Raw genomic sequence first — 131,509 nt, forward strand, 5'->3', positions numbered from 1 at the left:
CCTAGCCGAAGGTGTCAGTGACAGTTTGCTACTACTTATGATAGGAATTAATTTGACGTTTTTGTTTATCCAGTTCTTGTGTATTCTGTTATATTTTATATGTACCGGTGAAGTATTAATAAAAGCAATGTTTTGCTTGTTTACCAAACCAGATTCTCTGATAATATAAATATGTTTAAACCATATGTTCAAAACTGAAATACAATATGAACATGCACACAATAGCAAAATTGAAAAGCACATCTTGCCAAACAAGGTTTTCAAGAGCATATACGCATAAATGTGCACGTCTTGAGAAAGGTCAAAGTTCCTATTCCTGTCTCAGTAAACAGGGTTGTTCAATCACACATATATACACACCAATTTTGCATGACAAATAAGTTGATGCACAAAAGAGAATTTAACACCATTTCGACACCTTATAATACAATCAATTGATATTTCCTTAGAATGTACGATATTTGGCTGCGCGATAAGCGCAGTCAGTCTTTTTAAAAACGCCCTCACGAGCACCTGTACATCTCACACCTAGCCCAGAGTGATCAATGGATTGTATATATTTGGAAAGCAAAATACACTTGAAAGTCGTGGCTGTATAACTCCAATACACAAGACCAACGGATGGGACACAACGACTTTTTCGACGCAAATTGCCGCAGGCGCTTTGCGGAAATTACGTAACTGAACGCGGAGATACACTAAACGTCATCGTTCCGCTCCGTGACCTCGTCTTTGCGAGCCACACTGAAATACTCAACTGAGGTGAAACTCAGAATGATGAAATTGGAAATGAGGAAGAAACCAGCTAAATCAACATGTGGATGACAACACAATAACTTGAAAATCTCTCTTGAATTCTTATGACAATGCAATATCTGTTGAGACCATGATAATTTGAACAACGGAGAAAGTTATATGGATATACAACTTCTTTATTATATGGTAAGCGGCGTTTCGGCGCTGTACCCCTAACAGGCAGCAGGGTTACCCGGGATACGAGGACACACATGAATGAGCGTGCAGGGCAGGTTGTTCCGTTTGTAATATGGTCCAGGATATTTTGGCTGCCCATAAAATTGACGCTGTGACTTCATTCATTCATTTATTTCAATATACATATTATCATCATCATCAATCTCATCAACAGTATTATGAAATACAACCATTAGGCAATATTAGCACTACTACCATGATACAAACATACATTATTATAAAATATCACATTATACACAATATCACAAGCATACATCATTATTCATAGTCCCACAAGGTGAGACACACCGTAAGCAAGTGGAGTCTCGACATCATCTTGCAGCAGTCTACCCTAGCCGTTCTTCAAGCTGGCGATATTTGTTTTCTTAGGTCTCACACAACCACGACCCTGCAACTACATCAATGTTATTTCTGTGTAGTTCTGTTATGACCTTTATCAGATTGATATGTCACCGAGATAAGTGATGTGTTCAGTTTAAACATAACACCAATCATTAATTTAATGACTCACTCGTGTTAGTGTCAGTTCAGGTGAACTCTGTTCACGGGCTCAGCGCAGTGGTAAGGTGAACCGTAATCCCATAAAACCAGTGAGGCATGAAGTCCCACATAGCCTAATGAGCGGTATCTGCCTAACTGGATAATTTTAGGCCTAAAAAGTGTATCACCTGTTGTTTCAAGAGATTAGCATGGTTCAGTGACCTGAAACCTTTAAAAATATCTGCTCGGCGTAGCTGCTAAAACCGTTATCAAGCAACTGATGTCTACTGGGTAGACCTGTAAGTTAGACCAGAGACCATATAATAGATCTATTGTATGGTCTCTGGTTAGACCTTTGGGTCGAGGTAAAAATCCTTGGATGTTTGATGTTGTGACGACGGTGTTGTTTTAAGGGAATAGGACACTAGCTTTCTACCAAATGTAAAATGTGTTAACTCAGCTCACCCTACATTTCGTGGTGAAAGATACCTTTGTGTAAATGGTTATAAGTTCATAGTGAAAAGAGGAAAAGGGGAGAATGGATCTCGTGAAAATGCATGCAGAAAGACTGCATACAGATCAACACTCTCAACCGTCTTAACGACATAGTTTCTAAAATACCGAGAGACCACATCCACGGACCTGTGCATAACGAGGTCAAGGTAAATCTTTCGGCTGTTGCAAAATATTGACAATTTTAAAAAGGTAAAATCAAACTCAGTCTTGAATATATTGTGTATTCCTCATTGCCTAATGTAAAGACTACATATTAATACTATGGATAGTTCAATGTATAGTTTAAACATGTTTTCTTCAAGTAATCATGACGGGATTGGCAAACAAACATAAACATGCATGTCAATGCCGCTCCATAACAATAAGGGGGCGGTGGGGTAGCCTAGTGGTTACAGCGTTCGCTCGTCACGCCGAAGACCCGGGTTCGATTCCCACATGGGTACAATGTGTTAAGCCCATTTCTGGTGTCCCCCGCCGTGATATTGCTGGAATATTGCTAAAAGCGGCGTAAAACCAAACTCACTCACTCACAATAACAATAATACAATTACATAGATAGTGATGTACACTGTCTGCAAAACATAATGTGTGCAAATCATAATGGCAATCCACAAGGGCAATATTAAAAATATTGCATGCAACTTACTCTCTGGTGTCCTCCGATCAGTTAGGACGTCCCAGACACGTCAAATCAACATAGGTTATGGTTGGTTGCACGCAGGTACACTGCACTGTTACCTTTAACAAAGTTATGTGCTTAAGAATATATTAAGCCATATAATTAATAGGGCTGTAACGATGATCAAACTATCGATGAATTGCAATTATTCCGAAAGCAATTAATCGATGGTAGAAATGAAAATTATCGATCCATCAATAGAATGTGTGACTATCGATAGCTTAGTGATGGTTATTTATTCTTATTAAATATTTGTGTTGTTTTGATTTTTTTATTGTTAATGTGCAAACCTGCAGCTTCATTGAGTTTATGTTTTAACTGTTTACTCCATCTTGGTTTCAAGTTTCTTGTCAGTTATTCATAGGGGAGCAGAGGAAGCCCAACAGCCATTTCGTATCCACCATTGTACCGCTGGGAGTAACTCAATTAGTTACATGGGAAATCTATAATCCTGTTTTGATCAAAGTGAACATTATGAACACAAACTGTGAGAAGCCGAAGTCAATTAATATTAGTATTCTGATCAAAGTATTTCTGCACAAAAGTAACAAACTCATAATTAGTGTTAAAATATACCACTAACCACTAATATGAAAACATCTCGTTAGTCTATGGGACGGGTCTATTACGCCACTGGGTAAAACTAGGTTTGTAATCACAGTCACGCCTGATTGATCCAAAGTTGTCTGATAATTGGCGTGTCTGACAAATGGGATGTCTAACTTATGAGAGCAAAAGCATACATGGAATTTGAGACCCCTTCTTCATCTCGGTTAAATGTGTGTTTAGCAATAATTAATCCTAAATAAAAACCCCAACTTGCTTATATATACAGGATGTACAGGAGGACTGCAACAGTCACAATGGATTGACATGAGAGTGACGATGAGAGCTATCGGGATAGGGTTTGTATGTTGAGATACACTATCTTCTTATAAGTTTTCATTACTATCAATGCATCCCACTAATATATGATAACATTCATGATAACAGCACTCCGTGTCCAGCTCGTTAAACGACACAATAAAAATACAATTAATATAATAGACTCACTCCCTTAAACCTCGGGCGAAGAATAGCCGTGACGGGCAGACGGGAATTACAAAATAATTGATCACAAAATATTAAAACGAAACGTGCGAACCTGGGTAGGTACACCTCGCAAGTGTGGGGTTGCCCACGATAGAAGTTATTCAACAATGAATACTATGACGACATACCGAGTGTCACGTAGAATAAAACACAGTTTTGATGCTTTTTGTTTCCTTTGTGAGGAGGTTTGACAAGGCCCTTGCTCCCGAGTGGTGACGTGTGACGTCCTGGGCAGGAAGTGACAGTGTATTGACTTCTCTCCTTAATTACCCAGTTGGGGCTCCCTAATTGACCTTTATTTGTTCTGAAGCAGCATGGACTATTTATTTTATTTAGAAGTGGTTATTGGCAAATGTCAATAGGATTGACAAGACATATTTCAATGCAGTTACATTTTTAAGCTCTCACAATACTGTTTATGTTCCAAGAATTACAAATTAACAGTAATATTTCATATTCAACAATTTCTTAATTTTGACTGTTCTGACGTGTATGTTTTGATATTATCTGTTCGTACACGCATACCATTGACGAGCCACATTTCATGGCATTACTTCTAATGTTTTAAGTGCCTAGTGACTACATATGATGAGGTAGGTGAGAGCTAAAGTAACAATTAATATGTTTATAATAAGGGATAAACCACCATACCCCCAAAACATGGAAAACATATATTTTGAGTAAAGTAAATATTCTCGCCCATGGGCCAACCTATTTTTCGCCCATGGGCGAGATTTTTTAATATCGTTCTAAGTTAGTCGAATTAAGTCAATATGAGTTGAATTTTGTTTCATGATACTTATAAACATACACTCATTCATTTACAACCTCCAAAACATGGAAAAACACATATTTTGAGTAAAAGTCATTATTCTCGCCCATGGGCCAAACTGTTTTTCGCCCATGGGCGAGATTTTTTAATATCGTTCTAAGTTAGTCGAATTAAGTCAATATGAGTTGAATTTTGTTTCATGATACTTATAAACATACACTCATTCATTTACAACCTCCAAAACATGGAAAAACACATATTTTGAATAAAAGTAAATATTCTCGCCCATGGGCCAACCTATTTTTCGCCCATGGGCGAGATTTTTTAATATCGCTCTAAGTTAGTCGAATTAAGCCAATGTGAGTTGAATTTTGTTTCATGATACTTATAAACATACACTCATTCATTTACAACTTCCAAAACATGGAAAATCATGTATTTTGAGTAAAAGTCAATATTCTCGCCCATGGGCCAAAATGTTTTCGCCCATGGGCGAGATTTTTAATATCGATTTAAATTAGTCGAATTAAGTCAAAATGAGTTGAAATTTGTTTCATGATGCTTACAAACATACACTCATTCATTTACAACCTCCAAAACATGGAAAACACATATTTTTTAGTAAAAGTAAATATTCTCGCCCATGGGCCAACCTATTTTTCGCCCATGGGCGAGATTTTTTAATATCGTTCTAAGTTAGTCGAATTAAGTCAATATGAGTTGAATTTTTGTTTCATGATACTTATAAACATACACTCATTCATTTACAACCTCCAAAACATGGAAAACACATATTTTGAATAAAATTAAATATTCTCGCCCATGGGCCAACCTATTTTTCGCCCATGGGCGAGATTTTTAATATCGTTCTAAGTTAGTCGAATTAAGCCAATGTGAGTTGAATTTTGTTTCATGATACTTATAAACATACATTCATTCATTCATTTACAACTTCCAAAACATGGAAAATCATGTATTTTGAATAAAAGTCATTATTCTCGCCCATGGGCCAAAATGTTTTTCGCCCATGGGCGAGATTTTTAATATCGCTCTAAGTTAGTCGAATTAAGTCAATATGAGTTGAATTTTTGTTTCATGATACTTATAAACATATATTCATTCATTTGCAACTTCCAAAACATGGAAAAACATATATTTTGAGTAAAGTCAATATTCTCGCCCATGGGCCAAAATGTTTTTCGCCCATGGGCGATTTTTTAATATCGCTCTAAATTAGTCGAATTAAGTCAAAATGAGTTGAAATTTGTTTCATGATGCTTACAAACATACACTCATTCATTTACAACCTCCAAAACATGGAAAAACACATATTTTGAGTAAAAGTAAATATTCTCGCCCATGGGCCAAAATGTTTTTCGCCCATGGGCGAGATTTTTTAATATCGCTCTAAATTAGTCGAATTAAGTCAAAATGAGTTGAATTTTGTTTGATGATACTTATAAACATACATTCATTCATTTGCAACCTCCAAAACATGAATTCTGATCGAAATTAAACATTCTCGCCCATGGGCCACTGTTCGCCCATGGGCCTGCCCATGGGCGAGCGAGTTTAAATTTAAAGTTTTTGAAAGAATTTTTTTTCATTTTTTATCCTTGGCATATATTCATAACAACTGCATGTTTAATTAAGTCAAATCCCTTTGTCAGAAAGTGCCCACAGTGTGGAGAGTTTCTGGACTTTTGTGAGTCCAGAATTAAATGTGACGTGTAAAAAAAGAAAAGCACGATTTATGAGTGTCAACACGACACGTCGTGTTATTCACAATAAAAAAGTTGACATTCATAAATCTTGCTTTTCTTTTGCATTCCTCTTCTAAACGCCCTTCAAAGATTTGATTGTGGGGGATATTGATGACTTTGTCCTCTTGTTATATTTTAGCATAGTGGTGGAACGTTTCTGGAAAGTACTGATATGTTCTCCTTTCAATTCTGTCTTGCTCAGTATAATGTATCGTTGTTTCTCTTTCAGGTTGATGCAGACACTGTCCTAAGTATTGATGATGAAAGGTTGGCAGGGTTTATTCCCAGACTTGGCGATCGAGTCGCTTTAAGAAACTTCTGTTCGCGAAACCAGCAGCCAAAACACAAGACAACAAAGAGGTCAAAACTGTTTGATTTGCTGAAAAGTAAAATAAGCAGAAAGGATAATGATGGGAAGAACTCGAGCACGGATGATTCAGCTGGCTCTCCAGATTGCTCAACAGGAAAATACGAGAGAAAGAAAACCAGGCGAATAGAATTTGGTTGGATCCACAACAAAAAGCAAATACGTAAACGACTTGGTGGAGGAACTAGGAAGTTAGATGTCAGCCGGAACGCAATAAAGGCAGATCTTCTGAAAATTGAAAAGATCTCTTTTTCCAAATGGACATTCCACAAAAGGCTCAACAGAAGACTTCCTGTTTGACCTTCTTGATTTTAAGGAAACACCCGTCCCAGAGGATATCACAGTTGCAGATTGTTATGAACTATTTAAGACGGGGATTATCACTTTCTACCTCCACACAGTGGATCAACAAACTGAGAGAACACATACGGTATCACCTTCTACCAGCCCAAGTCAGACCAGGGTCACCACGAGGTCCATGAAAACGAAGCAGGCAACTTTGACACAGTCTGATAGATCCAGAACATCTCTTGAATTGAACAACATTATGGCTAACAAGAGATCTTTGGAGCCATCGCCTTCAACATCTCACAGTGATGTCAAAAGTGTCAGTGAGAACTCAACACCGACCTCAGACCACAGTGATTGTGACATACCAGGTGAAGCTTGTGCGGCAATTGGTGGATTCGAAAATGATGATACTCTCCTGACATCACAGAGGAAGAAATTATTTTCAATTTTGGGCTTGAGACAGACCTGGAAACGATTCAGAACAGCCCGGAGCCTGACGTTGTGGTAATGAAGATTCATCGTGGATCTATGGCGTTCCTTGAGATATGTACATATTTTAAAGATCCCACAGTTCTGGGAAAGATAATCAACATTGTGCGTGTTCTTTCAAATGGTAAAGTTGAGCAAGCGCAGGATACAGGTGGTGTATTGAAAGACACACTTGCAGAGTTTTGGGAAACCTTCTACAGCCAGTGCACGGTTGGGAGAAACGTGAAGGTGCCATGTCTTCGCCATGACTTTGGTCCAGAAGAGTGGAAAGCAGTCGGAAGAGTCCTCGTCTATGGATGGAAGACACTTGGATATTGGCCTGTCCTCTTATCACGGATCTTCATTCGTCATTGCCTTTTTCCTGATCTATTCGTATCCAATGTTGATCTGATGAGCAGCTTCAACGACTTCATCTCATCTGTCGACAAGGATGTCTTCCAGAGGTCAGTTGAAAATTTCGAAAGTGTGGACTCTGAGGAACTTATCGAAGCACTCGACACACATGAATGCCGAACACGTGTTAATAAAGAAAACATCGTTGCTGTCCTGTTAGAAATCGCACACAAGGAGTTACTGCAAACACCAATGTTTGTCTGTGACTGCTGGAGGGAAATTCTTCAGGGCATTGACATTTCAACTGACAAGCTTGACAAGTTGTACAATACCCTGGTTCCCACCAACAGAGAAGTTGCCCGGATCCTGGTCTTTCCGGAAACCAAAGGTCCTCTGGAGACTGATGTTGCCAAGTATCTGAAGAGATATGTAAAGGAACTCGACCAAGAAAAACTTCGTTTGTTCCTGCGGTATTGTACCGGCTCAGACCTACTTATCTGTGATAGAATCACTGTCGAGATGATATCCATGAAGCCGTTTGAACGACGGCCGATTGGACACACATGTGGATCTGTGCTTCAAGTTGGTAACCATTATGACAACTTCATGGAGTTCAGAGGCGAATTCGACAGAGTCCTGGAGAGCAACATTTGGATTATGGATCTTGTTTGAGTCTAGAATGATATTTTCTTTTCCATTTGTGATAACGTGAAATTATTATCAGAGTATATTGGACAATCAAACAACATGCCTTTATTATTAATTCCTGATTTGTTCTTGCATCAGATGTGATTTAATGTTCATTTAACGCGTTCTGACTGTGGTTACAAAGAATAGTTTCCTTTTTTCAAGATATTGTCAGTGCAGTGTAAGCTAGATGGCACATATTAAACATTGTTATATCAGCGTACTATTCATATTATATTATTCCAATTTGACCAGAAGAGATCAAAGTTGATATTTAAGATTTGATTATATTACTTATGTATATTTTTCATTTCATAAAGACTCCAAAGCACGTAAATATTACGTGAGTAGAACTTGGATGAATGTTCTTAATGAGCTGTGAGTTTATGCCGCCAAGTAATATAGTGGTATTTCTACAATGATTGTGTTTTAACAAGAATAATTCCTGGTCTTAGTAAAGGAAGTACTATTATTTGTGTTTATTGAAAAGAAATTGTTTTCAAGTTTAGTAATTTTAAGAGTCAAAGTTGAAACAGTAAATGATTGTGTTAGTATTTACTGTTTAGCTCCTGCACTTGCAATCTGTCAGTCTGCACACATGGCAAAGGCGTTGTTTTGAAATATATGTCTCATAAACTGATCGTACCATTCAGTGAAAAGACATTTAAAAAATTGTTTCAAAGTTAAAATAACATTGTTCAGTTATTTTTCACTGTTTTACTGCTGCTCACGTTCATTTATACGTGCAATTTACAGCAAGGTATTCGTTGTTTCTTCACTGGAAAAATATTAAAGGTAACTTTAAAAAAGGTCATAACTTCTGTTTTGATTTGTTTACTAGAATTTAGAATAGATTAACATATGTGAGGTTACTAACATGTTGATGCGGCTTTCTCATCCTCACGAGGTACCCATTCACAGCTGGGTGGACAGGGACATATAGGCACAGTACTTTGTCCAAGTTTACTGCACGTTAGCTTCACCCGCAACTAGGTGTTTGCACGTATTCATGTGGCCACCATCTGGTCATATACCAACGGATTCGTGGGTTCTTTTAAGTGCACAGGGTTGTGTACTGTACACTAGGGGTTGTGACAACACTGAAAGCGTCTGCGCACAAACTGGACTCCAAGGTTTTTTACACCCGGTGACAGGTGGGCTCAATCCCGACACCTCAAGCTGTCTGGATCACTAGCCTGGCGCCTTAGCCAGCCGCCCACCATGCCCCCATAGTTGATAAGTTGATAGAAGTATGGTGCTGTCGAGAGGCATGCAGAATATCGCCTATGAGCATCTGCTCAGCTGAAACGTCAGCAGTATACATGTCGATGATATCACACCACACCAAACTTCATACTTCCAACTAGGTTGAAATTAAGTAAATTAATATATCATTTAGACTTTATATTTAAGATATATGTAAGTCTTATAATGTAACAATGGTTACAGGAGAACTCGATAAGTACTGCTCGCAGTCCTAGTTCTAATTTGAATTACTAGAGGGCCTGAGTCTGAGACAAAAAAAGCAAATCTTTGATTTTTACAAATGTACTTTATATCTTGTTTTCAGTAACCGAAAGTTGCTTAAAAAAGAATTCCATGGAATTCAGTATTGGTGGCAATATAGCATCCAGGTCGTGTCGTTTCATTTAGTCAATTTCGTTTCGTATTTCCCGCCTAAGAAACTGATACAACAGGATTCCGTTTTCCATACAAGTTGGGTTTTGTCGTCCATGTTCTTCCATTAATAGCTGGCAGATTTCAAACACGGTCTCGTCGCAGCAGAACGGTCCTTTCGGGCGACTCTGTTCCACACACAAGTCAACTTCTTGGTCTGAAACTTCACGCAGATAGTCATGTGCGTCATACAGATCAGCACATGAATACATGACAACCGGTTTCCCACCTGGAGCCTGGAGGTGTTTCGATGGTCTTATTCTATGTGTGTTCCAGAGTTTCACAACCTCATCTAATTCAGACTGAAAAGAGAAATACATGCTATAAGGGGTAGATAATTAAGGACCAGCTGGATGATTATCTTATTTATTATTTTCATTTGTATTGGTGTAAACTCATTTTTGAGATGATCACACCGTTGGAGAGGATATTCTCACTATTACATGGGGCTCAGTGACGTAAGTTATGGCCAGAGGATTTTGTTCAACATTGCGACCAACATAGAGTTCTCGCTACCTCATATATGCACTACACGCTCATGTACATAAAAACTAACCCACATAGCGACTCAGATGGACACGCAAACACATTTATTTCCGACAAAACATACTTTAAAGATATCACTCTACCCAGCTGTAAATGGGTAACCCATAATTATGTGATTGATACGGGCATGCTATCTCTGAGCGCCTCCAGAGGCGGGAATTGAGATGGAAATTGGGTAAACATTAATGCGACAGTCATCATCTGTTAAGATGAATTCAGCGCTATAGAAATGCATTGCATCATATCAAACCGTAAAAACAGTTTACCTTTAGAATGAATAAGAAAACAGTTTACAACTTGGTTTTCATACTTCACAACGTGTTGTCATTAATATTACGCTTTTACATTTTGGTAAAATGCTCATGGCTCGTATTTGACAGTTACTATCCCCCCTTCAAACAGTATAATGTCAGGATTACTCAAAGTGTTTAATCGCTAAATCAATATCGTGGACATAATTGACAATTGTTTCAAAAGAACATACACATAGTTTGACATTATAGATAAAACTACCTGTATCAAGTCCATGAAACAAAACTGAATCAAGGATTTGTCGAGAAAGCCTCCAACAAAGAGGTCAATTCCTTTCAACATCTCGAAGGTATCAATCCAATGCTGACAATTCATCTTCCGTAAAGTGCCCCACCATTGTTCAATTCTTTGATTGTGATTGCTCGATCCAACCAAGAAACAATTATTTGCATATTGATCTTGATCGTTACGTCGTAAGAATGACAGCATGTCCCTCACATGACCATTTTCGGTACCTTTATCCGCTCTAATACGAGTTGGACAACCTTTCCGCCTTCTCACTTCTTGCAAAAAGTATCCGGCAATAAGCCTGGGATCACTGCTTGTTTTGTGAGCTTCTAACCAAACAATATATCGAGAGAAACCGTCGATTGCGCCGTTGATGCATATCCCATATGGCTTGAGTTTGTCATAACTGTCCATATGCCAAAGAAAGTTTGGTCCATAGTTGAAGTATTCTCGTCTCAGGAGACGATGACGACGTCGCAGTTTCACACCTTGGGGATCGATGATCTGCATGAGCTGCCTCACAACCTCCTGTGTAACAACTAGTCCATTCTGTATACATTTCAAATGCATCATTTTGTACCCAAAACATTTCCCAGAAACCTGCTGTTGCTCCGTTAAAAAAAGGGCAATGTCAACAATGTCACTATGTTTTCCACGGCGATATAGACTCTTTCTTTTCAGGACCCTCTTAAGTGTACGTCTGCTAACAATGATTCCGTTGATATGCGCTAGACACGCCAGTATTTCAGTGTATCCTAATCCCAGTGAAAAATATAGAGAAATCGCTTTCTCCATTACCGCACCAAATGAATACAGCATGAATAGAACAATATATATAGGTAGTAAGTCCTACGTAGGAGATAGTAAGTCCTACGTAGGAGATAGTAAGTCCTACGTAGGAGATACTAAGTCCTACGTAGGAGATACTAAGTCCTACGTAGGAGATACTAAGTCCTACGTAGGAGATACTAAGTCCTACGTAGGAGATACTAAGTCCTACGTAGGAGATACTAAGTCCTACGTAGGAGATACTAAGTCCTACGTAGGAGATACTAAGTCCTACGTAGGAGATACTAAGTCCTACGTAGGAGATACTAAGTCCTACGTAGGAGATAGTAAGTCCTACGTAGGAGATACTAAGTCCTACGTAGGAGATACTAAGTCCTACGTAGGAGATACTAAGTCCTACGTAGGAGATAGTAAGTCCTACGTAGGAGATACTAAGTCCTACGTAGGAGATACTAAGTCCTACGTAGGAGATACTAAGTCCTACGTAGGAGATACTAAGTCCTACGTAGGAGATACTAAGTCCTACGTAGGAGATACTAAGTCCTACGTAGGAGATAGTAAGTCCCTACGTAGGAGATACTAAGTCCTACGTACGTAGGAGATACTAAGTCCTACGTAGGAGATACTAAGTCCCTACGTAGGAGATACTAAGTCCTACGTAGGAGATACTAAGTCCTACGTAGGAGATACTAAGTCCTACGTAGGAGATACTAAGTCCTACGTAGGATATACTAAGTCCTACGTAGGAGATACTAAGTCCTACGTAGGAGATACTAAGTCCTACGTAGGAGATACTAAGTCCTACGTAGGAGATACTAAGTCCTACGTAGGAGATACTAAGTCCTACGTAGGAGATACTAAGTCCTACGTAGGAGATAGTAAGTCCTACGTAGGAGATACTAAGTCCTACGTAGGAGATACTAAGTCCTACGTAGGAGATACTAAGTCCTACGTAGGAGATACTAAGTCCTACGTAGGAGATATTAAGTCCTACGTAGGAGATAGTAAGACCAAAAAAAATTTTCACCGTGGCCCTACTACGCTTCCGTAGGTTTGGTATTGTGTAGCTGTGTATTTTTTTGTGGACCTGGGCACAGTTATAGTGTATACATCCTACGGTATTGATGATTGCCACATACTTGGAACATGCTATATTTTTGTATTTGCTCAAGCAACTACTGCACAAGAGTCATATGCCGTGTTGGTTTAAAAATATTTTTATTTTGTCAAAGCAGAAACCTGGACAGGCGAACAAGCCGAGAGCCTTATATAAACGCCGCTCCAGTACATTGTTCCAATAGCTGGATACATTTTGGAAATAATCTGACAACTAAAGAATAATATTGAGACAAAATAACAGATAAATGATTGAATAATAAATATGTTAGTAATGGTGTTGGTTATGCCTAGCAACGAAATGAGCTGCCGCAGAAAATCAAGTTATATAAAATGTGTCTTACATTGAATATATACTATTCCCAAAAAAAACCGCACAACCCAGAAATCTGTTGCGGAAATGTTGTGTTTTCAATCATGTATAACTCGTCCACAAATAGAGTTTAGTACATGAAATTTTACATCAGCTTAGAAGAAGGAAATGTCTATACAACCAAGTGGATAATTTTAGTTAACGCCTCCAAGACAAATGCCGATTTCCGAAAGTAATCTGGATGTTTATAGCCAGACAGTGCATGCTCTTTTCTGCACAGTTTCAACTGGTAGGTGATTTCTGTTGCGTTATGGCGATGCATTTTTAATCCTTTTAAGAAATCTCATCAAAATCAACATTTTCAGGTCAAGTCGATTTTTTACTTGTACAGTTGTGTACATGTTATCAACACTTTTGTTACATATTTTGATGGTTTTTTTTAACACAATAGGCAATTAATAGATTAAAAAAAATAGAAAATGCCTATGCGTTTCTTTTTGTGGATAATATATATGTAGAGGGGATAATCACTGAAAGCGGTTACTTTTAGAAATTAACTGGTGTAATGAGTTGAGAATGTCACTATTTGTTGAGTCATATGCCGTGTTCCTCCACGGGCTGTGAAATGTGAACACCTAAATCTCGAGCCGTTCAATATTATTCCACATACAGGAAACGTTTACTTAAAAATCATCCCTCTTCTCATACAGCCATATTGAAAGTTGTTTTGTCACCCTGAACATTTATGCAAACATCTAAATATGAAACACATGAAACGTTCTAATTCACCTCCTTTTAGTTTAGTTCAGGTGTGTAAATCATTAAAAGGGAATTGTTTGTTCGATTGTCATTTAACCATAACAGATCTCCGATATACGTAAGTTGATTATTTTTACTTCTTCCGATTTTGCCTACCCAAGAAAAAATATACATATGCATAAACAGTTCCACAAGTAGGAGAGCATAGCGTGTGCCTATGGGGATACCCATTCGTGTATGTTTTCACTAAGGAAGATGACAAGTACTACAGTACATCTCAGATGGCATTTGCTTTCATTGTTGAAAAATTGTCCTGAAGAACAATGTGTAACTTTATCTACGCTAACAATTGTGCCATGGATCAAGAAATGCAGTTTTCCCTCACGTTTGTCATTTGGGGTAGTGGTGTAAAAAGTTGAAAAATCAAATGTTGTCACGGAAATGAAGCCAGTTCCCCACTGAAATTGCGAGTAAATCCTTTCAGGTTTGGATAATCGATATGTATTAAATCCCCTTTGTCTCAAATGCCTTCTGTGAATATATAGTCCTTTCTTGATAGTGTTGAGGATCATGGGTAATCTTTGAGGTAGTGATTTGCCGTACCTAGCAATATGTCTCCCTTTGGAGTCCAAAAAGAGTAATGGACACGTCATCAGGGTTTAGAGTCAAGCTAAAAGTTGATGGTACTGATGAAAGTTCTTTGATCAAGCAGTTAATACTGATGCTTAAATTGAATAGTCATGTTATTTCCACTAACTACGAACGTTCCATGTAGAGAAACCAGACTTTGGATAACAGGTGACTGAGAAGGGGCGGGTTTCTTGGTTTTCAGTCTTTGCATTCTCCCAGTGACACTGACACGTAGGCTAGTCACTGCATTTTGGTCCATGTTGGACAAAAAAACATTATATGACAGAGTCCCCTGTGATTAGATGACGTACAGCAATAAGCATTAGTCCACGTTTTCCGAGGGTTCCTAAAACTGAACAACCAAGATGAGGAAAAGGAAGTGGTTGGTAATTCCTGAAATTTGAAAGGTTGTATGATCCTTTGGGAACTGATTTATGTCCCATAACGTTACTTAAACTATTTAATCTTACGGCATCAATTCAGGAACAGTCGTTCTATATCTGATTTAGCAGAATCTGTTTCTGATTTGGTCAAACGTTTCGACGCACTATCAAGAACCGGAGAAAATATGCTATATTGCTGGCAGCTGTTATCACAGCCAGGTCATCACGCCCCTATCTCCAAACTGACCCACAGCACATGACCTGATTTGACGTGCACCTGTGATCATGTAGACAAGGAACGCCACTCATCAGAGAAAAGACCTCGTCTCCAATACCGTGTTCCCCTGCAGGTGCTCCAATATAATGTTCATCTAACCTTTCAAAGTGAACATTGCTGGTCACTGTTCACGAATATGTCATGCTTGTTGCCAATTTCGTGCAATTCGAACAACTGACTAGTTGCGTTTCTTCGCCCATTTTAACGCTTTCTTTGGCTCGAATAAATAAATCATTCTCAACTTTTACCTCTGAGTGTAGTTTTATCTGCTCTCATTGTCTAACCAACATATACGAATATTGGTCCATACTTTGGGTGACGCCCCAATACATCGTTGAAATATTTTGTGAAGTCGTTGCAAAGACGGGCTGACCTAGCTCACATTTTCAAACAAGGTATTGGATAAATTATAAAAAGAAGTAATACCTATAGTTGCAATTCGACAATACTGGTGACGTTAAGAATATACATAGATATTCATTGCAACGAGTCATTTATGCTCTATAGGATCTACATGCATTCTACAGATGTGTCACCGGGAGTTGATGGGCAGAGAAATGCAATTATATTTCGTAGCAACATGTCAGAAATTTTTAAAAATGTCGTTCCTCCGATGACGACATCGAAAGATAATGTGGGCACGTGATTCATTATGTGTGTGTTGTGTATCGCGATGACAGGATTTTCTGAATGATTTAACAAATTGGGACGGTTTAATTTCGATTAAACCAGTGACTCTGATGTGTGAAATACATTTTGCCACGTATTTACAGAATAGACACCCTAAGGCCAACACGTTTAATGTACATAATAAATAAAAACATATTTTTCCCAAAATAAAGCAAAAAAATAACATTTCTTGAACTGACATAAATACTAAAATTGTCTTGTTGACCTTTCCTTTCACGTTCTTCTGTCGACAGAAGATACAACGTAAACAATAAATGCTTGGAAAAATAAATGACATTCTAGAAGTAGTTACATTATATGTAATACATGTTGCCAGGGGAAGCATGCAGATGCCAGGATCGTGCTTGACGCGTGCAGCCTGTTCCACATCTTCCATGACTTTGGGTGGACATGTATCTTCCTTTCCTTGTATAATAAGCATTGGCAGCAGAATAGGGCGACTTCCATCAATACTGACAACATTCAGGTGAGTTGTAGTTTTTGTCACATTTGTATAATGTGTGTAGGAATTGATTTATTCACACACAAGTAAACTAATAAAATTTTGATCTCACCCATAGGTAATAGCGTAAAGTCTCATTAGACACACGACTACTATTTTCATTCCGTTACATTTTGTTCATGGATTTTGTTTTGCTTTGTAGATCATCATGGTTTTCCGCAGCTTGTTGGGGGTGATTGCTGGGATTATCGCCAGTTCCTGCCTCGTCCATTGTGAGAGTAAGTGAGTGAGGCAATAACGTAAATACGAATTATGATTTATACCGTCCTTTCTGCGGCCAAGGAGTTCTCCAGATGCAAAGTAATGAATTGGCCTTGTTGCTTTTCGTAATTGTAATTTTTGTGTGCAGATATTTTATTCTTAATTCTATGATTTAAAAAATCCCGTATAACACACTTCAATCGCGGTGATCAGAATTTCAACATTTGTTCAGTCATTTGGCATATCGCGCAAAGAGGAATAACGATTGTCCATAATGAAAATGAGTTCATATTGTTTTACTTACACATATATTTTCTATCATTGAGAATGAGATATTAAAAGCAAAAACATGGTTTGTTACAAGTACTATGTCTCTTGGGCAACATATGGTAAGGAAGCACTGTTTCATGCATGGACATTTATAAGTTATGTCTTGTCATCACGTTTCACGAGGTATGACATAATGCCTCCGACATAAAGATGTCGCATCTGCCATGTACCTACGATAAAGCTGGTTGAAACCGTGGCGGAAAGACATCCGAATAGCTTTAAATCACTGTCAGTTTCAAGCATGTTTTTCACATAAAAGTGTCGTTTCTATTTCGGATGTTATTACCACAATTTAACTTTTAAATGGACGTTGTTCTTGTTGTATGTATAGGCAGCTGACACGAGGTCTTTGTGGGTCACCGGAAGCATGGTTATACGTGGTTAGACTATGCTACAAGGAATGATCTATTAATGTGTGAGTGAAACCTCGGAAGACATTGGACTCCAATGTAGCTGTTACAAAATTTGGATGTCTGATTCTGAGTGCATGGTACATTGAATATATATTTAGTTCGACAACGTTCCAAGGTATCCACCTCACCATTAGTATACCCCAATATTGGTTTTGCTGAGGGAGGAATTGAGAGTCATGAGAAGGTTTAGCGTGAGAAAAAGAGAATACCTCACAGTAATTCTCGCATGGTGAATTTTCTTAGATATTAACGTTACACTCAGTTGGTTGAATTCTTCTTATTAATTATTATATTCGTATATTTTATCACAAGGGGGATGAGTTGTGGGTTACTAACCAAGCGTTCAAATCGTCCCATCTTGGTTTTCCTGCAACTCTAGTTAAAGTTTATACATGTAATGCGTTCCCACTGTATGCCAAAATACCCTATACTTTCTGTATATACAACTGGAATTTCCAAGAATGAATACCGTTTACATGATACCTGGTTAAATGTTAGTAACAGCGCTGTAACGACTGTACCTATACATTGTACAATGCGTTAAGTGAAAAAACTAGTTTTAAGTCCGATGTGGCCTATTTTCGACACGCTGGGGATGACATTACAAAGGGGAATTCCATGACGTCATATTGCAGGTCTCTTCAAGTAAGCCCATCCACAACATCAAGTATGTATGATTCAGCCAATCAGAGCGATGTATTTCTTGTTCGACTTTGACTTTGGGACACACGTTCATTCCTCTGACATGCAGTGACGAGTGAGGTCAGCGAGGACTGATGACAGGAGCTCTGAAAAATGTTATGTTTTTTTTACAGTTATCAGTATTTATAACGCAAGGGAAACATTTTTGCTGTAACATACCGTGTTATTGCTGTACGTTATGATATTTCGTCGATTACAGTTTTCCTTGTTTGATAGGCCAAATGAACATATACTATTCACACTTTGGGATGTGGGATCAAATTTGGTTTAAATATCTAAGCTTATTGTAAGCATGGATCCTAGGTTTCAGTATGTTATTTCATCTTGTGGATCCCATACCTGCTATTGACAGGTACGGGTGTTGTGTACCTGTCAACGACTCGTTCCATGATTTGCAAAATGGTTGATTGGTGCCATGAAAAACTTTTTTATGGTTACTCATGTATCAAGTGGATAAGGTTAGATAAAAGTGACTGTCTGCCTAAAGAGGGGTTACCATATTATTATTTATCCAGTTTTAAATGGATATAATTTCAAATTATAAATATACGTGTAAGTAAAGTTGTGATTTTTTGTGATCCTTAGCAAAGTGTGAGTAGTATATAAGGAGATTTAAACCTTGTTGTTTTTTAAATCAATATCTAAATCTAATTGTTTGCAAACCAAACTGAATAGAAGTAATATCGTAATCAGTTTCCTTACTTCCCAGGTGTTGTATACCAGTTGTTGACCTCATATAAACAATGACAACATACTAGTGTTGAACCATTGACTCATTAAGCAATAATAAGAATCTCTTACTCTTTTCAAAGTTTTTGTTGTTGTTAATTTACTGCCTGGCGTCTTTGATGTTTTCATGCATGTCACGCTTGTACTTCCTGAAATTTCTTAATTGTTATGTAATTGATTTTCAAAGCTATATTTCAGCTGTTGTACTTACTGTTAGAAGATGAAATGAACATACCATTACGGCCATTAACTACGTATTTTCTCCTTCCATTACGGCCATCAACAACGTATTTCCCCTTCCATTACGGCCATTAACAACGTATTTTCCCCTTCCATTACGGCCATTAACAACGTATTTTCCCCTTCCATTACGGCCATTAAAAACGTATTTTCCCCTTCCATTACGGCCATTAACAACGTATTTTCCCCTTCCATTACGGCCATTAACAACGAATTTTCTCCTTCCATTACGGCCATTAGCCACGTTTTTTATCCTTCCATTACGGCCATTAACAACGAATTTTCTCCTTCCATTACGGCCATTAATAACGTTTTTCCTTCCTTCCATTACGGCTTTCATTGCGGCCATTAACAACGTATTTTCTCGTTCCTTTACGGCTACTAACAGCGTATTTTTCCTTCCATTACGGCCATTAGCCACGTTTTTTCTCCTTTCATTACGGCCATCAACAACGTATTTTCTCCTTCCATTACGGCCATTGACAACGTATTTTCCCCTTCCATTACGGCCATTAATAACGTATTTTCCCCTTCCATTACTGCCATTAAAAACGTATTTTCCCCTTCCATTACGGCCATTGACAACGTATTTTCCCCTTCCATTACGGCCATTAAAACGTATTTTCCCTTCCATTACGGCCATTAAAACGTATTTTCCCTTCCATTACGGCCATTGACAACGTATTTTCCCCTTCCATTACGGCCATTAATAACGTATTTTCCCCTTCCATTACGGCCATCAACAACGTATTTTCTCCTTCCATTACGGCCATTGACAACGTATTTTCCCCTTCCATTACGGCCATTAATAACGTATTTTCCCCTTCCATTACGGCCATCAACAACGTATTTTCTCCTTCCATTACGGCCATTGACAACGTATTTTCCCCTTCCATTACGGCCATTAATAACGTATTTTCCCCTTCCATTACGGCCATCAACAACGTATTTTCTCCTTCCATTACGGCCATTGACAACGTATTTTCCCCTTCCATTACGGCCATTAAAAACGTATTTTCCCCTTCCATTACGGCCATTAGCCACGTTTTTTCTCCTTTCATTACGGCCATTAACAACGAATTTTCTCCTTCTATTACGGCCATCAACAACGTATTTTCTCCTTCCATTACGGCCATTGACAACGTATTTTCCCCTTCCATTACGGCCATTAATAACGTATTTTCCCCTTCCATTACGGCCATCAACAACGTATTTTCTCCTTCCATTACGGCCATTGACAACGTATTTTCCCCTTCCATTACGGCCATTAAAAACGTATTTTCCCCTTCCATTACGGCCATTAGCCACGTTTTTTCTCCTTTCATTACGGCCATTAACAACGAATTTTCTCCTTCCATTACAGCCATTAGCCACGTTTTTTCTCCTTCCATTACGGCCATTAACAACGAATTTTCTCCTTCCATTACGGCCATTAATAACGTTTTTCCCCCTTCCATTACGGCCATTAGCCACATTTTTTCTTCTTTCATTGCGGCCATTAACAATGTATTTTCTCGTTCCTTTACGGCTACTAACAGCGTATTTTCCCTTTCCGTTACTGCTATTAGCCACGTTTTTTCTCCTTTCATTACGACTGTGAACAATGTATTTTATCCTCGTCGAATCATACCTTTCCTGTAACTATAAATAGTTCGATAGATATTTCTTCTTGTCGGAGGACATAATGTGTAGACAATAATTGCTAAACTATGGCTGTAAAACGACGTGTTGGTGGATATCTGTATATCGTTTTCAAGCCAGGTCCAACGCCAAAACCGTCACCATAATAATTCATCAAAGACGTTGTCATCCCAAAGTTTGGACTACTCTGACATTCATGGTGTATTTGGGATCATGCTTTCTCAGTAAAGTATTGAGTATATACTGTTTAGTTACGCGAACAAAACCGCGCCAAATACATGCTTTGATGAGGTAGGTTGAAATATGTTGTACGTCTAATATCATTCAATAAGAAAGAATCCACTATACTCGTTTGGATTCAGTTGTACTGTATCTTATTTTGTAATTTTTCAGAATGTTATATTGTTGGAAGCCCACTGAATGCACGGGAGTTTGTGTTGCATTATGGTGGGGTGGAACGAGTTCTCATGTGCGATGGCTTGGAAGTGTTCAAAGCAGACAGATGTAACTGTCAAGAAATCCATGATGGTAGGTATTGTTTAGCCAGTGGGTCAGACTAGCGCCATCTTTAGTTTTATGGTTTTCATTTTTGTTTTGTTATGTCCTTTCGAATCTTACAAAACATTATCTTCTTCGATGTCTTTCAGTGGCATTTAGAAGTTGTACATTGATGTCCAAGATATTTTTATGGATTAACTTTTTTTTTTTTTTTTTTTTTTTTTTTTTTAAAAAGAAGTTTAATCCATAAAAATATCTTGGACATTATCTTCTTCTTTCTTCTTCTTCTTAGATGTTGAACTAATTTTACAAATGATGGAAGACATTTATGATATTAATCACCTAAATATGGGAATTCCATATATCAATCCAATCGGTGCTTGTCACAAGAGGCGACTAACTTGATCAATGGTGAACCTTGCATACAGTCGCTAACACCTGAAGGGATGGTTTAAATCCAGCTCGAGACCGTGCTGGTAGCAAACACAGTGTAAGTCCGATGGTCTCTGGTATGGTGATCTACTTTCAGTTGTTTGCGATCAATAGCCCGTTTTTATATAGTATTGTTGTTCAGAGTGCTATATTTGTATGGTTACGTACTAGTTTTAAACAGAAATTCCGTGATATATAGTGAATTTACTGTCTTTCATTATCTTTTTAATCTAAATTGGCCTTTATTAATAGGTATCCTTTCTAGTCATGATATGGCAGAAATATTGCCGATATGACTTTAAATGTTAACTCACACACTCACTCACTTATCGGGTCGTCCGCCTCGATGACTTGGTTTCATGCATGCGATCTAATCTTTGTTGAATAATCTTCATGACATCAATCAATGGCCTGTCTGGCACCATTATTTCTAGACGACTGGCATCTAGCTGGAATATTTCTGTGTGGCGTTAAGCAACAAACAAACAAACAAACAAACAAACAAACAGATGTGTTACTGCAGCACTGGAATTGTGACTTCGTGTCCCAGTCCACAACCCAAAGCACATCACAATTTATCTTCGGCTATTCCTTTGAATGTTACTTTCACTTGACAGAATGCGACAAGCGTCCTCTGAGCCGCGATGGCACAGTCTTCGAGCAGAGGACAATGGCAGGGAACTGGGAGACCCTCACCTGCCCTCTCGGTCTGATATTCATCAGGGAAATATGCATTTGTGGCTTCAGTACCAGCATTCCCAGAGACCAAAGAAACGTTGGTAATATATATTTGATCAATTGGGAAACATGGGTATCCTGAGTGAGTGAGTAATTGAGCGTTACGCCGCTTTTAGCAATATTCCAGCAATATCACGGCGGGGGACACCAGAACTGGGCTTCACACATTGTACCCATCTGAAGGCTCGAACCCGAGTCTTCGGCGTGACGAGCGAACGCTTTCAAAACTAGGCTACCCCACCACCCCTCCTACGTTAGAACTATTGCTGTAAAATTGTACCGATGTAATGGCGAATTAACAATGCAAGCGAAAGCAACAAATCGTCTAAAAGTTAGTCATTTGTCCATAGCAAATCGTCACCATAATTTCAGAAATTGTCACGAAGAAGGGGAAGTTGTTTAGCAAACAATCATGTTGGTGTTTTAATGACCGTTGTAACAACGGGGTATGCACAATAAACAGACCAGTGTAAAGGTTATTCCCGGAACACAGGGCTAGTCTCCGAACGTCTAGTCTGGAATATTTTCATTGTCAATGTCAACTGAAATAACAAGCTGACTGACGTTTGCATGATTTAATGTCTTTTTCCCAATATATATAAAGCTTCGATTTCGGTCTCACTTTCGTCAATGCATTTGGCCCAAGTGCCTTTACCAGTCTTGTCGAAACTATTTCTAACCTGTTGTCTACATCGGATACTTTGTATGTACCAACCCACTATAGGATTGAGTTTCCGACTATACTGTAGGGCTTCAACGAGTCCATTTTTTGGGACTCGGGTACTCGAGGGGTAAGACTCGACTAGGACCCGAGTACTCGAAATTCATACCTTTCAAGCGAACCATAGCGTAAACCATGTTGTGTTCCGATCACACAAGTGAACACTTACTTCTTTCCGACTTCATATCGTCATGTGACTAACATTTCCTATTGGTCAGAATCAGTATTTGGATGTTTACTTGACAAATATGTTTTTCTTCGTACTTCTTGTACTGCCTGCAAAAAGCAGTGATATACCGCACAGCCGGCATTTGGTTATTTTGCTCTTTTCACAATCCAGATCAAGATACGCCATACATTTGATTTTTTTATCTTTCTTGTCTATCAATTGTCAAGATAGTTACCTAATCATTTTAAAAAGTGAAATCTAAAACGATGTATAATATTTACTCTCATCTGCAGACTTGTAACAACTAATACCATACAGGCACACCGTGTGAGGAGTAAACTATTTAATCTAGGTGTTAATGAAAACATTATCTGATGGGTTAAAGAATTCAGGGTACATAGAACTCAGTATGTCAGTGTCAATGGCTATCAATCTTCTTTTCTCTTAACCTCTACTGGAGCTCCACATGGCTGTGTTCCTTCATCCGTACTCTTCGTTTTGTATACCAATGACTGTTACTTGTCAATATATGACTTGTTTACTGTGAAATTCGCAGATGACGCCACTGTTACTAACCTAATTTCTGATTCTGAACATTATTATCGTCAAGGCATTGACAAAACCGTAATGACCGTGTGTTGACCTACAATTTTCTATGTTGGTATGGGGATCTGTCTCATTGCAACAAAAACAAACTTTTCAAAATTGTTAATACTGCTTGCAAAGTTTCTGGAGTGTCTTTCGAGTATATTCCCTTTATCTATGAGCGCCAGATTGTCAAAAAGGCAGCTAAAATGAGATTTGATAGTTGATATATTTACCTATGTGGTTAATTGAATTATATCATGTCAGGTTTTTTTGTAAATAGCAATTAAATTATTGTGTATATTTTGTGAACTGTGTATATATTCATTTTGAGACAGTTTGGATGTATAAGAAATTCCTCCGGGATAATAAAGTTACATCTTATCTTAATATTAGACGTTAACGGCCGCTCGTGCTTAGCACATGGCAGACAGTCTGTCAACGTCAAATAATTTGAGTTATCTCCCCTTTTCGAGTCCTCGAGTCCTTGAAAATGGACTCGAGTCCAGCTGAACCCGACTCGTCCTCGAGTACTCGACTACCCGTGGAAGCCCTACTATACTGACTGACTGAGTATGGTTTTACGCTGCTTTTAGCAATATTCCAGCAACATCACGGCAGGGGACACTAGAAATGGGCGTCACACATTGTACCCATGTGGGGAATCGAACACGGGTTTTCGGCGTGAGGAGCCAACGCTTTAACCACTAGGCTAACCCACCGCCCCTATCCGACTATACAATCCCATAAAGTTCATTCTGATGTGACCTGCATTTTGATGTTCTCGGATCTCTGTAAAATCGAAGCAAGCACTAAGAATTCATATTAGAGCTTACACAATCTCGGTGCTTTGAATACGTATTAAGGTAAATTACTTATAAAACGAACTGCAGGATATAACGAACTATTTTTTTCGGTCCCGATCAGTTGCTGTACATTTAAGTCGAACTACTATTATAACGAGTGAACGAGTTTAGTTTTACGCCGCACTCAGCAATATTCCAGCTATATGGCGGCGGTCTGTAAATAATCGAGTCTGGACCAGACAATCCAGTGGTCAACAGCATGAGCATTGATCTACGCTATGGGGAACCGATGACATGTGTCACTCAAGTCAGCGAGACTGACCACCCGATCCCGTTAGTCGCCTCTTACAACAAGCATAGTCGCCTTTTGTAGCAAGCATGGGTTGCTGAAGACTTATTCTACCCCGGATCTTCACAGGTCTGTTATAACGAACTAAAATAAGTGTTTCTTAAAAGTTCCCGTAGTTTGTTGTATTTCAATGTAATTTGGTTACACATCACATAGAAAAAGATGGCAAAATGAATTGCGTGAATTGTTTGAATAGGTGTAAATCTTTATATCCCATAAAATGTGTTTTCTAATTGTATGCCATTTACATCGTCTGTCCAATTAGTTGATTGCTTCCACAACGTTTAGTGGAGTCGTGTTTTGGGGGCATTGAGAAAGATTCGAGAACGATACTGTCTTGTCGATATTGTGGTTCCGGCTCTTTCTGGACGCATCCATTCGCAAAAGCTGTCAGAGTCTTTTAATTTCTTTCAACAACATGGACGCTTGGTTTTACTTCGTGCCTCTGAAAGAAAGGCCATAAGGATAACACATACTAGTAGATCGTATCATAGTCAGCCATTCGTCCTTTCTTGACCCGTGAAGATCCGGGTTAGAATTTGTCTTCAGCAACCATGCTTGTCGTAAAAGGCGACTACGGGATCGGGTGGTCAGGCTTGGTGGACAAATGTCATCGTATCCCAATTGCATAAATTGATGATCATGATGTCGATCAATGGATTGTCTAATCCAAACTCGATTATTTACAGCCATTTTGCTGGAAAACAAATAATTGGTTTAGAAGGTTGTATGCATTTAACAACTGATGTTACTGCCCACAGAATGTTACATAGAAGAGACGTCGAACCTGACTGACTTCCGGCTGGTTATTAACAAGCAGGAGAACGTGCTGACATGTCCAGACAGTCTCATCTACAACCCTCAGGACTGCGCTTGTGTTTCGCGACCAAATCGTGAGTAATATGGCTTATATGAAAATATGGTCTTTTTAATAGGCACTTAAAACATGAATACATCACATGTGTGAGTGAGCTTTTACTCCGATTTTATCACGGCGGGGGACACGGAATGTTATGCAGTTCCAGATCCTACATGTAATTGTATCTGATTTCATATCCAGCATTTTTAGCATTAGTGCATTAACTGAAGTAAGTCAAAGATTTAAATGACACTTGGCATTGAAATTGAGGCTCAGCGACCTTCTTCCATCATTCATGAGTCCTATGGTGATCTGGGTAAGAACAAGTCCTCGGTACCACAATGAAATCGGTGGTATGGTCAGGTTCTGTGAGTTAAATTATTACGCAGGTTCGTCATGTGAAAGGTTTAATCTAAGTCTTCATATTCCTTCCTCTATTCAGCTGGAATCTCTGGCGCCAACAGCGTTGACTTACTCACACTCGTAGCCTACACGAATCCGTAAAGATCCGGGTTAGAATTCGGCTTCAACAATTCATGCTTGTCGTAAGAGGCGACTAACGGGGTCGGGTGCTTAGGCTCGTTGACTTGGTTGACACATGCCATTGCATCCAAACTGTGTAGATGGATGCTCATAATGCCAATCACTGACTGACTGGTCCAGACTCGATTATTTACAGACCGCCGTCATATAAGGTTCTTGAGATGCACATAGAAGTTGGTATGCAAGTATAAGACAAAATATTATGGATGTCAACTTCTTCTTTATTGTATACACAACGTTTGTCAACTTCTTCTTTATTGTATACACAACGTTTCTGGGCTAATAGCTATTAACCCAGAAACGTTGTGTATACAATAAAGAAGAAGTTGATAATAGCTATTAGCCCAGAAACGTTGTGTATACAATAAAGAAGAAGTTGACATCCATAATAATTGTCTTATACGCCGTCATATAGCTGGAATGTTCCTGAGTGCAGCATTAAAGATCCAACAAACAAACAAAAACTAACTCGACACAGGGATCCGTCCCTTAGCTATGCCAGCCCGATAAGACTCCGAACAATAAGACTTTTAAACACGAATGTCCTCTTCGCCGTTGTTTCATTGAACCGCTCTTTCTTGCAGATTGTGACAAAAGAAGACTTGATCGGCTTGGGCATTACTTTGAACAAAATACAGTTGGCTCTACATGGGTGAGAATGAGGTGTGCCCAAGGGTCATTGTTTAATTCCGCTACTTGTAAATGTGATATCCCGATTCACAGGCGCTGAAAGGCGTGGATGAAGAACTGGTTTCAGTAATGTGTTCACAAAATCAACAGGTCGCAGTTAAATTTGTTGTCGTTTTTGTACATAATAAAATGAATAAATGATATAAAAACACATTACTAGTGTTATGTACATATTTCTCGTCTCTCGGGAAATTGAAATGAAGCGATTTTTCTATGTAAATATCACTTCCATTACAGTAATTTGGAGACCACTGCTACTTAATAGAATACTATCACGACAACCATAACGTCCCCTTCAAATTATATTTTTTTCAACAACAATGTCATGAAGTTTTGGTTTTACTTCGTGCCTCTTGAAGAGAGGCCATAATTATAACACATAGATGTATCATACAGCCATTCTTCCTTCCTCGACCCGTGAAGATCCGGGTTAGAATTAGTCTTCAGCAACCATGCTTGTCGTAAAAGGCAACTAACGGGATCAGGTAGTCAGACTTGCTGACTTGGTTGACAGATGTCATCGTATCCCAATTGCGTAGATCGATGCTCATGCTGATCACAGGATTGTCTGGTCCAGACTCGATTATTTACAGACCGCCGCCATATAGCTGGAATATTGCTGAGTGCGGCGTTAAACAACATCCAATCCAATCCAGTCATGTCCGATCTGTACTGGCTGACTTGTGTCAATAATTGATTCAGTGTCTGTCGAACACAATTCTATTCACAGAGGGGACACTAAATGTGGTAGTGTTGTGTGCACTAAGTATTGCCTGCTTGCGCAATAATATAGCCAAACGTTGCTTGATGATTAAATTATGTTTTCAACGTTATGAGTGTTGATGTCCGCGAACATGACTGCACAACATTTGATACTAAACGGACATACAAAAGTAAGTACACATATATTGCGCTGGCAACATCGTATTTGGGTGCGATGTGTGAGATGTTTTGACATCTTTGTGGCTTGCAGGTAGGGCAGCGTAAAATAAACTGTTTACCGGTATTTACCGGTTCAGACATGAAAACGATACCTATTGCGATACGCTGATCGAAAAACGGTATTTTTAAAATGCATTCGGAAAACTTCGTAGCACAGGGAAATCTTCGGATATTTCCGTTGTAAAATGGCGACCGTCAACAACGAACTATCTATATTGTTGCCAAATACTAGGGCAAAGGCTTCAGTATGGCAGCATTTTGAACCACTGTGTTAATGTTAAATTGTTCTTTTCATTGTTTCATTTGTGCCAAATATCATTTACATTTTTATATTGTCATGATTAAAAGTTTTTATTAAAGCTTAATCAAGCACAGTAATTTTCTTGTATTTCTGCTTTATAAATTAAGCATTAACTCGATTATAAGTATTTTTTGTTAAAAAAACTTCTTGCAGTATATTGCAATTCATATCGCAATGTATGCTTTCACATCGCAATATATCGCAATATGAAAATTCTCTGCAATACCCACCCTACTTGCAGGTCACTGTCACTGGGACACAGTCAAAATAATTTTCATGATCTTCATGATTTCATGAGCTTTTCATGATAGCTCAGAATTTGCACTGAAGTTACTATATTAAATACTTATGACATTGTATGATGCACAGATATTACCACTCTTGTTTGTTTTGTGTCTTTGTTGTCAAACACGAAACAAAATAAGTAAAAAAAGACTCCCGATGTTTAATCAGTCATTCTAATTGGCAGTTTGTTATCTTGTATATCACAATTTGTATTACTAATATGATATTTACGATTCAAAATCACACGTTTCTGATAGTTCTTCAGTGAGACATTTCTGGTGACCTCCAGTGTGATATTGCTGGAATATTGCTAAATACGGCGTAAAATCCCTCCCTCTTCAAGGAGAATTATTTGATACAGTTTGACATTTCTTATTTATTTGCTCAAGTTACACTTTAATTACCTGTACTCTATTGGATTCTGGGTTAGAAAAGGTTCCCAGCATCTTACAAGTATGAATGTTGACGAAAGGGAAGGTGTGCTCTGGCACGGTTGATAGAGTCGTATGTTGTATTTGGCAACAATTCCTTACTCTGAATATCCATCTGCAGTTTGTCTGGTCCAATCAACCTAATCACAATTACTTACACTGATACAATACATCTCCGACTGACGATCTGACCACTAACTTTGACCACACAATCTTAGTGTTCTTGAGCCTAACTGATGAGGACTTTCTAAAATACTGTTCATTTATTTCTGTTTCCTTACGGTTGCAACGTCCATGTCCGCAGTAAAGTTTTAACAAACCTTTATTGTAGACATGTGGAAATAGAAATGTAATTGGTAAATGAAAGGGTAAATTTGAAATCTGTGACAAATGATGTCCGATAAAAACACCTTATTTCAACTAATTCCGCGAGTTCTCTACTTTGATTTGTACCGGACGTTCCCGTGTTTTTCATATGAACAATTTACATGCCTGTGCATGTGTTTGCGGCGATGTCTCCAGCCAGTGATGCAGGATACGCTCAACCTTCCGCGAACATATTGTATCGTTACCATTTGGCAATGATTCATACTGCGTTATATATTATCGGTATCGTACAATGGTTTCTGGTAAAGTCCAAGGTGAGTCTGACCTCACCTTACCGGAGTCTCGGAATCGGTTTTGGCTAAATCGAAAGTCCACCGTTCGCGATGTCAAAAGGAGGTTTCGTCCGCTCCAGAATGAGAGGCATCGTGTTACTTTTAAATATCACATGTTGCAACGTATGTCATAGTGTGGGTTCTAATCCAAGATGGCACTCAACCAAAAGATAGTACTAGAATCTGTACTTATTCAGAAAGTGTAATCATAAACATAGTACCAGTTGCATCTGAACACTTTATAAAAGGCATTGTATTTAGATCTGCTTTTAAGGAGTTTACATACTAGTATCTATCTCTTTCTTAGGCTCTGTTTGAAGCCACACAAAAACGAAGCAGATGCCGACCGTTTAACACTTTACCTTCGGTTATATGGCACCGAGAAAACAAGAATCAACCGTCACGTGGTCCCGACAAGGGTGACCATGCGCAGCTATTGGCAGCACCTTCAAAGAATGAGATGCCTTTTCCCGAGTGTCCTGATGGAATAACTAGAGATAAAACGACAAACATTTTATCTTTATCACCCTTTAATCCAAACTAATTGCCCATTATGAGAGCTAATGTATTCATCCTATTTGACTGAGCAATTTGGTTCCAAAGAAGCATATTCAGTATCGCTCTATTATTGTTTTGGGGTGCAGCTCTTGGCCGGTCACTATTTTGTCCTTGGCCTCGTCCTTCTTGTGACCTGAAGCCGAACTGTTGCTGTTGTTGCTGCTGCTGTAGTCTTTGTTGCTGTTGTTGTTGTTGCTGCTGGAGTCCTTGCTGTTGCTGTTGTTGTTGTTGCTGCTGCTGTAGTCCTTGCTGTTGTTGTTGTTGTTGTAGTAGCCCTTGCTGTTGCTGTTGTAGTCCTTGCTGTTGCTGTTGTAGTCCTTGCTGTTGTTGTTGTAGTAATTGCTGTTGTTGTTGCTGTTGCTGTTGTTGTTGTTGCTGTTGTAGTCCTTGCTGTTGCTGTTGTTGCTGCTGCTGTAGTCCTTGCTGTTGCTGTTGTTGTTGCTGTTGTAGTCCTGGCTGTTGCTGTTGTTGAAATTGTCGAGATGGTTGCCGATTTATTGCCCCAACCAAAGCTGCAAGAACCAGGTCCAGACCTATCCAATAGAAACATTGTATATGCAAGTTTACCAAAATATCAGACACGGCCCCAATGAGAATGTGCTTTGTATTAATGCCATGTGCTGAAAGCGTCCATTTCTTTGTGTCCATGGTTTTCTCAGATCTGTAAATAAACCATATGTATAAAGCTGTCTGATCATTTCCCTCATACAAAACCAGTGAATAAAAGAAAGCATGGACCTCTATCCCACGTGGGGATTCCACCAATGACAATTTGATAGTTTATTGTGAGCATAGAATACCTTGAAACATGAAATCTGTCGTCAGATACAATTTTTTATACAACCCTTTAAAAGTTGCAAAAACATACCTTGACGTTCACAAGTACATAATCCCTAAAAAAAACTCTGACTTAATGAAATGGTGTTCTCTGTGTAACATCGCCACTGCTTCGAACCAAACTGACTTGGATTGGCAAATATTATCACCATTATTCCACCTAGTAGATATAAACTTGACATCGAAAAGTCAACAACTAACATATATATTGTCATGACCTTCCGCAAACATTAGACACCACATGCATGCATATATACCCAAACACATGTTTCTTTTATGTAAACAGTCATTCTTAGATACCAATGTCAGGTATTGTTGAGTTGTGTCTGGTTTTTGGCACTGTACTCTACGAAATTCGACCCCGTGATCACAGGTGGTTCGTTTTATTCTGCCAATCACGTCGTTCACAGTATTGCAGTGGAAGTCATTGAAACAAACACTCTTTGAACACGAAGCTACCGTGACATTTATTCGTTCGGTGTTAACAGTGTCTACACGGGATACAGTGTATTCTGTCGATGACCCTGCAAACAATACATAATAAAGAATTGCGTTCGATCGTATAGCGTTAAAGAGTGGCCTAATTGTTGGCATACCAAAAAGCAAGTTCACTTAAAGTCTTGAAACAAGAGTTGGAATTTATTTTAATTCGTTCACATAATATACACCTGAAATTAAAAGATGTCTCTCATCATTCTATTCTGTAACCTCATATTGGACAGAATCATAGCAGGAGCAAGTTGTTGAAGTGTGAGTGGTTGCTGCGGTTGTGTGTTTGTCTGCCGCCCTCCAAAAAGGCCACTGAGCCCCGTACCACTTGATCGTCCCAGCAATGATTGCAAGTTCAAAAGATCTACAACAGAAGGCAAAAACCGTATGTTAAATTTGAATTTCCAATTATTCACCCGTTACTTTATTACTTTTAAATTACCAAACACAAGAAAAACAACTGTTGAGACATTCGGTTTTCGCTCTTTTGTTACGAATGCTTGATGTTAATCATGTTTTACTGTCTTATCTTTATTAACTTTTGTTTCTTATCTTCATATCATGCAAAGTGTGTAGTCATGCCTTGATTTCTGCGAAAGTGTCTCCGGGACGGTGCTTGAAACAACCCACCACCGCTGCTGAACCCCAAAAGGCTTGCCAAATCCACTACAATAGAAACGTATGTTGTCAGAGACCAATGTCCATTAACATCCTCTGTCTGACGACACTTGGTTATAAAAGAGAACCGGGTTTGATACTAGAAATGTAACCAGCGTCATTATTGGAGGTCACTATGTATGTTGGTGTAAACCATGAACACATTTACCATTCGTCAACAAAGGGTATGTTGCCAGCGTGACTACCAGCTGAAGAACGTGTTGTTTGTATGTCACAAGGGATAGAAGTTTTTTCGAAACTTGAAAGATAGATGACAATGGGAATCGAACACTGAAGGTGACACACAACACACGTCTTAACGCAACCATTGGTTTAGGACCATATAAAATTATGGATAAAACGGTTCATTTTACGTTTCTTCCCATATGCAACTGCAATGCTCTTTTGAAAATTCAAAAAATGCAATTTTTGATGAATACGCTAGTCCTATATTTTCTGTGTGACCTCTGTAATGACCTCAATGATGTCGTTGGGTACATCGTGTCTTGAAATAAAACAAAACAGAAAACGTTTTCATCGTTTATTTCTCAGAATACGTTTCTGAATCAGGACATGGCGGCCATCATGAAAGCATTTTGAGTGTTTGACATCTGAGTTTGAAGCATAAATTGTAGAAACTGATTCATATTGAAACCTCCGCCTTGCTGTTGTTGTTGTTGTTGAGCAATTCCTGCGTAACGAAAACATAAAAATATATACTGCTGAACATTATAAGTTGTTCTCTGGTCCCTCGGGGGGACATGGGTAGATGCACCCTCTACGTTTGTCTATGTTCTCTTCCCCCCTCGGGCTCAGGAAACAAAACCAAACATAGAGGGTACATCAACCCATGAGCCCCTAGGGACCAGTGAACAACGTATTTATCTTACCGAACACCTACATGTTGATTTTGAACTGTTTGAAGCATGGGTATTGGATTATAATAAGGAGTACCGGAGTTAGGCAACAGCCCAAACACTACTAACACGAAGTACCAAATGAATTCCCACAGTCCGGCATTTCCAGCGGGTAACATGGAAAATATTACTCGCTTGTAAGCAGGGTACATTGATTGACTCAGCCAATTTATGTGTGAGGTAAGATAAATAGTAATATCCGTATTCGCTACTTTACTTCACCCCGCAAGAAGGAGTAAAATATAGTTTACATTCCAGTGAACAAAACAGTAACAAATACATCCTGAAATAAATCATGCTTTTGTACTAAAAAATGTTTATTATGTCAAGTCAAAGAATTTGCTTTGATACAAAATGTTGTAGTTTTACATAAGGACAATTCTTGCACATATACCTGCTTTCATTTTGATTTTGAGATTCAATGTCTGTGTCAGGAATTAGCCAATAATCATTTGCACTGTAATGCCAACTGTTTTATTCTTACTCTGAAGTGTTAGAATCATTGAGAGAATGTGGAAATATCTTGTTGCTGGCTTTACCTTCACAATGTCAGTATTGCATGTATATACTGAAACAACCATAGACAAAGAAATATATTCCGTCATCTTATTGTGTAGTTGTCTGTTTCTTTTCATACTGTAGGGCTACCAATACATGTGCATTCTAAACATTTCCAAAGATTTCCATGCATTTTTGACATCCTTCTTCAACTGTCTAGGTTTCAGCGGATACACCTAATTTGAAAATTCACCAGGAACTAACATGAATGATTGTATTCAATTTCAAAAGAAGATAATAATAAAACAATTATTCAACTTTCTAGATGCAGAGCATCATTTCATCATCATCATCATCATCATCATCATCTTTTTAGCAAGCCTGGCTACTTGTTGATATAGTATATATCTAAATATGCCTAAAGATCCAGCGGTCCTGACTGGAGAGTCGTCCGATTGCAGAAGCCGCGAAGATTAATCATTCATTATGACGTAATAATAGTTTATATGACGCAACATCATTCAAAATCACAAATATAAGATATGAAATAATGTTACTGAAACCGTTTCATAGGAAATAATTTTTTTCAAACTTGTTGGTAATATGTTGCATGTTACATTTTAGTGAGGTGTGGGTCTGTAAATGACCGTATTCAGTTAGGTAAATCTCGCACACCGCTGATCAACCATATCCCTGTATCATCGCATATTTCTATGACAAATGATTTAAAACTCACACAAATATATTGCAAGTTGATTGATTTAACTGCTGGGCGATATTTTTATTTATAGGGTACGCCCATCATACTTCTGTTTCCTGACTGGGCGGGGCTTGTTAATGCTGGTTGATGTCACAAATGTTATACAGTTGTATATATGTTAATACTGTAATTAACTAAACAGTGTATAATTAAGATTTGACTTCATTAGTTGTGGCTTTTATGGATGTATGCTTTACGCTGAGTTACACAATATCTAATGCTTAAAAGATTTTATCATATATATCCATACATGTAAAAAGTATTGTAGCCAACACTTAAATATGCGATATCTTGTTCTGAAACAAGGTTAAAAAGATGCAATTTGCTGCATTAGGAACTTGTCACAATATAGAAGTATTTTGAACAAATATCGGTAATAATTGAGACAATAATTTTGAGGGAATCCAACCACTTTGAGGACGTAACTGTGTCTGGTTTGGAAGACACACAAGGTGTTTTTCTGGCTTTAACCTTGCATACTAAGAGTTCAATCAATGATTAGCTTACTCTGTGCCTGGCAATAAGCGGCCATAAGGGTGACGATGATGAAAACGACAAGGAGCTTCATGGCGGTGCTGGAAGATAAAACATCACAGATCATGAGCTGTAATGTCTATTTGTATATTAATGCTCACCAATAATTTCATTTTATGACGTGTATGAGGCGACTGCCATGGCACTGGTCACATGTATTTGTTACCTGAAAATTGAGATTCGCTAACTGCTGTAGGTATAATTGAAATACACATCGAATGCTACATGATTGTGAAAAAAGCAAAAGTCTAATATTACTTTCCCGCATTCCTTGCACACAGGTGATAATGTCTCCAAAATGGCACCAAAACTGGTGTTACCCCGGATTTGTTCGGATAGTTGTCATTTAATAAGATATAATAACTAGATAATAATTATACTACAATTTATCCTCACATAAACCTACGTTGTTCAGGTCTTCCTGAATTGACATGATGAGCAAAAATATTTTAAACGGTATTGTACATTTACATTATTTAATCAAACCTGTTGGAAAATGTCTCATATCTTTCAAATATCTACTATCAAATATCAAGCCTTCTCAAGAGATTCATATAAATATAATCAAGTTTGAATGGAAGTGCTTATATGTCAGCGGCGATATCCAATTTCCCCATTGCAGACTGAGTTTACAGTCGATACACCATTTTCCAAACTCAACCAACAAAGTGAGTGAGTGATGAGAACGATTTTACGCCGCTTTTAGCAATATTCCAGCAGAAATGAGACGCCAGAAATGGGTTTCACACAATGTGCCCATGTGGGGAATCGAACCCGGGTCTTTAACCATCGGGCTTACCCAACCGCCCCTAATCAACACAGAGGAATGTTTCCGATGTTTATCCAGTTTAAAAATAGTTAAAATATTCCATTTCATTCAATTGTAACGTTTGCTTACAATCTTTAAATCAAATGCGAAGTCAATCAGATATAAAAGGCCTCAAAGACATTGTAAATAGCAAGGACCTTTGAAAGATTACTCAAAGATTATTGCAGTTATTTGTCCATATTTGTACATCACTGTGGTATATAGTTTTGCTTAATCGAAGAACTTACCAATGACAATGCACTCAGTAATATAAGAATAAATCCCTGATTTTGTATGACAATATCTTTGATGTCGCTCAGAACAGGAAATATTATTGTAATAAACAAATTGTAGAATACACAGATTGAATACGATATTGTATTGTATAACGGTAGAGTTGGAGAGGAAGAAGTGAGAGCTGTACTTACACTGGTGAGTGATGACGACGACTGATTTTACCTCAGAGGATACAAAGCCGTTTTGAAAGGGGGAAAGGTTACCATATATTTCAGTGTTAAGCATTGAAGATGTCAGAACGACTTAGTATAATGGCGACATGGCACTTATGACTCACGCATGTTTGACACCATGTCTCTGTTGCTGACCGCCCAGCGGAACACAGAATGGCAGTAGTTCTATTGCACACTGACTTAACGAAGGACGTTAATATGTTTGGTGTTATATTCATGAACATTATTTATTTATTTCGAGACAAACATACATGTTGGATGTTTATCACACATTTTAGTCAGAGTAATAACTACATATTTATAACCAAAGATAATTACATGTAACATCTTTGGCAAATTTCTGGTGCCTGTTCTTGATACAACATGTATTTGAACTCAATCCGTTAAAGACCCTGAAGATCCGGGTTAGCACTGGTTGTCAGCAACCCACGCCTGCAGCAGCGAGTTAAGGGACAGGGTTGTCAAGCGCGCTGATTTGGTTGATGTCATCGTATCCCAATTGCGTGGCTCGCTGCCAGTGATGTCAAACACTGGTTTCTCTTGCCCAGATTTGATTATTTACAGACTGCCGTATTGCTAGGATATTCATGATAAACAACAGGCAAAACAAAATACAATACTTTAAACGAAATACTGCTCTACTCTTGCCCCTTATCTCACATTAAATCTCAGGATAAAGTTACTAGAAGACCAGCAATGGAATACTCAGCCTTGGTTTATTTTTTGTAACTTTTCACCATTGTTGCAGTGAGGGGAATAATGCCATTGTTGCTATAATCACTACTTTTGTATTATACTTCCCTTGAATTTGTACTGCCACGCTATTTTGTACTGTTACACCTTTAGTAGTAATTTGTATCAATTTGTATGCTTTGTTCATATTAGGTGTTGTTTGATTTCAGTTCTTTTACTGTCTTATGCTCGTTTAAGGTTTAGTTACAACTTGGGAATCACCACGTAACGATTTCGGTGTCCACAAGCTTTGTTGAGTGAAACTTTTGTCAGTCAAAGCATGTTTTCAAGTTTTACGTGATGTACAACTCTGATGACAGACAAATGAAACCCCATAGTTTTCATGGCCCAACAATTAATGTTGCACGTTCATTCCATGTTGGCGTGTTTGGCCGCCACACTCCAACACTTTGAGTTTCCACTACAATCCGTATTTTTGAGAGTAGTTTATTCTGCCTGCACACAATATGCAAACGGCCATGTGAACTCATTGTGTACGAATATCATCAAAACTCCGTCAGATATTTTCAGTGTGAAATGATTCTTCATGTGCTATGCCAATAGTCTGAAATTGTTTCTAATCAACAATAAAGTACAAAAAATGACGGGCACTGCATAAGTATCTGTGGTGCCATCACTAGATGAAAATCTGAAATCTGTCGTCAGATACAATTTTTTATACAACCCTTTAAAAGTTACAAAATACATACCTTGACGTTCACAAGTACATAATCCCTAAAAATACTCTGACTTAATGAAATGGTGTTCTCTGTGTAACATCGCCACTGCTTCGAACCAAACTGACTTGGATTGGCAAATATTATCACCATTATTCCACCTAGTAGATATAAACTTGACATCGAAAAGTCAACAACTAACATATATATTGTCATGATCTTCCGCAAACATTAGACACCACATGCCTGCATATATACCCAAACACATGTTTATGTAAACTGTCATTCTTAGATACCAATGTCGGGTATTGTTGAATTGTGTCTGGTTTTTGGCACTGTACTCTACGAAATTCGACCCCGTGATCATAGGTGGTTCGTTTTATTCTGCCAATCACGTCGTTCACAGTAATGCAGTGGAAGGTCATTGAAACAAACACTCTTTGAACTCGAAGCTACCGTGACATTTATTCGTTCGGTGTTAACAGTGTCTACACGGCATACAGTGTATTCTGTCGATGACCCTGCAAACAATACATAATAACGAATTGCGTTCGATCGTATAGTGTTAAAGAGTGGCCTAATGTTTGGCATACCAAAAAGCAAGTTCATTGTTCGTTTGCACAACACCTTAAAGTCTTGAAACAAGAGTTGGAATTTATTTCAATTCATTCACATAATATACACCGAAATTAAAAGATGTCTCTCATCATTCTATTCTGAAACTTCATATTGGACAGAAGCAAAGCAGGAGCAAGTTGTTGAAGTGTGAGTGGTTGCTGCGGTTGTGTGTTTGTCTGCCGCCCTCCAAAAAGGCCACTGAGCCCCGTACCACTTGATCGTCCCAGCAATGATTGCAAGTTCAAAAGATCTACAACAGAAGGCAAAAACCGTATGTTAAATTTGAATTTTCAATTATTCACCCGTTTCTTAATTACTTTTAAATTACCAAACACAAGAAAACAACAGTTGAGACATTCGGTTTTCGCTCTTTTGTTACGAATGCTTGGTGTTAATCATGTTTTACTGTCTTATCTTTATTAACTTTTGTTTCTTATCTTCATATCATGCAAAGTGTGTAGTCATGCCTTGATTTCTGCGAATGAGTCTCCGGGACGGTGCTTGAAACAACCCACCACCGCCGTTGAACCCCAAAAGGCTTGCCAAATCCACTACAATAGAAACGTATGTTGTCAGAGACCAATGTCCATTAACATCCTCTGTCTGACGACACTTGGTTATAAAAGAGAACCGGGTTTGATACTAGAAATGTAACCAGCGTCATTATTGGAGGTCACTATGTATGTTGGTGTAAACCATGAACACATTTACCATTCGTCAACAAAGGGTTTGTTGACAGCGTGACTACCAGCTGAAGAACGTGTTGTTTGTATGTCACAAGGCATAGACGTTTTTACGAAACTTGAAAGATATATGACAATGGGAATCGAACACTGAAGGTGACACACAACACACAGACTGCCGTATTGCTAGGATATTCATGATAAAGAACAGGCAAAACAAAATACAATATTTTAAACGAAATACTGCTCTACTCTTGCCCCTCATCTCACATTAAATCTCAGGATAAAGTTACAAGAAAACCAGCAATGGAATACTCAGCCTTGGTTTATTTTTCGTAGCTTTTCACCATTGTTGCAGTGAGGGGAATATTGCCATTGTTGCTATAATCACTACTTTTGTATTATACTTCCCTTGAATTTGTACTGCCACGCTATTTTGTACTGTTACACCTTTAGTAGTAATTTGTATCAATTTGTATGCTTTGTTCATATTAGGTGTTGTTTGATTTCAGTTCTTTTACTGTCTAATGCTCGTTTAAGGTTTAGTTACAACTTGGGAGTCACCACGTAACGATTTCGGTGTCCACAAGCTTTGTTGAGTGAAACTTTTGTCAGTCATAGCATGTTTTCATGTTTCACGTGATGTACATCTCTGATGACAGACAAATGAAACCCCATAGTTTTCATGGCCCAACAATTAATGTTGCACGTTCATTCCATGTTGGCGTGTTTGGCCGCCACACTCCCACACTTTGAGTTTCCACTACAATCCGTATTTTTGAGAGTAGTTTATTCTGCCTGCACACAATATGCAAACGGCCATGTGAACTCAATGTGTACGAATATCATCAAAACTCCGTCAGATATTTCCAATGTGTCTACCTTTGTGGGGTTTTGTGGAGTATATGCTCAACATTTAATACATTTTGATTTAAAATTGACGGTTTCGTTTTGGAAGTGACTGATCGTGAGCAGCCAACTGAAAGCCTTTTGTTTTACTTGGTTTCATCCATGGACTCTACAGTGATGTTATTCGTTCACAAAACAGTGCACATGAACTCGGCCGTTCTTGAACCACTTGGGTTGTATAGATTTGGTAGGGCACCGTAGGGCGCGGTTGGCACTCATGCCTGTACCGTCCAGCAGTACAGAACCATTAACAAAATCATTGATATTTTGTCCAATATCCGCGGCTCCTTTAAGACCATTGTGTAATGCTTTGTTTTCACCATGTCACTTTGACATGTTTCACAATAAGATTACCAGGCAAGTGGACATGTTTGCAAAAGTGCATGATAAAATTCAGCCATGAAAAGTCTCCAGCACCATCCCGTAATAGCTGATTAACATAAGCGATTGAGGGAAGAGCGAGAGGAAGAATCCATTGTCTGAAATGATTCTTCATGTGCTATGCCAATAGTCTGAATTTGTTTCTAATCAACAATAAAGTACAAAAAATGACGGGCACTGCATACGTATCTGTGGTGCCATCACTAGATGATCAGCGCCAACCCCTTCCCACGTCCACAAGAAATATTTGTCAAGAGCAGAGGTGATCCATTAGGATATTGAGACCAGGAAGCAATGGTGTTTGGGTACAAGAGAACAGTTTCCAATACCTGCTTCGGATATCATTAGGCCCTGGACGTTTAAGCGTAATGAAATAACCAATGACAACTCTATAAAGAATGTTATTATTGTAGTCCTCTATTGTAGTCCTTAATTGCCTGGTATAGACCACAACAGTTTTAAACCTTTCACTGGAATCCATGGTGGGTTTTCACTCATGAGTGTCTTGTGATTTTTTAAAAGAAAAAAAAAACCTTCTTTTTTTCTGTTTTATGGAATTATTTTTCTTTCGAACTTAGAATGCTTCACTTTATTCTTACAATAATATATTCTTTCCATTTTTGTTGTTGCCTTGTATTTCCGTTTGTACAGCCTGCTATACCCCCATTAAGTACAGTTTAGAACGATTTACTATAATAACGTTACATCTCGTCTGTTTGAGATCTGACGATTTGTAAGGGGTGCTTCAAAAGTGAACACTGGTTTAAGTGAACAACGCTATATTATGACGAGATCTACAATTATCTGGCACAGTTTTGGACATTGTATGCTACTTCCCAGTAGTAGCTACTTTTCTGAAGAGTTTTATGTGGCCATGTCCAACAAATGAACGGCAAATTCCTGTCCTTAATATAGTAAATAAAATTCTTTATATTTGAGGTAAGTATTCTGAACGATACAAATGAGGGTCTTAAAAAACCTGAAGAATGTGCTTGAAACTTAAGTGATATAAAAACCTTAAGGTTTGTCCAAAGTTTGATTTTGCACCTGAATTCTATACATGGAACATGTTTGATTAAATGTGGCGACCCTAGAATATAGTTACAATTTCAATACAACTTGTCACAAATGAAACAGAATGGCATCTGCTGTTCATCGACAACGTAAAATACTCGAATTCCTCGTGGACTTAGGGATAAATTAGGCGTCCGCAAGGGCACCAATTCTTCTTCCCTTCCTGTTGATCTTCTTAATTAGGAATTATTTACTTCTTGCGGACAAAATCTTATGGGTGTTTGGCCAAGAGATTTTACTTAAGCTTCTAATGTATGAATGCTTTTATATCGTTCAATGGTGGTCAGTTGAACTTAAAATATCAAAGATTCAGGGAAAACGACTCATCCGATTAATGTTTAGACCTGTGCGAGAGATTCACAGTGACAACACTCTGGCCAGAAGACGTTATGATACTCTCCAATAATCTGTGTCAAGCAATATTCTACCAGCTCCATCACACAACGCTTCCTCAATGTGTTTTATCAAGGTTACATCATTCAAGGTCACAGCAAATCTTTTAAGAGATTTAATAGCGGACGTAACGCATCGGTGACGAAAATGCAATTCAAGTTTTTGCGATGTGCCATATATTTCCATGCTTTTATAGGGAACAATTCACATGCCTTTGCAAGTTTTTGAGTCTTGTGATAACGATAGGACAGGATACGGAAATGTTTTGCGTGCACCTGCTTCTGACAGAGCTCTGCCTTTATTAGAGTAATGGATTATGCACATATATGTTATGTTATGCTATTATGTGTTCCTTTATCTGCACAGTGTACTGACATTTTTACACACATTGTGGTTGTTGATTTCGACCCTCCAAGCGGTGTTTTGTCACGTGTCTTATCTGCTGCACGTTCTTGATTACGCCTTGTACAATTTCAACAGGTAGATGAGCATTTACATACCAGAGAATTAGTTTTCATTGCTTGCTGAATTCGACGGTCCATGATTCACCATATGCTATTTAGAGGTTTGTGTGTTTCTGTACAGTGCATTATGTTTGAAATGAAAGAGCTTTGCTGTAATTGGATTGGAAAATCCACTGAAGCTATGGATCTTGTTGACTTGGGTCAATCTTGAATGAACAGGATTCTATACTGGACAAACATAGTTAGGGATATATGTAAATTTTGAAATTATGAATAATGATCTATTAATGTATTGACACACTGATAAAATATCAATCATTAAAATACCAATATCCCTAACTTATTTTGTCCAGTATATGTTGTAGATTGATGAATCATGTACGCATTAGGATAATATACGTTCCATATTGGCATGGATGAAACGAGTGCTTTACAAAAAGGGCACTTTAGGAACGCCTGAATATTCAACTAGCCTGCTGTCTTAGAACATCCCGAAAAGAGACCACAACTACTACTGAAGTTCAAGATAAATTACACATATACTTCGATGTCACAACATGATGATTTATTTAAAAAAGAACAGATAAGACAACCCTAAACTTCAACAGAGGTTAAAGAAAACAGGATTTTGTCATAATCCTGTAGCTCATCCGTCATGATTTGTTGGAATTGCACACAACAGCATCCAAACTGTTGTGTTCTACTTCCGTTATGCTGCATCATCAAATTGCACGAACATAGAGCAAAACCTGGTCTTTAATTTTGTTCACAGCTGACATTCACCGTATAACTTTTGGTATCAATGAAAACTTCATTATCTCACAGGGGCGGTGGGGGTAGCCTAGTGATTAAAGCATTCGCTCGTCACGCTGAAGAACCGGGTTCGATTCCGCACATGGGTACAATGTGTGAAGCCCATTCCTGGTGTCCCCCGCCGTGATATTGATGGAATATTGCTACAAGCGTCTCTCACTCATTATCTCACACCCCAGTGATTAGATTAGTCAGACATTGCTGCTCCGTTAAATCATCCATCTTTTGATATTGGATGCATATTTCCTTTTAATAGGATCTTATTTCAAGCACTAATGACAACATCCCCACCAACCCGACACCTATCCTATTCACGCACGCATACTGCATATAAAATAGTCGGACCTTAAGCAACATATGTGAGTATTACGTTCTTTAACGATAACTCGACAAGACATCGAGGACAAGAAAAAGAGTATTGCATTTTTATTGATCAGAAAGAGAAAAATCAATTTCCATCGACAACTTTATTAATAAAAGTACAAAGTTCTCAGTTACTTAGTCACATCAGGCATGCTTGATACTGTTTTAGTAACGTCATCAACGCCGGCGCCATGAAAACAGTTCTCCTCCATTCATATAGTCCATCATCATCCAGTTTTCAAAGAAGTTGTTGGGAGACGACTGGTAAAATGGCCGCGGGGGAGGAGGAGCCAGAGGTCGTGGCGTGTTTCGTTGACCTTGAGTACCTGTAACGATAATGAATGTCCTAAAGTATTGCATCGTCTAAAGAATCACGGATGCAAACAGTTTTCATCTGTCGGGTTCTATGTCGCTGTTACAATACAGTTGATACGGTATGCAAACAGATTGAAGATGGTATCAGCAGTGTTCCAATTCGTGATATTATACTATCATTTTGGTTGCTCTTACGATAGAGTTGCTAGAACTCGAAACTTGATATGCCATCGTATAATTGCTTTTAATAATCTGCTGGCGTTGTAATGTTTGTCCACTGTTTTACTGTGCTGGTCGCTCTAGTCATAGAGTGTATACTGACTCCGAGCAAACCAGTTCATGTTGAGACCAGTTAATGTCGAGTGCCAGTCAGAGTAACAACAAATACAACCATGGCAGATCGAACTATCGCTGCTTCGCTCTCCGAGTAGCCACTCTACCCATTAGACTATGGAGGCGCTACGACAGAAGTTATGAGCCTAAGTCTCATCATCTAGCCCTAACAGTCCTAAAAGCATTTTCTTGAACGTTGGATTTGACGCTACAAATTTAAGGTCCAAAACTTAAATGCGGTGTCAATGAATTACTATTTCTTATGTGTTTCATTTTTTAACCACAATCAATTTTGGGAGCAAACTCTCATTTGTCTTTGTTTTATGACATTTACAATATTGAACAGGTAAAATAGTAATAGCCCAATCTTGCAATGTAATTTTAAAGCAAATTCGATGTTTATGACATCATATTTTTCAATAAATGACTTCAGCAACCGTGTATGAGTACAATGGGTGAATGGCCACGTTTCATCCAGTGCCAAACAAATGGCAGCATCAAGCAATTGATAGTTGAGCTATCGTGTGCACTTCCGGCAATTAGTCATTTGCTGAAACGTTTTGTGAAATGACAGGAGGTGACATTGTGCATCAGAAGCTTTAGGACCAAAACAATTATTCTTATAGTAATTATCATATTGTAAATGCATTTACGTTTTTGGCTGTGTAATGTAAGTATGTGACCTTTTGCCTAAGTACATACTAACAATGGAAACGAACCTGTTGCCATGACGACGATGCACAGGCAGGTCACCAAAACCAGTGAAACACTACCCATTGCGACACCCAAGGTACTGCAAACAGAAGAACGAAAACCCATACATGACAATATACCGAGGTTTATTAGAACTCGATTTCGGACGAAAATAGAAAATGCTTTCCTCGTGGAATATCAAGTTATAACATGGGCATTAATTTGACATAAAATTACCAGTCGAAAAGAAGGGTAAAAGGCCAAATACCTGTGGTAATGTTATAAATGAAATTCCTGTGAATATGTCGCTGACAGGGTTGACACATGTTATAAATGAAATACTGAATGAAGGTGTTTCAAAACGGGAAAAATACAAAACGAAATCAAGATATTTTCCTTTCATTTATGCAAACAGGTTTATTCATTTATGTGAACGGTCTCTCCAGCTGTCTTGATATATATAGATGTATGTTATATCATTTCATGAGTGAGTTAGTGAGTTTTTAGCAACATTCCAGCAATACCACTGCCTCATGAGGATTAAGTTGTTTGTTGATATACAGAACGTATCAACACTGGTACAGATATCTGTGCTGATATATCAATACGGATGACAGTGAAAATGACAAGTCCATAGAAACCTAGCAACCGTAATCAATGCAAACTTTGGCATTGTTGATACAAGTTTCGCTAAAACAAGACCAAGTTCTAAATCAGTATTCAGTTTACTTTAGACTTATCTTACGACAGACCTGAAAAGTGAAACGTTTATTTTCGAAAACCTGTTCACGTTCTTTGCACCGAAGGGCGGTGGGGTAGCCTAATGGTTAAAGCGTTGGCTCGTCACGCCGAAGACCCGGGTTCGAATCCCCACATGGGCACAATGTGTGAAGCCCATTTCTGGTGTCCCCCGCCGTGATGTTACTGGAATATTGCTGAAAGCGGCGTAAAACCAAACTCAGTCAGTCAGTCTTTGCACCGAATGCATGAACTCGTAATCCTTCGATTTATCCATAAGGAAATATATTGAAACTATAAGTTATTGAATATGTTTTGTGCTTCAATCAGCATCCCGCTATTTGACGATGGCCTTGAAGGCAACCGACCAGGCATATCGGATGTTGACGACATATGTGTAAGACGCCACGCTGGCGGGACACGTCATGCATTGGTATCGACTCGACTCCTCCGACCATCATCTCACAGTAGGGACCTACCTTCCTCGTACATCCTCCGGGAGATGTTCTACAGAGAGAAATTGATGCACGCAGTTTGTGTCTAAAAATTTGAACAGGCTTATCTAAAACTCACCTTGATCCTAATTTGGACTTCAAAAGAAGCCTGGATACCCAAAGGAACAGACCTCACTTTGGGCGACAATGGTGAAGAAACTGAATTTTACATTTGACCTCGCGGAATCCTCGGCAGTCTACATAAAAGTGCCAACATAATGTGTGTGCTTCATCATGGCAAGGAATCAAGCTGTCACATCGTTGGAGTCCACCTTGTGTCTTGTACAAAGGTTAAGGAGGCACGAGGTGCCCGGTCTCTGAGGCAGTTATGTACCTCATGCGTGCCAAAAACCTACACTCATAGTTGCAAGGCCTAATTAGCGATGATTATCTTCTTGATTTGAAACACCATAGCCCTGTTGTGGGTTTCACCAAAGTGGCGATTAGGTTTTTGTTACTTAAGGACCCGTGAAGGTCCGGGTTAGAATTGGTCTTCAGTAACCCATGCTTGTCGTAAGAGGCCACTGACAGGATCGGGTAATCAGGCTCGCTGACTGGGTTGACACATGTCAACGGTTCCCAATTGCGTAGATCGATGTTCATGCTGTTGATCACTGGATTGTCTGGTCCAGACTCGATTATTTTCAGACCGCCACCATATAGCTGGAATATTGCTGAGTGCGGCGTAAAACTAAACTCACTCACTCACTATTACTTAAGGCTAGACTGAGACACCGTGACATAACTTAAATATCGTTAAAGAGGTGTTGAACACCACGCATGCCCTGTTTCACTCATTAAGTCACATGTTGTTTTCTTTTTTCGACTTAACGTGCTTTCATGATACCCTATGCGAAACATTAAAGTTCAAATATAGCACATATTTTACATAAATGATATAAATATTCGATATCATTATTCATATGTGTACACTATAGGAACTATTAAACGTTTGCATTTCACGATGGGGCGTGGTGGGTGAGCTGTCTGAGGCGCCAGGCCGGTGATCTAGCGAGCTTGAGGTGCCGGGATCGAGCCCACCTCCGTTGGTATATGACCAGATGTAGCCACATGTGGCCACATGAATACGTGCAAACACCTAGTTGCGGGTACAGCAACGTGCAGTCAAAGCCACATTAACTGCGCCTAGTGGCTGCAAGATTTGTACGAACCCCTGGGAGTTGAGATTGATAATACGGTGTGCCGTTTGAAATTGACATCCAGTGATCGAAGGAAAACACAAAGCGCCTTTGATCAGCTGAGCTGGATATTGGCGCTATACAAATATTAGCATAATAAAGTAGTAAGTACACCCCTTCAACTCAAAGTACTAAGTGCATCCCATATTACTGACAGACAGACAGTTTTATTCTCAAGAGAACCCACCAACGGTAGTGCATGAGAAAAGTACAATATAAATTCGCATATGATTATATAATCAATCAAGATGACAGCAATATAAGGTAAATACATATATATAGTGAAATTTTCAATGAAATATGACAAAGTAAGTTAGCAATATTCTCATGCAGCTGCAACTAGTCTGAAGATGATGTTGATGAATTTAGACAGGTTTTTCACATTTTTTACTCTGGTTCTAGATAAACATTTTTTTAGCTTGAACATATTAGGCCATTCAAACCTCAGTCGCCCGCTAATGAAAGCAGTGAAGGATTGCATCGCCGATACAATTTCATATGTTTAGTTACGTTTTTCCTTGGGTTATTTGCTTACTTTGCGTTAAATCGATCTTAAAACGAACAGTTAGGGTTTAATCGTGTGGGTGTTCGGCCATGAAGCCTTCATCAGTACTACGTTGTACAGCCTCTAATACCCTTGATGCCCTCATAACATTATACACCGCCTGTCTTCAACACAATACGTCCAGTGCCACCAGCATCACTGGTAAATATGCATCATACTTGAACCAATGAAGATCCGGGTCAGAACTGATCCTCAGCAACCCATGCTTGTTGTTATAGGCGACTAAAGGGATCGAGTTTAGGCTGGCAGACTTGATTGACACACTACTTGATCGATGCTCATGATACCAATTACTTGGTCGTCATGTAGCTGGAATATTACTGACAATAACAATTAAGAATTAAACAATTAACAAACATGTACGAGGTTATAAAATTAAACCGTTACCAAAAGTATTGTGAAGGACATGATTCGTGAAGGACATGTGTCTCTGCTTGATTGGCAGATTCCTTGAACCGTTAATGCGAGGGAAGCTACCTCGTTGTTCTAAACTGTTCCGATGGCATCGGAACTGTTGATTCTGGAGCTACCAAATGGAACATTCAGCTACTCATCCGGCGTGATGGTTTCCGTGGATTGTAAGCATGGCCAATGCTCCCGGTAGAGAAGGACATTCTTCCCCTTTTTTCACGAATACATTGTGGCATCACTGATTGTCAGTGATCCATTCATATACTTTAAACATTCATCCTTTAGTGGCCAATTTAATCTTTACATAATTGAAACTGGTTATTCTCTCGCTTAAACATTTTGTATATATTTTGAAAATGAATAAAGAGGCAAACGTACATCGTTAGTGTGAAACTCACTACCCGAGGTATGGTGCTTCATTCAATGCATTTGAATAATACCAAATAGTATAGAAAAACTGATAAATTGCCAATATCTCCACACAAACGATGCAACAGCAGAAACAATGTAAAAATGTAAAGAATATTTATTATTCCTTGGTTTCAACTATTCCGATTAATAACATACGAAACACGTTTCTTTCTACTTTTATCGTTGCAGATTTGTTTTTATCTTGCACAACCCATTTAAATAAAGATTAAAATTCTATTAATATGTGGTAGAACATTATCTGTATACGTAAGAATTCTAGTCTGTCATAATCTGGCAGTTCCTCTGACGGATTTAACATTTTCCTGCAAATGTTTTTAAGAGAATGAAAATACTATTACTGACACAGTTACAGGTATATAATCGTTCGGTGTTGTCAGTAGGTGTCAGTGCTCACTGTGTTCTATGTACATGGCAGCTCCCTGACCGTGACGAGCAACGAGACTGATGTAACCCGGAAGTCATGCAGATAATGCTGCCGCCATGAGCTCACCACTGACATAATTATCACTAGTTGTATAGCAACAAATGAGGCCTGACATGGGGGTGTAGCTGTACCTATAGGCATATTAGCAGATTATATCCTTTCTGTAATCATTTTGCTCACATCTTAAAAACGTTTTGAGATCATACTCATGCAACATACTATTATCATTTTAATAAAAAGGATTTATCCTTTAAATGACTGTATATATATCTTTCATTTAGTGAAGGTGTTTTCGTCAGAGAAAACAAAACAATATTTATGATCACAATATACACGTTACTCATATTAAGATATGCATTATCATGCTAAGAAGGTTTATAGTTAAGAATTTCTAAGAACAAAACAAAGAAGGAATGGCTTTTCGATGTTGACATATGTGTTAGGGGGTATATGGGCTACGTGTATACTGTTTTGGTGACTGTTTTCAACCTACTACTTTTTTATAATTTGATCAAATCAAATTTCAAGTGTATAATTTCTTTTGCTGGTCAGGCGGGTGAGCCATTCATGCTTTTGTTACACAGATCACAATAGGTCACGTTCGCTCGTCACGCCCGGTTCAATTCCGCACGTGGGGATAATGTGTGATACCCATTTCAGGTGCCCCCGCAGTGATATTGCTGGCATATTGTTAGAAGTGCCGTAAAACTAAACTCATTCACTCATAATATGTCAGAACATTGACATAGACAGAAGTCTTATTTCAAAATGAGAAAAATGAGAGTTTTTAATTATGGGAAATGTTCAGAATACCAAAATTTAAACAATTATCAGAGTGTATTTTAGAATGAAAATATACATCTTAACACTGGTCCATCATTAGATGCATTCGCAGTCTATAGCTATGAACGCCTGCCTGCATTAAAAAAGCGTATAGCCCTCCCATCTTGAACCTGCATTCATAAACGACTGACAGCTAATGAATGACGTCATACGACTTGACACTATCGCGACCAGCCCTAAGAGAGATAGTCCCGAATTTTGCTGCCCCGGACAATATCAACGGATATTCGCTGGGGTAAACGAATAAAGTAAGTACTTTCATTAATCAATTGTGATATAGAAGGTTTATTGATATGTAAACAGAGTGGAACCGAAAGTAAGACCAGCTGTTATAAAGTGTTGTGTGTTAGTATTGAAGTAATGAATCTATATCAAGAAAGTAAGTGTGGCTTAAGGTATCTTCAGCTGATTTTCAGATACTGTGGTTTGGTTGTGTTTGGCCACATTCAAGCAGTAACGTAGTGACACACATTGTATCAACCAAGACAGATGCTTAAACAACTGGACAACTTATTTCATTTTGCAGTTGGCTTAGACTAATAGGCACGTCAAGCCGATACTCCGGTTCGATTCAACATGGGTATACCGTGTGATGCCCATTTCTGGTGTCCCCGTCCTGATGTGTCTGCAATATTGCTAAATGCGGCATAAAACCAAACTCACTCTGCAGTTCCACTATAGTGAGTAATCTGAACTTAGGCGTTTATACCTTCGGTGTATACTGTTGAGGACGGATGGACTTTTACCGGAGAAAACATGGAATACGAACCACTACGCAAGAAAAACACTCGACCTCCTATTCAAACATTTACCACGAAATCTCTTTCTTTGAAGTTTACTTTGACAATTTGCTACAATGGAAATATTCTATTTGGAGAGCCCAATTGACAAATAGAATCGAACTGAAATATTTGTGTCACACATTTTCTGTGCTAACGTATACAAATCCATATTCCAAGCCAGAGACCAATCTGGCATTCAATAGGAAACGTATTCTGTTTATTACTTGGCTTGAATTTTACAAGCGTAAATCGATCACTAGTAATTGAAAATATAAGCGAAAGCATCTTAATGTGATGAAGTTGCATTGTGAAGAAATTATTATGCTCAGATGTGCTATCCTTTAGTTACACATTGTAGTAAGAAAAACAATATATACGTCACCGTGATACCATTATTGTAATTATTATTAATTACAATGAGACTGTTGTGTCATGGTTCCATTTCATTTCGTAGTTAATGTCATTAAATAAATGTTTCTGGGACCCACGGTCAATATTGAGGCTATACTACGACATCCTGTAAATATTCAAACCTGGTTACAGCAAACATGTGACTTGAAGCATGAGCCAAGCTCTATACCAACCAATGAATTACCCACAGGAAGTCGAATTAGCCAATCAGAAAGTAGTCTATCGAACCTTAGGTACTTGTTTCTAAATGGTGAATTCCTTTCAAGATAACGCTTAAAACTTATATTGACATAAACTATTTCAACTTTAAAATATTTTGACAACGTTAGTGTTAAAAAAAAAGGAAAAAAGGAAATTCTTGGATGTATAATAGAAGCCTGAAATTGTTTTGCATTACGGCTCATTGGCAATGGAAAGTCTCTTCAGTTTCAGATATTTATCCCGTACAGTCCGTAACTATAGCTAGTAATGCCCTGGTTGTCTACCAATAGAACGCACCTTCGGACCCTCTCTCTTTTGCGTTCTCGTAAGCGACTCCCTGATTGGTCGGTAAAGACCTTCCTAAGATGACTTGTGATTAGATGTCGCTAGCTATACATGATCATGTGCGTGTACCTGTAGCGAGCACTAAGATTTGATGTTAATTAGATTCACGGAGTCTGGCCACGTGATCGCCCTGTCATGTTACACAAGAAACACGAATCACCTTTTCTGACCACGAATCTTAAGTTAAGGATAACTGAAATGAACCCACATTGAAAATCCAGGAAAAACAATTATTTAAAAATTTAAAACTGTTAATCCAAATGTTCACCCATATTTGAAAATTTGTTTGAGTCACTTACAGCTTCCAGGTCCTTTCTCGTTATCGTGAAAAGAATTCAGGCTGACTTTGGCAGAAATGCATACTGTTACATCTTGTAAATGATTATGTAAAGTGTTATCAAGTGTTACAACGATATACAAATGATGTAACTATGTACAATTTCATTTTCATTTCTACAATTCTCCCCTTTTCACTCATATCACCATTTCAATATATATGACCATGTCCAAAGTCAACAAGTTGCAATTTCAAGAAATAAAAATGAGGTTTGTCAACCATCACTACTTTCAGCCAATAATTAAAAACATATCCGCAAATATGAATCAGAAGGTCCTTTATCCTACCTTGGTAGGATAACTAGCAACCCTTCAGTAACCCATGCTTGTCGCAAGATGCAACTTACGGGATCAGGTGCTCAGGCAGGCTGACTTGGTTTACACATGCCACCGTATCCCTATGTCGTAAACCGATGCTCATCGTCACTGGATTGCCTGGTCCAGACTTTAGTATTTATAGACCGCCGTCATATAGCTTGAATATTGCTGAATGCGGCGTTAAACAAAAAAGGAAGCCTCAGTCTTTATATGCGAATGAATAATCTTTTATACATTTAAGTATTTGTTTCTATATTCACATAAACACGGACCATTTTAGAACGTTTTCTTCCAGTGTGCTATGTTTGTTCACAGATGGTTCCTGTAATGCGGGCGTGGTTATTCACCCTGGCATGTCTCCTTGTCTCCGTCTGGGCTCAAACCTATCCAGGTACTAACAGATAGAGTGTGTGAACTGTAGTTTACTTAAATTCCGGCGTTTGACAATATTTCGCAAATGAATAATGTCTTTATTTAAGCAACACCCCCCAAAAAGAAGAAGATAAATATCATTCGAGTTTAACATTGTTCATGTAAACAGTTATATGCATGTACAGACATAGTTTATTCTTGCAGCCAACCGATCTATATATATTACCATTTTGTGTATACATGCATTTAACATATATAAGTTGTCTATAATAACGATGTAAATATGCACGACCCATGAAGATCCGGGTGAGAATTGATCTTCAGTAACCCATGCTTCCTGTCGTAAGAGGCGACTAACGGAATCGGGTGGTCAGGCTCGCTGACTTGGTTGACACATGTAATCGTATCCCAGTTGCGTATATCGATGCTCATGCTGTTGATCACTGGATTGTCTGGTCCAGACTCGATTATTAACAGATCGCCGCGATATAGAGTGCTGCGTAAAACTAAACTCATTCACGGTAAACATGTACCTTTTACCTCAGAACGCGTCTGGAGTGTAAATAAAACTTCAGTTCAGTAAAGCGTGTTGGTATCAAGTGGATAGAGATGGACACTGTTTATCTAGTATCAGAGGCAGCTTGCTTTGTATACTCCGTGAGGAGCTGAGAATGAAAATGAACTTCACTCCGTTATGACGCGTTTAGCATACTTTAGCCTGTAGATGGTGCATAAAAAATATACACATTGGCATAAGGATTCTACAGTATGGCATTGTACAATTCTTCACCTGTCCACAATTTCTTCCAACAGGTCCGCCGCCAGGTGCTGTATTACGAGGTGAGACGGCACACAATATATTTACCATCAAACATTTCATATTCCTTACAATCTATCAAATACGAATTATACCCCCCAAAAAATCGCTTTATCCGTACTATTTATATGTGTTTCTCGTCTCCAAACTCAACCGGCATGAGATTGGACGGAAGAAAAATTATTTACATATCGCCGCCATATAGCTGGAATATTGCTGAGTGCGGCGTAAAACTAAACTCACTCACGGTAAACATGTACCTTTTACCTCAGAACGCGTCTGGAGTGTAAATAAACTTCAGTTCAGTAAAGCGTGTTGGTATCAAGTGGATAGAGATGGACACTGTTTATCTAGTATCAGAGGCAGCTTGCTTTGTATACTCCGTGAGGAGCTGAGAATGAAAATGAACCTCACTCCATTATGACGCGTTTAGCATACTTTAACCTGTAGATGGTGCATAAAAAATATACATATTAGCATAAGGATTCTACAGTATGGCATTGTACAATTCTTCACCTGTCCGCAATTTCTTCCAACAGGTCCGCCGCCAGGTGCTGCATTACGAGGTGAGACGGCACACAATATATTTACCATCAAACATTTCATATTCCTTACAATCTATCAAATACGAATTATACCCCCCAAAAAATCGCTTTATCCGTATTATTTATATGTGTTTATCGTCTCCAAACTCAACCGGCATGAGATTGGACGGAAGAAAAATTATTTACATATCGCCGCCATATAGCTGGAATATTGCTGAGTGCGACGTAAAACTAAACTCACTCACGGTAAACATGTACCTTTTACCTCAGAACGCGTCTGGAGTGTAAATAAAACTTCAGTTCAGTAAAGCGTGTTGGTATCAAGTGGATAGAGATGGACACTGTTTATCTAGTATCAGAGGCAGCTTGCTTTGTATACTCCGTGAGGAGCTGAGAATGAAAATGAACCTCACTCCATTATGACGCGTTTAGCATACTTTAGCCTGTAGATGGTGCATTAAAATATACACATTAGCATGAGGATTCTACAGTATGGCATTGTACAATTCTTCACCTGTCCGCAATTTCTTCCAACAGGTCCGTCGTCAGGTGCTGCATTACGAGGTGAGACGGCACACAATATATTTACCATCAAACATTTAATATTCCTTACAATCTATCAAAAACGAATTATACAATTTTCTTAGCTTTATCCGTATTATTTGTATGTGTTTCTCGTCTCCAAACTCAACCGGCATGAGATTGGACGGAAGAAAGAACTAAACACAAATACGGAAAGTAAAAAACCAAAATGCTTGTCACTAAATGTGGAACTTTTGAAAATTGAAATTGAAATTTATGAAACTTAACAGTTCGTCTATTGGTTCATTTGTGATGAAGATCGAGTCTCTTAGCTTCGGAAATGCTTTGTTTATAAATGTTCATCTAGCAAGATTAGGCTGCTGTGGGTATATGTTATGAGTGCAAAGGAAACATCAAGGCATACAAATATTTACTACCTACGAGGGCGAAAATATCGGGGTTCATATTTTTCAAACGATGCCCTAGGGCAAAATATCACTTTGTCATGGTGACGTGACGTCAAGAACAATGCTATGACGTCACGTTTCTTCTGTGACGTTACATTCTACATGCGGCGACGGCGGGTAGACAGCCTATGTTTGAAAGTAGATTTGGATTATTTTCCTCAATTTGACGACTTCGGTAATAAACAGAATATTATATTCGTGCCCTATTCATACTATGTTTACGACACTCGTGCCTAAATATCGGTATATCCCTCGCTCTCGCTCGGGAAATACCAACATTTAGGCACTCGTGTCGTAAACATAGTATGACATGGGCACTCATATAATATCCTCTATATGTGGCGACGAAACTTGAGATAAAGAAATCCTGTTATTGTTAATAATATGAACCATGTGTACGTGAGGTGCTAAATGGGTCATTTATGTTCAAGGTCCCTTCCAGCCCACCCGGGCTTCTTTGAACAACCGGCGTCCTCCCCGAATCCGGCCGGGATGCAGTTTATGCGGAGGATGGCTGTGTCCCAGGCGGTACTATCAAGTGACTACACCAAACGGATGACAGCCCTCGACGCAATTCAGAACATTCCTTGTGTAGTTGGAAACCCAGTATTAAAGTACCTCCTTATGGACTACATGGACATGAAACCACTGCGTAAGACACTCGTCATTCCTAACTTCACTTGGGGAGCTCATCCTCATCTTCATACATTCATGAAACCTCTTAATCAAGGTGGGGCGGTTGGGTAGCCTAGTGGTTAAAGCGTTCTCTCGTCACGCCGAAGACCCAGGTTCGAATCCCCACATGGGTACAATGTGTGAAGCCCATTTCTGGTGTTCCTCGCCGTGATATTGCTGGAATATTGCTAAAAGAGGCGTAAAACTAAACTCATTCACTCACTTTAATCCAGTTAAGTCGTCTTAATTAACGAATTTCCGGAATAGGGTGTTTCCAGATTAACGGTGTCGGGGATATGAAGGTTACACTGTTTATAGACATCGTTTAAAGATGACATTTTAAACAGAACATAGGTCCGGGATAATATGGCTTGGTTTGTTTGGGTTTGGGTTGGTGTCTTGGTAAACAGTATTCAAACATCACCTCAGTCCAGCTCACCTGTATGTGATGAGGTAGAAGTAAAGAAGTAGCCTGTTTACAAGATTCGATTTCCCCCCAAAAATACACAACTTTTAGAACCCAAAATTGGACATTGATACCTGCCTGAAGAAGGTGCCACCGAAACATGACATCAAAAAGCGCTAAAGACACTTGTTGTCATTCTCTGAGTTCTCAAACACATTATTTACTTATTTAAATACAGTATATCCTTCTACCAGTGCTCGCAAAACATCCTTTTGAATGTACCTTGTCATTTTGTTAGCTGGAACACCACACAGAAGGAAACAATATACGCCGTCCTGTACTCACATAAGATCCTTCTTCGTGAATATTTTCATATTACTTACACAGAATCAATATCCTTCTTCCAGGATCCGAACCGTGAAGGTCCGGGTTAGAATATTGATCTTCAGTAACCCATGCTTGTCGTAAGAGGCGACTAACGGGATCGGGTGGTCAGGCTCGCTGACTTTGTTGACACATGTCATCGTATCCCAATTGCGTAGATCGATGATGCTGTTGATCACTGGATTGTCTGGTCCAGACTCGCTTATTTACAGACTGCCGCCATATAGCTGGAATATTGCTGAGTGCTGCGTAAAACTAAACTCACTCACTCACTCAAATGTTTTCATAGTTTGAGCGGTACCTAAATCACGCCTTACGATGCTTTGTGTAATCACAGAGAATCAATAGCCTTCTTCCAGTACTCGCATAGTATCCTTCTTCATAAAAGTTTCCATATTTTGGGCGGAATCTGAATCACGCTGTACGATCCTTTCTTTAATTACAATGAAACAATATCCTTCTTCCAGTACTCGCATAATACCCTTCTTCATAAATGTTTTCATATTTTTAGCGGTACCCGAATCACGCATTACGATCCTGTGTGTAATCATTGAGAATCAATATCCTTCTTCCAACACATTTTCAAATATATGTATCTTTTTGTCAGCGCTTCCTGGATCACCGCAATCTCAGATGAACCCGTCGACACAGTTAATGATCCTTTCAGACAAGGGAAGGAGGTTCGAGGCCGGAAGACTCCTCCAAACTCGCTGTGTGCAATCAAATGACCGCCTGGGTGCCCTGATGTATGACATAGCGGAGGTCCCTCTGGCTGCCGCTGCTCTTGCCGGCAGATAGGACACACGTGCACTGTTCAGGTATAATGAGAACAGTCTACATCTTCCTGAAACATTCACTGTACGGATGGCATGTGTCGAAAGGTTTATATTTCTCGGGCTTTACGAAATGGAAGACGAATTATTTAAAGTTATGATAATTGAAAATGTTCAGTTTTAAGATGATAGCGGGTCTGTATTCCACGTTGTTCTCGTGTAATGGCTGATGCTCACCAAATAAAGGCTTAGTTTCTAGAGCATGTGTGTCTTGTACTATTCGAAACCTTTATCAAAACTGTCGTCACAGTTGAATGGATGAATGGACCTCTCACAGATCCCATCAGAGATGTCTCACTAGTCATTATCCATCAGTTTTCCATCTGCTTCGTTGGCATCTTCTGTGACTTTCATTACCTCGTAAACCACTGAATCTGCCATAGTAATGAAACAAAACATGCTTTTAATGTTTAGCATGTTAGTGAGAGCGGGTTGGTTTCATCCCGTCTTTAGCAATATTCAAGCAATATCTCGGCAGTAGACATCCGAAATGGGTTTCACACATTGTACCCATCTGGGGAATCGAACCCAGTGACGAGCGAACGCTTTGATCAGCAGGTAAATGTTTATGCATGAGATGACTCCTCTAGAACTGTGTCTGCCTAATTGCCCCGAGTCAAGATGTAAATCATTAAACACGATGAAGGTTTTGCCTTGGCCGACTGCTGGACAAGTAGGAACTCACCGACAAAAAGATCGCAATGTTACGATAGCGGTCTTGGATAAGAAGAAACAAGACGGAAAAAACGAAAAGTTGAAATTCAAAAAATATTTTGGCAGAAACAAACGGGACAGGATGAGGTACATTTACCTAACGTTTTGTCACACGAAACCATTTGCACATTCACAAGAAATCTCTGCTAAGCAGAATCGAATGTACAATTCCGACTTTATCGTGAGCAGTGTCCTTATTCTCGAAACGTTCGTAGCTGTAAGAATTCTTAACTTTGATCGTAGCCAATGTGTTAAGAATGGGCTTAAGAAGTTCGTAGGGCTACGAACGTTTCGAGAATAGCTAGCCAGGGCCCCGTTACACAAAGCTGTCGTAAGCCTAAGATCTCGTAACTTTTCACGTAGCATTCGTACCTCCTATACTGTAACATAGGAGGTACGAATGCTACGAGAAAATTTACGAGATCTTAGGCCTACGAGAGCTTTGTGAAACGGGGCCCAGGTGTTTATGGATCACTATCAAACTGGATGACACCAGGTGTTTGCGAAAGTCTGGGCATAGCCTGCCCCACCGGTATAACACTTCACACGGGGCAGGGCAGGTGGGATACCGGTGGTTAAAGCGTTCGCTCATCCCGACGAAGGCCAGGGTTCGATTCCCCACATGGGTACAATGTGTGAAGCCCATTTCTGGTGTCCCCTGTAATAATATTGCTGGAATATTGCGAATAGAGGCATAAACCTAACTCACACACTCACTCATACGAGGCAATACTATCCTTTAATGACATTTATCAATACAGAAAACTCTTTTATACAACAACATGATAACAACAACATAATAACAACACATTTATCCCCATGACCATGGGCTGCAAGCAACTGTTCATCAGTTGATTGGGTTATTGGACGTTATTAGATCTCACTGGTGTCAACAAAGTACAATATGAAGGGTGTTCCGTTACAATATGAACCCTTTGATATTATGTCGAGGAAAGGCTAGGTTCTAAATGGTAAATGAAAGAACATTATTGTTATTAAAATATAATATCACAGTCAAGCTTAATCTAATGAAATGACGGCGTCCTACGTCGGTGTTCATTGTTGTTTGTTTCTTTGTTTAACACAATACTCGGCAATACTTCAGCTGATTCAGCTGTATCCCGGGCTGTTTAGAAGGGAGATCTGTCTCTTTGAATACAAGAGTCCATCAGTGGGTCCACGACACTTTATTCGTAATTCAATTTGTACAGCTACATGGTGTTATAACAAGGGCTAGGCGGCATTTCGGGAGGCAATGGTCAGCCAACCTACCTAGCCGCTGTCAAGTCGACTAACACAAAGCATTATCTATTTCTCCCTAGGGATCGAATCCTGATCAGACTGTCACGTGTCGTATTTGTGACAGATGTGTGATCGGCCAGCGCCTCATCCACAATGTCTTGCTTCAGTGGCCAACCGGCCATTGCCTAACTGTGATATTATAGGCAGCTAATTTGCAAATGACTCTGTCTTGGTGGCCATGATGACAATGGTCAAGTTGCGTTGATTACCTTTCTATTGACAGCCGTGTCCTTACCTAGAGAGATATTCAATTTACATAACTCAAGGAATATTATTATTATTATTATATGATATTTATATAGCGCAAATATCCAGGCAACTAGTGCTTGCTCAAGGCGCTGGTAATCTCCCCTCGATCGTTGGATGTCAGTTTCAACGGCACATATATATCCCTAATAAACCCTTTTCCAAAATGCCTACGATAGCTGCTAACCAGCTATACATGTATTGGAAATTATTGGTTATATACGGCGATGTATAGCCCGAGTCGCAACAAGAACAACGAGACATGATCACATCACACCAGTTCTCCAACATCTACACTGGTTGCCAGTGCCGCAGCGGATCAAATACAAAGTTGTCCTGCTTGTGTTCAAGTGTCTCCACAATCAAGCCCCTCAGTATCTCTCCAGCATGATAACCAGATATCAACCTGTCAGATCTCTTCGATCCTCTCACCAGTTTCTCCTTCAGCCACCTGCACTAAAAACCAGTCGCATCACCAGCCGTTGTTTTCAAACTGCCGGACCAAACTTGTGGAATCAACTCCCACAACACCTGAGATCTAACCACGACCTGGACTCAATCAAATCACAGCTAAAGACTCATTACTTCCGTGAAGCATACAACATCTAACCTTCCATCAGAGTCTCAAGCGCTGCAGAGCAGTTTATTTCTGGATATGGCGCTATATAGGTTTTTCCATAGATAGATAGATAGATAGATGTGGACCTTGATGCTGATATAAAAACGTGTTATTGTAACCCAATTGCGTTGATCGATGCTCGTGATCCCGGTCACTGGATTGTCTGGTTCAGACTCGATTATTTGCATGCAAAATTGCTGAGTTTGGAGTTAGACAATAAACAAACGATATAAAAATGAATTCGATGAAAGTGTTCAAGAAACAAAACATAGAAACAGTATGTTATCTTCTAAGGCGAAAGAAAATTCTGAAATAGCATTTTATGTTTCTTGGAAACAGCCGTAAAATATTGGTTGCTGGCGTACAAAACATTAGCCATTGATCAGCGCCTTTGAAGCACAGTTTCCCACCCACAAGGTTACACATGCCCTGGCTGCCCAAGTTTCATCAGCCATACTTATTCAATTAACATTTGTTGTTTCATGTAACAAAATTCCGGACATTTCCCTAAGCTAGTATTGTGACATGGGTAGTGTTCTTATGCAAAAAGGAATCACTATGTGAGAGGCATTTTCCGCGGAATGTCCACGTGACAGAATAATACTCTGATGAAAATCCCTGCCGTTTGGCTATTCCTGGAACACAATGTAACGTAAAACCAATAGTGTCACTGAAAGTTCGTAGAGGATAAAGGAATGGCAATCAAAAGCTGATAAAATCATGAAATTGTCCTTATATTGTCCTTGTCCCAGATCAATGTACAGTTAACATACCTGGTGCCCCGCATCTATCTCCTCATGAAACATGTTGATGGTGTAGCGGTGGTCAGAGCAAAGATAAAGGGCTGAGGTATTTCACTCACTCACTCACTCACTCACTCACTCACTCACTCACTCACTCACTCACTCACTCACTCACTCACTCACTCACTCACTCACTCACTCACTCACTCACTCACTCACTCCTAAGTCAATTTAAACTTACCAGGATTTTTAAACGTAGTATTCTGGTTATTTTAATTTTGGCTGACATTTCTTACAATCGCCAGCAGCTGAAGGAATGGTGTAAGTCCAACTAGGGTCCATGCAGGTAGCAAAGGTACTGTAAGTCCCCATGGTCCCTAGTATGGTAATCTACCTTCAGTTGTTGGCGATCTATAGCCCGTTTTTATATTGTATCGTCCTCTGTAGTTAAACTGTTGTAGATTTAATTGCTAGTTTTAAATATATATCTGTGATAATCTAGTTGTGTTACTGCCATTCGTTGACAAGTGTTTATAATTCAATTTTTAATCATTATAAATCTATACCTTGTTTTAGTCACGATATGGCTGAAATATTGCCGATGTGACTTAAAATCTTACCTCACTCACTCACTCATGAAGATCCGGTCTTTAGTGAAAGCCGAATAACGGGATCGAGAGATCACACTCGCCGAAATAGCTGATGCATGTTATCGTATCCTCATGATGCGGCCCGGCTATTGACAAACCGAAGTGACACAGCAGCAACATTGCTGAGTGCGGCATAAAACAACAATCAAACAAAAACACTCGCCTAGCAGCCACTCAATCGTTAACCCGTCCTGTAACAGTGTGTGATAACGCTCAGTGGGCTGCCGTCACATCAGTGATAACACCAGATAACATAGCCCCTGCGATCTCAATACCTTTGATCCCAGCAAGTACAATGCAGTTTGAAAGGACAGGCCGCTTGAATATGTATAATTTTCTTGTACTGTCAGTATTGTGTAGTACCATCCTAGGTCTATGTAATTCAGCCGAACTATGTCATAAGGTGAGTTCCTGCTCATGTCGGAATTCAGAAGGACTGATCGATCTCGCGCCCCTTGCAAAGACCGACAACACAGCGGCGTGAGTACTGTGATGCTAACATTATATTCATATTTGTTTGTACCGCACTTCATATGGATCTCGTGTGATTGATTGATTGATTGATTGATATTTTTATGTCCCAAATTTATCTTACATCGTAAGAGACACACACGCTCACATGTAGCACGTAACATGGAATACGGACATCACTAAAACACATACACAAATGAGGCTGAGGGATAGCCTAGTGGTTAAGGCGTTCGCTTGTGACGCCGGGTTTGATTCCCTGGGAACAGAGTGTGAATCCAATTTCTGGTTCCCCTCGCCGTGATATTGCTGGAATATTGCTGGAATATTGCTAAACCAGCGTAAAACCAAACTCACGTACTCAAAGAGATAACAGAACAAATGACACTTACATGTAGTCATTAAAACGAAGCACTTTACAAGGCCCGATGTATCAGGAATTTTACTTAAGTACAGCTCCACGTAAGAATCATGCAAAATCGAGAATACTGGATAAGTCGAATATCAAGAATTTGGTTTAAAATTTCAGAATTTGATGACATCACTATATTAAACATCGTTGTGGATTTATTCTAAGATATGTGCGCTAGTTTTCGTGTACTCTAATATTTCCCCAAGATCAATGTGAGGTAGACGAGCAACGATCTCCATTCGCTTGCATAGTAAAGTACTGTTACTTTGAAACCAGATTTGGAATAACAGCAAATATGTGGCATATACCGAAGTATATTTACATATAAAAGAAGCCGTAATCGAACCTTTTCCGTCATAAAAAGTACGTAAAGTTCTAATTTGCGATGAAAATGTTAATCTAAACGTGAGCGAGCGACATTTCATCATTCAGATGTCGTTCTTGCCAAGAAGGGTACAGGGCACTTACAGGGCACTACTGCAAAATGGCTGATATAAGGAGAGGAAGGCCCTCTTTATTCTTAATATTTGCGCTGCACTGATTTAAATGCACGAAAGGTGACTGATACAAAAAATGGCGGGCCCTCTTTATGCTTAATATTGACCTTTTGCAGACGAAAGGCAGAAGGTAATACTTAGAAAGTTTCGGTATAGGACCGAAGAAATCAGTTTTTCGTTCGTGTTGTTAAAGCCGGCGAATATACGTATCAATGTAATATACAAAGATACGAGGGAAGATAAAACTGCGGGCCATTGCCATGGAGCAAATAGCGTTGAATTGCCAAAAACATCCTTAGAAAGGGCAAGAAATCGGGCCTTACACCAATAATCTCCTTTGTAAATATTTTTTCTTAGCTCATATACCGAAAAAAAACTATTCTCAGCTTTGCAGAAAGCATAGAGCATTTTTCTATTACGATTGAACAGGATTTATGAGAACTATTTCAATTCTTTTTTTGTACCTGCCAACCGGATTCGTCAGTCATTTAACGTCATCATGACGTCATAAAATTACATGTGACGTCATGTCGTAGCAACGATAGTGCATATAAGAACTGCAAAAATTAAAAAATATGTGCTAAGTGTTTCGGATTTGCAGGTGTTATTGATTATTTTTTTAGCAAAGATGATGGAATGTCAAACCTTTGGCTAACGCATTACAAATCTTCTGACATAAATTAAGATATACTCATCGGAAACATCGTGGTGTTTTTACACCTCGTTATGGACGCAGTAAGAGCTTTGGTTGCAGAATGGATACCTAAAAACTCTTACATAGTGTTGCCTCCTTTCAGATTCTCTGACCTGTTGGACTCTGCTGGCTACTACAAGTATTCCTGGAACCCATGTCACCCATTTACAGAGGGCACCTGCATTGGCGTCGCGGTAAAGTACTGGACTTAGATTTTCGAGGCTCTCCTAGTGTTAAGATGGTCCTAAGTGCCATACATTAGCATTAACTTAACACTATCTTAGCTCTAAGAGAGCTTCGAACATCTAGGCCCTGGATTTCATTACCAGGCGTGCGTGCGTGAGTGAGTGTGTGCGTGCGATTTTGCGTGTTTCTCTGTGTTAATGCGTGTGTGCTGGTGCGTGACCTTGTACATGTGCGTGTCTGTGTCTGGGCGTGTTAAGAAGGGGGACGGGGTCCTTCCAGCTCATTGGTTAAAATAGTTTGCTTCTGAAGCTTGGGAGCGGGCTATTCAATGTATTGGTGCTTCAATATATGTGCTGCCCATTTCTGGTGTCCAGTGTCATGGTGTAATTCATTATATTCCTTGGGGTGGCCTAGTTGTTATATCGTTGGCTCGTCACGCTGAAGATCAGGGTTCGATTCCCTACATGGGTACAATGTGTGAAGCCCATTTCTGGTGTCCCCGCCGTGATATTGCTGGAATATTGCTAAAAGCGGCGTAAAACCATATTCATCTGGCCACTCACTCATAACCTTCCTCGTGAGTGACTTGGGGTCTACGCTACTTTTAATAACATGTATATTGCATGATGGCGTAATACCACACAGTATTGTTCCATGTGTAAGTACCACTGACATGCAGAGATGTACTTAAACCTAAACGTGCAGTCAAGAGAGGATCTTCCACACCCCTTTAAACAACCGCTTAAAATGGCCAGTGGCTCGATCGGCCAGAGTGTGAAGTTCTACTCTCCTTCGCCGTGATGTGCTGGGGTATTGCTGAAAGTGGCTTTAAGTACAATTTACTCACTTATGCCATTACACCGAACCCATTACACTGAGGTTTATGGTTGGTTCAGACATATTAAGTTTTTTGTGACGATAAGGTCTCTTACAGGATTGCCTCGCTTCTGTTTTCAGGGTTGTCAGCAAGACACGAATAGTGGAGACTTCACGAGTATTGGCAAGCAGGACACTGCACAGTTTATAAATGACGTGTCAGATGGTCTTCAGATTCAGTACACAGACGGGGCGAAGTAGGTTATTGTTGGTTTGTTTGTTGTTTTACGCCGCACTCAACAATATTCCAGCTATATGGCGGCGGTCTGTAAACAATCGAGTCTGAACCAGACAATCCAGTCATTAACACAATGAGCATCGATCTAAGCACAATGACATGTGTGGACCAAGTCTGCGAGCCTGGGCGCCTGTGATCTCGACAGTTGCCTCTTACCGAGAAAAATCGGGTTGCTGAAGGCCAATTATAACCCGGACCTTCACGGGTAACAAAGTAAGTTAACCCGTTGGATTCGGGTTGAGCGAAGTGAGCCCGTAATATGGTTAAATCGTCACCTCATATCGCCGAAGGCCCCGATTCGATTCCTTATTCTTCATGCTCCTCATCGTGATATTGCTGAAATATTGCTGAAAGCTTAATAAAACTCTTTTCACTCATTCATGGTATTTCCCATGAGGATAGAGAGCGAACACACTTTAACTGTTTTGTTGTTGACGCATCCATGGCATCCAATGTCCGTTACTGATAATGTGTCAGGGATGTTGGGGTAGTGCAGTGGTTAAAGCTTTCGTAATTCGTCACTTCGAAGACCCGGGTTTGATTCCCTACATGAATACAATGTGTGAAGACCATTTCTCACGTCCCCCGCCGTGATATTCAATCACTCACTGCTGATAATGTTTCAATTAATAGAGCGCTCTCTGTGACGTTGAAGTGTGACAAAATGGAGACCGGTAAACTTGACGTGAAGGGGGAAATTCCAGCCGGGAGCCAGCAATATGTACGTAAACACTACATTTTACAGTAACGTGTAATGTGTAAATGAAATACGTTGTAAGCTTATTTGTAGGGATTGTCAATGGACGTAAATGAAGCGATAGTAAAAGTCTAAAGCAGTTGTGTCAATATTGTAAATGGAGTTATGTCCCTTTGATTTTGACAAGGCAGTATTGATCGTTCGGGACGTTTCGGGAAGGCACAGTTTCCAGAATGCCAGCTTTTCCAATATAAGAGGTAAAAAAGGGCAATTTCGTGCCTTTGCAACCCGGTCGGAATTGTCTCATTTCTTGGTGCCTGTACTTCGGAATTTTAACTTTTTGGAATGATAGAAACAAAGAGTATCATCAAATGTTTGCCTGTTTCAGTATTTAACTCTTCACAGTAAGCACGCGTGTCCTGGGACCGGAGGGGGAGGGGGACCTAGTGCTGTTTCCATTGGAACCATTGTAGTAATTGCGTAAGTTGTTCACTTAATGTTCCTTTAGGTTGCACCCATAATGCATTCAAAACAATACTGTTCAGAGTTGCGGCCCTTTGTCGTGCCAGGATCTTTGGCCTCTGTGCTCACTCGTGTTTTTCAGTTTAACAGTCTCAGTACGATCAGTGTAACTGAGAGATTATTTTCATTTTAATCTATTTCATCTGACACTCTGTAAAACATAATATCTTTCAAAGGAGGCATTAAGACCAGCTCAGTCACGATGAAGTCCTAAATCCAAAGGTATTTAGCTCTTGAACATATACTTTAGTAAAATGCCTATTTGGGATTCACTCACTGACCGTATTCATAATCTTTTGACCACAAAATGAGAAGGGCGTTGGGGAAGCCCAGTGGTTAAAGCGTTCACCCTCCATGCCGAAGACCCGGGTTCGATTCCCCACATGGGTACAATGTGTGAAAGCCATTTCTGGTGGCCGAAATTGCTGGAATATTGCGAAAAACTAAATTCACGCACTCACACACAATGAGAACATTAGGATTACGAAATTCATAGATTTATGACAAGACACACATGTCGTTATGTGTTTTTAGCAGCTGACGATGTATCAGATTGTTCAAAAAGAATGTTGCAGCATACAATGTCCCTGCAACGAAATGAAAACGTTATGACAAATGCTTGATGTTAATTCTTCAGAATATCAGGATGTGTGATCTTGTACATCATCGGAGGGGTCATCTTCCAGAAGTTTGTACGGAAGGCCTCAGGAGCCGAACTCCTCCCCAACTACAGTTTCTGGTCCTCAGTGTTCGGAGCCATACATGTAGGTGTCACGTGGCTGAAGGATGTGGTAGAAAGCACTTAACACGTGACTTTGTTTGTGTGGCTCGTGTGTATGTAATTTGACTTGGAGGTAGCGTTTAACTGGCGTGCGTAACATGTACGTGGCTCGTCACAGGTGTGCATGTGTGCGTGTGTGTGTGTGTGTGTGTGTGTGTGTGTGTGTGTGTGTGTGTGTGTGTGATGTACGAGGCGTGTCACTGGAATGAAGGACATGTCTCTGTCTGTCTTTCTGTGTGTGATATGTATGATGTGTCACTGAACTGCAGGACGCGTATGTGTGTGTGTGTGTGCGTGTGTGTATCTGAGATGTAGGTGGCGTTTCACTAGTGTGGCATGTATATGGGGCACGTTATGTAGCTGTTTGTCACGTAGATGGCACGTCTCTGGTTCCGGAGGGCATGTAGTGGCGTGTCATGCGTGTTTCATGTTGGTGACACGCCACGTTTGTGATTGACATAAGGTGGCGTGTCATGCGTGTTTCATGTTGGTGACACGCCAAGTTTGTGATTGACATGTAGTGGCGTGTCATGCGTGTTTCATGTTGGTGACACGCCACGTTTGTGTGTTTCATGTGCGTGGTGACACGCCAAGTTTGTGATTGACATGTAGTGGCGTGTCATGCGTGTTTCATGTTGGTGACACGCCAAGTTTGTGATTGACATGTAGTGGCGTGTCATGCGTGTTTCATGTTGGTGACACGCCACGTTTGTGATTGACATGTAGTGGTGTGCCATGCGTGTTTCATGTTGGTGACACGCCACGTTTGTGATTGACATGTATTGGCGTGTCGTGTTATTTGTGCATGGGGAGACGGTTGCAGGGTGAGCCCAAGTGGCTTAACTTCCAATTTCAGAAGCATGAGTGATTTCCACCCTTTGCTTCCCCTCATGAAGCCCATTTCTGGTGTTCTCCGCCGTGATATTGCTAGAATATTGCTAAAAGCGGCGTAAATTTACTCTCCTCCATACCCGTGAAGATTTGATCTTGAACAACCCATCCTTGTGGTAATTTCAGAAGATTTAGTGATTTCCAGCTTTTGAATCAAGTTGTCCCCTCGTTTTGTCAACGGTTCAATAGACCAATTCCTATTTGAAGCTGAATTGCAGGTCGATCTGAACCAAACACTCAGATCTAATCTGGTATCAGTGCTTCAAAACTATCTGAATCAATATATCGATCGTTATGGCTTTGAGTTGAATCATAATCCATGTGTCCTGTGCTATATGTACAAATGCAAAGGCATCTCGACAATGGCGATTCTATCAATTATTGACGCTTTTAAACGTACACAATAACAGTTATACAATATTTCAACATCGATTCCAACGCGCGTGATCCTTTGAAAGGGCCTGAATATAGCTGAATAAAGATGAGTTACTGTTGTCAATAAGGTAGCGTTTGTAGGCTAGAGTCCCCACATGCAATATAAATATTCAAAGGCAAAGATATTAATATCAATATTTTCGAACTCACAAGTCTGGTTTTTTTAGACAATTTAAACTACACCACACTTACTGGCGTGGGCGGTGGAACACATATTCATTTTATGGGTTTTACTTTTACCACTTATACTGTTTATCGCCATTTCAACAGTTTGTTACAAACACTCTACTTCAAGCTTCAGCAATTAGGTTGATCTATGTCTGTTTGATGGGTTCTTTTGTTTGTCACACATGTTATCTCCATTTCAAAGTGTAATCTCTACAATGTTTCATTTTCCGATGGATATGTTTTCTATTGATAGCGGCATGTTAGCGTGGCAAAGGCATGTTCAAATTTTACAGAAAGTGAAAGACAGTTTTGAAGTAGCTGGAAGCTTTATTTCTTTTTACATAACAGGCATGAAGATACCCACCCTTTCCGCCACACCATTCGGTTATCCTTGATACAGCATAACGTCTCCCGCTCTCGTTCAAACGTCAAACGTTTCGTTGTGCATCAGTAAGATGTAATATGAAGATAAATAATCCTGTACAGTCATATATTCAGTTCACCATAACGTTCACTAATTGTCAGTAGTTTGTAAATCTACATTGATTCACTGAGTTTAATAGTCAAACAATCATGCATGTATCTTCCATTGTTAGTCACATGTGGCGCTGTACAAAGGCAGAGTTGCGTCCCCTACAATGTATACGTGAAGACCACATATACCTGCGATTGTCGGTTATAAATCCAGATTCGAATTGATCATTGCTCTTGGTCCGTTACACCAAATAATTAAATAAGGTTTGCTCGTAAGGTCGTGCAGTGTTGCGTCTCTAACAAGCGTGACAGAACCCTCTGATCTCTGGTTCGAATTCCCGACTCCTCAATATATGTTTGTCCTGATATCTCAATTCGGGCCTTCCTTCCACATCAGTCTGCCACCATGTGGTACAACTGAAGTATTATTCAAAGCTAATATTCTAAAAACTTAAACCACTCACTCTCCCACTTGTTTCCAGGCAGGTGTTCTGTTCGTGTTCCGGTGCGGCAAAGGAAATAGAGTTTATTCTGAAATATGACGGTTATCGGACTAGTCCCTGTCATGATATCCAAAGGTACAGACGCTTTGTAATGAACGTCAAGCAGCAAAATGATTTTGCCATTGAACTACCAACTATGAAGATGTCATACCAAGGCAGTCATGATCAACGTACCTTCGAGGGACCAGTCAATGAACCAGCGCCAGATAACGCCGTATTCTTCATGGGATACAGTGCCATTTGTGGCTTCCTGTGGATACTACACTACCGGGCAAAAGAAAATACACGCCATGTGAGTGAATGAATGAGTGAGTGAGTTAATATTTAGCGTCGCATCGACAATTTTTCAGCCATATCGTGACGATCATTGTTGATGGCGGCTAGAAATGATATAGGTATCATATTGGTATCATTGCTGTTTTGTTCTTGATGTATTGGATCATTTTCAGCGTTCCAGTGAATGAAACGTTATGTTTTCGAAAAATGTCCAAAATGTTTACTATATTTTGCTCGGCAGTGAATACTCACAATCATGGGCATGGCTCAGTTTCATTCATTCACATGAAACCGGTTAAATGTCACTCAGAAAAATAAAATGGGTTATGCGTCATCATGATTGGCTAATTAACGCCTACGTGTGTAGTGTAGCTAAAACAATAAGCACAAAGGGATATGTGTAGCTGGGTCCAACAAATGTACCACAAATTCACTGTCTCAGGGATTACTGACAATGACGAATATAATCAAGGGAGGACTTTATATTCACAGAAACTAATAATATATATCGGAGATAACAGTGTTCGGTGAAGTATAGATTCCAGTATGTTTGGGGGTTAGTCAGATCCGGGATCGAACCTAGACTCTCAGTGAGGCAACATACAAAGTCAGCGATCTAACCCACTCAGCCACCGTGCATCCAGAAAATGGAAGTCTAGATCACATACTTTGTGTACTCATCTGACAAGTGTAAATTGCCGAGGCTGTGAATACATGTTGCCTTTCAGAAAGTGACCACGTGCGATCCAAAATTACGGCATATGTGGACCCAAGAGGAAGTCAATCATTTCGCTGTCTGAGCTGACTTCTTTAGGTCTGCCAGGAATCTTTCCGCGTACCGGAATATGAGTGAGTTTATCAGCACCAAAGCTGTGCCAGAAGGTTTTACCAACGTGGTTAACGTCTAAAATCGGATGAGTGAATGAATCTCCACCAGAGTTCAGTTTTACACCGCTATTAGCAATATTCCATAAATGGGGTTCACACATTGTACCCATGTAGGGAATCGAACTCGGGTCTTCGGCGTGACTAGTGAACGTCATTGTCGATATATGAACGTCATTGTCGATATTAGTTCTGGGTATCTTTCGCATGCATGAGTGCACACGCATGCATTTTGTAGAAAAAAACCAGCATGATAACCATGACAACAGGAACACATTTATTACGGATTCTTACAAAGCATGTAATTTATCAGTAGATACGCCGTTTCTAATGGTATCACCAATTCTTTCGCTATCTGTATTGTCCAACGTGGACAAATGTAATATGATGATAATGCACCTAAACAACTCATCGGAATAACAGATGTCTTAATAATAGATCATCTGCTTTGATCATCCTGTTTTCTTTAACACGAAAATCAGTCGTATATTAAATTGATATTTGCATGATTGTAAAACAACAACATGGGCATCTTGCATGTTAAACATTTTGTTACAATATTGATTTGGCAACGTCGGGCAAAATACCAAATGTATTTGATACAAATCCTTTCCTTTTTATGATTAAACAAAAATCACCTGATTGCCTACTGACATCAAAGCATTGATCAATCACAACAATGTGATTATTACAAGACACTTCGTAATTCCGATCACTTGACATATCGCTTATTTAATCAAGCGTTTCTCGGAGTAATAATAACTGTGGTTGGCTTTTGAAACAAGTCGACTTTTATGTTTTCCAAGTAACAGTCTGAGATCTAACAATATTTGTCATGACAGATCTTTTGTTGAAGACAAATGACATGTTGTTAGGATTTATTAACGGTATACGAGTATTTGTTGGTACCTAGAACACTAAATTACAGGTAACTAAAATTACAAAACTATATATATTTTATCCATCGGTTACCACAGGCACTGAATATATCTTGTTGTTGCATCGTGTATATCAACAGACTACTATATACACATATAGTTTTGTAAGCGCTGGTTTCCCTAGCAAAAGGTGTTCCATTAGTCTGAATTATATAAGTGTATGTAAAGTGTTACCTGCTAAACAAACAGAAGTGGAAGGTTTGCCCCTTGGAATACAGTGAGGGTAGTAACACACCCACCTCTTGACATCCAGCATACTACTGAATCTGTCTTCGCATCCGACTAATGACTCGTCACACAAGAAATTTTTTCATGATTTACAAAATTTACAATTTTGTTAAGTTCAAATATACAAACTGTAACTATCTTGTAAATTGCATCTTACAAAATTGTAAATATCTTGTAAATTTCATCTTTACAAACTGTAAATATCTTGTAAATCTCCTCTTTACAATTTACAATTTTATCAAATTAGACTTTTTCTGCAATGCGAGTGTTTACAGTTGATACAATTAATTAGATTTATTTGTTTGCCAATCTTTGAGAGAAACAAGATTGCAGTATTATATGTATCATTGCAATACTGATAACCGTGTACGCGAAAAGTATTTAGTGGAATCCACATCCTGCATTGCTCTCTGTGAAAACTCTAAAAACTGTGTCAAAAGCATAAAGCTTATTTCTTTGTGAAATGTGTTAAATTCTCGACAATATCTTAACTTATTGTCAATGTGCTTAAGAATGTGCTAAACATAATATTTATTTAATTTAAATTTTTAATATTACAGTCATCCTTGAAATATAAATTGTAACACCAATATTGTTGGTTATTCTATGTATAAGACTGATTAAGGCAGTTTATGAATGTTGAAGGGTGAACCAGGCTAAACTTCAAACCCACTCAACCATAAAGTGAATGAACCGTAAGCACATTAGGAACATCCCCGGAATACGAAACCGGAGTTGTCACCGTCAATCAACAACTGATGACCATCTGTACCCGCATGGGTTTAAAGATCAACACATGAAACTTCATCTAGGAACCTACTCAATGGATTCTTCCGCTTCCGGTTCTGTCTCACTGATGATCACACCTTAATTTTTGAATGTTTGTCGAAAGATAGAAAACTTTATTTTTCATGTTTGTTGCCATTGCAACTGTTATGTACACAGACGCTACTAAGATGTATGTTTCCCACATCCAGGTGATAGCGTCAACTGTCAACTATCGATACCTTCTCCTGGTGCTCACATCCTTCTGTCACACACGAAGACCATACTGACACGTCGACAGGGACCATCATCCTCACAACTGGAACAAAACACATTGGAGTAACATATATTTCGTTTGTTTGTCTGTTGGTGCAATATGTCATCTACAGGGCCACGGTCTGAAAAGAATCGAAACTGAACCAGACAATTCAATTTCTGGCATCATGAGCATCGATCTATGCAATTATGGTTCGATGACTTGTGGCGATCAAGTCAGCGAAGCTGACCATCCGTTCCCACCTGACAACCATGGGTTGAAGAAGATTCTACACGGGGAGATGCAACAGAAACAAGACTAGCTCTTTGATTCAAGGTAAACATGTACTCGAGTATATATTACGCAGCAGCACAGAAATAAGGTTCACGTTTCATATGTTCCAACACCTACAAACGGCGGCGGGGTAGCAAAGTGGTTAAAGCGTTAGCCTAAAACCCGGGTTGGGATCCACACATGGGTACAATGTGTGAAGCCCATTTCTGGTGTCCCCCGCAGTAATATTTTTGGAATATTGTTAAAAGAGGCGTAAAACCATACTCACTCACTATGAACGTAAAAAGGATAGGGCGGTGGAGTAGCATAGTGGTTAAAGCGTTGGTTTATCACGCCGAAGACCCGGGTTCGATTCCCCACATGGGTACAATGTGTGTACAAGTTGGAATATTGCTAAAAGCAGCGTAAAGCCATACTCACTCACTCACTCACTGTGAACGTACAAATGAATATTGTTTCACAGCAGTATTTTGCAAAGCTTGGTTCCTATTAACATAACCTGCTTCAATGTATATTTATGTACCGACAAACGCTTGTCTTAACAACACAAATGCCCTAGGCCTGACCGGAAACCGTGGAATTGAAACAAAACGAAGCAATCAAGAAACTAAAAATTCCATGTGGTTTCTTGGCGGGTCAATGTGCTATTTTTTTCGCTTCATCAAATATAACTTAGTGAATGTTTGTTTGTTTTACGTCGTGTTCAACATTACTATTTTATGACAAGGACATCTCAATAATAGATTCCTTGGGATACATTGACAAGCATCAACCATGCCAGCAAGCATGACCACCCGATGCCATTCCTATTCCTACGACCAGGATCTTACTTAAGACCCATCAAATATCCGGGCTGGAATTGGTCTTCAGCGCCACATGCTTGCCTTAAGAGGCGACTAACGGGATTGGATGGTCAGGCTCTCTGACTTGTTTGACACGTGTCGTCGTATCCCCATTGCGTAGATCGATGCTCATGATATTGATCACTGGTTTCTCTGGTTCAGACTCGATTATTTACAGACCGCCGCCATACAGCTGGAATATTGCTGAGTGCGGCGTTAAAAAAAGCAAACAAACCAACTCGGATCTTAACGGGTCTTAGAATGGTACCTTGTAAATATTACTACTTGCCTTCTCGTAATAGTTACATCCAGGTTTGGGCTTGAGTTGATCACACGTGCCGTCTGTGGGTTCTGTAGAGAGTTGACAGGCAGTAACGTTGTCAATCGTGCAGTAGTTAAAGGACAGACACTTCGGGTATACGAGACACTCCAACACGCACTCCGTCAGGGACGACACTGGTACAATCCCGACAATAACTTCATCAAACACATGTTCCCTTCTGCAAGATGGTTCCCCGGAAAACAGCCCCTGAAAGACCGTTCCAGAGCACCCCGCCATCAGAAGGAACACCACGAACAGAGTCTTCATGATACCACGTCCGTTGGTTCTACCTTCTTCAAGGTTTCTGAAGCCCAAATGACCAACAGAAATCAAAGCCCGTCACAGTACTCACGATGAATCGGTTTGTGGTTGCTCAATGAATCTCACCATGACTATTGACCTTCTTGTATTATGGTAAGTGCTGCAATGGCCCTAGCGTGAAAGTAGGACTCTGAACAAAGTACTTCAGAGAGGTTACCTTTTTATTCAATTATGAATTCGCAACTTGAAATCAATATCAATATCTGAGGGGCAGTTATAATATCGACTATTTATTGACATCATCAAACCAACCAGTAGAAAGAGAAAAGCTTATTTTCCTGTTGTTGATTGATTTTGGATAAACTTGTTTGTTTATAATTGATTTATTAATCAATCCACGAATAGAGTACGCGTGTTCTGCATTAACTGATCCAAGGTGATTATAGCGTATAAGCTTCGGTAGGGGAATACTTGTAGTCACCTACCATCAACGGTACTTAGTCACTCAGTACCACGTAAAAGATAAAAGGATTGTTAATTGGTAAAATGTTGATATTATTTGTTTGTTTGTTTGTTGATGTTAATCTAAACGCTGCACTGAGCAACATTTAGCAATATGACGGGAATCTGTAAACAATAGAGACTGCACCAGACCAGGCAAAATTCCCGTGATCATTGATAAAACGATCGAATATCACTTTTATCTCGAATTTCGAGTAACTCGACAGAATCTTCAGGATGGCGAACAAATGCGAACGTAAAGTGTAAGCTAAGTGTATGCTTAGCGTAAACTAAGTGTAAACTAAGTGTAAGCTAAGCAATATTTTACTCACAACATAAAGTCTCAGACTGGGTTATTTAAGAAATGCAAATATTTGAGAACTTTTAAAAATATAACACGCCGCTTGTCAACATGATGCACGACGGTAGCCAGTGAAAAGTTTTTTTCGTTCACACCTCTTTATTTCAGGGGCAGTGTGGTAGACAAGTAGTTTGAGCGTTCGCTCATCACGCTGAGGATCCGGTTTGATTCCCCACATGGGTACGTTGTGTGAAGCCCATTCTGGTGTCTCCCACCGTAATATTGCTGGAATATTGCTGTCACTCATTGTGAGTGTCGTCTTGTGTCATATATAACATACAGTGATCTCACTCCAGGCAGGGGTGTCCCGTTTGTCACGCAGCAATTCACTGTGCAGAGTTTCGTCCCTTGAGACACGACAGGAATCTGGGATTTGAATCCCGCTTCGCACCGGTTAACTGTTAGGGTGCCCCCGTCTCGTTAAACCGATCTCATCAATATTGCAGCTATATGGACGCGGTATGGAGCAGACAATCCAGTGATCAACATCATAAGCATCGATCTATGCAACTGGGATACGATGACATGTGTCAACCAAGTCAGAGAGCCTAACCACCCGATCCCGTTAGTCGCCTCTTACGACAAGCATGGGTTACTAGAGACCAATTCTAACCCGTATCTTCACGGGTGTCTCGATATAGTGTAGGCATGCCACCTAGCGATCATCACTGTCGCATGCAGTGTTCGAAGATGGGGCTGGGACCCCTGTCAGTCTCCATGTGACAAGCGACACATTCTGAGAACGTTATAATACTTTATTTTTTCCGCACATGAAAACAAAAACTGAAACAACACAAAACAAAACATAAAAACAACAACAACGGATCTGCTTGCATTAAGTTTATTTATCGCTGCATAAGTATTTAGAACCACAGTAAACAAATAAAACAAGGGCATTGAAAAACACTATACTCAACAACATAAATAGTGCAACATCAAATTAGCCTCAGCTTAATCAGAATGCATGAAAATCCGACACATTCCTTAACAGAATATACATCGTATGCATTCATTGACTGGACTAAATGCTGATATCAGAGTATTAAAAACTATGATATCTTGTATAATGGGTTTAAATATGCCCGAAATCACACATCATAGCGGTAATTATATATCCTAACTGATAGTAGGAAAAGAAAACATAATTTCGAAACTTGTTCAGTTGTGGACGGGTCGTGTTCGATTTCGGACGCAGTCGGAGGTCTTTCTTTGTTCGTACACATACATGTCAGACGAATCTGCAAAAAAATAACAATACCAAATGAATAAAATCCAATATTTCAAACACTATACACATAAATAGTGTACTTCATTGTCGGTTCATAAATTTCAAAACGAAACACGTGTAAATAATTATTTTTAAATGGTCTATGCCATTCACACAAACATGACATGAATATTTAGACTTTGATTGCTGACGTCATAATGTGGGTAGCTTCGCGACAATAATGATTCTTTACAAATAGTCTGAAAGCGTGGACAATAATTAAGAAAAGAATAGAATAATTGTATATCAAACTTAAGAAAGAAATAAACATTCTGTCACATCCATGAGTACTCTCTACTATCCTGAGCATGCGTTTATGAACCACTAGGTGGTATGCTGATAATAATTGTTGCAACAAAATACAAAACGGGGTGCTTATCTACATCCATATATGTATACGTTGATACAGTTCTAGCTCTCACCTTTCACTATTTGGGTCCGAGGATAGCTCTGAAAGACATGATCCTCAACGGGCTGCTTTCTTTGAACTCGTAGTCATTGTTGATAACGAAATCGCTGACGTACCACACGTTTGAGGCCAGTTTAAGGCTGCCTTCACCTTGGGCACGGTTCGTGTCATAGGTTATCCCCGCTCGCTCATACGGATTATATACACCTGAAATGTGCCAAGATTTTATCAATGAAATGTGTTAAAGTACTGTTGGAAACAGAAACAAAACTGTTTATAGGCTGTTTCTCTGTATCCCTAAAATTGCAAATGCAAATGGCATGTGTCGAAATAACCCCCATAACTGGGATTTCAGTGGGATGTGTAATAAAACATGCTGAAAACAATAGATCAGACTATAGATGGCAATTAGGTTGCTCAGCCAGGTACGTAAATTGTAGATATAAGTGGGGCGGTGGGGTAGCCTAGCGGTTAAAGCGTTGGCTCGTCACGCCGAAGACCCGGGTTCGAATCCCCACATGGGTACAATGTGTGAAGCCCATTTCTGGTGTCCCCCGCCGTGATGTTGCTGGAATATTGCTAAAAGCGGCGTAAAACCAAACTCAGTCAGTCAGTCAGTCAGTAGATATAAGTGTGAAAAATCAGTTTTTTCTATTTCCGACAGTACTCTAGTGTGTTATTTATATTTGTACTCGGCAATATTCAATATGGCGTAGGTCTGTCAAGTATCGAGTAACTGATTTAATACACATCAACCTGTGCATTTCGCATACGAAGACAAAGGACAGAACCAAGACGCTACCCCAAACACCCCAACACCAATGCTTGTGGCAGTGTGCTGGCTGGTGTGATTGAACATTAAAAATACTTTGCAAATGTATTCTGAATAAAATAATCATCACCTATAAAACTCTTTGTTATTCTGTTCTCTTCTTCACTCTAAATCCATTAAGACTCATTAACGAGGTGTCTAAGGGCTAATTATGAGGTGTGAGTCATAAACTGCCAAAACCGGGACAACTGTTCCAGCTCGTTAACCAGGTGTGAAAATTGACTGCCAAAAGTGGGACTGCCAAAAGTGGGAATAAATCGATGCCATGCATGTCGGCCTGGCCCCCTCATCCCGTTAGGGACCGTCATAATTTATGGCTTGGGGGGTGATGATGATTGTTTTTTTGTGGAGAAGCATGTACAAAGTGAATGACCCCCCTAAAATGTATGTGCATAGTAAGTGACCACATCTGCATGTCATGTACAAAATCAATGCCCCCCCCCCCCCCTAATGTTTTAGCATAATGTTTAATATTTTTATGTACAAATTTGCTGACTCTCCTAGTACATGTGACGAAATTGATGACAACCCCAGTACAAAATGGGTACCCCCTTAATATCTTTATTCAACAACCACACCCAGCCCCTGGTATTGACATCTCAGGTGGACACAAGCTGATGATAAATCCCAACTGTTGGAAAGGTTGTGAGACTCACCCAAATCGCTTTGCGTCTTATGAGCCGCAAAAAGATTTATACTCAAGTCAGTCAATGCCAAGTATCGAAGTTATTTCAAAACTTGGGAGTATAAACTGGTGAGTGAGTGAGTTTAGACAGACAGACAGATTGCTTATTTGAGTCTCACCTCAGCATAAAATAGATTCAGTACAAAAAAATCAATAAAAGTTGAGCCACTCCTATAATGAGTTATGTAAAAAGTTCTGTAAAGCGTGCATAAGGATACATAATTACTGTAAAGAATGGTATATGTTACGAAATATGAATAAAATGAATTAAAATATAAAGCTGAATTTAGTATTATATACCTACGCTTTTGCATATACATAAGATGTACGTTTAGAGAGGATAAAATGACAGGTCTTGGCAGCAATAGAACAAACATTTGGGCTTGATAAGACATAATATAACTTTTGATTGTCATTAAAACCATTAAAATTATCACATTCATCATTACATTTGTCAATTAAAATAGATTTTCATTCTTATACAATGGACATTTAGATTTACGCCTCTTTTAGCAATATTCCAGCAATATCAACGCGGGGACACCAAAAATGGGCTTCACACATTGTACACATGTGGGGAATCGAACCCGGGCCTTCGGCGTGACGAGCGTTTAAACTGGTAAGCTTAAAGGTGTACAGTGTTTGGTAATTAAAACTGAAAGAACTTATGTTAAATTCTATAACGATTTTGTAACTCTCACTCAATCCTGCTACAATTTGTGAAAGGTAACCTGTGGTTGGGTGATGTTGTACGAAAATATACTAGTTCTACTTCAATGAAACCTGGTGTAAGAAATATATTCCACCAAATGAACCCTAAATTGTCAGAAAATTTGTAAATGTGTGCCAAAAATAGCAAATATGTGTATTTTCCCAGATAAGATGTATAAGACAGCCAATACAAACCGAAAGTTAAATTCCAGTTCTATTTATAATACAAAATAACAACCCAGACCCAACATTTGCAAATATTGGTTGAGTTCGGACTAAGCGCCAGAACAAGGTATTTCTTGTAATACAATTCTGTTAACATAAGTTGTTGCTAAAATCAAACATTTGATAAAATCAACTCAAAGGTATAATTTCTTGTGAGTTCATATAAATATGACAGTACATACAAGCAAGACCCGTACTGTGGAGCATACCTGGTGGTGGTGTGAGTTTGGCAGCTTGACTCCTGAGAGTTTCTAGGACTTAAGTCCTAGCCACAACGTGACACGTGGTCTCACCTTAGATAAGTGAGTTGTTTTCAAAATTGCCCTTGGTCACCGAGCAGCAAATGGGTACCAGGTGGGATAAGTGATATGACTGCATATAACCTGGCGCCTCAATTGCAGCTTGGGTTAACTGACGCATTAACGTCTTAGCTCTTTAATCACGTACACATGCGTGGATACATGCGCTTTTTAAATGTGCAGTATTATAATATTACATTATTCTTACCTATTCTGTCACCAGCTTCAACTTCAATCTGTTCTCCAGCAGGAATGTTGACAACGTGGGGACGAACAGCCGTAGCAGATATCGAATTCTGCCCAACCAGGGTAAAACTGTGACAACAAACATATGCCTATTAGAGAAAGTTAATGTATAATTTCCAATGAAGGTTTGTTCAATGGTAAACGTTTTCAAGAAGAGTGGTTAACGCGTAACGTCACGTGAATATTTCCAATACGTTATTCCAACTGTGAATATACTCATGAAGGAAAGTTTTGCTTGTTTGTTTTGTTTGATGTTCAACGCTGCACTCAGCAGTGATCAACATCATGAGCATCCAACTACGCAACTGGGATACGATGACATGTGTCAACCAAGTAAGAGAGCCTGGCCACCCAATACGGTTACTCGCCTTTTATGTCGAACATTGGCGACTGAAGACCAATTCTAACTCAGATCTTTTCGGGTTGGATAGTTCTGAAGGTTGATTCCAGTGCCATATTAGATCTGAGAGTTAAGGTCAGATCGACGTGCAATTCATGTTCGAATAGGAATTAGTTAATTGAACGGTTCACAAAACGAGAGATCAACTTGATTCTAAGGCTGAATATCACTAATCTTTCTGCAATTACGGCACGCATGGATGCTGAAGACCAATTCTAACCCGGATCTCTACGGGTATGACGGAGAGTAAAAATGCGTAATTATATGTGGATGTATTGTTATACCAAGTGAAAATGAACTCCTGAAGGAAGATGAATGGGTTATTCCGAGTAAATAAATACCCATAATACGTTATTTAAGTTAAAATGCATTCAAGAAGGTATTTTAATGGGTTATTACGAGGGAATGTGTATATATAGTAAGTGATCAGGCTTTCTTGCAGTAAAGTAATGCAGTATTTCGAGTGAATAACACAACATATACTAATCAAAATAATTCGTAATATGTAATGAACATTTTGAAATGATGAAGTCATAGAAGAGGTATCTTCGATAATCGTGATTAATCTTGTGGTTTAAAGTTTTCAGTTCTCCATTTTGGGATGTCCAGCAAGTTGATATTGCTTGAAGGAAATCATTCATTCTTCACGATCCGGTTAGAATTGGTCCCTGGCACCCCATGCTGATCGCCAGAGTGTGCCGCACGGTGTCATTGCCTGAAGACGTGTATTCATTCCTCCGGTTTCGCTATTGGTCTTTTGCAACCCACGCTTGTCGCCAGAGGCGATTCACGGACCCGGAAACCAGTGGTCGATATCGTTGACCATGTTGGTAAATCGATTCTCATGATGTCAGTCCCTGACTAGATTATTTACAAACCGCTGTCATATAGCTGGAATATTGCCGAGTACGCCGTTAAACAAATAAAGAACGTTTTCAACTTACGTCGCAGGGTCATCGGTAGGCCGCCATATTTGAAAGGCTGCTGTTCCTGCGAACGTAAGGTAGAACTCCCAGGCAATGACCTTGCCGGGGGCATCGATCATGTACATGTCGTCGTTGCCGGTGAAGGAGACGTAGCAACCGAAGGTGCCGCCTCGAGGTCGGATGTCGTTGTTGTTGCTGGGCCTTATAGTACTTCCTTTCTCTGCAATAACAAACGCAAGAATGATTCAGGCCTTGTAATATAACCTCATTTCTATTGGTCAACCGTATCGTGATAAAGTTTGCGCCTATCACAGCCTCTGTCACGCCTTAAGCTGCGATACAAGAGGTGTGCAGAACAGTTTATTGCTCGGATTTAGGTGAAATACTACAGTTGTAGGGTGTAACAAATTATTGAGAGAACGGTGGAATCGGAATGAGGTCCTCATTGCTGAACATCTAATAGCCAGGGCATAACGTCAACTTCAGATGAAGCCGTGATGGCGGAGTGGGTTAGATCGCTGTGTGCTGGCGATTAGATCCCTTACTTTGAGAGTGGGGGTTCGAATCCCGAATGGGACTCAACCCAACTTAAGTACTAGAATATGTACCTTCCGGAGAAAGCAAATTTCAAATATAACATATTTTATATTTGACCACTTTCTAAATGCTTTTTCACATACAAAACATCTCTTAATGATGACATCTTTTAAGACGTTGACTCAAAGTATCAGTGTAGTAGTGTATTAGTACTCCGCACGCTAATGTACAGGCAGATCCTCATCGTATTGTGAGATTAGTGTGCGAGGACAGAGGTTACTTACATGAAAGAGCAGCCAAGTGTGTGTGTGTGTGTGTGTGTGTGTGTGTGTGTGTGTGTGTTTTCTCTCCCGCGCATGTTTATGGCGAGCTGGCATATTTCACACTGAACAACCTTTAAATCTGATGATGTGTGTGTGTGTGTGTGAACGTGTGTATGTATGGCTAGCTTGTATATTTCACATTGTAAACCTTTAAATATGGATGTGTGTGTGTGTGCTCGCGCGTCCGCACGCGTGTGCGTGTTTTGTGACTTACGGTGACGACATACAGTTGTATTTTCATTAAAGACCAGCAAAACACAATTTTTGTGCCCAAACACCAGGACGTCCAGTGAATACTTTTCCAAGTACACAACACATTTTCCAATATTTTCGGGAACAGCTCATTCAGAAACCCACCTAGACAATGTTCCTCACTCACCGACACATTCAGGTGGGTCGCTGCTCATTTTGCCTGATGGGAGACACGCCGACATCAGACTGCCCTTGCTGACTGTGTACCCCTCCTCACACTCGTAGTACGCCACCTCCCCCGTCTCCAACGTCCCCTCGGTGAGAACATGGGCGTTAGCGCCGGGATCAGGGATCGTACACGCTGAGAACATAATACAATATGACATGACATTCCTTATCGTTTGGTCGTCAAAAGCGACGCATCAGCAATCTTGCAGAGAAACGCTGGGACAGACCACTCTGTGGTTTGTTTGTGAATTTATATCCTAGAGTTGATCATTAAAATGATACGTGCACAGCCAGTGTCCACCATGTTATTGATTCATTAACCTATGCTCTGCCGTCTCCATCCTTTCTCGCACACCCGGCTGTCCCTTTCTCTGCACTCCTCCCTCGTACGAAATAGTGAACTGTGTCACAATTTTAATGATAGTTTGCTAAACAACTTTTTTATATTTAGGATATAAATTCTGCAAAAACCTCACAGAGTTGGTCTGACGTTTTAGTTATGATCAGCGTTTCATTGAGTATTATATGTTCATTAGTTTTCGAGTTAGATTGCAATTCATCGGTCCGATTTTGAGCCAAACGGACTATAACCCGGGTATTCACATGATACATGATGGCGGCCTGTAAATCATCAGTCTTGGCCAGACATTCCAGCAATTGACATCATTAGCATCGAGCCATGCAGAAAGGATTCGATAAAAAAAATCTTCTTTTTATTATTGATTAATGCCTAACCAACCAACAGCCAACCAAGCAACCAACCAAACACCTTCTAGTGTATTATTCCTGGGTTGTATTACAAATAAAGAATCACTGCCTGCATGTACTTACTGGCCATATCCCCGCAAGCTCCACACGTCTTCCTACATTGTTGCTCCACCCAGCCGGACTCGGAGTAGTTGTGACAGACCTCGGGCGACTCCACTACTATTGCCTCACAGTTCGGCAGTCGGTCCACGCATGGGATGTTGTCTAATGAACATTGATGAAGTTCAAATGATGTGTATCATTTGGAAACAACTTTGCTATACGATGCAATCATCTTGAACGTAATGTTAAACCCCTTTTCCGAATCAATATTGTAAAAGTATTCGGATAAACACGTCCTTTGTATTTGGTTGGATTGTGGTTTAACACCAAAGCAATATTCTAGGTATATAGCGGCGGTCTGCGAATACACCCGTCTAGATCAGACAATCCAGTGATCAACCGCATGAGCATCGATCGGTGCAAATGGGACATGATACCATGTGTCAGCAAGAGTGACCACTCGATCCCGGGTGGCCTCCTTTTACACCAACCATGGGTTGCTGAAGACCAATTCTAATCCGGATCTTCACAGGTTAGCCCTTTGTAACATAGACCTAATGGAATGTGGTCACCCTTTAAATCAGGGCGCGAACGGCACATGTGTCGGTAATTTGCGGTGCAAGGTTTCATCCTTGGGCACTCCTGGAACCTTTGTTCGAATCCATGTTCGTTCCGGTTATGCTTCTAGGTTTGTCTGCGCCATACCCGTGGGTTTCTTCAACGTGGCCAACGTCTGACACCTGCATCACCTTCGGACTTTCTCCAAATACAGCTGGTATGCCATGATGTAACACGAATAGTGTTCAGTGAATGAGTGAGTTTAGCAATATTCCAACAATATCACGGCGGGGGACACCAGGAATGGGCTTCACACATTGTACCCATGTGGGGAATCGAACCCGGGTCTTCGGCGTGACGAGCGAACGCTTTAACCACTAATCTCTATTCACTCACTCATCTCTATCAACTGATTATGTATGCTTCGAGACCCTTATGTCCGAATTACAGTGGTTATTTACAGTATATAACTTATCCTAAGAGAACATCTCAATTAGCTGAATAAGATGTATACATTTAGTCCCATTTGTATCTCCTATTAGTTAATCAAAGACGTGCCTTGAAGATTTTAGCATACTGTAAACATACAACGTCAGTCTCGACTATCCTCAGAAACAGGTTATATGTGTTGTAAACGACAAATTAGCTGTGCAAAATCATACGAATGGACCAATGGAAAGTAATGATGATACGAAAATGGTTAGGGGTTAGGTTAGGGCAAAGCAGCTGTGAAAAATCATACGAATGGACTAATGGAAAGCAGCGATGACACGAACATGGTAAACATGTATTGTCCTATCCATTAGGGTTAGGGTTAGGGTGTAGGCTGGGTTAGGGTTTAGGTTAGGGCAAAGCGCTGTGCAAAATCATACGAATGGACCAATGGAAAGTAATGATGATACGAAAATGGTTAGGGTTTAGGGTTAGGTTAGGGCAAAGCAGCTGTGAAAATCATACGAATGGACTAATGGAAAGCTGCTATGACACGAACATGGTAAACATGTACTGTCCTATCGATTAGGGTTAGGGTTAGGGTTAGGGTGTAGGGTGGGTTAGGGTTTAGGTTTTGGTTTAGCTGTGCAAAATCATACGAATGGACCAATGGAAATCAGTGATGACCCGGAAAGGGTAAACATGTACTGTAGTATCAGTAACACCAGGAATTCACACAATTTACCTGAGCAGGTAAATATTTGGAACAGGTTGGAACTGCTGCTGACGAGGCTTCTCAACGTTTTCTTCGTTTAACTTTACGTTATCAGAAAGTTAGGAAGAGAGTTTTATGGATAGTTGTCAACTTCTTTATTATGACGAGTGAGTGAGTGAGTATTGTTTTACGCCGCTTGTAGCAATATTCCAGCAATATCACGGCGGGGACACCAGAAATGGGCTTCACACATTGTACCCATGTGGGGAATCGAACCCGGGTCTTCGGCGTGACGAACGAACGCTTTAACCACTAGGCTACCCCACCGCCCCTATTATGAAGAACACAACGTTTCGGAAACATATCCTTACAGATGGAAGGCAGCACTTGATTGTCCTTTACCAATCACACATCAACGCCAGTTGGCTTCCACAGTTTAGCCTGCATCGTTGTTGTCTTATTACTTTTGTTGTTCTTACATGTACATATATATGCTCTCTGCCTCATACCATTCATTCACCTGTTGATGGAGTAAGGATAAACGTGTGTTCCTCATAATAAATCCATTCCTTGTGTGTATCACTTCTAAATGCCATTGAAAGACCTTATCAGAAAGTCACACAAGAGTATTTGTGGATACCTGACACTTTCTTCACCAGTGCTTCACGTTATCAGAAAGTCATACAAGAGTATTTTATCAGAAAGTGGATAACTGACACTTTCTTTATCACTTCAGAAAAGAGGGTTTGTGAATACCTAACACTTTCTTTACCAGTGCTTCACGTTATCAGAAAGTCATACAAGAGTATTTGTGGATACCTGACACTTTCTTTACCAGTGCTTCACGTTATCAGAAAGTCATACAAGAGTGTTTGTGAATACCTGACACTTTCTTTACCAGTACTTCACGTTATCAGAAAGTCATACAAGAGTGTTTGTGAATACCTGACACTTTCTTTACCAGTACTTCACGTTATCAGAAAGTCATACAAGAGTGTTTGTGAAAACCTGACACTTTCTTTACCAGACACTTCACGTTATCAGAAAATCATACAAGCGTGTTTGGTAATACCTGGCATTGCCTTCTGGCAGGTGAATGGGAACAGCGGCTTGTGGCTCTTGGACCTCTGAGCTCTCCACGTCATGTCCTTGTTGCTTCCCCGACTGTAGGCATTCTTTCGCTTTCTGTTGTGGTGGGGCTTACCTGGAACAATGGTTTAGTGTATGACATTATATCTTTGATGAAATAAAGAATCAAGTCTACGTCTTTGTCTGTTTGTTGTTTAACGCTGCAGCAATATATATTGAGACAGGTATATACACAAATAAGCCCAGACATCACAGGTTATGTAACATGTGCGACAATAGAAAACGAGTATCATAATTTTCATTTTAGTGTGTACTGCATACAGTTCCTTGCGCACTATATATATTCCTGCCAAGTTTTACACATACCCTTCTTTGTCAAGTTTCAATATATTGATGACCTCAAACAATACCTTTGTCATCAGAAATGTAGCAATGTTTGTTTATTATGCTGTAAAGCACCGCCAATCATATATGGCTGCAAACATTTAATATTTGTATTATGGGCCGATGGCCTACATACACTCTGCGAATAAAGAAAGAATTTAAAGATATTCCAGTTATATGGCGATGGTCTGTAAATAATCGAGTCTGTATCAGACAATCCAGTGCACAGCAGCATGGTATCATTTGGATCAAGTATATAGATACGTTAACAATCGACTCGCTTTCCCAGAACACATCCAACATGCCCATTTCACAAACCCGTGAACGATAAACCTATTTGAGAGATAGATTTCAAACATAAGTACGAGAACGTATTCAAGGTCCGTGATTGGCTTCTCCATGGTGATGACCTAAGGTCAGATTATGAGGCACTATTTTCATACGTTTGTCATACTTCTGCCTAACTCACTAATGGCTGTTTCCTTTATGGTTTTAGAATGTAGATAAATGTTTCAGGAATTAATGTGTGTTATCTTCATAATCCACGTATATGACGCTAACGTTTGTGTGGAGGGTGACAGAGGTATGAGTAGTAAGCCGAATGACGTCTCACATGTTCATTCTGTTATGTATTCATGCGCCAATGTGATCATGAGATTGGACATAAACTCGTCTATCGATTCGATGTGATTATGGTTTATGGAAGAAACATATTACGTCACCTTTAATATTTTTTAACTGGATGTATAAAACCAATAATTGTGTATACAACCGTCGTTACACTAGTGATGATGATTTTTATGGAGAGGCATGTACAATACGAATGACCCCCCCTAAAATTTATGTAAAAAGTAAGTGCCTCCCCTTCCATACCATGTAGAATATTGGTGACCTGATCCCCATCCCCCAGTAAAATGGGCGAGCGAACACACACACACACACACGCACGCACACACACACACACACACACACACACACACACACACACACACACATTAACGGTTGGAATATGCACTGGAAACCAAAACTTGCGTATACACAAGATGGAATATGTATTGAAACCAGAAACTGCGTATACATCCGCCGTTACACATGTTGGAATATGCATTGGAAGCCAACAATTGCCTGTACACACGCCTTTTCACAGGCTGGTTTTCAGCTGAAAAGCACTTACCCTTATACCAGTTGGAGAATCCATTTGAACCAACAAGCTCCTGGTCAATATCCCACTCAAAGTCAGTCTTGCTATTCCCCTTCCTCTTCATACCGAGCCACTGGGGTGAGGTCGGTCGTCTGGAAAATGGTATCATTAGATAAACCGAGTGTTCTGTCCACTAGGGAGAAGATGGTCGTATAGGCAATAGTATCATCAGATCCGTATTCCACAATTTGGGATACACTTCGCTCATGTCTGTGGGGTATAGCAAAACGCAATGGGCAACTGACTACCCTGGTAGTATCTGTGTCTATCACAAACAGCACTGGACCACACTTCCCACCCTGCTCATCTGTTGGTCATAATTGAGATTCGGCCACAAATCACTCCGCTCTTAAGTGTGTGCTTCAGAAATTCAGTTCTACAAATAGGCCATTACTTCAAGGAAATACGTACGCTAGTTGAGAACCAAAATATGCTCAAATCTGTATCTGGGTGAATTTTTAAAAAAAGTCCACAACAGTTTGAATCCTCAATGACGTTTAGCAACAATTACTCGTATAAAACAATGGATTACAGAGACGTGAGATAGTCATGGTCACTTTCCCTATCTGCGTTAACAAACAGCAGTAGCTGGACTGACTGACTGACTGAGTTTGATTTTAAGCCGCTTTTAGCAATATTCCAGCAACATCACGGCGGGGGACACCAGAAATGGGCTTCACACATTGTACCCATGCGGGGATTCAAACCCGGGTCTTCGGCGTGACGAGCCAACGCTTTAACCATTAGGCTACCCCACCGCCCCAGCAGTAGCTGGAAGCAGCCATTGTATAGTTTACATATTTCCAGCGAACATGTGACGGTGGGAGACGTTTGTTTAGTCGTCATTTACCACCACATTCCCTTATATCACAACCGTCTCGAGTTTTGGGGCTGGCAAACCAGTGATTGATATGTTGAGCAACGTGTGACGTCAGGGAATACAAGTGATCAACCAAAGCCAACCACTCAATCCATTTAGCCGAATATTTGATAGTAGAGATGAAAACACTTTAACTTACGAAATTCTTTCAATGAAGTCCGAATCCTCTTGGCTCTTGATGGCCACGACATATGCGTCGTACGAATTGCACGTCTCCTCGGCGACGGCATACGACGTGGGCGTGTCGAAGAAATGGTAGCAGTAGCCGTGGTGAGGGATCCAATCGGAGGGACAATCTGAAAGTGTGAATGTATAGGACATAGCTTCATCTGATCCCTGCAATCGCATAGGACTGGGGTAGTACTTATATGGATGGATGTACCAATAATAAACATATACACCGTTGTACATATGGACGTTGTATACTGCTGTACACGTAGGTCATCCGTATGTTAGAAATGTCCACTATAGGACAGGTGTGTGAACTATAAGATATGCGTCTCGGCTACAATGTGTAGGTGAACTTCAGGATCTGTAGGGCGATTCAGTTGACAAAAGCAGTGTAGAGTCATCTCTAGGACATAGAGGTCAAATGTAAGACAGAAAGGTAAATCTTCACGACAGGTGTTTCATCTGTAAGACAGGTGTTTCAACTAATCCACGGGTGTGTCTACTTCCGGGCATGAGGGTCAACTGCAGGGTAAATCAGTTGCCTGAGCCATCTGTAGGACACGGTGGTTAAGTGTAGGACAGAAAGGTAAGTCTATAGGACTGGACTGAACTAAAGGAGAGGTAAGTCTACTTCAGGATACGAAGGGGAAATCAGTTGACAATAGGACAGGCGAAAACTGACTGACCAATTGGACAAACTTCAGGAGTTGGACAAACTTAAGGAAAAGGTTAACGTTTGGTGGACAGGTGGGTCAACTACAGGACAGGTTAACGTATGGACAGGTAACAGGTATGGGGTCAACTACAGGACAGGTTAACGTATGGACAGGTGGGTCAACTACAGGGACCGGTTAACGTATGGACAGGTGGTGGGTCAACTACAGGACAGGTGGGTCAACTATAGGACGGTTAACGTATGGACAGGTGGGTCAACTACAGGACAGGTTAACGTATGGACAGGTGGGTCAACTACAGGGACAGGTTAACGTATGGACAGGTGGGTGGGTTAACATGGACAGGTGGGTCAACTACATGACAGGTTAACGTATGGACAGGTGGGTCAACTACAGGACAGGTTAACGTATGGACAGGTGGGTCAACTTTAGGACAGGGAGATCAACTGTAGGACAGGTAGGTCCAGTGCGTTTACATGTATAAGACAGCTGCAGGTACTGAGTATATCAACTATTGGATAGATTAGTAAACTGTAGGACAACGTGGCCACACAACAATCACCTGTAACTGTATAGGTATATTTTCAGTGGTTCCGCCCCTCATTGAAATATCAGGTGCAGATGCTACTCCTCTTGTTTTAAGAAATCTTGCCATGTTCATCTTCTATGCTAACAATCGTCGTCGCTACAGCTTGAAGGCTGCCAATGTTTAACGTTGTACCATGGGCCGATGGCCTACATTCACATAAATAAAGACTATACTATACAGGTGTCCAGACGTCAGTAAACGTGTCTCAGGCAATTCACCAGTCGCCGCTTAAGGTACATGGTCAGTGGTTCACTCCACACATAGCCACCAGGTGTCCAATCGCCAGTAGATGTACATGTTCTGTTTTTAACTTACCTCCACAGACATAGCCACCAGGTGTCCAATCGCCGGTAGAGGTACATGTCCTGGTCAATTCCCCCTCGCCCGAGGAGCACTTATACAGAACTTTCTCACCCATCTTGTACGAGTCCTTGACATCAACGATCTCGGCATCGTCAATAGCATCAGGCTTTGGACATGACACCTCATCAACTGGAAAGTAGAGAGTTGGAGAATAATGGAATCTTGTCTCACACCTATATGTAAAAATACAATACAAGAACTTCATCAACTTCTAACACATCCCCACACCTTACACAAACATGAAATTGATACTCCCCATTTTCTATAAAGCGTCAATTCTTGGAGATACAGTACAAAATTTATGTGATGTGTAAACTGTAATAGATAAGTCAGTGAGTCAGAATTACAATATAACGTCACAGGGCTCCTTAGCCGGCTCCTTAACTGGCTCAAGAACTGGAACCAGAACTGGAACCAGAACAGGCACCAGAACAGGCACCAGAACTGGGTATCTCAAATCGTCAGTGAGGCGAACGATCGTTTTAACAACTTTACTCAGCTTTGTCTAACATAGAAGAAAATGATCACAGGTAACAATATTGACATGCTTTAGGTGTTCACCTTTCTTAGGTTTGCTGTCATAGTTGATTTCACTGAGACAAGACTTGAAACACCCTCTAATCGCCTTGTTCTGGTCCTTGCAGTAGTCGCTGTTGGCGGCGATGAGTTCCTTGCAGTCGGGGTAGTTGTCAGCCGGCCGACCTGGCGGAGAAATGTACATTAGTGAAGGGAAACACAATCATTGATATTATTCTAATCATCTAATTTGTTCTTTTTCATACAATCACATTTTTAGGAAACAATCACTGAAATTCATGCATCTTGACAGTACTGTGTATCCTAATCCCTCAATTAGGAAACATACATTGAAATTGTCGCCTTTAAATTATTGTATATAATGCAGTCACTGACATTCACTCCTCTAATTTGTCCTAAGAGAAGCAATCATCCATTAACGTACAATCATTGACAAATACCTCTCCGATCTTGTTCAATGATGCTATCGCGCACAAAGGAAACCACAGACATTAAGGCCCCAAATATTGTCTGCAGGATGCAATCATATATCAAGAAATAATCAAAGACTCGAGGCCTTAAATTGGTTCTATATGATGTAATCAAGCCTTAAGGAAACAATCGCTGACAATTATGCCAGTAATCTGTTCTACATGATTGATTGTTTATTGTTTAAATTCGCACTCAGAAATATTCCAGCTATATGGAGGCTGTCTGTAAATAATCGAGTCTGCAACAGTCAATCCAATGATAGACATCATATCGATCTACGCAACTGGGATACGATGGCATGTGTCCACCAAGTCATCGAGCCTGACTATCCGATCCCATAAGTTGTCTCTTACGACAAGCATGGGTTGGTAAAGATCAGTTCTAACCCGGATCGTCACGGGTTTTGTTCTACATTATGCAATCGTGACATTTACGAAACATCTACAGACAGGCAGGCCTCTAGCATGTTCTATTGGAGTCACACACAAAGAAGGAAATCAGCGACATTTACGCCTTAAATATGTTCTATAAAATGCAATCGCGCGATTTAAAAACAGCCACTAACATTTAGGTCTGAGAATTGGTGCAATCAAGCATTATGGAAAAAACTGCAAACTTTAGTAGGGTAAGAGGATGGCTACAGGAATCCTGAGCATCCTTAGAGGTCGTCTTAGCTTCGTCAGTTTCAGGAAGTGACAGTCATGTTTTTGCATCGTATTTGACGGCGGTTTGTAAATGATCGTGACTTAACAAGCAGATCAGCGGCTGACATTTCAGTATTTGTTACTGAGAGCTCTCACCGATGAGGCTGACGTCACAGTAGTTTCTTTCGCAGTTGTCGTGCGACACGTAGCACCACGGAGCGATGCCGTCGCCAGGGTTACGGCAGTAGTTGGATTCCAGACCATCGCCGAAGTCACTGCAGAGATACATTGGTAGACACACATTTATATTACAACATAAATGACCATCAACAGGTATTCCTATAGGCGTAATGGTGAGGAGACATTCACACAATCCACAATTATAACCAACCTGTAGTCACTGCAGAGATACACTGGTAGTAGGTCTAGCTAAAATGATCGATAATCGTAACCATCGTCGATAGGAAAAATTATCAATGATTATTGATATGAAATTTGTGTTATTTGCGATAGAAAAACGTTTATTTTTCTAATTATCCATGCAAAAACATGTCACATTCATCTCTTTCTGACATTTTTGTCATTTTTTGATCGATCGATATTTACTTAAAGATTATCGATCTTTATAATCCATATCGATAGCCAGCCCTAATTGGTATACAAATAATTGAATCATAGCATATATGACCGTTAATACGTCTTTCTGTGGGGTAATGATAAGGAAACATATACTCATGCCAATAATGGTTGTCACCCCCCCCCACCCCCACCCAACCACACCCCAACACAAAAAAAATTGAAGGGGTGACAACCATTATTGGCATGAGTATATATCACAACTATAATCAACCAGCTACAGCCTTTAATCTTGAAACCACGGCCAGAGATACATCCTTTCTTTCATTACTCGTTACATTGGATATAGCGTGAGTATCTACCCGGGAGCAAACGGGTGGTGTGGACATTCTGTCATCTGTGACCAGGGCAGGCAGGGGATGGTGTTGTGGGTGAAGCCAATGGTTCCTCGGTAGCTCGCGCCTTCATCAGCGATGCTAAAGGCTTGTTCTTCCTCTGGAATAAGTGCAGAGCCGTTCTATGTTTGGATGCAGTTTATAGGTTTGATGCTGCTACGTGTTTGACGAACTCTTCAAGTTGGTCTAGCATTACATGTTAGGATGTTTTGTAGGTTTGATGCTGTTATATGCTTGACGGCTGTTAAACGTTATGGTGTCATTAATTGTTTGGATACCGTTATAGGTTCAGGTGCTGTTACATGCTTGGCGACTGTTAAACGTTATGGTGTCATTAATTGTTTGGATACCGTTATAGGTTCAGGTGCTGTTACATGCTTGGCGACTGTTAAACGTTATGGTGTACGATGTCATTAATTGTTTGGATACCGTTATAGGTTCAGATGCTGTTACATGTTTGATGACCGTTACAAGTTGGGATGTCATTATACATAGTGTATACAAACTATTTGAACCATTACGGCACTTAAAATTTCGTGAATAATTTCATTATGTTTATTGTTTCGAAGAGGCCCATAACAAAATGACGCAGGGTACAATTGAAGATGACGTTCCAACATGCCAACTGAAGTTATGTCGAGTTGAGATAAAGAAACCCACATTTTCTCATTTAGAAAACAATATGGGTAATCGTAAGGAACAGCGTATTCGAAATTCACACGAAATTAAAGGGTGTCTCGCTCTTTTAAAATGGTTTACATGGGGGCAAAAAACCCGTAATACCCCATTACTCACAAGTTATTTCCTAACTAATATCCCGTGATCTACCTACTTGTGACCATCCTGACTGTAGCCTTGAATCCGGAGCACTCCGTTTCGAGATCTGATCTAAACTGGATCTTCGCGCTGTTGTACAAAGTGACCACACTTGGCTTGTATCCCTTTCCGGTATTTCTGTAACGGATGGACATAAATGTTATCTATTGCTTAAATCCAGTGGTTATGATATGGGAAGCTGTTTAAACATCGAGCGTCAGTTTAAAAGAATATTCAGTCTTGACTGTCCTCATAAACAAATTGTTTATGGAAAAAATACCTAAGACTTGTATATGAATGGATTCATGATTAAAAATGGTCCCACTGTGTGAAGTATGTTCTGATGACGCCACATGAAATATAGCGTTACCTCATAAAGAATAGTGACGTCATGGTCAAGTATTCGGGACGATGCCGTATTACTGAAAGTGGGGTAGCCCAATGGTTAAAGCGTCCGCTCGTCACACTGATGACCCGGGTTCGATTTCCAAACATGGGTACAATGCGTAGAGCCCATTTCTGGTGCCCCCCGCCGTGATATTGCTGGAACATTGCTGAAAGTGGCGTAAAACCCAACTCACTCACTCTTATCTCTCATATATTGTCATATGTCACTGTTGTTATGTGTAAAACCATACTCACTCACTCATCACTAAAAGTCATTTTATTTAATGATACAATAGGTATATCAACATTTTAACTTGAATGGAAACATAGTCCTCACTTTCGTCTATTGCCATACTCACTGGCTTCCAAGCATTAATGTAGCTGCGTACATTCTTTTACGAAAAGTACAAAACGCTTACTCCTAGGCCTCCTACCACTGGAGCCATTTTACTTCCCATTTGCCAAACCTCATCCCTCTGATGTCGTTCGTATATGGGTCCTTATATTTCAGAAGGGCGGTGGGGTAGCCTAGTGGTTAAAGTGTTCGCTCGTCACGAAGAAGACCCGGATTCGATTCCCCACATGGGTACAATATGTGAAACCCATTTCTAGTGTCACCAACCGTGATATTGCTGGAACATTGCTAAAAGCGGCGTAAAACCATGCTCATTCACTCACTCACTGTATGAGATTACCTGAGACTTGGCTGGCCGATCTTGTTGTAGTGTATGTCCACATGGTCGCCAGACTCCAGACAAAACGTTTTATCGTCAAAGTCAATGACAATCACGGAGTCTTTCTCAGATGCCTGAAATTTTTTATTGTAATTCTTAACAGTATTCAATGAAATTCCTCTCTGAATGTAACCTGAAGTCTCTAGGGCAAGAGTTACCAAACAGTGAGATGTGAAATACACAATGCCACAGTTAGATGTGCGCCAACTTTTGTGAAAAATATGAGACTGCAACGCGATGAATCGTAAATAACCATTGGTTTATTTCAAAATTTCTGTTATGATGTCATGATTGGAGATACGAACTCGCAACTTGATGACATTTTAGATTCTATTAACATCCTTCGGGAAGGGGCGGTGGGGTAGCCTAGTGGCTCAAGCGTTCGCTCATCACGCCGAACAATGTGAGAAGCCGATTTCTGGTGTCCCCCACATTGATATTGTTGGAATATTGCTAAAATCTGCGTAAAAGTGAACTCACTCACTCACACCTTAAGGAGGTTGAAAATGATCATGAAATCCAGAAAATATACAACCTAACCGATGTTTATCGTACAATTAACACCGCACTGGGCAAAAACCACTTCGAGGTGCGACCCTTAAAGTGTATTCTCCCTGCAGTGTTCTATTGTAGGAAAACAAACCCTTCCACACTCGTCGTATAATTTTTAAACAAAGGCGCAGTTGTGACATGTTTTGATGAAACCTTACCGTCACTAGCCACGTGCATTGTGTGCTCTTGGGGTAATTCTGGGGATAGTTGGGGGTGTTCAAACTGCCAGTCGGGTTCTCGGGGGTCAGGTCAATCGCCTCTCCGCAACCTGGGGAAACATTAAGAACAGTCAAATGCCTCCCATCTCGAAACTGACACGGACAGTGGTCACCCAATCGCCATGGTGTAACAATCTCAATGGAGATTTCAGGGTTAAATCGCATGGGCATCCGTTTCCGCTATATAGCGATTGCAACACAAGTTATATTTAGGGACCGCCTCAGTGGTGTAGTGGTTAGAGCGTCCGCCCGGAGAGCGGAAGGTCGTGGGTTCGATCCCCGACCGAGTCATACCAAAAGACGTTAAAATATGGTACTTGTTGGTCCCTGCCTGGCGCTCGGCATTGATAGGTACATCAAGGACTGGTCGGCTCGGAGTCAGTATAATGTGTCTGAGTGGGGTATTCATGCTTCACTGCGGCATGGTATCTCAGTGGGCTTGCACTATAAAACCAGCTTCAGTCTGGGCTAGTACAAGCAGCCGCACATACACATACACACGCATGCACGTCGTCATATGAGCGAAATATTCTCAAGCACGACGTTAAACCCAAATTCACCTCACCTTATATTTGAGAATACACTTTCTCAGTAAATCATAGATTCTAGAACTTTTGTTGGGTTGAGTCTCATCCAGGATTCGAACCCACAAACTCAGAGTCAGGAACCTTATCGTCCGTATTGGACTCAACCCAATAAAAGTACTAGAATCTGTACTTTACCTAGAAAGTGTAATCCCAAACATGTGTTACATTTGGCCACTTTCTAAATGGCATGGTGTATTCATATTCACGAACGGGATATTTATGATCTACTTGTTTTATCTACATGTAGTTTACATTTGGTTGAAGATCATGCAATGCATGCTTCTAACCATTTCATAATAGATAATAATCCCGCGTCACTGAAATCTTGGGAAAGAACAGACAGGTATGTTCCACAATTGTTTCCACTACGTTTCTGTTTTACGTAAACGTTGTATTCCGTGTGGTGATGTATTTCAGTACCCATAGTATCATTGCGTTTCCCTTATGAACTGGTCCAGTCTAAACTAAGACTGATGAATTGCCAGTGACTTCAGTGAACGCTTTCTTTCTAAATGCCCCGAGAAATGTCGATGCGGTTATTACGAACAAGAATTTATAACATCGTGACCGTGACCGTGTAAGTACCCACGTGAAGGTAATTTTATTAATACTGTGTTTGGGCAAATGGGACGGGTAGAGTCAATAAAGTCCTTGCACGTTATTCCCCTCACAGGTTACGTACGTGTCCACACAGTTAAGTACAAGAATATGGACGTGCTTAAGCACAATACTATCCACGAGCCTAGTTCAATATGATCGTACATAAAGTAGCAATGATTCAGCTGACGTCTTTGATAACCAATTCAGACGCTGAAAGAACACGAAGACAATTTAGTTATGGAACATAGTTTTGTTGTTGAACGCTTATTGCTTAGGGCTTCGTTTTGCCATTATGTTACTCTTCTTTTTTTTATATAATATTCACGACTCCACATCTGTTTCAGTAGATATTAAAACAATTATCTTGTGTTGGCTTTCGTTATTCACTAGATATCAATAGTTTCATACCATGAAACTATTTATTACCTACAAATGCGAAAATATCCGGTTCATATCGAGGGCAAAATATCACTTTGTCATGGTGACGTGACGTCATGAACAATGCTATGACGTCACGTTTCTTCTATGACGTTGAGTTCTACATTGGGGTAGCCATCCTATGTTTGAAAGTAGATCTGGGTTTATTTTCCACAATTTGATGTCTTCGGTAATAAATAGAACATTATATTCGTGCCTATAACATAAGCAGTTTACGGCGTTTGCCTAAATATCGGAATATTCCTCGCGGGAAATACCAACATTTAGGCACTCGTGTCGTAAACACAGTATGGCATGGGCGCTCATGTAATATCCTCTATTTTCAACACTTACCATACTGCAGAGGCACGTAGTAGCAAACAAACAGTGTGAGGGCGTGGTCGGTTCCTTGGATTTGGCTGACGGGAGTTTTGCCGTCCGCGACTATCTTGGTGGTGCTGTCTAATGTAATCCTCTCCTCATAAGCGTACATGTCTGAAACAGGACGAGGATGCTGTTCACAATAATACATATACATAAGCAAGTGTTCCTAGCCATAGTGGACAGAGCGTTAGTCAAGTGGAGATGGTTCGATCCCATTTAAGTCTTAAAAATGACGTTACTGATCACTATGGTAAAACACGTACACAAGCTGGTGTTCGTAGCCATGGGGACGGAGCGTTAGTCCAGAGAGCGAAAGATCAAGGATTCGTATCTTACAAAATGACGTTACTGTTCACTATGGTAAAACACGTACACAAGCTAGTGTTCGTAGCCATGGGGACGGAGCGTTAGTCCAGAGAGCGAAAGATCAAGAATTCGTATCTTACAAAATGACGTTACTGTTCACTGTGGTAAAACACGTACACAAGCTAGTGTTCGTAGCCATGGGGACAGCGCGGTAGTCCAGAGAGCGAAAGTTCAAGAATTCGTATCTTACAAAATGACGTTACTGTTCACTGTGGTAAAACACGTACACAAGCTAGTGCTCCGAGCCATGGGGGTAGAGCTTTTGGGGGTAGCGCTTGAGAGAGCAAAAGGTCAAGGATTCGTATCTTACAAAATGGCGTTATTGTTTACTGTGGTAAAACACGTACACAAGCTGGTGCTCCGAGCCAGGAGGGTACAACTTTGCTTAAGATAGCGAAAGGTCAAGTATTCGTATCTTACGAAAAGGCGTTAAAAGATGTTACTTGTAGTGGTCAGTTTCTATGTTAAACTGCGGGATGGTATATCACAGTGGTGTAGCACTATAAGCAGGTCATATTTAAGACTAGTGGAAGCAATCAGAAACACACACGCTCGCACGCACGCACGCCTATTCCCTACAGTAGAGTCGTTATGAACCCATATTCAGTTGTACAATCCATCTACACTCCTAAGCAACGCAAATTATCTGCCAAGTTAGAAATAGAGATGACGCCACTTCCGCAACGAAGCTTTGGTGACAAAGGTTTTAAGCAATTTGTTATATTGGGGCTTTATGCATTGAATAACGGAGAACGCGTAACAATACCTTAACATGTGTCTTCAGGGAGGTGGCTATGAGACTCCTTCATGGAAATCCTCTATCGTGAAGTGTGGGATCCTTTATCGAAAACCTTTGGAAACCCGAGAAGGCTACAGTGCGAAACCTTTATCGGGACATTTACTATGGGATCTCTACCATCGGAAGGAGCCCTCCATCAGGAACCCTACAGCAACTGCAGGGGTAAGTCGATATGCTGTAGATATATATTGTAATGAACTTAAAATAAAGGAACGCACCTTCAACATTTTGGCAGGACTTGTGCAGACGGAAGAAGGTGAAAGGTTTCTCATTCTTGATTGGAATATCCTCAAAGTTAAATCCATCGTCTTTGCAGCAAAACTTGAGAACAAGGGTGTCTCCGCTCTTCTGTCCAAGTGTGTAACTGCCGGCCTCCATACCTGTCACAATGAAAACCTACGATATATTTTAGCCTTTGACTTTAAGGCTTCAAGAGAGGTTGCGGACATGTGATATTGCAGTTAGTGATTGGGTTTGGTTTGACAGCACTGTGAACAGTTAATGGAAATGATCACAACTGAATGTTTGAAGAAACATGAAGTGAGTCATATTTTAGACGTTCACCACTCTTGTGAAGCTAACGAGTGAGTGAGTGAGTGAGTATGATTTTGCGCCGCTTTTAGCAACATTCCAGCAACATCACGGCAGGGAACACCAGAAATGGGCTTCGCACATTGTACCCGGGTCTTCGGCGTAATGAGCGAAAGCTTTAAAAAACCCACTAGGCTACCTCACCGCCCCTAATTAACAAAGAAACTGAAAAAGGTACATGACTGCATAGATTCTGGACGTACCTTCCGGGCAGTCATCTCCTTCATTGATTAGGCAAAATCTTCCCATAGGCCACTTGCCCTCCCCTCCTTCACTGACACACAGGGGCAGGGTACTCTTGGCCCCCATGGAGGCTGCCAGATGGAACACTGTGGACGCTGACCCTGCGGCATCCCCCTCGTGCTCTATCACCTTCTCCTTCATCCCCTCGGGGCAGCCATCCTTGGGTTTCAGCATCGACAGCTTGCCGGGTCCCCAGCCAGCTACCTTGGAAGCTACGAGTACAAATACATATAACAGCCGTGATTATGATGATGAAGACAATGGCGACGATTTGTTTGTTTGTTTGTTGTTAAACGCTGCAATCAGCAATATTCCGGCTGTATGACGGTGGTCTGTAAATAATCGAGTCTGGACCAGACAATCCAGTGACCAACAGCATTAGCATCGACCTACGCAATTGCGATAACGATATATGTCAACCACGTCAGCGAGCCTGAAACAACCCGATCCCGTTAGTCGCCTCTTAAGACAAGCATGGGTTGCTGAAGACCACGGTGACGGCGACGATGGTGTTGGCGGTGTTGATTTCTTTGATATTGTTATTGTTATTGTTATTATTATCTTATGTTATCCTTGGGTTTCAGCATAAACATTTTGCTTCCCTCTACCACCCCTTTCGTAGCTACAAGAAATAAATACATGTAGTCATCGATGTGATGATGATGGTATTCGAACCAGGGATCTCCTGATCCCAAGTTGGACGCCTTGTCCACATTACAAAAGAGTTGAAGCCAGGTAGCACGTTGACAAGGTAAGGATGTCATGTGAGGAATAACTCCATCACTATCATAATTTTTATAAAATGTAACTGTCAAATCAGAATCAAGTATGTTACAAATCCATGATTCATTGTGTTCTTTTTCGAGTGCGGCGTAAAACTTTTCCACTGCTGCATTACATTATGTGTCAAAACTGATCTTGGACAAATGGGAACTGACGTATTTGTCTTGATGTCTAATTTCACAAGGAAAGGTTGTACAGTATTCAACACTGTCCTTGTCTGATGCTAGATAAGCCTGCATAAAGAAGCCGCATCACGTGGCAGTGAGATACCGAGTCTGGTTGTGGACACTCACGTTCCTTCTTTGGATCGGCACATCCGGATTCAGGGTCGACACCTCGAGTACACTCGCATCTACATTCGCCGTCTCTCTTGACCACGTAGCTGTCCTTCACACATTTAGTGGTGAAGTCCGGACAATCCTGTTCTGTAAAATAAGGAGGACCAATAATAAATATATGATGGTAGTGTCATGATGTAAGCACAAGTCGCCTGCTGGAGGTTTTGTTTGTTTGTTTGTTTGTGGTTTAACGCTGCACTCAGCAATATTTAAGGTATATGGCGGCAGTATTCGCATTTGGACCAGACAATCCAGTGATAATGCTAGACGAGGAACAGGGAATAGCTCTTGGACGTCCTCACATAACATATTGCTATCAATAAAGGTTTATATCTTTCAGGGAGCGGTATGGAGAGGTGTCAGACACGGTGTTTTGAAGGAAATGGCAATAGGTCATGTGTCGTGTGTTGTCTGTCAGTTGTGGAGTGATGAATTGAGTAGAGTTTAAAGCGTAGTGTATCTGGTCCCGAGAGTCTTGTGTAGGGTGTCGAGCATCCAGTGTCGAGTATCAAATGTCGAGATTCGGGTAGAGGGTGTCTTTCGTCGAGTGTCGGGTGTCGATTATTGAGTGCCGAATGTCGAGTATGAAGCATCGTGTACCTGATGCCAGGTATACCGTCCCGGCCGTCGATTTTGGAGTGTCGAGTTTCTTGGTATTGGCGCCTATGACCGAGAGTGATGTGGCGTGTACCGGTTGTCGAGTGTCGAGTACTGAATGTCGAGTATCAAGCGTCGTGTGTCTGATGCCAGGTATATCGGGTGTCACCTATCATCCAGTACCGGCGGTCGAATTTGGAGCATCGAGTTATGGATATTGGTGCCTATGACCGAGAGTGGTGTGGCGTGTACCGGTTGTCGAGTGTCGAGTACCGAATATCGAGTATTAAGCGTCATGTGTGCCAGGTATGGGGTGACACTCAGCACCGGTCGTCGATTTTGGAGTGTCGAGTTTCTTGGTATTGGTGCCTATGACCGAGAGTGGTGTGGCGTGTACCGGTTGTCGACTGTCGAGAACCGAATGTCGAGTATTAAGTGTCATGTGTGCCAGGTATCGGGTGTCATTTATCATCCAGTACTGGGTATCGATTTTGGAGCGTCGAGTTCTGGGTATTGGGTGTCTAGGATCGAGTGTCGAGACATGTGTGTCGTGTATGTAACGTTGTGGGTGATGAGCAGGTATGTAGGACACGGTGACAGTCTTTAAAGGAGTACACAGACCTTTACAGTTGTAGCCGATGTTGATTTCAGCAGCAACATAATACAGATGTCCCCCAACGTGGAAATCTGGTGCCTCGTACAGGATGGACATAGTCTGCTTGCCGTTCTTGCTGTTCATCTAGTAAACAGACACACACATACTATTCAACCTCTCAAAAAATCTGTCTCTGGGATACAAGTACATCATCCTTTCTGGGATGTTTGTTTCTGAGTGACAATGTTTTCAGTCTGCGATTCAGAAAATAAACTTCAAGGTAAAATATACCATCTCAAAAAAAGAAACGCATAGGCCAGAAATCTGTTTTGAAAATGTTGTATTTTCAAACATGTATAACTCGTCCACAAATAAACTTTAGTACATGATTTTTTACACCAGATTAGAAGAAGGTAATGTCTATGCAACCAAGTGGACACTTTTAGAAAAAGGAGACATTGAGCGCGATGGTGACGACGTAGCACGATTCCGACATCGGGTCTCCTGGCTCTCAGACCAATCTCTTTCAACTTGTTCCGTACAGTTTGACCGGATATCCTTCGAAGTCCAGGCATCCTGGCTGCTGTGCTCTCACCGGTGGCAGTACGATCACGCGAATGAAGTACCCGGATGTACCGATATTGGGCTGCAGTGGTGACTCGAAGTCAGCCTGTACGGGGACGGTCATTTGTTATACCTGTTTGGTTGTAACGAGCTGCAAGCCGTGATATCGTGCTCAGACTAACATTCAGACGCCTGGCAATAGAAGATTGGTAACCTCCAGCGTGCACTCTTTCAATGGCGATGTTCCGTGTCGCAGAGTCAAGACGTGGCGTAGTGATTTGACCTTGAAACTCTTTCAAAACGAATGCCAATTTCCGAAAGTAATCTGGATTTCTTATTGCCAGACAGTGCATGGTCTTTGCTGCACAATTTCAACTGGAAGGGATCTCTGTTGCGTTGTTGCGATGCCTTTTAATCCTTATAAGAAATCTCATCAAAATCAACATTTTCAGATAAAGTCGATTTTCACTTGTGCAATTGTGTAAAATCATGTTTTCAACACTTTTGTTACATATTTTGACGATTGTTTGAACACAATAGGTAATTAATAGATTTAAAAGAAAAAAATCGTCTATGCGTTTCTTTTTGGGGATAGTATAGTTTGTGAACAACAAATGGTTATTTGATGGTGTTGCATTTGATATGGGCGTAATCGTTTAGGTTATGGACATATCGTATTAACCATAACACCTTTTGAATATATATTTTGCAAGTATTTCTTTCATTTCAAAATTACGGAATGTTCAGGTCATGTCAGGGACAATTCGAATCAGGGTAGCTGATCAACGGATCCTGTTACGAAGACGACCCGTTACTCTTGTAAAGGAATTCTGGAATGTGCAATTAACCCCAACCTGTTATTAACTAATAACACACAGTGATCCATCATGTCCACCCTACACCCAAACACAGTCTATATGCTCGTGACGTTATACGTATAACACCATACTTACTCCGATAGGGTAATAACACACAGGGGTCCATCATGTCCACCCTCCACCCAAACACAGTCTATATGCTCGTGACGTTATACGTATAACACCATACTTACTCCGATAGGGATGAGAGGTGTCTATATGCTCGTGACGTTATACGTATAACACCATACTTACTCCGATAGGGTAATACACAGTGGATCCACCCAAACACAGTCTATATGCTCGTGACGTTATACGTATAACACCATACTTACTCCGATAGGGTAATAGCACACAGTGGTCCATCATGTCCACCCTCCACCCAAACACAGTCTATATGCTCGTGACGTTATACGTATAACACCATACTTACTCCGATAGGGTAATGGATGAGTGACGACACGTCATATCCGGTGTAGTTGAGAGTCGTGGAGGACGGAAGCTGGATGTACTGGTCTTTGAGGGCTGCAGTAAACAGACAGCGAGAACTTGAACATCTCATACACTAACCATGTCTCACTCAGACATTTATCTAACACCTGGATCTCATCCAAACATGTCAGACCATACATAAATACATATTTCAGGCGTGTTAAATGTCATATCGAATGATGTTGAGTAGAAATTTTTAGACTTAGACATGATTAGGTTTTATCATTATTATTATTTTATGTCGTTATTGTTTTACTGTCCTCACCGACATATTTTTGTCATATTTACCCACATTGTTCTCGTCACTACATGGCTCACTCACTCACTCACTCACATATTTCAAAACTGCCGGTATTGTCAAACTGTAATCGTTAATCATAATTTATAACATTTTTCCTGCACATTAGCAAACAAAAGAAAGTGTACAACCATGCTGTTACGGTGATTCCAAAAGGAAATAAGCAAGAAATGATTATTCTAAGTTGATGTAGTAGATACAAGTGTCATAGACGATTACATGCATCACATCAGTGAGAATCTTTGTTTCAGCCAAGTAACCCTGGTAATTGCTGTACGTTAAATGCAATTTTCTAGTGAATATTTTGTTTTCCCTGCAAATGTGTCTCTCACTTAAGTATCCGAATTGTATGAAACTCATTTTTCTCACAAGTCTATCTGACAAATGTACGTAACATGTAGTGCCTAGTTTATATCTCACGCGAATATATCACAGGTGCATCTCCCGCAATTGTATTATATTTCATACCCGTGAAGGTCCGGGTTAGAATATTGATCTTCAGTAACTCATGCTTGTCGTAAGAGGCGACTAACGGAATCGGGTGGTCAGGCTCGCTGACTTGGTTGAAACATGTCATCGGTTCCCAATTGCGCACATCGATGCCCTTGCTATTGATCACTGGATTGTCTGGTCCAGACTCTATTATTAACAGACCACCGCAATATAGCAGGAATATTGCTGATTGCGGTGTAAAACTAAACTCACTCACTATGGCTGAGATATTGCCGATGTGACGTTAAATATTAACTCACTCACTCACTCACTCACTCACTCACTCACTCACTCACTCACTCACTCACTAAACTCACTCACTCACTATTATATTTTACACATTTACTCATATCATACTACGTATCGCTGTTATATCTAACACACATATATAAAGCTAAGGAACCATGAATATTTTTCATACCTTCTTTGAAGTGGAGTCTTACAATTTCATTCCAATCACAGTTTGAATCACAAATTATAGATTTCAACATTTTTGTTTAGTGTTATTTCATATATTTTATTTTAGTCTCGAACATAGATAAAGCCATTGAAAAAGCAGAGTATACCCATCTTTACTTACCGTCTTGGATGTTGTCGTAGTTGATTCTGATGAGTCCCTTCCTGTTGTCCCCGTTCTGTTCGTGGAGCAGGAAGGCGGAGTGGCTAATTTCGTGTATAAACACCGTCTAGGGAGGGGAAAACATTGTTCCAGTTATACATTTTTTTCATTTTCTTTTGACGTACTCAGCAATATTCTTCCAGTTTGGCGGCAGCTTGTGCTTGCTAGAGCCTGGGTCGTACTTACATGTGATTGATATTGCGAGGAACGATCCACGGTGTCAACGAGCCTGACTACCGTCAATTTGAACGCCTTTTACTACCAATATGTGTTGGTGGAGACCACTAAAGAACTAAAGAAATATACGTCAAGTTATCGTTAAATAGCTGCGTGTCAGGTTAACATGGCCATAGTGTCAAAACTGGCTTCTGTTTCTGAGGCTCAAAATTAGCTGAGCAGACTTGCGTTCCTTGGCATTGCAGGAACCAGTGGAAAGTATGAAGATATTAATTCAGACTTGTGAAAAAACCAAAGGGCTTCAAGATATTGTCCAAGGTGTTTATTAAAAAAACAAGCGTCTGGTTTTGCGACTGTAGCAAATCTGCATATAAAATCCAAACCAACGATTATCAAATGGTATGTCCCTGATGTTTGAGGCAAGAAACCAGACCATGAAGTGAGTGTAAGTGTGTACTGTAACGGAACAACAGACAAACAAAGTGTGGCGTCTGGAATACGATTCATGCAATGTACCCATCTCTGGGGAATCGAACCCTGCGTTTCGGCGTGACGAACAAACGTATTAACCATTAGGCTAACCCACAGGCCGCGCCTCAGAAGACAGAACCACCCGGTTCCTTGTTATACAGCCATCTGCGTGTTTAGCGCAGCAATATTCCAATTATGTGACAGTGTTTTACAGTTAACAGTTAGTGAGTGAGTTTAGTTTTACTCAGCACTGAGCAGTGATCCAGCTATATGGTGGTGGTCTGTAAATACTCGAGTCTGGACCAGTCAATCCAGTGATCAACATCATGAGCATCGATCTACGCAATTAGGATACGATGACATGTGTCAATCAAGTCAGCGAGCCTGACCACCCGATCCCGTTAGTCGCCTCTTACGACAAGCATGGGTTACTGAAGACTAATGCTAACCCAGATCTTCACGGGTTATACAGTTAAGAACGCCGGATACATACTCGGGACATGCATGATACTTCCTGGCCCCTCTTTCTGTTCATAAGTCCCATGTAAGACCAGCATCTGGAAAGAAGACGATAAATATGGCTACAATAAACACCCAATTTAATTCTGTCAAATTGTTCGGAATGGCAATTGTCCGTATTGCCTTACAAGTACCGAGCGTAACCCTTTCATACATGTTCCCACTATAAGTTGTCTGTTGTTCCGTACTCAGCCATAATCCAGATCTTTGAAGGCGTGCTAATTATCATGACCTTCTTGCATTGTACCAATCTATTTCAAGCCGTCCGAGGTTTACCTAACTATTCATGCTATACCTACTCCTCCATGTACATGATGTAGCTGAGTGCAGTATCTACCCTCCCCTGTTGTAATCCCCCCCCCATGTTGCACCTACTCTCCAATGTTGTAACCACCCTCCCTTGTTGTAACCACCCTCCCATGTTGTACCAACCCTCCCCACTTGTAGCCACCCTCCCATGTTGTACCAACCCTCCCCTCTTGTAGCCACCCTCCCATGTTGTAAGCACCCTCCCATGTTGTACCAACCCTCCCGTCTTGTAGCCACCCTCCTATGCTATTCCATAGTATACTTGTCATCGATGTTGAATCCACTCTTTCATGTTGTACCCTCTCTCCTATGTTGTACCCAACCTCCTATGCTACATCATGCTACACCTATTACGTGTTGTACCCTCCCATGTTGTTTTACCTAACTGCCAGTGCTACAACTACTCTCCCATGCAGCTGAATGCAGTATCTATCCTCCCACGTTGTACCTACCCTCCTTCGTTGGTGAAGATGAGATGGCCAGGGTGGGGCAGACCGAGCTCCGTATTCGTCTGAGGGCCTTCGTAAGGGACAAATTCCATACAGGTGTGGCGAGCGAGATAACCCATGGCGGCCCTAGCCTCAAGCTTGATCTTCTCAGCTGCAACAATAACAGGGAATCAGCACGAACTACTACTGGCAGTAAAACAAACAACGAGGAATATGTGTAAACTCATCGAGGTCATCGTGACCCTCATAATTATATCGCTAAAGGATCGTCCAACTTTCCGAAATGGTCTCACACATTGTGTCAATGTTGGGAACAGAACCTGATGTTCAGCGTGACGAGCAAAGGCTTTAACCACTACCCATAATCTATTTGATATTGTGCAATCCCCTCTGTGAATCGTGTTCGGCACATTTGACCTAGTTGTAAACGGCACCACAATCCTTGCTGAGTTGCCTCCCTTAGGCGAGTCAGGAACGCATGGGTCCATGGTTCACTTTTATTCCTGAGTTTGTCAGCATCATAACCGTGATCATGGGCTCCAAGAAGTAGTAAAGAAAAAGATCTGTATAACTTCTCGCTTTCATTCATATAACCCTAACACACACTTAAATAGTGTTCCGAACGGGTTAACCCTAATTCACTCACTCACTCACTCACTCACTCACTCACTTACTCAAAAAGGATTAATTTTTTTGTTTTGCGTTTTCGTCAGATGTCTTACCACCCGTGAAGGTCCGGTTACCTTCAGTACTGACCAGAAATGGGCGTTACCTTCAGTAACCCATGCTTGTCGTAAGAGGCGACTAACGGGATTGGGTGCGGCGTAAAGCTAACCTCACTCACTCACTCACTCAGATGTCTTACCAAGCCCGTCCTTGAATTTGAATGGGAAGATTGCATTGTCCCATATGTACTTGGGGTCAGCTAGCGCTAGTCGTTTCCTTCTTCGTTTGCCAGTAGTCTGCAACATAGCAGTAAAGTAACTGATGCTGAAACATGCTGCTACAAGTTTGTATCTAATAATAATGCTTATTATAATGATGAAGACCATGAGAATATATGATCTGTCATCATCCGTATACTGGATAAAGAAGAAAAATGTAAAGATTATGAAAGATGACATATCCTTGCTACAAGAATAGAAAATACTGATTTTGAAATGTGACGGACAATTAATCCCGCTATATTCCCGATAGACGACCATGATCAGTCTATCTTCGTGCGTACACTTGTATTGGAAGTGAAATAGTGTCTATGAAGGGTGATTCCGACTTAACCCTGCTGTAAATAGAAGTTAATGGTCACTCCAGTGGAGTACAGTTCGCGAAACATATGCCCTTTCACAGCATGGACTCGTAATGCTATAATAAGATATCCTTACTAATGTGTAACTTGGTTTAGAAATCACCTCGGATGATGAACTTTCATCAGATTTAGCATCCTCATCATCGTCACCTCCATCTTCATCCTCATCAGGTGTTTCAGGATCAGAAGTAGCTGGCTCGTCTGCTTCAGCTGTTGCAGAGGATTCATCCGAATCACTGTCTGTTTCCGCCGCTGGTTCCTCTGAGCCAGATGTGTCTGTTTCTTCGGTTTCGGCTTCCGCTTCTGGTTCCTCTGAGCCAGATGTGCCTGTTTCTTCGGTTTCGGCTTCCACTTCTGGTTCCTCTGAGCCAGATGTGCCTGTTTCTTCGGTTTCGGCTTCTGCTTCTGGTTCCTCTGAGCCAGATGTGCCTGTTTCTTCGGTTTCGGCTTCCCCTTCTGGTTCCTCTGAGCCAGATGTGTCAGTTTCTTCAGTTACGGTTTCCGCTGCTAGATTCACTGAGTCTGATGTTTCTGCTTCATCAGGTTCGGTTTCCACTGCTGGTTCCACTGAGCCAGAATTGTCTGTTTCTTCGGTTTCCGCTGCTGGTTCCTCAGAGTCTGATGTTTCTGTTTCATCGGGTTCGGTTTCCGCTGCTGGTTCCTCTGAGCCAGATGTGTCTGTTTCTTCCGTTTCCGCAGCTGGTTCCCCGGTGTCTAAAGTGTCTGTTTCTTCGGTTTCGGTTTCCGCTACTGGATCCTCTGACTCAGATGTCTCTGTTTCCGAGGAGTCGGTTTCCGCTACTGGTTCCTCTGACTCAGATGTCTCTGTTTCTGAGGAGTCGGTTTCTGTTTCGCTCGTGGAATCACCATCAGGGTTGTCACCTGACTCTACGGTTAGATTAACTTCTCCGTTATTGGCACCTGTCGAAAGGGATCACATACACTGAACTGACTTAATTTAAAAGTTAAATCCTTACGACAACTCACAGTTTGTCGTAATTATTTTAATTTCTTCCCTGCCCTAAATAACACTAGAATAACCTGATGACATTTAAGCCAAAACATATGATTAATAATCGTTCTTCATTTAGAATATGGTTGTGACATCCATTTCATGCACTGGATCGCAACATGGTTTTGCTCCGAATTTTCTTTTACACTTGTTAGAGGGATACACAAATTACGTATCTACCTAGACTACCAGTTGTCAGACTTCCAGTTCAGTGGAAGCTACGATGGCTGAGTGGGTTAGACCGCTGACTTTGTGTGCTGGCGATTTGGTGAATGAATGTGACAGCGTGGGTTCGAATCAGGGATCGGACTCAAGCTAACAAAAGTACTATAATCTGTACTTTACTGATCAAGTGTAATTTCAAATGTAACGTGCTGCATTTGACTACTTACTAAATGGCATTATGTGTAGCTATTATATTGCTTATATTCCAGGCATTGAAAGTGTGTGGCTTAGGCTAACGAAAGGACACAATAGATATGTGTCAGTCACACACTCAGATCCAAAAATCTCCAGGTACACACTGTTTAACTTGATTTTCATCGTTTATTCCGTCCAACACGTACTATAATGTTGTAAAAAACGAAACTCTGTACTTTCTAACCTAACATTATACATCGTTTGTTAGCAACACCTGCCAACACTGACTGAAAAAGCTCTCAATACTAGTATTAGCTATGCGCGGAGTAATTAACGTGTTTCAAACAGACGTGGTAATTGTAATTTGAAACCTCTGATTACCAATCACATTAGCGTATTTTCTACATTCATGGCAGAACATATATATATTTGCCTTATTATCATCGTTTTGTTCAATAAAGTTTTTGCTTCACCATAACTTCAAGAGAAATTTATTCAATATATTCATTAATTTCTCATGTAAAGTTACACTTTAAAAGGTTGTCATGTACATTAATCAACTGCCTGTACAGCAACGGAAACGATATAGGAATTCTCCCGCAAATGCATATATAATATTAATAGCAACATAATATATCACTACCCAAAAGAACAAATGACAGATAATCAATAGTAACTCTCCCTTTTCAGTGCACATTGATTGATCAACTGAAGCAATATATATGATGTTGTTGTGCTGGATCGTTACCGCTGATATCACCGCGATGATATCACTGATAACCTTTGTCCCACCATCGATTCAGTGTACTGAATAACAATGGATTTATGCAGAATAGCTCTCCAGAAACCACCCATTCCATTTTCCCTTATCTCCTGGCCCTCAATAATACGACTAGGTAAAGTTTCGGGAATATTTTTCTTTTAAATTTTGATACGGGACTCGGCGAACTGCCAAAGTTTGAGAGGCTTCAAAACGACGCACAACTCTAGTTAGATTTTCGAGAGAGCAAACGAATGAACGATCGAACTTGAGATAAACGTTAACGCCCCTGTTTTATCTCCATCGTCAGATTCTGCAACAACTTCTACATCATCTGCAGATTCATCACTGCTGCCTGATATTCAATTATATATATCCACTATAGCTATGCTTCACATGACCCTAGAATGCACAATTCGTTATTCTGCATGGATCGTTACTCTTAATAAAATGATCTCGTTAATTTTCAGAATCTGTTTTACTCCAGACTAAAATTCACTTTGGTCCAGGACGAAAACTTATTGCGACATATGAGAGCGAGAAAGAACGAAGGAACGAAAGAAGTAATAGACGAAAAAATGTTCGAACGAACTTGACGTAAGAGTTAACTTACCTGTATTATCTCCCTCGTCAGATTCTGCAACAACTTCTACATCATTTGCAGATTCATCACTGCTGCCTGTTGGTAAAGATATTCAATATATATTGTGTATGCTAGATATGACCCACGACTGCTGCCTGTATAGAGAGATATTCAATATTCAATTATGCTGTATATGACTCAAGAAATGCACAATTCAATATTCTCTGTAGGACGTTGTTCAATCATGTGATCATGCTAATTTTCAGTAATCTGTTTTATTCCAGACAAAACTTTAATTTGGTCCAGGAAGGAAAGAGACAAACGAACGAAAGAAGTAACAACACGAACTTGATATAAGAGTTAACGTGCCTGTTTTATCACCCTGGTCAGATTCCGCAACAACTTCTACATCATTTGCAGATTCTGAACTGCTGCCTGTTGATTAAAACAGTATTAGAGTATTTTATAGAGCGTGTCCTTAACGAAATATTGACTCATGAAACACGTGGTTCACGTGCAACCTGTACACCCTTTTAACTTGATGGCTCCTGCTGCACAACAAACCAACAATTGGTTTGTTGCTTAACGCCGCACTCAGCAATATTCCAGCTGTATGGTGGCGTCTGTTAATAATCAAGTCTGGACCAGACAATCCAGTGATCAACAGCATTTTGGGATGCGATGACATGTATCAACCAAGTCAGCGAGCCTGACCACCCAATCCCATTAGTTGCCTCTTACGATAAGCATGGGTTGCTGTAGACCAATTCTACCCGTCCTCGTCATGGATGTTAATGAGAACGTATCAATACACACGCACTCATGCACACGCACGCACATACACACACATGCACACGCACACACGCGCACTGTCGTCCTGTCAGGACAATAATATACAGGGTTTGATTACTCCATTCGCACTTATATATGATAATCACCTTTGGAATCTTTGGCAGCTCCGTCATCAGACTCAGCAACCACCTCTACTTCCCCATTTGCCTCACTGCCTCCTGGAAAACAAAAATAAATAAATAATAATAATAATAATAATTGAGGGCTTCCTTTTTGCTGCTCAGGACCAGTCACTTCCCACTCGCAATCGCCTAAATGTGATTCTTAAAGGAAATATAAATATGAAATGCCGACTGTGTACTGAATTGACAGAGACTGTCCAACATCTTGTCAGTGGATACCCTTCCTTGGCACAAACAGCATATCCTCAAAGACATGATGGCATGGCTCGCTGCTTCTACTACTGTCTCCGCCATGCCTGTGGCTTTGACTCTGAGGTCCATCCATGGTATGACCCTGAACATGTCCAGGGCGTCATGGAAAATGATGCTTTCAAACTTCCGTGGAATAGGCCCATATACAGCCTCAGAAGAATTCCAGCTAACAAACCTGATCTTGTCCTTTTTGATAAAGCCAATGAATTTATTTATATCATTTAATTTTCTGTCCCTTTTGACAACAATGTGATTGGCAAGATTCAGGAAAAGCATGATACATATGCGGACCTCGCTTTTGAAATGTCTCGCTTGCATCCCAAGTACACTGTCTTCAGGCTCCCCATTGTTCTCGGTGCCCTTGGTTTGGTACCTCCTGATCTCTTGGCGCAGATCAGGAGAGTGCCCGGGTTCTCCACCGGGAGCACAGCCCTTCTGACACTCTGGGTAATGCAGAAGGCTGCAGTGTTGGGGAGCCTTCATATTCTTCGGAAAGTTCTTGGTGGGTTTGACTAGGCAGCGCTTCCTGGGAGAAGTCCCATTCGCTGTCTGGGCAGCGTGTAGAGAGGGCGAGGGCCCTGAGCTGATGATTAGCCTTACCAGCCTGACTGTGCCAGGATCACCCGAACCCTCTCTGCTGCATACTATTTTTAATCTGTAAAACATAATAATAGTCCATGGAACGACCCTGAACATGTCCAGGGCGTCATGAAAAATGATGCTTTCAAACTTCCGTGGAATAGTCCCACATACAGCCTCAGAAGAATTCCTGCCAACAAACCTGATCTTGACCTTTTTGGTAAAGCCAATGAATTCATTTATATCATTGACATTTCTGTCCCTTTTGACAGCAATGTGATTGGCAAGATTCAGGAAAAGTATGCTAGGTATGCGGACCTCGCCTTTGAAATGTCTCGCTTGCATCCCAAGTACACTGTCTTCAGGCTCCCCATTGTTCTCAGTGCCCTTGGTTTGGTACCTCCTGATCTCTTGCGCAGATCAGGAGAGTGCCCGGGTTCTCCACCGGGAGCACAGCCCTTCTGACACTCTGGGTAATGCAGAAGGCTGCAGTGTTGGGGAGCCTTCATATTCTCCGGAAAGTTCTTGGTGGGTTCGACTAGGCAGCGTTTCCTGGGAGAAGTCCCATTCGCTGTCTGGGCTGCGTGTAGAGAGGGCGAGGGCCCTGAGCTGATGATGAGCCTTACCAGCCTGACTGTGCCAGTATCACCCGAACCCTCTCTGTTGCATACTATTTTTAATCTGTAAAACATAATAATAATCCATGGAACGACCCTGAACATGTCCAGGGCGTCATGGAAAATTATGCTTTCAAACTTCTGTGGAATAGTCCCACATACAGCCTCAGAAGAATTCCTGCCAACAAACCTGATCTTGTCCTTTTTGATAAAGCCAATGAATTCATTTATACCATTGACGTTTCTGTCCCTTTTGACAGCAATGTGATTGGCAAGATTCAGGAAAGTATTCCAAATATGCGGACCTCGCCTTTGAAGTGTCTCACTTGCATCCCAAGTACACTGTCGTCAGGCTCCCCATTGTTCTCGGTGCCCTTGGTTTGGTACCTCCTGATCTCTTGACGCAGATAAGGAGAGTGCCCGGGTTCTCCACCGGGAGCACAGCCCTTCTGACACTCTGGGTAATGCAGAAGGCTGCAGTGTTGGGGAGTCTACATGTTCTCCGGAAAGTTCTTGGTGGTTTCGACTAGGCAGCGTTTCCTGGGAGAAGTCCCATTCGCTGTCTGGGCTGCGTGTAGAGGGGGCAAGGGCCCTGAGCTGATGATGAGCCTAACTAGCCTGACTGTGCCAGGATCACCCAAACCCTCTCTGCTGTATACTATCTTTAATCTGTAAAACATAATAAGTGGTAAACTCCATACACTAGGTGGATCTGAATATTATGACCCCTGGATAACCCAACCTGCCACTGAGGCGCTAGCTTATCAATTAATTAATGACTTATCCCACCCGGTACCCATTTTCTGAAGTCCTAGAAACTCTCAGGAGTCAAGCTGCCAAACACGATCACCCATCCAATGACTCTCCACACCCAACGATGCTTAACTTTGCTGATTTGTGACCTGAGCTCACACCACCACAAAACACAAGTCACATACAGTCCAACCTCGCTTATATGGACACAGGTGTTTTCTCTGGATGACGGTTGATGTATTGTCGTCAAGCGTGTGAGGTGAGGTGAAATAGGGTTTTACGTCGTGCTTGAGAATATTTCGCTCATATGACGACGTGCATGCGTGTGTATGTGTATGTGCGGCTGCTTGTACTAGCCCAGACTTAAGCAGGTTTTATAGTGCTAGCTCACTGAGATACCATGCCGCAGTGAAGCATGAATACCCCACTCAGACACATTATACTGACTCCGAGCCGACCAGTCCTTGTTGTACCCATTAATGCCGAGCGCCAGGCAGGGACCAACAAGTACCATATTTTAACATCTTTTGGTATGACGCGGTCGGGGATCGAACCCGCGACCTTCCGCTCTCCGGGCGGACGCTCTAACCACTACACCACGGAGGCGGTTTCGTCAAGCGTGTCCGGTAAGTAGGACACAATACTGCGTATTGGCACTGTTGGTAATTGAAATTTAATTCAAGCCCTAAATATGTGTTATAATTCGTTTCCCTTAAATTTCATGAAGTGGTGTCTTTGGATATTATGGGTCCGGATAAGGGGGGTTTCAAGGTAATACCATATATGTGCATGTCTTTCACTGATGACCTCACATAAGAACAGACAATAATAAACGTAACTGATGCACAATCAATTTAAGAGTTTTATCTCAGCATATGTTTTGATTGTGTCGATCTTCTCTAAAACGTTCTGTACTTTAAAGTTTGAGAAAATTTGCCAAAGATTTTACAGAGAAATAGTTATATATCTATGTGCGTTATTAACTTAATGCACGATGTATACATTCTCTGTTTAAATATTGAGACGTATGTATGTTATCGTTCTGTGTAATGCATAATATGCACTTGGCATAAGAACATTACACAGTCACATGCTCGCTCCGAGTGACGAGTGTATATGGTTTTCGCCGCTTTTAGCAATATTCCAGCAACATCACGGTGGGGGACACAAGAAATGAGCTTCACACATAGTACCCATGCGGGGAATTCGACGTGACGAGCGAACGCTACCCATGCTCGCTACGATCATAACGTGACAACATATATCGTTGAAAATCCCTTACTGTAACACGCTTCTAAAATGGCTGTAGCAAAAGAAAAAGATGCAATTCTAACCAGCTGATGAATCCTCTGTGTCCTTACTGTCTTCGTCCTCTCCTCTATCGCCGTCTTCATCACCACCTTTGGGGTCGTCGAGGTCTTCCCCTGTCATCATCTCTTCCAGCTCCTTAGCCTGGACCTTAGCCTCCACGTTGCTTTCCTTGGCTGCCACAGCTTCCTACTCGTTGAAATATGTTACGGGTTACTCCGGATATAACGAAGTCAGATGTAAATACAGTCGGGTGCATTATTAGATATTACTGTGGATATAACCAAGTCCGATCACTTTGGTTATTAAGAAGTCGATTTAGATGGCTATATTACTGCGGGTATAACGACGTCTGATTTAGGTATGTATGCTACTGCGGATATAACGAAGTCTGATTTAGCTGTATATATTACTACGGATATGTGGACATCGTGAGCAGTTGTATAAAAATTGCTAATACATAGGAACTGAATATAGCTTTATATATTGCTGCAGATACAACGAAGTCGGATGTATCAACGTCTATTTATGTGGATATAACGAAACATGATATTTATGTGTATGTTACTATACACGTAATGGAATTCGATTATGAAGACTATAGTATTGCGGCTACACGAAGTCGGGTATTCGTTAGTGTATGTTTTGGTTATGACTGGTCGGGTGGGCCGACGTCTTTGATTGCAGATCGGACAAAGCTGTAAATACTACTGTGACTATAACGCAGTCGGATGTTGCAGTGTATATAATGACTGAAGTAACAGCGAATATCAGCGGTTTCCTGGGCTATTAATTATCAATAAATACTTCTGTTGGAAGAACATAATTTATACTGTCGATAAAGTTAACGAGGATGTACTACAAACCGTGTTGGCTGGACGAATATTGATCACGCCGTTTTCATTAACTGCCGTCGGTTCATCTTCCTCTTCCGCCAAGCCTGACCCATCACCGGAAGCTCCCTTCCCCTTACCGGCCTCCTCCACGGGATCTGGCTTTCCTGTGTCATCTTCCCCGGCTTCCCCTGTCTCGGATGTTTCAGACTTTGGAAGTTTCTCTTCTTCGGTTTCCTCAGAGGAAGAAGCACTGGGATCTTCCTCTTTGACCGCCGTTTCTAGCTCAGCCCCAGGAGACTCAGTAGCAGATGCTGCAGAGCTTCCCACAGCATCTTCACTCCCTGATTCCGAGGATTCAGTTGTTACGTCAGAACTTTCGGCCACAGCTGTTACGTCAGAACTTTCGGCCACAGCTGTTTCGTCAGCGCTTGCGGTTTCACCTGTTTCGTCAGCACTTTCGGTTTCAGCTGTTTCATCAGAACTTTCGGCTTCAGCTGTTACGTCAGAACTTTCGGCTTCAGCTGTTACGTCAGAACTTTCGGCTTCAGGCGTTTCGTCAGAACTTTCGGTTTCAGCTGTTACTTCAGCACTTTCGGTTTCAGCTGTTTCGTCAGTACTTTCTGTTGCGTCGGAAGCATCTGTGTCGCCGGTACCCTGTGATTCGACAGACCCGTCTCCAGTGCCTGCTTCTTCAGTTGAGTCTTCTGCCTGGAATAAGGATTGATAAGAAATTCTTTTTAAAATATGACCATTCGCTACTTGGTACCATTCCAAGATCATCGAAGAATCCTTTTAATATAATGTACATCTGAAGCATTCTTGCAAAGCCAGCTTTATGATTCTTACAGTCAGACAATGAATTTACTGATGAATGTATAACTACGATAAATACATATATTTTAAAGCAGGATTTGGTCAAGCCCACGAGGAAAGAACAAAGACTTAGTATTTAAAGGAAATGAGACGCCTGAGATAAAAGCCATTGAAACAATATGTGTGTGGTTTGAAGACGAAACCCTATCATCAGAGCTTGATACGTGACTCAACTGTTTGCCGCATACTTACCTCCTGTCATATACTAGAGGTAGGTTCAGCTAAACCAACATTTTCTCTTTTCTAGAGCATGTCTTGCATTACGTCTGTTTTATTTGTTTCAGTCACTCTTATGTTAAATTTATAAATACTTCTTTTAAAGTTTTTCTCTGAGTAAAGGGACGTAAGGATGTAAGCACTCAAGAGTTAAAACCTACCACATAACACAAATATTATGCCCATCATATGATGATGATGGATTACATTGGCAGAACTGACTGAGGGAGAACAATTCTGATTCGGTCCCGGATGAATCTTAGATATTATAAGGTTATTCTATCTTTACACATAAGTAGCTTATATTCGTAAAGTTGAACGTACAATGGTTTTGTAACCGATTTATGCACTCCAAATCGCAGTGATATCAAATATCATATCCGCGGCTGAGTGGGTTAGATGGCTGACTTGGTGTGCTGACCGGTTTGGTACCTGATTCTGAGAGTGTGGCTTCGAAACCCGAATGGAACTGATTCAACTGAACCCAACAAAAGTAAAAGAATTTCTACTGTACTAAGAAGGTGTAATACCAAAAGCATGTGTTACATTTGACCACTTTCTAAATGTCATTGTGTGTTCAAGAAATTACAAATGTTATCGAAACGGAGGCAGCCTGAATCCAGTAGCCGAAACACTTCAAACTAAAGTTCCAAACACAACTAAAATGATTGTATGCAAAGAGTCCTTATTAGAAACCCATTTCTTATGCGTTTTACTTTTACCAAAGCAGTTTATTTTCTTTTGATACGCAGTTTCGTTCACGTTTACAAAATAAATTGTTGAACATATAAGGTATAAGATATGTCACCTCTCTCCGCATGCGAATACGACCGCCATTAACGTCAACTGTGAACGCACTGCATGTTCCCAGTATTGCCAGCAACAGTGCACTTAGCAGGACGTATCTCATCTTCTGAAACAGTGAACAAGGTGAGGTGAGGTGAAATTGGGTTTAACGTCGTGCTTGAGAATTTTTCGCTCATATGACGACGTGCATGCGTGTGTATGTGTATGTGCGGCTGCTTTTACTAGCCCAGACTTAAGCTGGTTTCATAGTGCTAGCTCACTGAGATACCATGCCGCAGTGAAGCATGAGATACCCCACTCAGACACATTATACTGACTCCGAGCCGACCAGTCCTTGTTGTGCCCATTAATGCCGAGCGCCAGGCAGGGACCAACAAGTACCATATTTTAACGTCTTTTGGTATGACGCGGTCGGGGATCGAACCCGCGACCTTCCGCTCTCCGGGCGGACGCTCTAATCACTACACCACGGAGGCGGTCCAGTGAACAAGGCAGTACAGGGAGATGGGCGTACGATGATGAAGAAATGGGTGAGATTGTGTTTGTTTATTGTTTAACGCCGCACTCAGCAATATTCCAGCTATATGGCGGCGGCCTGTAAATATTCGAGTCTGGACCAGACCATCCAAATGATCAACTGTATAATCATCGGTCTAAGCAATTGGGATACGATGACATGTGTCATCCAAATGATCAACTGTATAATCATTGGTCTAAGCAATTGGGATATGATGACATGTGTCATCCAAATAAGACCACTCGATCCTGTTAGTCGTCAATCACGACAAGCATGCGTTGCTGAAGACCAGTTGTAACCCGGATCTCCACGGCTGGATTGTGGAGGTATTTGTTTGTGTTCATTAGTGACATCCTATTAGACTGGACCCCATTGGTCAGAACCAGTAAATTCGTAATATGTCCGTGAAGGCATTCATTGACTTTTTAGCTGAATTAAGTCACAATGAACATACTTTCATTCATTTTACAACCTTCAAACCTGAAAAAATTAATTTTAGTAGAAATTCTCGCCCATGGGTAAGATAATTTAATATCGCTCTGAATCAGCCGAATTAAGTCACATTGAGTTGAATTTTGTGTCACGATACTTATAAACATACTTTCATTCATTTACAACCTTCAAACCTGAAAAACACGATAATTTTAAACAAACGTAGAAATTCTCGCCCATGGGTCAAACTTTTTTCGCCCACGGGTGAGATATTTTGAAATCGCTCTAAATTAGTCGAATTAAGTCACAATGAGTTAGATTTTGTGCCATGATAATTATAGACATACTTCCATTCATTTACAACCTCCAAAACATGAGTTCTGAGCGAAACTAAACATTCTCGCACATTGGGCGAGGTAGTTTTGAGTTTTCGAAAAATATTTCTTTTCAAACTCAGCATGTTTTCATGACAGCTGCATGTTGAATTTTGTTAAATCCTCTGTCAGAAAGTGGCCACAGTGAAAAGAGTTTCTGGACTTTGGGGTTTCCAGCATTGTGACATGTTATATATATGTAAGCCCAAACTAAAAATATATAAAAATATCAAAATAAGGAAAGGTTTTCAGTAATTATGTTACTTCAATCAATCTTTATTCACTACTTAAAAAGGCCACAGGTCTGTAGTACATTTAACGTTGACATGAGTAGATAGAAGTCATTTACAAAAGAAATTCTATAACAATCCTCTTTTTTAAACTCATAGTGAAATAGATGTACATTGCCAGATTCTGTTATAATAAGTTCTGTAATAATAATGCGATAGTATCTGTTAACAATGAAATTAATTTTCTTACACTTCAAGGCAGTACAGGGAGATGGGCGTACGATGATGAAGAAATGGGTGAGATTGTGTTTGTTTATTGTTTAACGCCGCACTCAGCAATATTCCAGCCATATGGCGGCGGCCTGTAAATATTCGAGTCTGGACCAGACCATCCAAATGATCAACTGTATAATCATCGGTCTAAGCAATTGGGATACGATGACATGTGTCATCCAAATGATCAACTGTATAATCATTGGTCTAAGCAATTGGGATATGATGACATGTGTCATCCAAATAAGACCACTCGATCCTGTTAGTCGTCAATCACGACAAGCATGCGTTGCTGAAGACCAGTTGTAACCCGGATCTCCACGGCTGGATTGTGGAGGTATTTGTTTGTGTTCATTAGTGACATCCTATTAGACTGGACCCCATTGGTCAGGACCAGTAAATTCGCAATATGTCCGTGAGGCATTCATTGAAGGTCATCCCTATTATTTTATTACTTTTTTAGCTGAATTAAGTCACAATGAACATACTTTCATTCATTTACAACCTTCAAACCTGAAAAAAACATTAATTTTGAGCACAAGTAGAAATTCTCGCCCATGGGTAAGATAATTTAATATCGCTCTGAATCAGCCGAATTAAGTCACATTGAGTTGAATTTTGTGTCACGATACTTATAAACATACTTTCATTCATTTACAACCTCCAAACCTGAAAAAAACACGATAAGTTTGAGCAAAATTAGAAATCTCGCCCATGGGTCAAACTTTTTTCGCCCATGGGCGAGATATTTTTAATCGCCCTAAATTAGCCGAATTAAGTCACAATGAGTTAGATTTTGTGCCATGATAATTATAGACATACTTCCATTCATGTACAACCTCCAAAACATGAGTTCTGAGCGAAACTAAACATTCTCGCACATTATGCGAGGTAGTTTAAATTTTGAGTTTTCGAAAAATATTTTTTTTCATCCTCAGCATGTATTCATGACAGCTGCATGTTAAATTTTGTTAAATCCTCTGTCAGAAAGTGGCCACAGTGAAAAGAGTTTCTGGACTTTGGGGTTTCCAGAATTGTGACGTGTTATATATATGTAAGCCCAAACTAAAAAGATATATAAATATCAAAATAAGGAAAGGTTTTCAGTAATTATGTTACTTCAATCAATCTTTATTCACTACTTAAAAAGGCCACTGGACTTTAGTACATTTAACGTTGACATGAGTAGTTAGAAGTCATTTACAAATTATTTTCTATATACAATCCTTTTTCTGAAACTCATAGTGAAATAGATGTACATTGTCAAATTTTGTAATAATAAGTTCTATAATAATAATGCGGTAGTATCTGTTAACAATGAAATTAATTTTCTTACACTTGGATGCTGATAATAGTATGGCTTTAGGTATTTCGTTCATAGAGTCGTATAAACAGTACTAGGTTAGAAGGAATGTAATTCATCCTCAACAGTATTCATTTTACATAACTGACATATTCTGTTTTCTCTTTGCACACCTGCATATCTGCCAGTTTCAATAAATAATTCATTTGAAGAGCAACGAAAACGAGTGAGAGATATACGAAACATTTTACGTCGATCTTTGCTAAATAGTCTTCAAAACGTATAACCGATTTCCATTGATTATAATATAAACATTTTGTTGATAGAAGTAATGATTCCAACCAAGATTGGAAATACATACCTTTCATTCTTTGTGTAAATGATATGATAAAATGTTCATGGGACCGAACATTGTGATCACACCACACATAACCATAACCTGTTTTGTATAACAACCCTCTAATATCAGTCACCCAATTTCTTTTCCCATTTTCGTCATACAATTTCATCATATCATAACACTTTTTCGGAAACCTATGGCATCAAAATCTGTTGATGTAGCGTTCAGTGATATAAGTCAATGTGTAGATTATGTCGTAGAAGCATTGCGTCTAGCTGCTTCGGATATGAAAATACGCCCCGGATACGCCCCTTTTCAGAAAAAAACATAATATCTGGTAGGATAATGAATGTGATTATTTAAAAAGATAAATATGTAAACTTTTTCAACTCTTCCGAAAAGATAAGAAACGTGGGAAGTTCTACGCATTATTCCTTGCAAAGGATTTTGATACTGTGCAGCGGAATTAACTATGGGGACTCCTGCAATCGCACGGTCTTAGTAGTAAAATGAATAAAATGTTGAAGAGTATAATTATACGAAAATGGTAAAGCGTGTGTAAGGAACAAACCTGAATTATCTGAACCGTTTATTAGTGAACTAGGTGTCAGACAAGACTGTATTTTAAACCCTTTCCTTTTTACGTTTTTCATTAATGAATTGGCAATGCAAATATGTGACACATGTACGAGTGGCATCCAATTTCTGCTACTCTTTGCCAATGATATTGTATTATTCTCTAGTACTGTTAGCGGTTTACAGAAACAAATAGATGAATTAGACAAAATTTCTGACCAAATTGTGTGTAAACAGAGACTAAACCAAATATATCGTCTTTAGGTAAAGTGGGAAACTTTCTAAATTAGAAAAATGGTATTATAAAGAGAAACTACTCCAACCTACCAGTGTTTATTAGGTAGATTTCCGTTGTTTATATATTCCTCCATTAAGGCCATAAAGTATTGGGTATTATTATTACATATGCCAGGCATAAGCCAATTATGTCACTTATCCTATAACATTCTAAAAATGAGATGTCTTGTAAATAGTCTTTAAATTAGTTTTGTATGCAACTTGAATCGCTTTGCCTCGGGAACAATCTTAAATGAACGGTCAACGGACCCGTTTTTTATTATCAAAGCGCCGGGAAAATTGAAATTCGAAAACTGTTTATTATTTGACGTCGAAATGAAGATTCAGAGCGGGCGGGAGATGGGTTAAACAGCACCCTAACACTTCCTCGGGAATCATTTGCACAATGCACAAACGTTATGAATTCTGAGCAGACTGAGGTGTCGAGTATGGAACCTGTGAAGATCCGGGTTCGGCCTGACTAACGGGATCGAGTGGTCAGCTTAGCTACGTTGGTTGATGCATGTCATTATGTTGAAAATGTGTAGATCAATGCTCTTGATATCAATCACTGCATTGTCTCTTTTAGATTCAGTTACTCACAGAACTGTCATCATTTCGATTCAGTTTCTCTATTATTGTCAAACAACAAACACACACAAAAGAATCGATCATCGAACAAAAGGTTTCAACGGAATTAAAACTACTTGGAAAAAGATTCAATATAATGAATTCTGTAAACCTCAAAATTTGATAATAACACTAAATGACAATGGCTTGTCGCTATTAAAGTTTCTTTTTCAATTATGTCCATATATTAACAGTAAAAACGACATAAGACCGCCTTATGTTCAGATTAAAACTGAAATTGCATTACATAGTTTCTGTATTTTGATAACAGTCTAAGAATTTAAGCAGTACCTTGTGTTCAAACTGAACGCTTTAGCCACAAGGCTATGCCACCGCCCCTGTCTGGTATTAGAGGACACACATTCCTACGTGTATTTACTTTCCTATATGCTTATTGATTGAGTTTAGTTTTACGCCTAATTCAGCAATATTTCAGCTAAATGACGGCGGTCAGTAAAAACTCGAGTCTGGACCAGACTGTCCAGTGATCAACAGCATGAGCATCGACCTACGCAAATGGGATACGATGACATGTGTCAACCAAGTCAGCGAAGATCCTGACCCATCTTCACGATTTGCAAAAAGATCCCGTAAAAGATCATAAACATTACATTGAACCAAATTTCAACTCAGCTGCCAGTAGTATATCGGTTCTCGTGAGTCAAAGATGTAATGCCTACATGCAATTATCTCACTTTATCTTTATAAGCATATTGCAATCTGCAATGCAACTGAAGGTGATCAGATGCAAATAAGAATGGGTGTGATAGTCGTAGTTCAAATCAATCACTGGAATATTTACAGGGAGTGGGCAAGTAGCTGAAATACTAGAAAAGTACTTACGTCCGTGTTGCTCTCTTCAACTGGGCTTGATTCAGTGTTGCTCTTCTCAGTTATTATTACAAAATACCCGACCGCAGCGAAAGCCGTTTATCACACTGACCGTTGCCTTATATACCAGTCCGTTATTGTTTTTACGGATAAATAAAAGTAATATTAACCAATAAATAATATTTCTAATAGTTTTGTGAAACACCCTTTTGAAAAGTCTTCTTTTCATTTGAAAAAAGAACAACTATTAATATTCCAGGAGTGGGTGATTTAGCGAGCTCTCTTTTGGCTTGTTAGCGTACGATCAATTCAATATACTGATATTGTACAGGGAGACAGGTAGATCAATTATATATAGGGGATTGAAATGACTATAGCCTACTTGTAGTGAAAGAGACAAACAAATATGATTGACGCAGAGCACTGTGCTCTGGTCACATATTCCAATTTGACATTTATCATTGAAACTAATTATTCATGTTCTGGTCATTGATGTTAGTGTTCGCTTTGCATTGATCCTCATTTTGGTAATAAAAAGCATGGAATGAAACGCTCTGCGAAAAATACTGAATATTTATATATAATGGCAGGATATTAAAAAAACAACAGACAACTGAAATGAAATCCTGCATTTGCTCAAGGGTGAATCTGCACATCTAAATATACAACGACGTCACTTTAAGTACACATATACTATTAATTTGATACTGACGTCTTATTTTCAAAACCCGTGAAGGTACGGGTTAGAATGAACCTTCAGTAACCCATGCTTGTCGTAATAGGCTACTAACGAGATCGGGTGGTCAGGCTCGCTGGCTTGGTTGACACATGTCATCGGTTGATCACTGGATTGTCTGGTCCAGACTCGATTATTTACAGACCGCCGCCATATAGCTGAAATACTGCTGAGTGCGGCGTAAAACTAAACTCACTCACTCACTTATTTTCAAACGTTGACTATGGAGTATTCAAACTAGTCACCCCCAAAAAAACCCACACGTTTTAATAAGGCCCCCTGTAATTAAATATAGGATGGTTACAATGAGACTGAGCTGAGAGGAAGTCATCGTCAGTTATACACGTCTCTGCGTATAATATGAGTGAGTGAGTGAATATTGCTTAACCCCGCATCAACAATGTTGCAGCTATTCGCGGCGAGGCGTATAATATGAATAAGTGGTTAACTCATTCCGAAAAACGTGACATACTAAATGAAATATAGCGTAAAACAGCAAAGGTCTTTCGAAACATTTTATGGTAGCCATTCGGAGGACATTGCCAAATGTAACGCATCACTGACCAGGCTCTCACAAATCCCTGTTTTGACTTGTATCATTATATTGATATGTTCGGATGAACACTTGACTTGCCTTTGCGAATTAAAGTGTGTTTCTGTCATGGGTGTGACAGGATACGCTAGCCTCAACAGGTGGTAACACCACAAACTGACACTGATTCATACACACATGCTCATAATATAGTCATACAATGGGTTTCTGATAGTTATCAAAAGGGTTTGACGCGTTTCTTTACTATCATTGGATATATTGAAAAATAATATACATACATGTAAAGAAGCAAATTAAAGTGAAACCACCACGGTCGCTTTATGATTGGAGTAGTGAATACCCACCTGTGAAAGTTCTAAACATCTAAAATTAATTAAATAATAAATTAGATTGCTGTGTTCATTCTTGTCTCTACGAAGCATGACTATTTCAAGTGCTCAGTTATAATAATAATAATAATAATAATAATAATAATAATAAATTATGCATTTATATAGCGCATCTTATCCAGATATAATCCTGCTCAAGAGCGCTCAGTCATATGCTCTTTGAAGACTAAGGTCTTCAGGGTGGATCGAACTGAAGCTGCTGAAAGACATCCTCAGATTTCCTGACATCCGCCGGAAGCTCAGTGCACGTTCCATAGAACTGCACCAGCTCTGCTGAAAAGTCCTATTTCCATTGTTGTGGAGCTGATGATCATAATCTGCAGTTTACATGTAGTTTGTCTAGATCTCTGTTGAGTGCACGTTCTGGCTGATACAACTGTGTGAGGTCTTGATGTCATCTGAACATTGGAGCCAAACCATGGAGTGGATTTGAAGACTGAAACAGCAGATAGTTTGAAAACTGATTCTTGACAATCACTGGTAACCAGTGCAGATGTGTGTCATCAGCATACAGGTGGAAACTCAAGATGTGTGATCTTGCAATAGTTCCAACTGGTAGGGTGTATATAGTAAAAAGTATTGGACCAAGAACAGATCCTTGTGGCACTCCAAACTTCAGTTCCCTTCTATCTGATCGCACTCCATCAATTATGACTGACTGGTGGCGTCCTGTGAGATATGATGCGAACCATGATAGGGCATCATCTGTAACACCAACGTGTAACTCCAGTGTCTTGATGTATTAAGGGCATCACGGATTCGTTGGATTTTCTCAGTGAAGAAGTTGATAAACGTGTTTGCGAGCTTTTCTGTTGTTACGTGGGAAGGCAGAGTGGTTTGCTTTTTCTTGAAGAGCAATGCATTACCAACTTGGAAAACTTCCCTCTGGTCTTGAGCATTGTTGATCTTTGACGTGAAATATTTCTTCTTTTCGTCTTCGATCAGCTTATTAACAATGTTTCTCTGTTTAGCATGCATCTGGCGGTGGATGGTTAGCATAGTCTTGCGCATTCGTCGCTCTAATCTGCGACGTTCCTGCTTGGCAGTTCTAATTTCATCGCTGTACCAAGCAGTTTGTAGTCGAATAGTTACCTTTCGTGTTTTCTTAGGAGCATGTTTCTCTATCATTTCACTGAGAACATTGTTGTACAAGTTGACAGTGTCAGACACTGTGTCACTTTGTAGACAATTTAAGGAAGATCTCACATCGGTTTCAAAAGATTGAATGTCAATATCCTTCCATTTTCTACATTTAATGTTCCGGCATGCCCGCGAAGGCTTTTGGATGTCTGTAGAACACACAATACCGAAATGGTCAGACAGCACAGAGTGGTCATAGAGAAAATCGTGGAAACCAATCTCATCGGCTCTGGATATTATCAAGTCCAAAATATGGCCGTCCTTATGTGTTGGATGGATGACATGTTGAATCAGATTTTTGGATGTAAGTATATGCTTCAATTTTTGTGCGTTTACATCATTTGCTTTGTCAACATGGATGTTGAAGTCGCCGCAAATAAGTAATTTACCACCATAATTGTTAAGTCTGTCTGTTAGGTCCCCGAATTCCATGAGGAACATATCCAATAGATTTGTCTTAGGTGGTCTGTATAAAACGTTGAGATGTATCATTTGATTGCAGACATTAAGTTTTGCAGATAAAATCTCGAATGAATCTGGTTCTAAATGGCGTACAAGAGAACACTTGATTGTCTCACGGTACACAATAGCACATCCCCCTCCACGCTTACCTAATCGGGGAATATGAGCAAGTTTGTACCCTGGTGGGGGTATTTTGTTGATGGCTATGTGGTCAGTGTTATCAGGTCGAAACCAAGTTTCAGTAATAGCCAGCACATCCAAGTTATGATCATTTACAAGATCCTGGAGTGCTTGAGGCTTGTCAACATGTTGACTGTGAGTCTTTGCAGATCTTGCATTTATTAGACCAAACCTGAATGAGGAATCAGCCTTCTTGATAGTTTTTGTGGTAATTCCTGGGTACATCTTCCGTGTTCCTCCTCGTGAACCTCTATGTGTCCTGGAAACACTACAAATGTCCAATTTTCTTAATAAATTAAAAACAGGTCTGGATACACTTCTTGGGGCTCCCACACTCAATTGCCTCAATCGGGCAGGCGGGAACTTGATTAGTCCCATTATTTGAGTAGACAATTGCTTCTTGAAAACACAAAGAGAACCAAGCACTTGTCCAGGGCTGTACCCATTGTTCTCACAACAGGGACCTGGGTGTGCTGATTAGTCCTTTGTGTAGAACAATGGATGTCTTGCTCCAGTGCATATAGGAATGCTGACCATAAGAGTTTGAATGTGTGAGAAATAACTTTTAGAAATGAAATTTCACAGTCAAATATTAAAGATTGAAACCACAGATTGTGCAGATATTCCAATCACATGAAAACCACAGCTTATTGTTCCATGACATGTGAGACAGTTGTAGTACAAAATTCAGGGATCTAAGTTGTAGTACAAAATTCACGGATCTAAGGGACCTAACACCGATCATTTCAAGCAGATATATTGCTGGTACAATAACACAGCATGCATAAGTATTGTTAGCTATTAACTATAGCTTAATGCAGTTTATGCTCTTTTCAGCCTCATTTATCCTGTAATCGATTTCCCGTTACGAGCAGAGCCGTTGATAGTGCCGCTTGTCGTAAGTGTATCTCTCTATGGCTGAAATAATACCCATGCGACGTAAAATACAAATGAACTCATTCTCTCTGGTAAATGTATCCACCTGACATTGCAATCAACTGCACTTAATCCAGATGAAAACACGTCACTGTGTTGAGTGCATTTTCCGCGCTTATGGTTTTGTTCGTTTTCTCAAATATTCATGGGTCGTTGGGGTAGCCTAATGTTTAAAGCGTCCAATCGTCACGCTGTAGACCCGGGTTCATACGAACAAGGCACACATGAGTGAGTGAGTGAGTTTAGTTTTACGCCGCATTCAGCAATATTACAGCTATATGTAAATAATCGAGGCTGGACCAGACAATCCAGTGATCAACAGCATGAGCATCGAACCGATGGGAACCGATGACATGTGTCAACCAAGTCAGCGAGCCTGACCACCCGATTGCGCATAGTCGCCTTTTGTGGCAAGCAAGGGTTGCTGAAGACCTATTCTACCCCGGATCTTCACGGGTCAGGCACACATGAACTCAGCTTCAAACAATTTAATTCTGAATATGTCCACGACTAAATATAGAACGTCGTTGCAAAAGAGCACCCAGTCTTGACTTTCCTCAGAAAGAAATTCCGTTTGGTGTTAAGGGAAAAATCGCTGTGAAAATAATATCAGTGCATCAGTGGAAATCAATTATGAAGCCAGGACTTTGCAAAAAGGGTAAGCATACCCTCTCATACCGGTGCTGCCACCATGAACTAAATTTGCCAAAAAAGGTAAATACAAAACTGTATAAACAAAACTTGACTGATGCCGTACAACACGGCACGGCGGCCTGATGTCAACCAAAACAATCAAGTGATCGATGGACCGGATAATCCAGTTCGATAATTTGGAATTACGGCTGCTTTGTACAGGTCACATGTACAGTCTCACCTCATACAAATATAACATATATTAAATATTTACAAGTATAAAACATACATTTAATGAGCCATTATATGCTGCCGACCTGATAAAAAAACAAAGAAAGTGAAAAAATAGAAACTTAAAAAATAGCAAATTATACCTTTCAAATTTTGCCTGAAACTATGTTATATTTCACCAAAGAAAATCACACAAATCGTCAGAACTCATAACACAACGAGTGCAGCCATTGCTGCATTGATCAAGGGAGATCGGCGGCATGGCGGAGTATTTTCAAGTTCAGGTGGGAAAGTTTGCATCACAAACGACCTCATTTGTCAAGGTAGAACAAGGTCAGACAGTTGGAGACATAGTAGAGTCTGTTCCATATAAAACAGATGTTAACTTGTGTGTAAACAAAGTATCACCTGCGCAGGACTATGCTGGTTAATGATCTGTGGACACACCACTGAGTACACCCTGGGAAAAAGATGAAGATAGATGAAGATGAGAAAGTGGCGAAAGAAGGCAAATGCCTTTGATAGTTTCATGTCTGCTCGCAAGTAGTACGAAATCCTACCGGAACCAAGGTATATACTAAATACTCTTTTCCTTCTCTACAGACCTAATATTTTTTTGGTAAAAATTCGTGAACCAAGTAATTAAAAAAAGAGGCCTAACGGGACATTGTTAAAACGGCCTGTCTGTACTGTAAGGGGGCTACTCCACATCTGAACATAGAGAGAGCTCTTCGTTGTTTTCTGGGCATCGTATACATAGGAATGAGAAAAACCTTGCTAACTCACAGGGGTTCGAATCACTGTTTGGACAATATTTTTTACAAATAAAATTAAAAAAGATCGAAAACCGGACAGCCCAAATATTTTAACGTGCGGTTCAATCAAATCTTACGTTTTCCACAAAGAACCAAAATCATTGAGCTTCTAGGTCATTCTTTTACCTGTCTGCTCATCGTATTCAATTTGTCTATCTGCATTTAATAGTTGACCACTGACCATCGCATTAGCACTACCCTCTGCTTTGAACAAACGTCTGGCCTCTCTTCGGTAAACAATGACAGTTTCCGTAGATTTTTTAGTGACTTGGAAACAGAAAAAGGCTCAGCCTGGTTCCGGGGATTTGCTGCGCTAACGCTTCAACACATGGATCTGGACGACCACACTGATTGAATAATATAGTTAGCATCTTTATTTTAGCAAATTTGATGACGAAAATATCGCCGTTTGTGTCCCGTATCTTCCATCGTAACAGGGTAGGTTTTGCGGATATATGTTTCGATCGCCTGGTGAAATAGCTAGGGAAAGTGTTTAGATCCATATGAATGATGTTAACCATCATATTTTGCCTCTGTATTTTTGTTAGGGGCGGTGGGGTAGCCTAGAGGTTAAAGCGTTGGCTCGTCACGCCGAAGACCCGGGTTCGAATCCCCACATGGGTACAATGTGTGAAGCCCATTTCTGGTGTGCCCCCGCCGTGATGTTGCTGGAATATTGCTAAAAGCGGCGTAAAACCAAACTCAGTCAGTCAGTCTGTATTTTTGTTATTAATATGAAAAGCCATGTATTATCTATTTTCTAAAGCATAATGATAAAGTTCAATCCGTTGTTTTTTAACTGTGGGTGTGCTTGTAAACTTGTCGACTCTCAGTGACATAATACAGAAAGATATATTCCTTATCTTGAGTTAATTTGGCACATATCATTTGTAAAATAAATTAG

General features: G+C 40.2%; 4 protein-coding genes and 2 long non-coding RNA genes across 7 annotated transcripts; 3 read left to right on the forward strand and 3 right to left on the reverse strand.

The window, feature by feature from the left end:
- Nucleotides 1-16,486: 16,486 nt before the first annotated feature.
- On the forward strand, nt 16,487-27,483 carry LOC124280987. Its single transcript, XM_046716998.1, has 6 exons — nt 16,487-16,648; nt 16,827-16,902; nt 21,334-21,468; nt 22,488-22,649; nt 26,000-26,131; nt 27,225-27,483. Exons 2-6 carry the CDS (start codon nt 16,833-16,835, stop codon nt 27,368-27,370), a joined length of 645 nt encoding a protein of 214 aa, XP_046572954.1. The 5' UTR covers nt 16,487-16,648; nt 16,827-16,832; the 3' UTR covers nt 27,371-27,483.
- Nucleotides 27,484-33,016: 5,533 nt separating this feature from the next.
- On the reverse strand, nt 33,017-36,572 carry LOC124281036. The gene is made up of 3 exons (XR_006899832.1): nt 36,435-36,572; nt 35,172-35,239; nt 33,017-33,180 (listed from the first exon to the last, which is right to left on the reverse strand). It is a non-coding gene; the product is annotated as an uncharacterized LOC124281036 (long non-coding RNA).
- A 7,100-nt stretch (nt 36,573-43,672) lies between these two features.
- LOC124281018 lies at nt 43,673-46,367 on the reverse strand. The gene is made up of 3 exons (XR_006899822.1): nt 46,236-46,367; nt 44,951-45,024; nt 43,673-43,909 (listed from the first exon to the last, which is right to left on the reverse strand). It is a non-coding gene; the product is annotated as an uncharacterized LOC124281018 (long non-coding RNA).
- Nucleotides 46,368-50,148: 3,781 nt separating this feature from the next.
- Nucleotides 50,149-57,645, forward strand: LOC124280999 (uncharacterized protein 3-like). Its single transcript, XM_046717009.1, has 7 exons — nt 50,149-50,278; nt 52,739-52,814; nt 53,609-53,635; nt 54,152-54,178; nt 54,695-54,721; nt 55,578-55,798; nt 57,219-57,645. The coding sequence occupies exons 2-7, from the start codon at nt 52,777-52,779 to the stop codon at nt 57,407-57,409; spliced, it is 531 nt and encodes a 176-aa protein (XP_046572965.1). The 5' UTR covers nt 50,149-50,278; nt 52,739-52,776; the 3' UTR covers nt 57,410-57,645.
- A 4,345-nt stretch (nt 57,646-61,990) lies between these two features.
- Nucleotides 61,991-70,170, forward strand: LOC124280960. Of its 2 annotated transcripts, none has more exons than XM_046716981.1 (7): nt 61,991-62,198; nt 63,893-63,983; nt 64,933-65,048; nt 65,723-65,810; nt 66,175-66,266; nt 66,946-67,076; nt 69,544-70,170. In XM_046716981.1, the coding sequence occupies exons 1-7, from the start codon at nt 62,014-62,016 to the stop codon at nt 69,597-69,599; spliced, it is 759 nt and encodes a 252-aa protein (XP_046572937.1). In that variant the 5' UTR covers nt 61,991-62,013; the 3' UTR covers nt 69,600-70,170. The 2 variants fall into 2 exon arrangements, with proteins under 2 accessions (XP_046572937.1, XP_046572929.1); XM_046716973.1 differs by having other exon boundaries at nt 66,946-67,072; nt 69,540-70,170.
- A 6,144-nt stretch (nt 70,171-76,314) lies between these two features.
- On the reverse strand, nt 76,315-83,607 carry LOC124281626. Its single transcript, XM_046717563.1, has 6 exons — nt 83,601-83,607; nt 82,729-82,902; nt 81,508-81,709; nt 80,126-80,232; nt 77,179-77,372; nt 76,315-76,727 (listed from the first exon to the last, which is right to left on the reverse strand). The coding sequence occupies exons 1-5, from the start codon at nt 83,605-83,607 to the stop codon at nt 77,185-77,187; spliced, it is 678 nt and encodes a 225-aa protein (XP_046573519.1). The 3' UTR covers nt 76,315-76,727; nt 77,179-77,184.
- Nucleotides 83,608-131,509: the final 47,902 nt, after the last annotated feature.

Source organism: Haliotis rubra, unplaced genomic scaffold (genome assembly GCF_003918875.1).
Source record: "Haliotis rubra isolate DU_JTF1 unplaced genomic scaffold, ASM391887v1 Scf108, whole genome shotgun sequence".
Lineage (NCBI taxonomy): Eukaryota > Metazoa > Mollusca > Gastropoda > Lepetellida > Haliotidae > Haliotis > Haliotis rubra.

Coding starts and splice junctions, on each gene's coding strand:
- LOC124280987 (XM_046716998.1), top strand. CDS start 16,833: ATGGTTTTCCGCAGCTTGTTGGGGGTGATTGCTGGGATTATCGCCAGT. Junction 22,650..25,999: donor CAGAGACCAAAGAAACGTTG/GTAATATATATT, acceptor TACTGCCCACAG/AATGTTACATAGAAGAGACG. Junction 26,132..27,224: donor TTGTGTTTCGCGACCAAATC/GTGAGTAATATG, acceptor TCTTTCTTGCAG/ATTGTGACAAAAGAAGACTT.
- LOC124280999 (XM_046717009.1), top strand. CDS start 52,777: ATGTCTCCTTGTCTCCGTCTGGGCTCAAACCTATCCAG. Junction 53,636..54,151: donor GCCAGGTGCTGTATTACGAG/GTGAGACGGCAC, acceptor TTCTTCCAACAG/GTCCGCCGCCAGGTGCTGCA. Junction 54,722..55,577: donor GTCAGGTGCTGCATTACGAG/GTGAGACGGCAC, acceptor TTTATGTTCAAG/GTCCCTTCCAGCCCACCCGG.
- LOC124280960 (XM_046716981.1), top strand. CDS start 62,014: ATGCAGTTTGAAAGGACAGGCCGCTTGAATATGTATAATTTTCTTGTA. Junction 65,049..65,722: donor CAGTACACAGACGGGGCGAA/GTAGGTTATTGT, acceptor TTCAATTAATAG/AGCGCTCTCTGTGACGTTGA. Junction 66,267..66,945: donor GGAACCATTGTAGTAATTGC/GTAAGTTGTTCA, acceptor TTAATTCTTCAG/AATATCAGGATGTGTGATCT.
- LOC124281626 (XM_046717563.1), bottom strand. Junction 80,233..81,507: donor CCTACCGATGACCCTGCGAC/GTAAGTTGAAAA, acceptor TTGTTGTCACAG/TTTTACCCTGGTTGGGCAGA. Junction 77,373..80,125: donor TGAAGCTGGTGACAGAATAG/GTAAGAATAATG, acceptor GGCACATTTCAG/GTGTATATAATCCGTATGAG.